This window comes from Spermophilus citellus, assembly GCF_964194105.1.
Source record: "Spermophilus citellus genome assembly, chromosome: 10".
Classification (NCBI taxonomy): Eukaryota; Metazoa; Chordata; class Mammalia; order Rodentia; family Sciuridae; genus Spermophilus; species Spermophilus citellus.
In genome coordinates, this window is record NC_138197.1 from 89514936 (window position 1) to 89659114 (window position 144179).

A 144179-nucleotide genomic window follows, 5' to 3' on the forward strand; every position below is an offset into this window, starting at 1 on the left:
TATATGCCCCACACCCAGACAGAAAGCATTAATAGATAGAATGAGGGGCTGGGGTTGTGGCTCAGTGGTAGATCGCTCACCTAGCATTCATGAGGCAGTGGGTTCGATCCTCAGCACCACATAAAAATAAAGAGAAGTAAATGAAGGTAAAATAAGATGTTTTAAAAAAATAGAATGAACATGCATGGAATCATATTACTTTAAAAATCTACCACTCTTTTTCTCCAGCCGTTTCCATTCTTCTCTTTCACTATCTGGGCACACAGCTCCTGCACTTGTGCTCTCTCCCCTCCAGGCCATTGCTCATGTTTTTAAAAGCATATTCATGAAGTCTCTTCAGATCCCAGTTCTGTGTGGCACCTTGCCAGATCCTCCCAGATTAAAGTGTTCTTTCCTTCCTGTGTTCTCTTGGGATATTTTCCCAAGATCCTATCAGTCTGCCTTGAGCTTTAGTCCCATGTGATTTTCTCATGCCTTAGATCTGAGCTTGTGGAAGGTAAGGACCATTATTTACAAGGATCCTTTATTTTCTGTAACCAGCGGATAGCTCCCTGCAAGTTGAACCGAAACAAATTGAAAATTCATTCCTTTAAACAACTTGATTTTAAACCCTTATAGATCTGGGAACCAATGTGACCTTAAAAAGAGGCTTCTAAACCTCTTTTATACCCCCAAATAAAATGTTTGTTCACCTTCAAGAAACAACATATAAGTGTGAAATTTTAAAGTACATGTTTGGAAGTATATACTACATCACCTAAACTAATTCTAATAATGAAACAATAGACAAATTCAGAAAGAGGGACGTTCTCCAGGACAAGGGGTCTAGACTATAGAACCATGAAAAACTAACCAATCAAGCAAATGAAAAAGGCAGTCCATGAACATTTATTGAATCCTTGATCAGAAAACAAAAAGCCATAAAAGATATTTTGGGGAATGGTGGCAATTATAGATGAGATGATGGTATTAAATTAATATTAAATTTCTTTTTTATTATTGGTTGTTCAAAACATTACAAAGCTCTTGACATATCATATTTCATACATTTGATTCAAGTGGGTTATGAACTCCCATTTTTACCCTGTATACAGATTGCAGAATCACATCGGTTACACATCCATGTTTTTACATAGTGCCATACTAGTGACTGTTGTATTCTGCTGCCTTTCCTATCCTCTATTATCCCCCCTCCCCTCCCCTCTCTCTATCCCATCTACTGTAATTCATTTTTCTCCCTTGTTTTTTTTCCCTTTCCCCTCTCTTCCTCTTATATGTAATTTTGTATAACAATGAGGGTCTCTTTCCATTTCCATGCAATTTCCCTTCTCTCTCCCTTTCCCTCCCACCTCTCGTCCCTGTTTAATGTTAATCTTTTTCTCATGCTCTTCCTCCCTGCTCTGTTCTTAGTTGCTCTCCTTATATCAAAGAAGATATTTGGCATTTGTTTTTAGGGATTGGCTAGCTTCACTTAGCATAATCTACTCTAATACCATTCATTTCCCTGCAAATGCCATGATTTTGTCATTTTTTTAGTGCCGAATAATACTCTATTGTGTATAAATACCACATTTTTTTTTATCCTTTCATCTATTGAAGGGCATCTAGGATGGTTCCACAGTCTAGCTATTGTGAATTGTGCTGCTATGAACATCGATGTAGCAGTATCCCTATAGTACGCTCTTTTAAAGTCTTCAGGGAATAGTCCGAGAAGAGGAATCTGGGTCAAATGGTGGTTCCATTCCCAGCTTTCCCAGGAATTTCCATACTGCTTTCCAAATTGGCCACACCATAAATTAATATTAAATTTCTTTGGTATAGTAATGATTTTGTTATGTGGGAGAATGACCTTAATTGTTAAGAATTGTACACCGTGTTATTTAGGATGTCATGTCAAGACATTGGCAACTAATTTTCAAATGACTCAGTCTCTTCCACCCCCCAGAAGTTTATATATTAAGAGGAAAAAAGCAAAAGTGTCAAGATAATAATAATTAGTAAATATAGATAAAGAGTATATGGATATTTTGTGGTACTATTTTTGAGTTTTCTCTAGATTCACAATTTTTTTTCAAAATAAAAAGCTTGGGGGGGGGGGGCGTGGATGCCAGGTATGTTGGCACACACCTGTAATCCCAGAGGCTCAGGAGACTGAGACAGGAGGATCACAAGTTCAAAGCCAGCCTCAGCAAAAGTAAGGTGCCAAGTAACTCAGTGAGACCCTGTCTTTAAATAAAATATAAAACAGGGCTGGGGGTGTGGCTCAGTGGTTGAATGCCCCTGAGTTTAATCTCCAGTACCAAACCAAATCAAACCAAACAAAATGGCAAGTAAGAGGGTAGAAGGAAGTTTAATTTCCTAATTGTATTATTCTTAAGCTGTTACTAAATAAATAATAGCTAAGCAGTGAAGAAAACATTTATTTTGGTCTAGTTTTATATTTTGTAGTGGAATCAACTAATAGCAAACCATATATTCAGTTGTAAGAATTTTTAAATTGATAATGCAGATTTTGTTACTTTTAAAATAGACTTTTCATACTTGCTTTATGCTTTTCTTAAGAAAATCAACTGGAAGAAGTAGATTAAAGTGTGTATTGAGGAATATAAGTTTTCACTGTAGGTTTGGAAATATTGGACAAATCCTAACTTTTCATTATCCCAAGCCTTTCTAAGCCATCTACTATTTTAGGTATCTAAAAGTAGATACCTACATATCATTGATTTGCCCCCTTTTCTAGGTTAAATGAAATTACTGTCTTTTCTTGGTGCTCGCTAAATGGATCTGGTCAATAAAGGTGGAGATATAAATATATCAGTGTAAAAGGACAAATAAGAGATAAGACCATGCATTTATTGCCCACTTATGTAATTGTATGTGTCACTAAGGACAAAGGTCCATAAAGCAAGACAAAAGGCAAAGTAGAAACTGCTTTCTGCATGAAGATAGATGGGCTTGCTGCCACTTCCCTCTTTGGGATTTTTTTTTCTACATGGTTGTATATTCTTCTAGTTTTATAATCATGTTTGAGAACATAGCCATTTTTCTGAGCACGAGTTGATGGCGGAAGAGATGCTTTGCTCCAATAAAAAGAAAACAAGGATTTTTCGAGAGCATTCATAGACTGGGTCCAGAGGACAGCCCTTTCTTCCTGAGCTCTGACAACCCTTGCTTTAAGAGGAAATATTGACTAGGACCACAGCGCCATGGATGTAGTAGGTGAAAATGAGGCCCTGCAGCAGTTTTTTGAAGGTAAGAAGAGTCTGGTTTCCAACGGGAAGTTACCACTTCTGAGAAATGTCACTTTCGCAATTGCAATTGCACCTTTCCCTCATTTACTTAAAATTTGTCTTGAAAGAAATCCTATCATATTTAGATAACTCTCCTGAAGTTGGAAATGGAGCTTGTTTGCTTCATTGTAGGAAAAGTCGGTAGAATGGATAGTGATTTTAAAAAGCAGAGAATTTCCATCTTACAGGTTGGTTGTTAAGAATCAAAGAGTCGAGCGTATTTATTATTTATTACTTGTGTCTTCTGTGTTTTAAAAAACGTCAGATTTGTCTTATCTCTAAAGTGAGTGAATAGAGCCCAAGAAAAATGTAAGATTTAACTTAAAATATTTTTAGTTAGTATAAAATACAAAATAGACTAAAACAGCAAAGAAACACCTCCTTCCTCATTCCCATCTTTCTGTTTTTCTCACAACACTTTAAAAGTATGTAACTAGATAGGATTTGTTTTTTCAATCGAATATCATTTTTTTCGCAGGGGAAAGACATGTTGTTGCCTATTACACAGGTTTTCTTCCTAGTGAGATCCTAAATGACAGGACACCTGCTCCTCTTTTGCTGGGTTGGTATTGATATTTGCTGGGTTGATATTTTGCTGGGTATGCTGGCAATGTCTGTGAATCCTCGTCCTCTGTGCTGTTCTTCTATGTGCCAGAGGGAGACTCCACATCGGGTGGCTTCGGTGTGATACAGGTTAGCCGTGCTCAGACTCCCCATGAAAGGACATGTGGCTGTAGGTATTTCCCAGGAGCGAGAATGAGGAGAACTGAGGGCGCTCCAGGGCAGACGTGCTAGAGGACAGTCAGCAGTACACCGGGGACGTGCACCTGGCAATTCTTGTGCTTAGTAAAGTGCCTGGCAAATAACAGATGTTCAGAGGTTGAATGGAATTGATCAAATACTAAACAATACAGAACAATAAGGAGTGACAGGTCATATAAAAAAATAGTCATTCTAGTCATCATTAGAAGGAATCAACATAATGTGGTAGTTTTCATGGTTTGGATTTTGCTAGAAGTGGCAAAAAGGAACATAAGAATAAGAGAATATCATATTCCCTCCATCCCACAGTTCTGCTCGACAGTGGCCAAGTTAGCATGGCCCACCAGGTCATGTTTGAGTTGTTGCTTTGTTGTTATTGCCTGATTTTACATCAGATGTAACTGTCATTTGAGCAGCAGGTTACAAGCTCCAAGCTACAGTTGCATCTGCACTTTTTTTTTCTTTAAAAAAAAGAGAAATTATTAATGTAGTTTATAAATGCAAAAAGTCTACTTCACTTCCTTCCAGAACAAGAACAATTTAATCTATCTTCTGTTTATTTTTTTCTGGAAGAGTTATTAGATCCTACAGGATTCCTATGCTGTCCTTGTTTGTAATATTTTCAGAGATCACTATAGTTTCTATAAATTTCCTCTGTAGCTTGTGGCAATACCTGATTATTACAAAGTATATTGTTTTTTATTTTTATTTTTTTATTACAGTTTCTCTTTTAGCTCCAAATCAAATTATGGCTTTTTTTAAAAGTCTTTTTGATGGGGGAGGAGTCCATTATCTACAAAAGAAAAGAAAATGATCAGCGTTTTTCTTTGAGTGTATAGCTGGGATAGGTGGCCGACTTTATGAATAAAAAATACAGGCATTAGCTTAAGTGACTCCCTTCCCCTGAAAATCACAGAGCTAATTGTCATCTTAAAAAAATTTCTCCACTATTCAGCAAGCATTAAGCACCTACTCTATGCCAAGTCTGACGATCACCTCCTTTAAGTGGTAGCCCGTAGTGCTTTGAAACCTCTCCCTTGGATTTTAATGATTTCCTTTCCCTGGACCATTTTCAAATCTTCCTTAGAAGGAGGGCAGCAAAATTAGATATGGTGTTGTGACGAGAAGGGACAGTTGGTGCCTGTCACGCTCCCGTTGATATGCTGCTGTTTCTAATCAAATATAATATCATGAAAATTTTTTATAAAACAAGGTCTGAAAGCCAAGAAAACTTTTGGCAAATTGTTATACACCTGAAAGCATTTTTCTCCATTTCCTTGGACTCTTTGTTCTAAGAAACTAAGCTCTAAATAATGCATTTTTCCTTAAGAACATTCTTGTATTCAAGAACATCTGGATTGAAAATCTCATCTTGAATTAGCTCATGCTGACTTTAGTTTTTGTTATACAATGGCCGACTGAAACTCCAGCTCCCTGCTGGAGTCTGTCTGGGTAGTTCTTAGGACCAGAGGCGGAGGAAGGGCAGGAACCTGCACACAGGTCCTCAGAGCAACAAAGAAGACCTAACCAGGAAGCTGCTATCAAACAAGCTTTGGACACTTTCTTTCCCTGTCTGTCTGCTAAGATTTACATTCTCCAGGTAGCTGTTATCAAAAGAAGGTGGTGGGGATGCAGGGAAGGTGGAAACATCTGCTACCCATGAGCTGTCAGGAACACCACGGCAGAGTCCAGTGTTCAGGGAAATGCTGAAGACCCTGGAGCAGAAAAGCAGTGATGAAGTGCCCTGTCAACATGGGACGAATCGAGAAAGACTTCAAGGGAGGCGAGGCAGAACTGTTGTAGAAGAGAGATGTAGCTTAGGAAAAATGTCTGCATGGCATCAGTAGATAGCAGGCATTCAGTAGTACATGTAGAATCAATGAAAGAAAAAAAGCAGTGCAAAGAACTACACCTTTCAAGAGGTGTTGAATTCTAACTAGGTTTGGGTCACTCAACAAATTCTAATGTAGGAAAAAAGAAAAAAAAGTGATTGATAAATGATCTAATGCCACCTTCTACTTTCATAGAGTCTTGGGTTCAGAATGCTTTCACAGAAAATGTTAGCAGTTCTGATGAGTGAGAAAGGTTATTTTCTCCAAGAGTAGGTTTGGTTCATCTCTAAAGATGGAGTTAGACATCTTGTTGCATGTAGCACATCTAAACTTCCCCCACAGGAGTGGGAGTTTGTTCATCTGTGAGGCAGCTTCTCCTGTGTGGAGACAGCATGGACTTTCAGAAGGAGACTGGGAATAAGAATGTACCAACATCAAGAAGAACCAGACAGATCTTGCTAGAGGCTTAGGGTTATTTCAACATTTCTACCTGATGTTGGTAGTTGGTTAGAAACTGTGTTGCCTTGGAACAGAGCATCCAGAATAAAGAGGCTATTGGCTTGGTGCCACAAAGAAGAAACCCCTTTTCTTCTTGCATGCTGTTATCCCCAAAATGAAGGTGGTTTAATGACAATTTAATATGTGCCATGATGAGATCAGAGCTGACCCTGGTCACCTTCACACATGCTGCTGCACTAGAAATCTGCCAGCCTTATTGCCATCTTTAGGGAACCCTGAGACAAAGTCACCTGGCAAACCCTTCTGAGAGCAGGTTCCCCCCACCTTCTTTGATGTTATTAATGTGGTCATCATTTTCAACTTTGGAGTTAGGATGGAACTTCTGGCCAACTCAACAGTGTCTTGGAAGCTAAACATTCAACATAATGGCAATTTTGGAAAACATATAAAAGAAAATGATAGTCATTACTATTAATCTCTGTTTGATTTGGTGTTGACCTTATGTGTTTTTTAAAACAAAAATGGGGATTATATTATTTGTACTCTTTAGTAATGGTCTTTTTCATGGAGCATAGAGTGAATGTCTCTTATCATTAGTTATTCTTGCTGATCTACAACAGAGATCCACAAGCTATGATCCATAGCCCAAATGGCCTGCAGCCTGTTTTTACAAATAAAGTTTATCAGGACACATCTAATCATTCACATATTGTCTATGGCTACTTTGATAGTGCAGTGTCAAGAGTTGAGTGGTTGCAACAGAGGCCATATGGCCTGAAAAACCTAAAACATTTACCATCTGGCTCTTTACAGGATATGTTGTATTTATTTATTGAATACTTAGTATATGCTGGGTATAGAATCATAGTTAGGAACATGGATTCTAAATCAGCCATTCTGGGTGGGAATCCTGGCTCTGCCATTTATTTACTACCTCTGGATTAGAGACCAGTAAACCTCTGCAGGACTTAGCTCCTTTATTTATAAAATGGAGATAATTGTATTATCTCAAAATGTGGTTGAGGGGCCTTATGCATGGCACAGAGAGGTCAGTAACTGTTAGCTATTATTATTCTCATTGTTAATTATCACTTTTCTCCACTTACCATCAAAGCAGCTCTGTGCGGTTTTTATCCTCCCATGAGAAACACGAGGCTGATGGAGGTTAAGCAGCTTGCTGAAGGGTCATCCAGTTAGTAAGTGGCTGCAGGATCATCACTGATTCCTTCCTTTGTTTATTCACTCAGCCAATCAAAAAATACTGGAGTGTCTCTCATGAGCCAGATGCAGTCCTAATGTACAGAGTATCAGTGGCCACAAACAGACCCCTGGCCCTAAAGGGGCACCTTTTCTAGCTGAAAGAATAAGAAGGAGATAAGATAACCTAGGGAGATACATAATAAAGATGATTTTAAAAATTCCTTAATTATAATAAAAATAGATGATGAGAAACTGAGGCAGGAGGATTGCAAGTTCAAGACCAGTCTCAGCAACTTAGGGGAGAGAGACTGATGCATGGAGAGAGTGGGTTCCTAGAGCTAGAGTGATCAGGAAAGACTTCTGAGGAGGTGACAGTTGAAGAACTGGGAACTGAATAATGATCAGGAGGAGCACGTCAGGCAAAAGTTTGGGAGAACACTCACGCAGAGTCACTGAGTGTGGAATGGTTTGGAGTGGAGTACGGAAGGAACAGTGAGGCACAGGTGGTTGGAGTGTAGCGAGTGACAGTGGGGAGGGTGACAGCATTAGAGTTTGACATTAGTTTGGGCTTTTATTGTCAGTGTCATGGAAAACTAGCTGAGAGTTTTAAGCAGTAGAATGGGCAGGACTGGCAGATGAATGGGACGCGAGAGTGAGGAAGACAGAGGAAACTGTTAAGGACGACGTCTCCATGTTGGATGGTTCATAATGATAGGAAGATTCAGGTGTGGAAGATGAAAGGAAGCACAAGTAGGGGTATGTGTGTGTGTGTGTGTATGTGTGTGTGTGTGTGTGTGTGTAATCATTTGGAACATTTTACATGATACCTTTTAGATAGTGAAGTAGAAATAGGGAGGAGGTAGTTTGATCATTGAATCTGAAACCCAAGGAAGGGGTGGTGCCCCTTGTGTCAGTCTGGGAGTCCTCAGCATGCAAGGGGTGCTTAAAGCCTCTGAGATTGGACGTGATCACTGAGAAGTTAGTACAGGCAGGGAGAGGGATGCTACAATGATGTTGAGGATCCAGTGAGAGCAACTAGCAAAGGCATGTTAAGTAAGGTAACAGGAAATGCAGGAGAGTGCAGTGTTAGCTAGGATAGTGTTTCAGAAAGTATAGGCACCAATGGTGGAAATGTGTCTGCAGTACTACGTAACTGACCAAAGAACTGGGGAAAAAGAAGTTTGTGGGTGACCTTCCTAGGTGGGAAGAAAGCCCAGTCACTGGGTTTGAAGAGAGTCTGGAAGGCGAGGGGCTAGAATTGATAATACTTTGGAGAAACTCTGCTCTAGTGTTAACAGAAAAAATGGGGCAGGAGCTGGAAGGTGCAGAGGTCAGAGGGGTTTTGTCTGATCATTGGTCTGGTTTTGATTTTAAGACAGGAGATATGAAGCATGCTTTGCTGGTGGAAATGATTCCGTATAGAGGATAAATATATGAGGCCAAGAGGGAAGTGGGTAATGGTGGGAGGGGAATCCTGGGAAGGTAGGTGTTTTAATTAGCTTCTTTGCTGTTGTGACTAAAACCAGCACAACCAGCAATATAGTAGAGGGGGAAAGTTTATTTGAGTGCTCACAGTTTCAGAGGTCTCAGTCCGTTGACAGCAGGCTCAATTCCTCAGGGCTTGAAGTGAGGCAGAACATCATGGTGGAAGACTGGCAGAGGGAAGTGGTTCACATGATGATCAGAAAGTAGAGAAAAACTCCACTCACCAGACACAAAATATATACCTCAAAGCCATGTCTCCAATGACCCATCTCCCCCAGCCATACATGACCTGCTTCCAGTTACCACTCAGTTAATCCCATCAGGGATCAATTCACTGATTAGGTTAAGACTCACCACCCAATCATTTCCTCTCTGAACCCTCTTGCATTGTCACACATGTGAACTTTTGGGGGACACTTCACATCCAAAACCATAACAGTAGGCAAGGACTGCACCCAGAATGCCTGGGGAGAGTGTGCCCTTGAGAAGCAGGAACACCTACTCTAGTAGGAAGAGGAGAATAGCAATAGCTGGGAGAGAAGTTAGTTTGGTAAATGTCAAGGTAAGAACCTGAGATTGATTAATTCTGCTTTACCTATGAAGTGGAGATGTCCTATGAGGGAACTGGTGGTGGGAGGGTGGCAGGCGACTATTTGAAGACTTAAAGAAGGACTAGCTGAGAACTTGAAGAAGAAGGAGAATAAGTTATAAAATTATCGTCTTAGAGAGCATACTAACTTCCTAGGGCTGCCATAACAGATTACCATAAACTTGGTGTCTTAGCACAACAGAACTTTATTTTGTCACATTCTGGAGGCCAGAAGTCTGAACTAGAGATGTTGGCAGGGCGGTGTCAACTTGGAAGGCTCTGGGGGGAATCTGTTCCATGCCCGTCTCCTGGCTTCTGGTGCTGGCTGGCAATCCTTTGTGTTCCTTCACTGATCTCTGCCTCCACCTTCACCTCACTTTCTCTGTGAATCTCTTTCCCTTCTCTTTTCTTTAAGGGACACTTGTCATTGGAGTTAGGGCACATCCTAATCCAGGATGATCTCAAGATTCTTAATTACATCTGCCAAAAATCCTTTTCCAATGAGGTCACATTTACTGGTTCTGAGAGGACATAACTTTTGGAGGGGTAGCACTCTTTCAGCTCAGTAAACACAGTAGAAAAGCCAGTTTGCCAGGGTAATAGGAGGGCTGCTAGTCAGTGCAAAGTCCAGATTCAAAGTCAATGACTTCAATGGAGATCAGTCATAACACTTGTATGATTTTCCCAGCCACGTTCAGCTACCTAGGTGCAGGTTGAGCGTAGGCGAAGTGCTGTGCTTAACCAAAGTTGGGCTTTTCCCAGGTGATGCCACAGAAGGAGAGACAGGAGGAATGACAAGAATTTGCATGGGAGGGATTGGAAGGATGGACACTGGTATCTGAGTTGGGCAAGAAGGGAAGAAATAGTGAGAACTGGGGTGAGATGCAAAAATGTGGGAATAAGGTCAACGGAAGGGGATCTGTGTGTGTGAAGACCTGTTAGAGCATGGGCATAAGTGTCAGGAATAGAGGGGTGAGCTGGGCAGAGGATACAATACTGATGTCAGAGGGTTATTGGTGATGTTAAGGACTTGGAAAGGGGTCATTCGAGGCGGTGTCTCAGGTGAGGTGGAGAAAAGATAGAGGTGAAGAGTTTGATGCTGAAGCAACCAGCAGTGATGGCAAGAGTAGTGTTGGAAAGGGGAAGAGAGGAAGGTGCTTAAGTATGTATCCAGTGGAAAAGGGAGAATGACCAAAACACTGATAGTCCCCATTAGTAGGAGGTGAACTTGTTGTTTGGCATATGGTTCAAATGAACTAAAGCTTATGAAGAAGAGAGTAGGAAAATTAGTCTGGAAACAGTACCAGAGACTCAATAAAACACATCACCCTTTTTCAGGACCCAGGAACATGTGAGAGAAAAGAAACCTCTAAGGGAGGTGCTCCATAATTTATCCATTTCTTATTGTCACATACTGAGGCCAGAACTAAACTTTTCACTTGTTCCTTGTAATGGAATTTCCCCCCCAAATCTTTAATTACCTTGTATGAACCTCCCTAAAATAAAATTGATGACACACAGGATATTAAAAGCAATTAGGTCTTTGATTAGTTAATTATTGCCAAATTACTTGCTGGAAATTTCTAAAAAAAAAAAAATATCAACCTGCAGACTGTACTTTTGCTACTACCTGGTATTAATTTGCAGTTTTTTACTTAGAAAAAAATTACTCTATGCTTAGAGTCCTTAACCTAAGATAATAAGATTCTCAGGGGAAAGAGGACAGAACCCTGTGAAATAGAGTGGAAATATGGATTTATGAATAATCAGTCATACCTATAAGGAAGGCTCCATAGTCTCCATCAGATGCTCAGTAAGATCCATGACCCAGAAGAGGTTAGGAATCATGGCAGTTGCCCCAGCTATTGCTGCTGCTCTCACCTGTGTCAAAGGAGGAGGAATCAAAGCCTGAAGCCCTTGACCGGGAGGGTGTTCTCAGAATCAGGTGGAAGATTCTGGGCTGGGGCACGTTTCAACAATCAGAGTCTAGAAACTAGAGACGATAGTCAAAATGTTGTTGAGGGATGGGAAAGGGTGATGTAACAGCATGATTAAAGGCAGTGATAAAGAAATTGCTAGCTGGTCGCAGAGACATATGCTTGTAATCCCAGTGACTTGAGAGGCTGATACAGGAGAATCACAAGCTTGAGGCCAGCCTGGGCAATTTAACAAGACCCTGTCTCAAAATAAAAAATGAAAATTAAAAGGAGAGATAGCTCAGTGGTAAAGCATCCTGGGTTTATTCCCCAGTGTGAAAAAAATTACTGTTTCCTCTTTATATTCTGAGTTGTTACTATATGAGTAAACACTTATACCCAAACCATATCATAACCAGAAACGGGGGGTGGGGGAAGAGAAGGAATGAATTCTCTGTAGTCTGCTCCCAGTTTTACTGGTTGAAAAAGAAAACTAAGTGACCTATCCCTGAGAGATTGACCTGACCAGGAAAAGATGACTGGTTTCTTTGACCTGGGTTTTTTTCTATTTTCAAGGATTATTGCTGAAAATCCAAGGCCAGAGGCACTTGAGGAGATGTTTCCAGGGGATAGTTAACATTAAAGGAGACTATCAAAATTGATGTAAAAGTCAATAGAAGGGAAAGGAGAGGGTAATAGAATCCTTGAGGGATAATAGTGAAATCAAGGTATCGATGGGTCAGCATGGAGACTCCATATTTCTTCCTCCACTCTCCTCCAGACATTCTTCTGTCTCTTGCAGTCATCACCAAACTCTCATAAATATTCTCTTCATTCTTCACACATGTTCACTTTTCAACCCACTTTAATCTGGCTTCTGCCCCCATATGTTCATTTTTTTCTCTATTTTTAATTGGTGACCTTATAATTATATATAACAATGGGATTTGTTGGTACATATTCATACATGCACTTGACATAATAATATAATTTGGCCAATAGCATTCCCCAGTATTTTTCTCTTTTCTGTCCCTCCCTCTCCCTAGTCCTTTATTTCTACTCTCCTGACCTTCCATTGATTTACATGAGATACCCTCCAACCCACCTTCTTTTTTCTTTATCCTCTCTAGCTTCCATGTATGACCCTTGACTTTCTGAGTTTGGCTTATTTTGCTTAACATGATACTCTTACGTTCCATCCATTTTCCTGCAAACAACAATTTTGCCCTTCTTATGGCTAAATAAAACTCCATATGTATATATACTACAATGCATACATATCATGTTTTTAAATTCATTCATACGTTGATGGACACCTAGGCTAGTTCCATAGTTTAACTATTGTGAATTGTGCTGCTATAAACATGGGTATGCATTTATCATTATAGGATGTTGACTTTAATTTTTTAGGAGGAAATACCAAGGAGTGGTATAGCATGGTGGTTCCATGACTAGTCTTTTGAGGAACCTCCATACTGATTTCCATAGTGGTTGTACATTCCACCAACAGTGTAAAAGTGTTACTTTTCTCTCACATCCTCTCCAGTGTTCATTATTGTTTGTATTTTTGATAACTGTCAAAGAACCTCAATGGGGCTTTGACTTGCATTTCCCTAATTGCTAAAGTCATTGGACATCTTTTTCATTTAGTTTTTGGCCATTTGTAGTTCTTCTTTAGAAAAGTGTCTCCTTAGTTCATTTGCACATTTATTAATTGGGTTTTTTGTTGTTAAGTTTTTAAGTTCTTTTGACATTCTGTATATTAACCCTCTGCAAATTTCCTAATTCTTAAGACTTTGATCCATTTTGAGTTGACTGTTGTTCAGGGTGAGAGAGAGGGTTCTGGTCTCATTCTTCTATACACGGATAACCAGTTTTCCCAGAATCATGTCTTTTCTCAAATGTATGTTTTGGGCATCTTTGTCAAGGATAAGATGACTGTAGATGTGGATTTGTCTTTGTGTATTCTATTCTGTACCATTGTTCTATGTGTCTGTTTTTACACCAAGCACTTTTTGTTATTCTAGCTCTGTAGTATAATTTGAAGTCAGGTATTGAAATGCCTCCAACATTGCTTTTTTTGGCTTAGAATTACTTTGGTTATTCTGGGTTATTCTGACTTTTTTTTTTTTTAGTTCTGGAAAGAATGTCATTGGTATTTTGATGGGGATTATGTTGAAGCTATATGCTGCTTTGGGTAGTATGACCATGTAATCAATATTAATTCTGCCTATTCATAAACATAAAGATCTTTCCATCTTTTTGTGTGTTCTATAGTTTTCATTATAGAGGTCTTTTACTTACTTGGTTAGATTTTTTCCATAGATATTATTTCTATTTCCTAGTTTTTTTTCTTTTGAGGCTATTGTGAATGATATTGTTTTCCTGATTTCTTTTTCAACATATTCATTATTGGTGTATAGGAAAACTTGATTTCTGTATGTTGATTTTGTAATCAGCTACTTTGCTGAATTTGTTTATTAGCTCTAGCAGTTATCCAGTGGAGCTTTTTGGATCTTCCAAATATAGGATTATATCATCTGCAAACAGTAATAATTTGACTCCTTCCTTTTCTATTTTCATCCCTTTTATTTACTTCTCTTGCCTAATTGCTTTGGCTACAATTTCTAGTACTATATTGAATAGGAATGATGAGATCCTTATCTTGTTCCAAATTTTAAAAGAAATGCTTTAAGTTTTTCTCTATTCACTATGATGTTGACTTTGGGTTTGCATGTATAGCCTTTATGATGTTGAGGTAGGTTCCTTCTATCCATAGTTTCTTCAGTTTTTTTTTTATCATGAATGAGTGCTTAATTTTGTTGAAGGTCTTCTCTGTATCTATTGAGACGATTATATGATTTTTGTCCTTGATTATATTTATGTGGTGAATTACTTTTGTTGATTTGTGTATGTCAAACCATCCTTGCATCCCTGGAATCAAACCAACCTGGTAATGATGTACAGTCTTCTTAATATGTTGTTGAATAGGACTTGCTAATATTTTATGAAGAATTTTTACATTTAAGTTCATCAGTGATATTGGTCTATAGTATTTTTTTCTTGGTGTGTCCTTATCTGGTTTTGGTATCAGTCCATATATTCTTTTGAATTTTTTTTTTAATTGCCACATCACATAAAAAAAAAAAAAAACTTCCTCCCTCATCTTCCTGGAGTTCTCTCTGGGTTTTGCCACTTTCACCTACTGTTTACTTATGGAAATTCTCTCCTATTTCCTTCCATTATATCTTTGCTCCTGGTTCTCATCCAGCCTCTCCATTTCCCCTCATTATCTTTTAGTCCTCCTCCTCTGTGTCTGCCCCATAATCCTGTTTCTGAAATGCTTTGATTGAGCACCACAAGCTTACCCAGGGGTTCCCATAGATCTATAGTCCAAACCCCATCACCAAGTTCTAGACCTATGTTCACAGTTGCCTAATGTACACACATGTCCTCAGCTTCCCCAAATTAGCATAGTCAAACTGGAACTCATTAACCTTCCCCTTCCCGATTCCCATCTTCACTGTTGCCACTTCCCAACAAATCTCCTGTCTTGTTAGTCTATTTGGTACTGTTATAAAAAAATGCTATTATCAATAGGTAATTTATAAAGATCAGAATTTTATTTCTGATGGTTCTGGAGACTGGGCAGTCCAAGATAAGTTTCCTGCACCTAGTGAGGGCCTTCTTGCTGCATTCTCACATGACAGAGCAGAAGGGTAAAAGAGCAAGCTGGCCAAATGCTGCATGAAGCCTCTTTTGTAAGGTCCTTAATCTCATTGCTTGAGCTTGGAATAATGGTCCTAATGTAGCATTCCAAGTAGTCCTTTCTCTGGGGACACCTCCATATTCACATCTGTGAGAGGCAGTTTGATGTAGTGGTAAGAGCATACCTAGGGCCAGAGTTCTAACCTTTTTCTTTTTTCCTTCAGGGCTAAGGAATGAGCCTAGGGTCTTTTGCATGAAAATATTCTGCCACTGAGCACATCCCCAGGCCCGCCAAGTTATAATCTTGGTACCACCTCTTTCTAGCTGTGTGATTTTGAAAGAGTTCTTTATTCTCTTGGGCCTATAGATCTGTATCTATAAAATTGAGACAATACTAGCATTTACAGTGTTATTGTGAAGGTTAAATGATAAGGCTCAAACTAATACCTGGATTAGTGCCATGTTTGTTGTCATCATCATCAGTGGCAATATAGTCATTATTGTCATCTATGTACCAGCTACATTGAGCTTTTCATAGAATCTTGAATACACTTTGCTTTCTCATAACATGAGGCTTTAACTCCACCCATTCAATGCACTTTCCTTCTTCTTCATCTAGCAAGCTTCCCTGGCAAAGTTAGAAGCAAAAATTCACGTGCTTATTCAGTGCTTCATCTGTAGTTTTGGATTAGCACCCTTCACATTGATACCTGTGAGATGTTAATTCATGTGTTTCATGTCTCTCTCTCTAGAAGACAGTGAGTACTTGAAGGTTAAGACTTGGTTTTCTCTCACTTGTCTTTGCAGGGATGGTGTCTTACAGGTAGTAAGGTTAATGAATTACTCAGAAGATCTTTGTTAAAATCTTGACCACTATTTCTTATGGAAAAGCAGGAACCTTGATCATAATATATATAGTATCTTGGTTTGTGCTTCTTTTCTTCATAAATATTTTAATATTAGAATCAACCGATCTGAGGAGGAAGTTGCAGCTCCTCATCAATTCACATTGTTTAGGTTCCTCCTGGTTCTGTTAGCCATCATGGTGATTTTCCTCTGCTAGGTAACACTATTACTCTTTAAAAGGAATTCTTTATTGGCAGGTAGTAATGGAGGTAGTGTGGTACCCAACAGAAAACATGGTAGATATGCAAATTGGGGATGGAGAAGGATGGAAACCAGAGTCCACAGGGAAAAGTTCAGGTTGGAACTCAATTAGGTCATGAGCTGAGCTGAGAATCAGTATCAATACTTGGAAGTCACAGGATAATAGTAATAATCAAATAGTGGAGAAGAAGCTGCATTCCTGAGTAAAAGTAGAGGTTCTAGTGCTAGGAAACATTGTTATGATAATAAACCTGGGTTGTAGGAATGATATTGGGAATGTCTGATTATAGCATCTTTCCCATCTGAAGCTGCATTTAATAGGCCACCCACCTCAGCTCTGCAAACTGAATACTATAAATCACACACATTAAACTTGAGCTCCTTATTTCCCTTGCATATGCGGTGATGAATGAAAGAGCAGTTAGAGCTTAGGCTCAGACCTAGATTGCCCTGGGTTCAAATCCTGCTTCTATTGCATAGTAAGACACTGCCTTGGGTCTGGAGTGTAGCTCAGTGGTAGAGTGCTTGCTTAGCATGGGCAAGGCCCTGGGTTTAATACTCAGTACCAAAAAAAATAAAGGAAAGAAAGATGATGTTTTGGCAAATGACTGAGCCTGTCTATTCCTTCATCTATCAAATGGGAGTAATAATTACATCATAAGAGAGACGTGAGAAATAAGTGAGATGAAATATATAAAGTCTTTTGCACGGTATCTGACATATAGTTATTGACTAGTGAATGAGGTAATAGTAGTACTATTCTATAATTCAGAAAAATTTCTTCTTATGAAGGAGCTCCACTAAGCAGCCTGTGATAAGTAAGAAAACCACTACCACATAATAGATGCTTGACTTTATGTTAGACATTATGCTAAGACCTTGGCTGTATTAATTCCTAAATTGCACAACACAAGCAACAGGTATATGATATGGTCACTATCTTACAGATGAGGAAACAGGTTCAGAGGAATTTCCCACCTTGTCCAAAGTAACACTTATTATATATCTGAGCTTGGATTTTCACAGAAATCTGTCTGACTTTGAAGGCCTGTGTTTCTAGCTGTTTCACATGCTGTTTTCTAAACAGGTTGCAATGGAATATCTATAGGGGTAACTGCAGAACTTAACAGTTTCTATTAAAATAACCAGTTGTATCTTTCTCTCTGTCTCTCTGACAATTTGCATGCATTCTGGACTGTGAACAGTTGGTACATTGCTGCCATCTGGCATTTTTTGGCAAATCCCAGCTCTAGCACCAAAAGATCAGGTGTTAGTGGTAAAAAGGCAATGGTTTATGTTTACAGAGAAGATGGATAGAAACTCAAATGATAAGGCCACTAATAAGAACACAGAGATAAGAGAACACCAACCCTGATCTGTAGTACTGCTTGGTGTATAACAAGGGAATTTAGGCAGCAGGTTTGCTCAGAAGTGTAGTGGAAATATTTTCTCTTAATCTTGTAATTTTGAGTAACCAGACTCAGGACAAAAAGCCCAGCAAGAAGACACCTTGATATATTTGATGCCCTGGTGTTAGCAAAATAAGAAACAAATGTTGCATATAGCAATAGAAGAAATATGATCTAAGGAGAATATCATCTGACCTGGTATTTGGAATTGATGTCACTCTCATAGAGTTAAAGCTATCAATAGCTTTAAATGTTGAGAGCTGGGAGATGTACTTCCTAAGAATCCCTATGGTGTGCTGGTTAATCGAATAAACCTTCATTCACACTGACTTGGCTGAATCTTGGTTCTTTTGCTTCTCATAAGTATGACCTTTGGGCTATTACTCAACCGTTTAAAGTTTCCCATTTTTTCCCCATCTGTAAAACGGGGATAATAACATCTATCTCTTAGGGTTAAGAGGATTGATGACAAAATGTTGAAATGATGAAATAAATGAGAGTTACTGATTTTTATTGTAACACTTCCAAGTGTGAAAAACCAAATTGCTTCCCTTATTTATTTTAAAACATGAATGTGTACAAGCTGTCCGTACATTTCTTTCTTAAAGAAATACTCCTGTCACCGGGGAGTTATTACAACTTTTACATGTTCACATTAATTCCAGAGCCCTTATAATCATAAAATCCATTTATAGCCCTTAGTTGCCAAGCAACAAAGGACAAAGTACTGAGTATTTCCTTTTAGTGCAAAAGGTTCAGCTTTTCCATGTTGTTCTCAAAATCAACATTTTTCAGAAAAGACAGAACAGTGAAACTTAATAGCATATTTCTAAGGCTTAGTTGGCATTCCTTGTATGGGGATAAAAACCAGAGCTGAAAGGAATAGATTGTTATTATTGTTCTGTTTGGCATAGCCTAAAGCATTTTGTGCTAATTATGCAGCAAATCTACAAGAAGTTCTGAAGTCAGACTGCAAATTCATTTGAGGAGAGAACTCTTTTCCTTTTACTTATGTTCTGTGATGCTCTGGCTTCCAAAGCATTGGTTCTTTTTTGTCTGTTGTTAATGATCTTGCAGGAAAGGCTGAGGTGGAGTTAAATTCAAATGAAAGAATGTTATCTGCTGACCCTGGTAATCACCAACTTCAAATAGGTCATTCACCAGTGCTTTGGCAAGGTCTGGGAAGCGGGCTTTTAAGGCTCATAACTGAACTAAATTATCTACTTCCTTAAAAGGGATCAAACCTTGCAATCACTTCTGTTGTTTTTGTCCACAGATAATCAGCAGGTAAAGGTTTGGGAGTCCAAAATAATCAAAAGAATATTTTTTACTGGATATCCTATAAAGAACTCTAGTATAACTTATATTTTTAAAAGTTCATAAAAGCATGTATGCAAAATAGTTTTTAAATTTGCATAGCCATTTCTCTATTCATCTGAATTAAAACAGTGCAAAAGCAGATTCAAATGTTTTATTGGGTGTTTTACTGCCCTTGTCCCCTTATGTCTCCTATATATGTAGTGGGCTTCTAAGGATGCAAAGAGTAGAAACAATGGTCTTCTTCTTTCTTCCCTTGTTGAGTTAGGGACACTTGTTGCATTGAAACAAATCTATGGATATAAGTCATACTTAATGTTTTACCTATAGGAAGAGGCAGAGAGGAGACTCATAAGCTATTATAATTTCAGGAGGTAACAGTCAAGCCTCTTCTGCTGAGAGTAAATGTCCTTTGGAATGATTTTCATGCATGAACCTAAGAGTAAGATTTAACTTGTTAGCATGAGCAGTCTGATTCCAATTGATGAGAAGTGGGAGATTTTGAAATCGATTATCCATGTGTCTCAACCTTTGAGTACCAAGAAGCATTTGAGCTACCACCTCCTCTTATTATCTCCATGAGGATAAAACACAGACCAAAGGGAAAAAAAATTTTCTTCCCTTCCCTGGGAGAAGCAGGTTTCTGTGTGAGAATCTTAAATAGCCTGAAATGAGGTTGAAGAGGGCAGTTATGTGAAACAATGCTCCAAATTTGTTCTCTGTTGGATGCTTTTTATGGAAATATGGAAAAACCAAAAAAATCAAAAATTTTACATTACTTATTCTCTGTTTCATTCCTAACCCATCTTCAATTTCCTTCCCACTTTTGTTTGTGTTATGTTGTTTACAGAGCTTAATATTTCATATACTTTTATTTCTATCAACTCATTGCCCTAAAAAATTGGCAGATGTGTCTAAAATCACTTTGACTTTAGATGCTGCCTTCTCCACGCTGTCTAAAATCACCTTGATAAATACCAGGGTTGAGTTGAAATCCTGGTTCTCTTGCTCCAAATCCAACCCCATCTGCCCCTCACCCTGCCTTCCCCAAAGAAAAAGAAGATAGATACATACTGGCTTACGGGCTTCCATATTCTGGGGCTAGATGTCAGAAGAACATTAAGTAAAGATTTCCAGTCTCTGGAAAACCCTCCGGCTTTCTATCCCCTCCACACTTTACCCCTAGGCACCTCATAATCTCTCACAGACTGGTCATGGGATGCCCCAATTCACCCCCTCTCGCAACAGTGGCAGCAGTTTCTATCTTTTAGGCCTCACTGAACCCCCTCCCTGCTTTGATGAAACTGATCTGCCTGGAGTTCAGCAACTGGTTCACTGTTGAGTCTTGTTTTATGGGGAATGCAGGTAGGGGGAAGAGAAGGAACAAGAGGAGCACACTTACCGTATGCAAGCACCTTAGTGGTATTATATGTGTTATTTTGTTTAATCTGCAAGTAGCCCTCTAAGGTGTGAAACCCACCTCCTTCCTCCTGATGGGGAAACTGGCCCCGTGAAGTTAAGTAAGGCTGGAATTTAACCCAGGTCTGCCTGACTTGCGGTTTCCCACACCTCATGTTCTTCTGACCTCTAGGTCAACCAGGGCCCCTCCTTCTGAGGCGCTCTTCCCTCTCTTGTTCACAGCTGTTCTCTCCAGGTCCTGGCTTTGATGTCACCCCTCAAGTCTTTTTCTGTGTTTGTCTTATATGGACAGAAGGAAAGAACTGGGTCTCATTCACTTTGTAGCTTTAGTACCTGGAGACTGGCACACAGCAGCTGCTCCAACATATTTGTTGAAACAACAGGTGAAACCCCCAAGCCTAGGTCCTTCCCAGGATTCCAGATCACCTGGATTTTCTTCCCTTATCTCTTGTATCTAAGAGAACCAGAGTCCTGAACCTGGCTGAAGACTCACCCCCCAGCCAGTGTTCTGTTGGGCTGTTCCCTCCCTCTCTGCTTGGCTTGGTAGGACCCGAAGGCAGTGCTGAGGCACTCCTGAAAGCCACAGGTATGCAGATTTCTTGTTCCATTTTCCTGAACTTGCACCACACAAGGGGCAAGATTGAATTTTCAATACTGTATTCCAAGTGAGTCAAACTTGTGAAAAGCCTGTGGCCTTTTTACCTGTCCTTCCTTCAGAAAGGTTTCCTCCTCCTCCTCCTCCTCCTCCTCCTCCTCCTCCTCCTCCTCCTCCTCCTCCTCCTCCTCCTCTTCCTCCTCCTCCAAGAATAAGCTTGGAGTGAGGATTGAGAAAATAAACAGTAAAATTCTCCTCCTCCTCTTCCTCCATCTCCTCCTCCTCCTCCTCCTCCTCCTCCTCCTTCTCTTCCTCCTCCTCCTCCTCCACTTTCTACTCCTTTCTTTTGTCTTCCTATTCTCCCTTCATTTTGGCTTTTGGCAAAATTAGACTTTCTAACAAAACAAACCAGAATAAAAATTCTTAAAAACCTTAGATATAAAATCAGTGAGATTACTTGATGTGTTCCCCTGTTACTTAATTTTTTTTTTTTGTCAGTTTCTGTTTCCCAAATTATCTTCTATGGTTGATTGACACTGGTTAATAGGCAGTCAGTTGTGTTTTATTTTTCTTCTGGTATTTTATTTACTCCTGTATCCATTAACAGTAATGTGTGCTACTGAAGAGAAAAATGAATGAGGCATGAGAGTCTAATCCTCATGTTGTCGGGCTGGGAGGAAGAATAGTTTTAAGTATTCAAAACTAACAAAATGGATTCCCAGACTCCCAGAAAGGCCAGGGGAATCTTGCTTAATTTATATTTCAAACACTAATGTAAAGGGGAAAGAAAAATGAGCTTGATAATCTATTAGTGAAGACAATGAAAGCACTTCCATCAAAATAGAGGTTACATGATACAGCCAAGAGGCCATCTTCTTTTATTGATTTATTTATTTTTAATTATAGGTGGACACAATACCTTTATTTTATTTATTTATTTTTGTATGCAGTGCCAGGGATGGAACCCAGTGCCTCATGCATGCTAGGCAAGCGCTCTACCACTGAGCCATAATCCGAGCCCCCGAGAGGCCATCCTCTCTTCTTTGAATCCCACATAAATTTTTAGATTGTTTACTAAGAAGCTGTGCAAATACCACAGGGGCAGCTCTCCAAAGATATCGAGCCAATCAGCATTTTTTTATTATTTACTCTGAGTGACTCTTGAGTTTGTGAAAAAACAATAAGGAACACATTCCTGTGGAATTTTAATAACATTAATGCTAAGAGAACTTAGACTCAGCATTTTAAAGTTATAAATATGGCAGACACCATCAGCTGACACACCTACCTTCTCTCCTGCCAACAGAAGCCTGATCTGTTCAGTTAGAGGAGAGTCCTTGAATCCAGGAAGGACAGCTCTCACCCAGCTCTATCAGATGAACTGTAATTGGTTTAAACCTGTTTTTATAACCTCCATTCTCTCCTCTTTTTGATTTCTAATTCAGGGATTGCAACTTTTTTTTGCAACCATCATCTATTTTATAAAGGGAAAATGCCTACATTTGCTGAAGTTTAACATTAATAATAATTTAACATTTGTTTACTTTTTTATTAGGAATAATAATAAAATAAAATAGTTTTTACTAACTTTTTGTGGATTTCTCCAACCCTGCCTTCTTCTATTACTTTTTATGATTCTGAAGAAAGTAAGGAACACATATGTTATTTTATAGTAGAAACACCCGAGCCCCTGCAATAACAGCTGGGTTATTGCAATCTGGGTAATACTTAAGCTCAATAAGACTTTTTGCTTCTCTGAAAAGTGGAGATAATAATCATAGTGCCTATCTGATAGATTAAGCTTGGTGTGAGGATTGAGAAAATGAATGTAAAATTCTTAGCACAGTATTGGTACATAATGTGTTCCCTAAACTTACCAAGTATTCTTCTTCCTCTCCATTGGCAGCTCTCAATGAGTTGCTTTATGATTCTTTTGCACCCTGCTGGCCTTCCTCTGGGCACTCCACTCTCATCAGCATTCCTCTTAAGTCTCATGTCTTGATCTGCACACAGAGGAACAGGGACCTTACCTTCTGATTTCTGTACTCTCTGATTTTAGTATTATAACCTTACATCAATTTCTTTGTCTTTCCAATACTTCCTCATCACAACACAACTTAAAGACTTATATCTTTATTATCTATTCATCCATAGACCAGGTTTCTCTATATTATATTTACATAATTAGCAAAAAACAACAACAACAATGTAAAGCTGCATGATCAACCTACTGAATTTCATCTTGTCACAATCCAGTCATTCAAGATTAGATGCAACATATACGGTGCCTTGCCTGCCTCCTTCTGGCTGGCTGCATACCTGGACAGTTTTCATTCTCTGTATTTATCCAAATTACAAATAGCATTATTCTGACGGATGAGAACAGTGTTTTTACACTAAATATTAAGATTTTTCACCAGGTTAGCATTCTGGGGAACAGTTGTTCTCCCAAACACAAATTCACTTAATTCTGTGAAATACTAATGTAATTCCCTCTCCCTTTTTTGGTCTGAGTTACCATTACTAGACAACCATGGCCATCCATCTTCGACCTACCCTAACTTGCTGCTCTTCCTAAACATCTCCTAAGGTCTGACTTTCACACTCTGCTGTCACTGTCTGTCTGTCTGTGCTCCCCTTCCCTACCTTGAAGGTGAGGCTGAGTGTTGCTCACCATTATATTTCCAGTGCCTGGTGCACAGCACACCATTAAATATTTATTGAAGGTTGAATGAATGAGTGACAGATTTTGTTAGGTGTCTAGTTGAAATCAAGGCACACGTTTCCATTGAGAGTCTCCTATCAGCTAGTCAGGCAGCTGAACAGGAAGGGGAAGGAAATCCATCTGCCAGACTAGTTCTTGATACAGCACAGTCTCCCTGATGTCTTCTACTTTTCTCAGAGTCCAGCAGCCAAGTTTATAATAGTCTTTTTTAGAATTCTGCATCTTCGACAGTCATAGAAAACCCACGTGAGGGCAGATCCTGTTTCACAATGTGCTTGAACTATTTTTTTTTTTTTTTACTCAAGTTGGATTAAAGGTTAATTTTCATTTTATCTCTCAATTATCAGCCAATAAGTTCCAGGTGATTCATATCATGTTAAAGTCCAGAAAGAACCTTTGAATTCGGTCACTCTTTGCAACAGTGGGTCATGTTACCTCTGCTCCATGAACTGATTAGATTCTTCCTAGATCAATGTAAGACTTCCCTATTAGGAGAGCAGGAAATACCCAGGATTCCAGGACACTAGGTGGAGTTTTCTTGGGGGCACTGCCCTGCTGTTTACTTCTGTCTCCAGGAGTGCAAAAAGCAGGATTGACATGACATGGCCTTGAGCAGATGAACTCCTCACCTCCTTCCCCAGACTCCTCACCCAAATCTCATTTCTCATCTCAAGGAACCAGCATAACTATCAAGATAAATCCTGTGAAATTGCCTAGACTCCTTCTAACCAGTCACAAAATCCAGTGTTTTATCCTTCCAGGTACTACTCACGTATGATGTGGTGCTGGTCATTGTTTAATAGCCAAATATCTGTGGGGGGAAAAACCTGAAGGCTTATTTATCGATGGCCAATTTACAAGGTGTAAATACTCTCTCTGTGGCTAGTTTCCAGCTACTAACATGATGTCACAAAATAGGAAGCTGGGAATGTGATGCTCACAGGTGCAAGCTGGCTCCTGTTGAGTCATTTAGGTATCCTGTACTGCCTTGTGTACATTTCCACAGTCACATCAAGTTGCTTTGGAAGATTTTTATGTTATTTTGCTCATTGGCCTGTGAATGTCTCAAATCAGAAACTAACGATAGTGACAGAGTACAATTTATTATGTTGTTATCTTTGCTAAGCCCTTTGTGTGCATTATCTCATTTGGTTCTCAGGAAAAAACTCTGAGTAGATGCTCTTACTAGCCTTATTTTACAGATAAAGAAACGGAGGCACTGAGAGGTTAGATAACTTGCCCACGGTTGCTCAGCTGAGAAGTGTTTCAGCTAGGATTTGAGTCCAGGCCTGCCTGTAGAGCCAGGACCCTTAAATACTGATGCTCCTTTGTCTTTGTGTCTCTTGTTCCTGGCACTGTGTGGGCCCATAACAGGTGTCCACTGTGTGGAGAGTGATATCATCAGGGAAGGCTAACACTGACAGTGTTCTCACCTATCTCTGCCCTAGCCTTGCATGGCTGCAGTCCAGTGGCCCAACTGTTGGCTGAATGACCTTTCAGAATTTTAAACCTGATCATATCACTCTTCTGCTTAAAATCTGGTGTCTTCCAGTCTCTAGACAAACTGTTCACCATTCATAACTACATTTATTCATTCAAAGTTCTACGTACTCATGCAGTAAATGAAATAACTACCATATTCTAAATGCTTAAAATCTGTATACTCAAAGAAAATTTCAACCCTAGAGGGGCTTATTGTTGAGTGAGAGAGGCAGACACACAACACACAATTGCGACATGGTAAAAATGAAAGTTGTACAGCTGGTAGCAGGTCCAGGAAGGGCATCTCTGTCTCTGCTGTGTTCTTCACCCGCCTGCTGGATTTGGCCAGACTATTGGCACACTTTCACAGGAGTACTGATGTCAATTATTTGAATTTATTTGCACCCTTTCTTTTCTGTTCCTAGAATGTTAATCATTCCCTTTCACCTTGCTTGAAAGTCCTCTCAAGTGTCACCTGCAGAAAGTCCTTGGCTCCGACCCGGCCAGCCTGGTTGAAAGGCCTCTGTAGTATTCAAGCATATGTTCACTGGGACACTTAACATCTTGCATGACTCTAGCTCATTTTCTCAGCCTTTCACTGTTTCTGATTTTATTCCTGGACACAGAGATGACACTAAGTAGACTTGCAAATAAGTGAATGAAACATTTAGTCAGTTAATGATTGGAAATGTTTCTGGGAAATATTATCCTTACTCATCTAACCCTAAGCTGGTTGTGCTTCTGAAAATGTTAGATTTTATATCCAGTTCAACTTCCAATGGATTTTCAAGGCAAAATTCTCCTTGGCAAATGTGAGAAGGGGAGTATTTTCTTTCCTCTTCTCCCTATTCTTCTTCCTCCTCGTCTATTACCATTTCTGCTCTAGTGTCTCGTGAACATGGCACGTCAGAGGGCAACTATGTTTAAGTCTGAAGAGTAATTATTTGGGAGATCCTCCTGATTGCTTTTGAGAATTCTTCAGCAACTATAGTTGTAACAAACACACGTTGTCATCTTGCCTGTTATCTGAATATTCTGGCATTGTTGTGTGGCACAGAGGGTGAAATAAATGATGAAGAAAGGAATAGGGGTTTGTTTTAGGCTTGTGGAAAGTGATTTGGGAAGGGGACCTATCCAAAGGAAACCAGAAAGGTCTTTACACAGGTCTGGTGGGTGGTGGATGGGCAGGTGGGTGGAGGCGGCAGGGAGAATGAAAGGTCTTTGCAGTGCCTCCCCTGCTCATACCTTGGAGAGGCCCCAGAGGCGTATATATGTTTATTAGTAGGTCCTGTGAGTGCAACTTGGCTTTGCCTGTGTACTCCCTCATAATCTCACAACCCAGTACTTTACAAGGTGGCAGGACAGGTCAGCATCCTGCAACTGTTTCTGTGCCTGGAAGAGGAGGCATAGAACTAGAGTGAAGAAAGGCCTTACTTTTCAAAAGCAACCAAATTCAGCTGCTCCATACTCCCAGGGGCCCTGGGAAGCTTCTCTTGTGAGCAGGACTGTGGCAGCCCTTCCCATTCTCAAAGGCATATATAGAAAAAAGGTGGAATCAAGGTATGCAGCTGAACCTCCCTGACAGGAAACAGGATGTCCAGGGATGCACTCGTCACAGGCTTGGGTGTTATAAACAAGTGTTTCAGATATTTAGGGCAAAAGTGATTATTTTTTAAAAGCACAGGATTTATTTTAAGAGCCAGTTGAGAGTTGCTCTCTGCGTGTAAAACCTCCTGAAAAAATAATTTTATCTGACACTGTAGATTTATTTTGTTGAGTAATTTCCTCTGGGTTTGGAAAGTGCAGATATGATTTTTGGAGTCCTAGACAAAGCCAGTTACTGCAGGGATCATCCTACTTGCTCATGAAGGTGCTTGGTCAGCTCATGCCAGGAAGGCCTTGGGATCTGGGGCCCATCTGTTTCCACCTGGGGAGTATGTGCAAGTGACCCATTGGTCAGGTCTTAGAATCTATGAGCCACCTATTTCTATCTAGGGAGTGTGTGTGTGTGTGTGTGTGTGTGTGTGTGTATGTGTGTGTGCATGCGCGAGTGCGCACGCACATGCATGTATGTGTGTATTGGGGTGGGGGTGCTGTATAAAGCAGATGGGACACCAGCAGGGGCTTCAGTGGGAAACTAACCAGATTCCTCCCTCCATCTGTTTTTCTTAGCGATTGGCTTGCCCAAAGCCCAGAGAAGCAGTGGGAGCAAGCCAGTCCTCTTTGGTTGCTTGCATTGCTGGCAGAGGTGGAGGGGTACAGTGTGGAAGCAGGGAGGAATTAGGGGTGGTGGTGAGAACATGCTCAGGATTCAAGGCAGGACTGGGTTGGCTTTCCTGTATGTCACTTATAAACTGTGCAATTCTGGGCAAGCTAGTTAGTCTGTTAATCACTTGGCTTTATCCCTAAATTGGGATTAATACTAACATCCACATCCTGAGACTATTATGAAGATTAAATAGGAAAATGCAGGGAAAGTGCTTATCCTTTTGCTTAGCCCAGAATAAGAAAACCAAACTCTAAGTGTCCCTGGACAACTGCAGTAATGTTCAAATTTATCTCCCTTCTGTTCTCGTCTCCCTATAACCCTTTCTCACGTAGCAACCACAATAACCTTTAAAAACATGTAAAGCATACCTTGTTCCTTCGCAAAGGTTTTTCTTTGCTCTCACTTCCTCTCCTACTCCCTTGCTTTTGTGATCTAGACACTGGAATGATTTCTTTCTCAATATACTGAGCACAGTCCAGACCCAGCTGATGCCCTTCTCATTCCCTCTGCCTGGCATCCTCTGCCCTCGACAGAGGGCACCTCCTGCCTGACAAAAGCCACCAAATCAAAAAGAGTCTATCATACATACCACCTGCTTTATTTTCATCAGTATCTGGATATATCAGTTTACTTATTTAATTTTTCATGTCATGTATATCCTACCTTATCCCCACTGTTGCTACCTTTCCCTCCCCAGAATGCAAGTCCCTTATAAGGTTCTTTTATTTTTTTCACTGCTGTGTCCCTGGAACTTGGCACAGTGCTGGGCACATGGCAAGTGCTTAGTAAGTATTGGCTGAGTCAAGGAAAGGATAATACATCTTGTCCTGCCATCTCCACCTGATCCTTTCTTCAAAATATAACTCCAAGACTAAACTCCAGGGCAAGGTCATTTCCAACCATCACAGTTTTTAGGGATCTCTTTCTCTTGCAGATTTGAGAGGCACTTGGGATATGTTCCATCCATTTCCTTCTTAGCACATGTCCCTAAATACAGTTGGTGGTGTCTCTTCTCCACTTTCCCACAATTCTAGAACGTATATAAAGAAGAAAATCCTCCAAATTCTTTTTATTGTGGCCAGAATAAAGCATGAGAGATATTGGCGTGAAAGTAAGTGATGTATTGAATATCAAGGTACCTGGAAAACACTTCATAAGTTCATGAAGAACTTATTAAATTATCTATCATTTATTTCAGATTTTAATAAAAGAAAGAAGAGTCTTTGAGCTTCCCTTTGTTAGCAAAAACAAAAACAAAAAACCCTAGTTATTTCATATCCTGTAGAAGTATTACAATCCAAGAGAAAAGCAAAGCATTTTATGCAAGCGTGCTACACAGAACAGAGATTGGGAGTTGTCAAAGACAACATGCCCACCACACAGTGTCCTTGACATCCTTCTAAATAATGGGTTTGAGTGCATTTGTGTATCATGGCATCTTAGAGAGCAGTTGACTTCAGTGGAACTGGCTCCTGTCTGCATTTTGCACAAATAAACAGTCTCAGTTTTTCTCTTTCTACAGTGGCATGAGGTGCTCCCATACAATTATTTGGGAATTGTATGGCTGCAGGGGAGGTTCTCATGCCACTCAAATGGCAGTGATAAGACAAAGCTTAGTCAGAGGACTCTGAAGGAGACTCAGATTTCAAAATCCTTTGTTGTTAGGGTGCAAATGTATTTGCCCACCCACTAGAAATGGCAGAAAAGATGGGGTAAAGAAGGACACACAGAACAGGGAGCATATGCCCCATTTAGGTCACTGCTGGATTTTTTTTTTTTTTAATACTGGGGATTGAACCCAGGGGTGCTCTATCACTGAGCCACATCCACAATCCTTTTTATTTTTAATTTTTGAGAGAGAGTCTCACCACGTGGCTGAGGCTGGTATCTACCTTGCCATTTTACTGCCTTGGCCCCCAGAGTCCCTGGGATTGAGGGTGTGTGCCCCTGTGCCCGGCTGTAACCTTTTAAGTCCAGTCCTTTCAAGTAATTCATTCACTCATTCAGCCAATACACTTTGACAGTCCACTGTGAGCCAGGGAACAGGGCCAGGTGATGAGTTATAGTGATGAATGAGATAGCTATGGTTTTTGCCCTCTGAACTGTCTCTGTTGAGCAAGATATTGGCAATCATTAAGAGGTTTTGATTTGGGAATTATTAATTGAAAACTTTAGAGATAACATTTGCTTTCAACCTTGATTTTTATGTGATCTGAAAAACTCGGTTTTTATGTGGCTAACTATGTAGTAATTTTGTGTGGGTGCTTTTCATTGTCCTCATCATGGTTTAACAACTGTCCTTCCAAAATGTACAAACATATGTCCCTTTTTTCTTTGAATAATATTATGTTTTATCTAAATCTTCCATATATGTAGGAATTTATTTTGATTCAGGGTGAGATTATAGTATGTAACCTATTCATATTTCATGAACACAAAATGATGCATTTATCATAACCTAACTACCTATAAATCTATTTGACTTTATTTATGGACTTTATTTTGTTCAAAAGACTGGTCTGTTTATTGCTACAATAAGAAATTTATATTACTTTTGAATATCTTTCTTATTAATTATCCTGCTGGGTGTGGTGGTGCACGCCTGTAATCTCAACGACTCAGGAGTCTCAGACTGGAGGATTGTGGGTTCAAAGTCAGCCTCAGCAAAAGCGAGGTGTTAGGCAACTCAGTGAGACCCTTTTTCTAAATAAAAATGCAAAATAGGGCTGGGGACGTGGCTCAGTGTTCGAGTGCCCCTGAGTTCAATCCCTGGTACCACCTCCCCTCCCAAAATCCCTTATGCCAGTAGTGGTGGCACACACCTGTAATCACAGCAACTCTGGAGGCCGAGGCAGGAGCATCAAGGCCAAGCTGGGCTAAGGAGACTCCTCTATCAAAATTTAAAAAAAAAAAAAAAAGGACGGGGATGTAGCTCAGTGATGAAACTCCCCTGGGTTCAATTCCCAGTACCAACAAATAAATAAATGCTGCTTATTTACTCATCTAATTTTTTCCCTAGGAATTTTCATATAAACTGTAGATTCATTTTGTTATTTTAAGAAATTTTAAATTGTGGTTGTATTAAATTTATAAATTAATTTAGGAACGTTTATATATTTATACTATTACCTCTTTTTGTTCTACCAAAATATGATTTTTATTTACTCAAGACTTCCTTTAATTATATGAGAATTTTAGAGCTTTATTTTGATTTTATCAAGCTTATTTCTAGGAATTGTATTCCTATTCTAAACGGGATTTTTCTGCATTAACTTTCCCTGGTAGCCGTTGTTTGATTATAGAAATCTATTGATTCTTTTAAGTGGTACATTTGTCTTGGCCTCCTTATTGAAGTCCATTATGTGTAATACATTTTGGTTGGTATTCTTTGGCTTTATAAATTTAAAGTTATTGTCCTCTGCAAATTGCTTTCACCTTTCTGACATTTATCCCTCTCATTTTGATTTCCTGATTACATGGGAAGCTAATGTATTAAATAATAACATGGTAACAAAAAGGCTTTTTTTCCCCAATACTAATGGAAACAATTCTAGCTTTTAAATTATTAAACATGACTTTGGTTGTTATTTGATGTGAGTTTTCTAGCACACACATATATATATGACAAATATTATGTGTATATGGATGTATATAATCTTAAGGATCTAGTCATTGGAATCCATGTGGAATATTCCGGGCCTATTGGCATTGATCAAGAAGGTCAAATACTTTTTACTTTTAGAATGTGAATGGGAGTATTGAATCATCCTTGTGTTCCTTGATGATAAATTCTCTTAATCTCAAATTCCACTTGGCAACATTCCATTTAGGACTTGAGTGTAATATTCACAGATAATATTAGTCTGTAGTATCCTTTATATATTTCACCTATGTCAGATTTGGGCATTGGTTTTCTGTTGACTTCATTAAAGGTATCTGGAGACTTTTCTTCTTTCTCTATGTTCCGAATTGTGAAATTAGGGGAGGAATTATAACATTGCTGAAGTTCTAAAAGATGACATATGCCATTGGACCTTGCTCTTTTATGCAAGTGTGGGTGAGGGCCGTGGGGGAACATTTTCTACGTTTATTTCATGGATACTAGTCATTTTAGACTTTTTTTTTTAATCTTTGAATTTATTTTGGCAATTTTGTTTTAAAATTATCTTAGAATATCATTTTGTACAAAGTTGTACAAAATATTTTTCCAACATGTAAAATGATTATTTTTGAAAAATGTGAAATTACTTTGAATTCTATAACCTAACCAGTGTTGGTAGTGGTGGAATATTATTTATCACCTATGAATATTTACAGATAGAAGAATAAATAGGTGGATGGATAGGCAAACTCTAGATAGGGCAGAGGGTTGGAAGGGAAAGGAGGGAGCAGTGGGTTAGCAAGAATGGTGGAATGTGATGGACATCATTATCCAGAGTACATGTATGAAGACACAAATTGGTGTGAACATACTTTATATACAGAGTTATGAAAAACAGTGCTGTATATGTGTAATAAGAATTGTAATGCATTCCATTGTAATTTATTTTTTTAAAAAATCAATAAAAACCTTATAGTACATTAGTGTACTATAGTAATTCATCATATTAATTTTACTTGAATTTAACAGAATCAAAAGAAACTCTAGGGATTACAGAATTTAATATAGTTGCTTATTTACCCTTAGAGATATCAGTTCCAAAGGATTCTTCCAAGGTTAAGAACTGAGAAAGTTATTAAAAATTTGGAGTAGTTTTTTAAAATCTGAATGTACTGCCTACATTTGAACATGTAGGTAGTACCATGTTTGAATGTGATTTATTCCCCTGAGCTCATGCAGTTCAATCTCCAAATCCATGTGTTAATGGGATTAAGAAGTTGGAAACTTAATCCAACTGTGGTATTGAGGTGAGACCTTTGAAAAGTGATGGTTTAGATAAGGTCATTAGGTTGGGACCCCCGTTATTAAATCTGTGTGGCTTTATAAGAAGAGGGACAGAGTCCGGACATATCTAGACATGTATATTCCCTGTCTCTTGCCATGTACTACCTTGGAACTCTGTCGGCCAGAAGGTCATTAGTGGAACTTAGCCAATGTCAGCACCATACTCTTGAACCTCCCCAACTGCAAATTAAATAAGCCTGTGTTCTTTATAACTTAGCTTGCCTCATGTAGTTCATTATAGTTAAAAAAAAAAGTGACCAAAAAAGGTGGTGAAGATGCACTCTGAGATGTGAGTGAGGAGATGATTAGTATTACATATTCTACTTTCTAACTCCTAATTTTTATTGCTTATATTATTCTTCCTAAGAGTTTCTTACTTTTAACTTTCCATCTGTAGCTACTCTTTCCTAGATGTTCAGTCAAAATCCCAATTTATATGAATTCATGGTTCATGAATTTATTTCCTCTTCAGGTGCTGTTTTCCCAAGTTCTTTATTTTGAATTATTCTTGATTGGTGGAATTTCATTGTCAAGGAATGATTTTCAAGAAAGGCTCATGAAAATTTTATCCCCTGAACTTTTTTGTTTTGAAATTGTCTCTCTTTTGCCTTTATCTTTGGAAAAAAAAAAATCCTGGGTACCTGATTTCTTTCTCTTGAACCATTGCAGAATTTATTAAATGTCTGCATAGCATTTCATGGAAAGAATGTCAATTCTATATTCACAGTCAATTATTCCCAATCTTCTGTTATTATAAAAAAGCATGCCATGATATTCTTCTGCACATTTTTAAAAAACATTTATGTGACTTTTCCATTAGAGTAAATTTAAAGTAGAACTGTAGGTCAATGTAAATATGCACATTAAGATATTTAGAAACGTACTAAACTACTCTCAGAGATTATTTAATTTATGCTCCTTTCAGCCAGCAGTGCACAGAGGGACTTATTATTTCCATTGTTATTACCAGTGGGTTTTAGTAGTTCTCTGAATATATGTGAATGTGGTAGGCAAAAAATATTTTTCTGATCTTTTAAATTCTGTTCCTTAGTAAACTGCCCTTTATCATTCTCTACTATTTTCCTAGGAGAGGTGTTGATGGTATTATTGAAAGAACATTTTATATATGAAGAATATATATGTGCATGTGAATGAGGCGAGGAGGGAGAATAGTGCAAGTGTAATATAGTGCAAGTGGTGAATCTTGGTGAAAGGTATATATGAATTCCTTTGTTTTCTTATAGCTTCTCCATAGGTTTAAAATTAATTCAAAATAAAATGTTAAATGTTTCCTTTTTCCTCAAAAAAGTATAAAGTGAAATTTCTCAAATTTTTCGTATGCATTGAAAATATTTTACAGTTTTTCATTTTTTTCTTCTATTATACTTATGATAATCAACGAGTGCTAAATCTTTTGAGTAATAATTTTTATAAGAAACAAAATATTTTCCCACTTTCAATTTTCCATACATTACAAAAGGAAAAGTAGTATAGTAGTGAAAGCTGGCAGATGTACTATAAACAAGGGATGAATATTAACATAAATAATGAAGCATTATTATCTTCCTGGTGTAAGTCACTAAAAAGGACATAATATCATTTATGTAATAGTCTTGCCAAACACATGTAATTTGAATGTAACCATGAGAAAATATGAGGCAAATTAAAGTTGAATAGAATTTTAAAAAACATCTTTTTTTAAAAAAATCTAAAAACTCATGGCAACTGAATGAATTGTGTTATTCTGGATTAGATTCTTTCTTAACATTATTAACACTATAGGCAGCATTATTGAGACAATAGGCAAAATTTGAATATGGAATGTAAGTTATAAAATAAAACTGTATCACACAATGGAATTTTACTCAGCCATAAAGAAGAATGAAATGATGGCATTTGCTGGCAAATATATGGAACTAGAGAATATCATGTTAAGTGAAATAAATCAGTCCCCCAAACCCAAAGGTCAAATGTTCTCTCTGATATGTGGATGCTGACTCACAATAGGTGGTGGGGAGAAGGAGGGGAGGTTCATCCATGGGATGAAATGGGGGGAAGGGAGGGAGGATGGAAATGGGAAAGACAGTAAAATGCATCAGACCAGTGAAACTCCACATGATGTTCAGCCATAAAAATGGAAAGTTATACTCTATGTATGTATGATATGTCAAAATGCATTCTACTGTCATGTATAACTGAAAAGAACAAATTTAAAAAACTGTGTAACGTTGACTGTCCTGATTTTTATAATTGAATTATGATTGTGTTTTTGTACTTGAAAACACACTTGAAACATCAGGGATAAAGGCAACATATTTTCAATGATTCAGAGAAGTACAATAGGAGAGTGTGTGGTATGTGTTTATATATGTGCATGTGTATGAAGCGAGGAGGGAGAATAGTGCAAGTGTAATATAGTGCAAGTGGTGAATCTTGGTGAAAGTCATATATGAATTCCTTTGTTTTCTTATAGTTTCTCCATAGGTTTAAAATTAATTCAAAATAAAATGTTAAATGTTCCTTTTTCCTCAAAAAAAAAAAGTGTAAAGTGAAATTTCTCAATCTTCTTTATCATTTTTGGTTTTCATGCCATGATTGAAAAAACCTTTATCTCAAGATCATAAGAATTTTTTTCTATGATTTCATTTTCACATTGATTTTTGATCTATCTGAAATTTGATGTTGAAGCAATAAAATGAGCCAGGTTTTCTTACCTAAATGTCTAGCCAATTTTCCCCACAATGTCTACCAAATAATCACCCTTTTCTTGCTGGTGGTCAAAGTATATACATAATACGTACGCAAATTCCATATGTCATACATATATGTAATATTTCTCTGCCTTGGATTTGCATTCCTTTGATGCATTCATTTGTGTATCTCAGTACTCATTACTCCTCCTGGTCATTCTTGCGTATGTATTCTTCCAAATGTTAAATATTTCAGAGAATTGTTTCAAAACGTTTAAATGTGGGGATGATTTGATTTGAGCAGCACACAAATCAATTAGAAAGGCTTTGCAATATTGAACTTTTCAATCAGCAATGTAGATCTTTCCATTTTTTAAAATCTCTTCTTAAATCCCTTCATGGAGGGTTTTTTTTAAAATTTTTTTTTAGTTAAAAAAATTGTCCCTAAGTATACATTTAAATTTTTCATACTTTTGTAATTTTGAATGGAACCCCTACCCCCATCCATGATGTCCATATAAATAGTTGGCTGGTTATTATTTTTTAATAGCATCAGTTTTAACATTGAATTTTGACCAACCAATCTATTTAATTTTTTGATCATTTCTAATTGTCAGTTATTTATCTAGTTTGCTAGGTATAAAGTTATGGTATCAGCATATACAGATGGTTTTTGTCTTTTTTATAATATATATTGCCACATTACCTTTTAGATTCTTTGAAAATTCTAACAATATATATTATAATCAGGCAGAAACCAACAAATTTATTTTCATTTTCCAAATTAAGAAAAAGGAGAGAACAGTTGTATTATATTTTAAGAGGTCTACAAAAATAAAGTGAGATGTTGAACTTTTTGTTGAGCATGACAAAATTATTCATCAACCAACAAACCAGCCATATAACTGTTCGTCTGTCCATTCATCCATCCATCCATCCACCAAACCTATTCAATAAATGATTACTGCTTGTCTCTTCTATGCCATGGATCCTTGCGGATACAATAAGGAAAACATAATCCTTGCTTTTATAGAATTGGGGGGCAGGGAGAGTAGGAGAGAAAAGCACAAGTGCACAATTTTTTTTATTAGAGTATTATATTTATACATAGTAGTTGGGTTCATTTGGACAAAATCTCCATGCGTGGGATTTTATTAACTCTATTTCAGTCCCCATATTCCTCTTTCCCTCCTCTTCTCCTTTCTAGACTCTACTAATCTTCCTCTCGCCCATTTACTTATTTATTTTTGATTGGTGCGTTCCACATATACATAAAGGTGAAATCCCCTGTGGTGTATTTACATATGCACATATTGTGATTTTGTTGAATTCTGGATTTCCTTCCCTTTCCCGTCCCTCCTCCCTCTCTATTGCCTTCTTCTACCCCACTGATCTTCCCTATATCTTTATGATTTCTGATCCCTTCCTCCATCACCACCTTCTTCCCCTTATTTTGTTAACTTCCAAATCTGAGGAAACATTTGACCCTTGACTTTCTGAGTCTGACTTATTTCCCTTAGCAACGATATTCTGTGTTTCCATCCATTTACCCACAAGTGCCTTAATTTCATTCTTCTTTATGGCAGAGTAAAACCCCATTATGTATATAAACCACAATTTCTTTCTTCTTTCTCTCTTTTTTTTTTTTTTTTTTTTTTTGAGGATTGAACTCAGGGGCACTGGACCACAGAGCCGCATCCCCAGCCCTGTTTTGGATTTTATTTAGAGACAGGGTCTTGCTGAGTTTACTTATTGCCTCACCATTGCTAAGGCTGGTTTTGATCTCATGATCCTCCTGAGTCACTGGGATTACAGGCATCCATCACTATGCCTGGCTAACACAATTTCTTAGTCCATTCATCTATTGATGGGTATTTGGGCTGAGTCCATAATTTGGCTGTTGTAAATTGTGCTAATATGAACACCGAAGTGGTTGTATCACTATAGCAAGCATGCGATTTTAATAGCATTTAAGGTAAAGAAAGCATTCAGTGTTTTGGAAACACATAAAAGGGGCACCTACCCAGCCTAAAGACTTGCTGAAGGAGGGTGGCATCTAAAGAGATTTCTGAAGGAAATACTTAAATGGAAGAAAGATAGACCACACTCTCAATAAATGCATTGTGCTATGTTGTTGCTTTGAAATCTTGGGGTATGAGCTTGTCTAAGTGTTTAGCAGTCATTCTGAAATCTTCATGGCTCTTAAGATTTTCAATTTGCCTTTGCAGCTCAAGGGCCCAATGGCACTCTGGAGAACCCAGCCCTGGACACAAGTCTCCTGGAAGAGTTCTTGGGCAATGACTTTGATTTGGGGGCCTTGTAAGTAATGAGAAAACGGCTCTCCCTGTGATGTTTAAGAATTTATGAAATAATTAAATAAACTGGGAATGATCCCTCCTTTTCCATTTTTTTTTTTCCCAAAAGAGCTTGGTAGGATCGGTATTACTTCTTCTAATTATTATACAATACCAGCTTTCTATTATAATATCAATCTTCTTTGGTAGATTTCACCAGCGAGGCCTAGAGTTTTCTTTGTGGGAAGTTCCCCCTGTTCCCTTCAACCCCTGCCCTTGCAACTGATTTGATATCTTTGGGATATGGAACTCTTCAGGTTATTAATTGGTAGTTGTCAGCTTAGGCAGTTTGTGTCTGTCAATGAATTTGTCTGGTGCATATGTCCATTGGTACAAAGTTCTTCATATTTCCTTATTATATTTTATCTATCTATCTATCTATCTATGTATCTATTAGTACCGGGATTGAACTTAGGGGCACTCAACCACTGAGTCACATCCCCAGCCCTATTTTGTATTTTATTCAGAGACAGAGTCTTACTGAGTTGCTTAGTGCCTCACTGTTGCTAAGGCTGGCTTTGAACTCACGATCCTCCTGTCTCAGCCTCCCAAGTTGCAGGATTATAGGCATGCACCATCGTGCCCAGCCCTTATTATATTTTAATGTGGTGATGATTCTCTTGTTCTTAATATCAGTAGTTTGTATCTTTGTTTTTCTCTATCAATCTAACAGGTGGTTTATCAATTTTCCTAGCTTTTTCACAGAACCAAATTAAATTTATATTCTTAATTGTTTTTCTGTTTTTTATTTCACTGGTTTCTGCTTTCATTCCCTTCCCTTCTTTTTTTTTTCCTTCCTTTTAAAATTTTTTCACAGGGTCTTGCTAAGTTGCCCAGGCTGGCCTCAAACTTGCAATCCTCCTGCCTCAACCTTCCAAGTTACCTGGATTGTCACTGCACCTGGCTACTGCCCTTATTTTCTGATGTAAATATGGATAGTCCATCTTTCTTTTCTTTTCTTTTTTATAGTTGTAGATGGACAGCTTGCTTTTATTTTATTTGTTTCATTTTTATGTGGTGCTAAGGATTGAACCCAGTGCCTCACACATGGTAGGCAAGTGCTCTGCCACTGAGCTACAGCCTCAGCCCATACGTCTTTCTTTTTTATTCTTAATTTAGACACAGTTAAACTCAATTTTTTTGTATATAATTCTGTAAGTTTTTACAAATTCATAAAGTCATGTCACTACTCTCCCAATCAGGACACAGAACAGTCCCTTCACCTGCAAAATGTCTTTTCCTTTTCCCCTTTGTTGTCAAACCTCCTACCCTAACCCCTGGTAACCTCTGAATTGTTCTCTGTCCCTATAGTTCTGCTTTTCTCCAGGATGTCACATAAATGAAACACACAGTATATAACCTTTTGGATCTTCCGTTTCTCATCGAACAGATTGTCTTTTTATCAATAGTTCATTCCTGTTTATTGCTGGGAGAGAATTTGCTTATCCATTTACCCACTGAAGGACATTTTGATTATTTCCACTTTATGGCAATGATGAATAATGTTTCTATAAACATTCATGTACAGATTTTTGTGTCATCAAAAGTTGAAATTTCTCAGTGCTGGGGATATAGCTCAGTTGGTTGAGTGCTTGCCTCACATGCAGAAGGCCCTGGGTTTGATCCCCAAAACAAACAAACAAAAGTTTAAATTTCTCTAGAGTAAGTACTTAGAATAAGGACTGCTAAGTCATAATGGATGATCCAGTATATGATCATTCATATGTTAAACTGTAAAACTTGCCACCTTTTTCAGAGTGACCATACTGCTTTATTACCATTAGTCATGATGAGGTATCTAGCTACTTCTTTCCATTATTCGTTCTTCATATTGTCAATTGAAAAAAATTTTAACATAGCCATCCACACAGGTTTGTAGTGGCATCTCGTTGTGTTTTAATTTCATTTCATGTGCTTAAACATTTTCTTTGGTTAAGTTTCTGTTCGAATCTCTTGCCCATTTAAAAAAAAAGTGAGGGTTACTTTCTTATCTTATTGTTGAGAAAATTTAAAGTTTATTCTGTATATAAGAATTTTATTAGATATGTTATTAGTGAGTACTTTTTCCTGGTCTGTAGCTTATGTTCTCATTCTCTTAACAGTAACCTTTTTTCAGAGCAAAAGTTAATTTAATTTTAATTTTAATGTCCAGTTTATAGAATTTTTCTTATATGATTTGTGCTTTATATCCAAGAAATATAGTTTGCCTGATCCAAGTCCCCCAATTTTTTTTCTATGAGTTTTAGAGGTTTACATTTTACATTTTTGTCTGTGATTCATTTTGAATTAGTTTTTGTTAAAATAAATAAATACACACATATAATGTGTATACATGCAATGTTTTATGTATATGTAATGTATTTTATATATACACAGGATGTTATATGTATCTCACTACATTTTCCTTGTCCATTCATCCACTGGACACTGAGGTTGACTATTTGGTTCCATCATCTTGGCTATTGTGGAGAGTGCTGCCATAAATATAAGAGTACAGATCTTTTCAAACTACTGATTTCATCTCCTTTGGTTATGTACCCAATGGTGGGACTGCTGGATCATATGATAGTCCTATTTCTAGTTTTTGAGGAATTTCCATACTGTTTTCCATAATGGCTGTAGTTACTTTGGAACCATAGTGTTTGAATTCTCCTTTCTCTACCTATTTGCTACCATTTTTGTTGTTGTTGGTTGTTTGTTTTATAATAGTTATTTTAACTAGGGTGGGATGGTATATCATTGTGATTTCATCTGCATTTCCTTGATGATTAGCAGTGTTGAGATTTTTTTCATCTATTTGGCTATTCATAGATCAATTTTATTGCTCTTTTCAAATAACCAGCTTTTTGGTTTCATTGATTTTGGTCTGTTGGGCTTGTTTTCATTTTCACTAACTTCCATTCTTATTCTCATTCTTCTGTTTGCTTCGAGTTTAGTTTGCTTTTTTTTTTTTTTTTTTTTTTTAGTTTCTTGGGTGGAAACTTAGTTCTTAATAGGAGACCATTCTTTGTTTGCTAATTTAAGCCGTTGACACTATACATTTTTCTGTTTGGTTTAGCTGCATATCTGTGTTTTGATATGAGCATACTGCAGCTACATACATTTAAAAGTTTTAGACAATGTTATAATTTTTGCTTTTACTTTCATACATGTTGAAGAATTTAAGAAGAAGTAAAATTGTTCATTATAGTGACCTAAGCATTTATCATTTTTGTTGGTCCTCTTCATTTGGGAAGCTCTATTACTGTTTCTGGTGTTGTCTTTCACTGTAAGAGCCCCTTAGCCTTTCTTTTATTTATAGCAGATCTGTTGGCAATGGGTTCTTTTAGTCTTCCTCCACTGAAAATGTATTTATTTTACTGTCATTCTTAAAGTAGATTTTTTTAAAAAAAACTTTTAGTTGTATATGGGCACAATACCTTTATTTTATTTATTTAGTTTTATGTGGTGCTAAGGATTGAACCCAGTACCTCACATGTGCTAGGCAAGCACTCTACCACTGAGCCACAACCCCAGTCCCTTAAAGTATTTTTTTTTTCCAGATGTAGAAATCTTGATCAAAAGGAGTTTTTTTTTTTTTTTTCTTTTCAGCACTCCTAAAAGGTTGACCCACTATCTTCAGGTCTCCATGATTTCTGATGAGAAACAGACAATTATTTGAATTATTGTTCCCTGTACATAATGTTCCCCCGCCCTCTGCTGGTAGAATTTTCTTTACTTGGATTGTAATGTGTCTGAGTACAAGCATGGTTTTCTTTGAAAGTGTACTGTTTGAGACTTGCTCAACTTTTGAAACTGTAAACTTGTACTTTTCATTACATCTGGAAAGTTTTCAGCTGTTATTTCCTCATATTTGTTTTTCTGTACCAATGTCTTTCTTTTCTCCTTCTAGGATTCCAACAATCCAAATGTTAGACCTTTTGATATTGTACACAGTTTTCTGAGGTTCACTTCATATTTTCAATTTTCTCCTCTCTTTTGTTCATATTGGATAATTTCAACTGATCTGTCTTTAAAAGTTCACTGGCCCTCCTCTGACATTGTCATCTCTGTTCTGTCACTGAGCCCACTTTGACATGACTATAAATGTCCCTGCCAAGACAGAGAGCAAAATCAGGCCAGAATCTCAATAGTCAAGGGGAAACCTATTTGTGGATATTTCTAGTACCTGGCTCTTACTACTCTTTGCCAATGGAAACATCCTTGCCTACAGACTCTGGGAAGAAGAGAGCCTCAACATTTTGTAAGCAGGTGAGTTAAACATACACACATCCCTACAGGGCTAGTGTGTTGCCAAGCGTCTGAGCCCATATACTCTGAGCCAGCTCTTTGGCTCCAGGAACACCAATTGCCCCTGCACTTACCCTCACATGGCTCACTCTGTCCAAGCAGCTGGTGTGAATTCAGGTGATCAGTGTTGTATTCTTAGTGTCCATAGTGATAACAGTCCTTCCTGCAGGACTGCAGATATCCACTTACAGGCTTCCCTGTTGCAACTGAGTTCCAGACTTAGTTTGCCCCAAAATACTTCCTCCTTATCTTTGGGAGTGGTTTGAGGGGGCAGGTTGTAGATGTTGTAGATAAGGAAGTTAATATGGTTGGGCATTTACTAAGTGTTGGGCCTTGTTCTTTGCACTTTATACAGTCATTTATTTAACCATATTTGATGTTACATATTTCCTTCTCTTAACAAAGCAGTCAAATAGATAGTATGTTTATAATATTAAATTTATTGTGTATATTTTACAGAGGAGGAGTCTGAGAGGTTAAGTGAGACTGTGAGACTCCCTAGATCAATAAGTAGCAAAACTGGGATAAAAATCTGCCTGGCTCCAGAAAACATGCCCTTTCTCCTACATATAACTTGTAGATTAATGAATATTTTAGGGAATGTTTTGAAGAAATCTGAACCTCAGGGAAATATATTTTATTTTATTTTTTTCCACATTTTTATTAGTGCATTTAAATGATACATAACAGGATTCATTGTTACATATTCATTCATGTACATGGTATAACAATATAATTTGGTCAATGTCATTCTTGGGGAAATATTTTTTTTTTATTGGTTGTTCACAACTTTACAAAGCTCTTGACATATCATACTTCATACATTAGATTGAAGTGGGTTATGAACCCCCAATTTTACCCCAAATGCAGATTGCAGAATCACGTCGGTTACACATCCATATTTTACATACAGAATACAACAATTACTAAAAGGGCAGTATGTAAAATTGGGGAAATATTTTTAAAGTGTCTAAAATTATCTATCAAAGGGTTTGATTGGGCTTGGGAGGCTGAGCCAGGAGGATCAAGAGTTCAAAGGCAGCCTCAGCAAAAGCGAGGTGCTAAGCAACTCAAAGAGACCCTGTCTCTAAATAAAATACAAAATAGGGCTGGGGATGTGGCTCTGTGGTCTATTGCCCCTGAGTTCAATCTCTGGAACAGCTCCCCACCCCCAAAAAAAGGGTGTGATTCAGAATGGATCTGAGCCTCAGTTTTGTAAAGATTGTCGGAGTTCATGGTCATTAAAGTCCTCAGATCAGATAACCTGTCACTACTTGGTAAGTGCTCAGGTGCAGGCAGGGAGGTGGGGCTGCAGTAGGTCTCTGTGGGAACAAGCAGAAACAGGTCTAGTCCCTGGCCTCAGGGATGCTGGCTGGTTGAGTGATCATCACAACCTGCACAAACACTCTGTGTTCTGAGTATTTCTCATACCAGGCTCTTTAGGCAGTTTGGCAGGATTTCTCCCAGTTGCCCCCATGGCCAGGGTTTTCTTGGTTTTTGCCTGAGGGGGCCCAGCTGCGATTCCAACCTGGGTTTACTACATATCCTTAATTACTTACTTTGTTCTAAATTGCCCTGTATTGTGCCTTTAAACAATGTCAGTGACAACTCCTTATGTAAATGATCTAAGATACCACTAGGCTACAAAATTACCAAGAGCTGGTTTGAATGTCACAGACATATTTTTTCAGATCTATATAAATGTATTAAAAGCTAGAAGTATTGGTTCTGTAAAGCAAATTTCCCCCTAAATGCTCTATAGGAAATTTGTTCCAGGAGCTACTGTGGGGAAAGAAAGAAAATTCCATAATCAGTAAATAAACTTGTGACTCACTGGCTTAAACCAAATTAAATGAGCATCTTTTTGTTTTTTCAGAAGCACTTCTCAGAGCTTTTGATGCGCTAATGAGAAACTGGAGAAGGGAAATGATATTCCACATTCCTCAAATTTATTTAGCTACAGACCCCTTTTAGTAGGCAAGTATTCACATATGAGGTTGGGATTTGCTACTTAGGACTTTCTCGTCCTTCTGTGAAAATCAAATTGTCAGGGAGAGTTGGGACCAGTCCTATCAGCATGTGCAGGTTCCTGCAAATTGCCCTTAATGCTTTATCTCCACATCTGATAGAGTCCAGGTACCTAATTGTCTAGAGGAGCAGGCTGAGGCCCTTTCGGATTTTCTAGGTTATTCTACTAGGTACACCGGTTGTAAGCGCAAAATGAGGGGTGCAGACCTCTACAGATTCAGGGAAGCCATTTATTGTTCTTCACGGACTTGGGCAGCGTGGGGACTCATTTTCTGGATGCGAAAATGGCCATCGATTACAGAGGGGATTTTGGTTTTATAGGGAACAATTAGGGAGTTTCATCATTGGAACTTGTGGGTGTGCCCTTTGGACAGTCAGGGGCTAGTTATGAAGGTTAAAACTTTTAACTCAGGAGGGCAGCTGTAAAAGGTTGAAATTCATTGTTACCTGGAGAGATAGGAGTCCAGATTGTGAGGGTGGGTATTTCTTCTTCTGGAATTTATTGTCTGGTTCCAGAGTTTCAGTATTTGCCTCCATCCTTCAGGGCCCATTGTTCAGTATTTATTGTGTGTAAATAGGACTAATTTGCAATGGGGGAAGGTCAAAATGCAGAGCCTAATATTCAGTATTCATCCGATGTTATCAGGAAAGGATTTACTGGAAGGTCAATGCTTAGCTAGTTTCCACTCCCTCCTCCTGAGCTGCATTATCTCTCAGCTTCTCTTTGGGGGTTGTTTTGTAGGATTATTATTTTCCATAACTCTTCATAGGTGAGCTGGAGTGATGGGATATCCTGGGAAGTGTCCAGATGTGGAATGCTCTTTGGAAAGAGGGAGCAAGAAATGTAAGGGGCAGCATGAAACTCCAGAGGGTGCAGTGGAAAATACACAAGATTGTGTGTGAGAGAGTGTGTAGAGAAAGGAAAGTTCTGGGAAAAAAAAGGCTAGTAGCTATGCAAGACAGGCTTCATTTCCTTGGGGGAAAAAAAAAATTGCCCAGAGTTCACTTGCTGCTTTCCTGTACTCAAAGTAGGAGCCAGAGAGCCATGGCATTGGTATCTCCTGGGTGCTAAAAGTGTGGCATTTCAGGCCTCACACAGAAACGCTGGATCAGAATCAACATTTTGACAGGATTCCTGTGGGTTTCATATCCATATTATGGTCTAAGAAGCTCTGGTCTAAGAACTCCTTCCAAAAACTTTGGGATTCCTCAGATATAGATGGAAAGCCACTGCAAAAAAAAAAAAAAAAAAAATGGCATTAGCCCAAACAGTGTGAGCAGCCCTCTTTATGGTGTAAGCATGTCCGGAACAAAACGACACTCATTAAATTTTCTTGAACACCGGTTCTGTTTCCGGTATTATGTCGTGGGCTTTAGGGACATCATCTCAATTCTCACAACCACACTGTGAAGCAGGTGTAATAATTGGTGCTGTCTTGTAGGTGGGGAAATGGAGTTTTGGAGAACTTAAGTACTTGTTCATGGATACACAGTTAGGGAGTACAAAAACTGGAACTCAAAGCCCGGGTCACCTAGCCACGACACAGGACACTGGGCATGTTCTGATGGGCTTTGCTCCTCAACCCCCGGATTCACCTGGAACCATCACGTGGATTCTGTTCACTGAGGGCTGCCTCTGTTCTTGACAAAAGTATCACAGAATAGTGTAAAACAAAACAAAAGCAACCCATGTCTCTAATCCTCAGGCAACGCCAGCTCCCAGATACCCCACCCTATTCTGCATCAGACCCCTGCTCTCCTCCGCAGGTCAAAGGTGAGTGCGACCCACCTGCCGCACATCTTGTGCTGTCCCTATTCTCGGACTCAGAGTAGCAAGAAAACTAGGCCCTTGATTGTGTCTTCCCCCAGGCGCGTGCTCCTGGACCCTGAGGCCTGCAGTTGTGCAGAATCGGGCTACCTACCTCCACTCAGCAGCTGCAGCTGCCCCTGGGATGCTGCCTGTGCACCCGGCGCAGGGCACGTCTGCAAGGAGCGACTCCGGCCGAACCCCGGACAGCTTTCACAACTGCTACCCAAACACGGGTCATCCTGCCACTGCTCAGGACCAATCCGGGTCTTCCCATCTGGGGACAAGTTGTTCTTACCATCAGCAGCTGTTGTGCCACGTCTCCGGGTAAAGCTCAAGATATTTAGTTACAAGAGACCTCGCAGCCAGCTGCCCTGAGACATAGAGAACGGGCAGCCCGAGCCTTTCCAGCAGATGGCAGTGTTGAGACGCAGATAGGCCACGGCGGGGCCCGGGTTCCTGGCTTAGACCATCTTTTAATTAAAAACCCACTAAACCCAAGGTCCTCATTCAACAAAAAGCTGAAATGTCAGAAATCTGTAGGGAGATTCCAGGTACCGGAGGGAGCCGTGTGCTTACGCAGGCTCAGCCAGACGACTCAAGGGGATTTGTAAATGAGCTCTCAGAAAACTGTCAATCAAACATTAAGGAATATTCTTTTCTTTTGCTTTTCTCCTTTTTATTCCGTCTTCTGGGTCTAGAAGGTGGCAAAGAGAGGAAGAGTTATCAAAAATTGTGGTAAAACTCTACATTGAAAACATGCTCAGGTGTAAAACCTGCACCTGTAGTTGAAGTCTCTGAGTCCTCTGCCTTTTGAAAGTTGTAAGGTTATTTTTTCAGGGAGGTGAATATCAGGTTCATTGGATAAAACAAAACTAAGTTTCAGACTAGTAGGGTTCAAGTAATCTTAACAGGCATTAGATTTAGGAAAGTCCAGAGTAGAGACCTGGGAAATTAAATTGGATTTAATGTAACATGTTGAGCAAAGAAGCCTAACCTCCCTTTTGGTTCCTTGATTTTAGAGCCTCATTGCCTCCAGCCAAGAAGAGAAAGTACACACAGATATTGGATGACTCAGAGGACTGCAGAGTGTGGGCCCACCATTCCAGACCATGTGAGCAAATCTGGCTGTGACAAAGTCAAAGCCCTCAGTGTCTTGGCCATTGGATCAAAGCTTTTTACAGACCTTTGAGCAATCCTACAAAATTATGTTCTCTCTCATGGAGGGCAATGATAGGCTCTGGGAGTTAATTTCTTCCTTCTTGATGTTCTTCGTGCAGGTGGGGTCACATAGGTGCTCCCAGGAAAGGTTGACTTTCTGTCCTTCTGGTGCAAGTGAAATGCCAGTCTTTCAATTTCAGGAGCACTGTGTCTAAGAAGACAGGCTGCAGGCCTGCTGGTGTGCCCACTGCTTTCTTGAGTGCAGTTCTCCTCAAATTTAATGTGCATAGATTAACTCAGGGGTCTTGGTAAAATGAAGATTCGGACTCAATCAATCTGAGCTGGAGTCTGAGACCTGAGTACCCAGATGAGGCCAATACTATGGGTTCACAGAAGACCTTCCAAAAAGCAAGACTTTAGAGTATTTCTCCAATGGAAGGAAAGTAGAGAGTTGAACTTTCTTTACACTCAAATCACATTGGCAGGTTTCTGATTGATCTTTGAAGTTATGTAAAATCATATTAGAAATCTTCCATCTGATGCCCAAGTGGTCAGCCTGTTTTTTTTTAAATTTTATTTTATCTAAAATGTGATGCATTGTGCTTTGAGCTTAGAGACCTGATCAAGTTGGGAACAGTTTGGTCTTTGGGAGTCTAAGGATTTGAATTTTCAGAATTTTCTTTAGCATTTGCCATAGCATTTGCTAGGGAAAAGGATAATACTCCAGGCCAAATTTATTAGCTACTGTAAATGCTCATATGCAGGCAGTGTGAACGGTGCCCCAAATTCAGGGGTTGGGAATCTCTTTTCTCCCCATGAGTCATCTTGGCCAGGACAACAAGTTTTCCTCTTGGGGCTCCTACTCCTACTCCTGTCCCTGAGCTCTAGAGGATTACACCACTCCGAAAGGTGGCTTTCTCACCACCTGAAGTTGCTTCCTTTGTCTTTAGCCACCCCTGGTTGGAGCTGGTCCTTTCAGGGATGTCTGGCTTCAGCTTCAGTGTGGGCTGTGGGGGTCCTTCAGTGGACATTGATGTCATCCCCTCAGCCAAATCCCACGTATCACCATTCCCTGGGAGTGCTATGTCATGACTGCGCTGGGTACCCAGCCTTGTAAAAGGTGAACGTCTTACATGGATCCACCTTTTACATGGATCCACCGTAACTGACATCTAACCCCTCCATTCTAGAAACACAAAATGCTAAGTAAAGCCCCACCTTTTGATGACATAGAGCTCTTTGTCCACCTTCCTAAGCAAAGATACCCTAGTTTCTTCAGGGATCCCTAGATCTAGCCTGTAGCTTTTTTATGATTCTCAAACATAAAGCCTGAACAAATTCCTAGCCAGACAGGGGAACCATCTGTTCACTTTCCTCCAGATGCACCAGCTCAAAGTCACTCAAACCTTCCAAGAGTTTCCTCAACAGACTGGATTGTTGCTCTGGCCACTCCCAGAGTTAAGCTCCATCCTGTGATGGTTTTTCTGCTGCCTGACCCAGACAGGGCATTGATTTTTTTTACCATCTTCAAGTCCTGGGAGAGTAACTGAAATGTCTCAACATATAGGAAACCCTGAAGTCCCATTTAAAGGTCAGTAAAAAAGCTGACTAAAGATAATTGGTTCCAGACAACTGTTCAAGAATGAAAATGAGCAGGTCCCCAGGGCCAGAGGGAGGCAGGGAGACAAAGGCAAAGACTTAGTTAATCCAAATGCCATGTTTTCATTACAGTTTATATTTTTAGCACAAGTTTTAGTGGAGAGCTCCCACTGATGTTGCAGAGGATAGGGGTTTTTACAAGGTCCTGGGGAAAGAACACAGTAAGAGAGGAAGGGGGAACTTCTGCCAGTCTTATAGGCAGCAGTAGGTTTGCCAATTTTTAATGGGAGATTTCTAAATCAATCATTTAGGCTCTTCTGGATCTTTTCCTAAGAGGTACATGTTGGCCAAGGGTTCCAAGATCCCATTTATTGAGGTCTGAATGTAGAATTCCTGGGTTGGTAGGAGCAGATGTAAAATCTTACTTAGAGAGAAAACCACTGGTAGGCAGGCTCCTGTTCGCTGGTGCTTGGCCTCACTCAACCAAATAAAAGGTCTCCCTGAGAGGCTTCAGCCTTCATATATTTTGAGCCTCATATGTGAAAGGGGTTTCCAGCTCCAGAGCCAGAGCAGTTGGCCCATGATGAGAGGTACACTGGCTGTGTTCACCCTCTAGAATCAGGAAAGTGCCAGTCTCATCTGTCTGGCATCTGGGAACTCTCAGATAATCTTTCTTGATTATCAAATGATAATAATTTCCACTTATCTCTGAGATTTGTTTAGAGCAAAGTACACACAATATTTTGAAAGGCGTCAGAGGCAAGCTTTCCATTTCCCCCACGGGGTGGGACTCAGGCATTTGCTGCCTTCACACTTCTGTTTCTCTCTGTGTTATATTTTCTCAAGAGATCCACAGACTTGCATGAAGGGAAGAGGAGTGTTCGAACCCTAGCTCTTCCACTCAGCAGCTATGACACCGGGCAAATGCTGTCAGGACTTAGAATCTCAGTTTCTACGCTAGTTAATAAGATTAAGAAACCTTGCTTCACAACCACTCTAGAAATGTTTGGTGGCCTCTCTGCCAACCTGAGAATAGACCAGGAATAGAACATATCATATCATATTATTCCATTTCTATAAACTCCTCTGTATGGTTAGATTTAAGGACAATTATCAGTTTTTGACAGGAGAAATTATTTACTGGAAGAAGGCCTTTGGGGGGGGGGTGTCTCCTAGAGGGCTGGAAGCAACCTGTTGCTTGATGGTCATTACACAGAATTCATTTCATAAGAAAATAAAATTGTGTACTCATGATCTGTGTACTTTTCTTTATATATAAAATACTCAGATAAAAAACTCTATTGAAAAAGAAAAGGATCCTCACCTTGGAGATGACTTTAGGAGCTGGTGAAATACTAGGTGAAGTGTCTGTGCATGTATACAGAAATCACCCAGAGTAGCAGCTATTATTGTTAATAGTAATAATAAGTCCCAGAATTAGGCTCAGCTTCTGTCTGGAATTTCAGCGTGGGTCTGTGGTCCTTGGGGCCTTATCAGTTGATAAACAGCTCACAGGAAAGCTATGACTGGGTCACTTTTACTGTTTTGAAACCTTTGCTGTTGTGTTAGGCAGGGCAGGAAATGCTATGATTTCTGAGGATGATGCCAATAGTCCCAGTCCCCTGACCACCCTCCCTATCAGTGTCTGGAGGAGTGGAGCTGGCCTTTGACCATGTACCTGGGCACATTGACCTTGCTGCCAGGCTTGAGTAGGAAGCTGGCTGTGTTAGCTGGTTTGTGGCCAAGTACCTCCAATAGTTACCTAGAGTTATGTGGAGGCCAAGCAGCATTTCCCAAGCAGCAAGTCCCCTCACTGTGATAATGACAGGGTCATTAATATCCAAAGGCAGTGTTGTTTAAATGCTGCGGTGGCAGTTGCTGGACTCAGTACTTCACAGACATTATTCCTTCATGGGATCCTTACACCATCCCTGGGAGGTATATATGGCTATTCCCACTTTTCACATGAGGACATGGAAACTCAGCTTAAATCATTTTCTTAGGAATGTTCAGCCTTTAGGTAGTTGTGATTCAAACCCTTTGACTCTTCCTTGACCTTCTCTCCATTGTAGGAGAAATGAAGAAGGAAGGAAGCACTGGTTTCCCCCTTTCTCTGAATTTGATGGAAGCAGAAATGTGGAAGGGCTTTATTTATTTATTTACTTTTTCAAAAATATTTTAGGCCAGGTAGCTTTTGGAGGAGTGAGGGAAGGAGAAGATCCCAGCTTTGCCCACCTCCAATGTCCTTAGATGGGAAGAAGTTTTTCAGGATTTTCCAAAATCTCTCTAACATGGGAGATTTGGCCTTATAAAAACCAAAAAAAACCTTCTAAAAATTTACATGCTGAAATCCTGATTCCAGATGGGATGGTTTTAGGCCAGGCCTTTGGGATATGATTAAGTCATGAAATCGGAACCCTCAGGAATGAGATAAAAGCCCTTTAAAAAGAGGAACACAGAAGAGGTGATATCTGCTCTTTCGCATGTGAGAATACAATCTGAAAAAGGCTGTCTGCAAACTGATAAGGGAGCCCTCCTTAGACAGCACCTATGAGCACCTTGAATTTGCACTTCCTGGCCTACAGAACTGAAAGAAATAAATGTTTGTTGTATATACCAAAAAAAAAAAAAAATACATGTTTCGCTTAGGTGACATTTGATGACGATACTCCAAGAAAATCTCATTTTCTGTGACATTTGAGATCAAAAGCAACTGGAAGCAGGTCTATTGATTTACTTATTTCAAGAAGACCTCAATAGAAGCCTAAAGAAAGGAAAAGTTAGATGAGCAAAAGAAAACCCATCCCTTTGCTACTGCATTTCCCAAGCTCTGGGCTAAGTGGCACATTCAATAGAAGTTAATGTCCTATTTCTGGGTTACTGCTGCCAGCCTGCACCTGGTCTTACCAACGCCCACTGTTTCCCTTTCACTCCTGACGTCAGGCATGAATGATGGTAGGGGTGTTAGAAGAAAAGGGAAGCAGCAAATGTACCAATAGCATTTTACATAAACACAATCTGAGGTTGAATTGCACAGTTTGGGAGGCATATTCAAATTAAGACAGAGAGCTTGCAGGGATTATTCAAAAACAGTGGTCATCATGTGAAAAGGCTGTTATTTGACCATTTTTGATGAACAAAAGTGGCAATTTCATAGAGTTGATATTACATGCTAACAAGAACTCTGTTACTTTATCTTGGTTTGAACTTCTCAAGGTGTTTTCACTTTATCATTTGATTCTCTATCTTGGAAGATGGGCAGCACACATTTTTAATTTATATTCTACAATGGAGAGAAGTAAGATAGTAAGTGAATAAATAACTCATCTAAATTCAAAAGGGTAATTAAAGCCACAGAATCTTGGTGCCACCAAGACCTGCAACAAATTAGGGTATATTGGTTGCAGTTAACAAAAACAAAAACATCAAATTGCCTTATATGCAACAAAGCAAAAGAAAGAAAGAGCAACAAAACAAAACAAACCCTTTAAAACCAGTGGCTCTATTGGCTCCTGTAACTTAGGAGGGTACAATTGGATCACAGAACTCAAATCAAATCATCCGATCTGGTGCCCCCCTTTGTTAACTGCTTCTGCTGGCATAACTTCATTCCCAGATGGACTTTTCCCTCATGTTCCAAAATGGTCTCAGCAGCTCCTGGACATGTTATCTCATGGGTTCAAACCTCACGGAAAAGAGTGAGCACCTTTGAACCCACATTTCCCAAAGTGCTGAGATCCATTCTGCTTGGGTTGGATTAGCCCATGTGGCCACCTCTGATGCAAGTACCAAATACTGTACTTTGATCCATTAAGACGCTCCTAGGGCTGAGCGTCGACTTCTCTGAATCACATGGTAGAAGTAGTAGATTGATATTAAGGATGAAGTTTCCTGTAAGTGTCCACCACCTCCCCATAGCGGTCACTGATCTCAAGTTGCTTGTCTTACTGATGAAGACACAGGCAGCAACATGCCTCCTGCCTCCCAGCATTTGACACCTGTCCCGAGGTCACTCTGCCTCACACATGGCCATGCAGCTGTCTGTGAATCTAGGAAGAAGAATCTAGTAGAAAGAATCTAACTCACCTGTTTCTTTGCAGTGACAGGTAGGAGTCACAACAATGAAGTACAGGACCTTGACAGCGAGGGACAGAATGGGATGCCTGTAGATCAGTGCTCTCCTTCCCTGAAGTGGCAACCATACCAAAGTGTTCCTTGGCATAGTTTATTAAACAGTCATTATGAAAAACTGTAAGTGGCCTCCCCAATGCCTGGGGGGGGGTGGTAGTGGAGGGCTAGAGGCTGAGGGGGAAGGGTAGTGCTGGATCTCAGTACTGAACCCAAGTATTTGGGCTTGGGTGTCACCCCATCAAATGGGATGGGTCAATGAGAAAGTGTCTGTCATACACCTGTTTTGCATCCTGGCTGAAGGATAGTTGGAACTTGGGCTTCTGGCCTTCAGGACCCAGACTTGTAACTCTAACTCATTATAATTTACCTACTAAATGCTGGGGGGAGAGGGAATCTTTCTGGGATCTCATGCCCAGTTTAAACTAAAAGCTGGAAGATTGAGTTTTCCCAATACACTAACATTTAGTCCGGCAGTTAATTTATAATACCACAAAAGACATTTTTGGGGTCACATTAAGTTGTTATCCAGTGACCAACTCTAAAATCAGTATTGTCAACACATTGCATATTTTGAATGTTTAGCCTGCAACCATAGTTGGTGGTTTCTTTATATTAAGAGACTGAAATCAAATCATACAAATTATCCTAAAATTAGAAAAGTTTCACCTTATTTTATAACACTACAGTTAAAAAATAAATGTGCACTCATGCATTATTGCTCTTTAACGTGCTTCTTTTTATTCCTTAGGGTATAATTTATCAACCCAAGGCTGCTGTTATTTTCCTTCATTATAAATACCTTTTTGAAACACTAAAAAAAAAAGTCAATGGTTAAAGAAATAGGATTTTGAAGTAATAAATATAATATGAAATGAGATACATTGAGTGATAAACTTGAAGACCTCCTTGGTATTTTCCAAATTCAAATATAGCAAAGTTTATCATTAGGATGTTTATGTTGGACTAGAAGGAAGAAATATTTATCTTAAAACTAAGCCTAAGCCAGGGTGTGATTACAGGCACACCCCTGTAATCCCAAGACATCTGTTGATTAAATACCCCTATTATCCCAACAACTAGGGAGGCCAAGGCAAGAGGACTGTGCATTTGAGGCCAGCCTCAGCAACTTAGCAAGGCCCTAAGCAACTTAGTGAGACCCTGTCTCAAAATAAAACAATAAAAAGGGTTAGGGATGCAGTTCAGTGGCTAGGTGCCCTGGAGTTGGTGTGTTTAATAGGAGGCAAAGGACACCAGTTGTATAATTGGAATGTCATGACTTCATATCTTTGCTATTGTGTGAGATCAGAAAATGAAAGTAAGAATCTGTGGGTTTTGGTTTTGAGTCTCAATCTTTATTTGATTTTCTTGGGGCACAATCCACATTCTCTCTGAAGCATTAGTACCAATGTATGACAGTGTCCTACACAGGCACATGATTTTTAAAACCCTTAATACTTTTCCATCTGCATGCATCCGAGTTGATCAATCTTTGAGGTATTATCTCTCTCTTTTTACTTGAAGAGATTTATTTAAAAATTTGTTTGAACAGCTTATCTCTGCTCCAACAAACTGGAAAAAAAGGGAAAACTGAGATGATATCAATTCAAAGGTAGAGAGGCAAATTTATTTTGAATACTTTGCCATAATTCACTTTTCCTAAGCAAAAAGGAAGGTAAATAAATTCATCCAGTTTATAATTCAGGCTCTCTTGGTTTTACTAGTCATGCCATTGAGGGAGAAAAATCACTTACTTTTTCTTTGATAATTATGTAGACTATGTTACAAAATATCTCCCTAAATTATGTAAAAGCAATGGAGTTAGGGTTTAAAATTTATTTTTATTCTGAATGTTGTTTCAAAGTTGTGCTATAAAACAGTTTTTTTAAAGTCAGTTTAATTGACTTGATGTTTAACTTTTGATGTCAAAACATAATTGCCTCATAATTCCAGTGGCTTGTGAGGGTGAGACAGGAGGATCACAAGTTCAAAGCTAGCCTCAGCAACACTGAGGTGCTAAGCAACTCAGGGCTGGGGATGTGGCTCCATGGTGAGTGCCCCTGATTCAATCTCCGGTATATTTCCCCCCCCAAATAATAATAATTGCATTCTCAGGTAGATTTCTATAATCAGAGATTGGCCTTTAAGGCCCAAAATCATCTTCAGTATAATTCTGGTTGGTTGATTCAGGTTTTCTTAAATTACAGACTAATGATCATGTCTGGGGTATAAACCTTACATTCTTCTTTCGGAATTTTTGACAGTTAAGCATGGAACATCACACACACACACACACAAATTCTTTTTTCTTCAAACAAAGACAGTTTTTTATTACCCTTAATAGTGAGTTTATACAATTCCATCCATCAAGGCCTTAGAGTGTAAATTAGCAGATTAGTTCTAGGAACCTGGCTCAATATAAATTTCGAAGATGGCCTAACACATACAGGTTTACCAAATTCTTCATTCAATGAATTTACCTTCTGCTATTGGTGGGCACCATGATTGTGAAGCCTTTAACTTATTAGCTACTGAAGGTAGTCAGTGACTCAGTGACTTGATCCATTGAGGAGGTGCTTAACTTACAAAGAACATGAACATTCTTTTCCTGCAAAACCCAATAATGGTTTCTATTTCTGGAACTAGAGCAAAATTTAGAAACTCTATGTTGTTGTTATAATGGCAGCCATCCAAATTGAGATCCCAGGAGGCAAAGATCCACAAAGTAGTGTAGTACTCATGGTTCCGTAGTACTCAAGTTTCTTTCCTGAGAAAAGAAATCCATATTTAGGAACCCTGAATTAAAAATCATTCCATATCTACAACCTGTATGGGAAAAACTCACCAACTTTTATATTCTCCTCTCTACTTTATCATGAACACACTTAATTTGTTTCCTTTGAATTAACATTTTTAGAATATTTCATTAAACATCTTACACTCAAAGGATTGCTATTAAAAAAAGAGCATGAGGAGCTGGAGTTGTGGCTCGGTGGTAGAGCACTTGCTTAGCATGTATGAGGCACTGGGTTCGATCCTTAGTCCCACATAAAAATAAATAAATAAATGTATTTGTGTCCATCTACAACTAAAAATTGAAAAAAAATTAAAAAGCAGATTATGCTTAGTGAAGCTAGCCAATCCCTAAAAAACAAATACCAAATGTCTTCTTTGATATAATGAGAGCAACTATGAACAGAGCAGGGAGGAAGAGCAGGAAGAAAAGAGTAACATTAAACAGACACATGAGATGGGAGGGAAAGGGAGAGAAAAGGGAAATTGCATGGAAATGAAGGGAGACCCTCATTGCTATACAAAATTACATATAAGAGGTTGTGAGGGGAATGGGAAAATAAACAAGGAGAGAAATGAATTACAGTAGATGGGGTAGAGAGAGAAGATGGGAGGGGAGGGGAGGGGGGATAGTAGGGGATAGGAAAGGTAGCAGAATACAACAATTACTAATAGGGCATTATGTAAAATTGTGGATGTGTAACCGACATGATTCTGCAATCTGCATTTGGGGTAAAACTGGGGGTTCATAACCCACTTCAATCTAATGTATGAAATATGATATGTCAAGAGCTTTGTAATGTTGTGAACAACCAATTAAAAAAAAAAGTAGCAATGATAAAACAAACAAAGCAAAAGTTTGATTAGATATCCGGCCATCATCCCATTCCTTCTTCAACAAGGAAAGTCACTATGGTAGGTTTCTAGCACTATTACCAGATTGGAGAATAACAAGGAAATGACCATACTCTATTAAAAAACAGGTTTCCAGTTAGCAGAGTAACCGGATCTGATTACTTTGATTTAAAACTATTCCTGGCAATTCTGACCAGTTTGCTTTTTCATACCTGTACCAATGGACTTAATATTCACTCATTTGAGTAACGATGGCAGAGCTGAAGAGACCTTTTTTTTTTTTAAAGGAGGAAAGAAATTAATTCTATGCCAGATATTCCTAGTAACACAGTGATTTCTCAACTTTTCGCTTACATCTTTGCATTGTGTTGTGGAGTCAAATTAAGGGTTTAGAAAGCACAAAAGGGATAGGGAGTCTAAGGAAACAGTGTTTCTATTTGGCAATAATTGAATTGCTTCCTTGTGAGAAGAAGATAAAAAGCTGGGAGAGAGTCCACTGTGTTTTGAAAGATTATTTTCATTTCCTCAGTAAAAATCAAGACATCTATTGATTAAATATAGCAAAAGGCACCTCCAACACTATATTTTCTTGAAATGTTTTTACAATTGATATCATCAGTGAAAGAAAATGTATAGAAAATATTTATAAAATTGTTTTTTTTTTTATTCCTCTTTTCATAGACCTGATGTGGGCTATCAAGTTGTCACAGACAAAGGATTTAATTTCTCGCCAGCAGATGAAGCTTTTGTTTGCCAAAAGAAGAACCATTTTCAGATAACCATTCACATCCAAGTTTGGGGAAGTCCAAAATTTGTTAAAACCCAAATGGGCCTAAAGCCAATAGAAATGTTTTACTTGAAAGCTTTTGGAATTAAGGTAAATTTTAAAATTTAGCTTAATATAATTCAGTCAACATTTATTAAGTGTTCCATTTATCTATGGCTGTGTAATTTACCATCTCAAAACTGACTTAAAATAATAATTATTTATTTGGGCTACAAATGGGCAACTTGGTCCAGGGTTGGCTTTAAGACAACCCTGTTCAGGAGTCGTCTGCTGGGCAGCTCAGCTGGGCCATTTCCAAGATGGCTCACTCACATGCCTGTCACATTTGGGCTGGCCACAGTCTGGAGCTCAAATGGGACCGTAGCTGTGGGGTCTTAGCTTTTCTCCATCTCTCTAAGAGATAGTTTGCGCTCTCTCACTACATGGTGAATGGGTTTAAAGAATAAGTGTTCCCAGACACAGGAAGTGGACGCTGCCAATTTCTGAAGACTGAGCTCAGAAACTGGCACAGCACCACTTCAGACTATAGTTTTTGTAATTTTCAGTGTATAAATCTTGTCCTGCTTTTACTTTTATTTTTATTTAATTTATTCTTCATTATTTTATTCTTATTGATGCTGGTGCATTTTTCATATGGAGTAGACTCGTAGTTTTTACCAGATTCTCTAAGAGAAGTTTGACTTTAAAAAAGACAAAGAACCAGCCAAGCACACTGGTACATGCCTATAATCCCAGTGGCACAGGAGCATAAGATGGGAGGATCACAAGTTCAATGCCAGCCTCAGCCTCGGTGATGTACTAAGCAACTCAGTGAGACACTGTCTCTAAATAAAATATGAAAAAGGGCTGGGGATGTGGATCAGTGGTTGAGTTCCCCTGAGTTCAATCCCTAGTATCCCCAATCCCTGCAAAAAAACCAAAGAACCACTAATTTAGACAGTGTCCCTTTTCCATGGTTTAATAGAGGGGAAACTGAGGCCTGGTGATGTTATATAATCCATCCAAGTTAATAAGTGACAGAGCTGAGTTTAGAATTCAGGTAGTATGACTTCTGAGCAGTCAAAAGGTATTTATTAAATTATCACTTCATAGCCAGCTCCTTAGCAGGCAAGAGTATTCATTATCTACATATTTTATTCTGATGGTCAGCTTGGGCTTGGGTATGGGATATCCTAAAATGAGGCTTGGTTACTGAACACAGTGGTATGGTTGGGATCTGGAATGTCTCCCAAAAGCTCATGTGTTGAAGGCTTGGTCCTCAGCGCAACAGTGTCCATGAGTGAGGTGTGTGTGACCTGCAAAAATTCTAACGTCCCCAATGAGATACTCGATTGCATGGATTAGTAATTCAATGGACTACTGGGAGGTGGTGGAAACTGTAGGCAGGTGGGGCATGGTGGGAGGAAGTAGGTCACTGGGGCCATTAGGGACGTCTCCTTGTCCCTGGTCCTTTCTCCCACCCTGTCTCCCCTTCCTCTTTCTCTGCTTCCTGGCTACCATGAGGTTTCTGCCTTGACGTCAGCTGAACATGGACTGAAACCTCTGAAACAGTGAGCCAAAATAAATCTTTCTTCCTCCAAGTTGTTTTCCTCAGGTATTTGTCACAGTGATAAAAAGATGATCAATGCACGCATCAACTCGTGTGCTCCCAACAGAGCTCTTAAAACAGCAACAAAATAAACAAATACAAACAACAAGGAAATAAACAATAAAACATACTTTTCTTACTGTGGAAGTAAAAGGATTTCATTGTAGAAATTTTTTTTTAAAATATATATTTCTTTTAGTTGTCAATGGACATTTATTTATTTATATGTGGTGCCGAGGATCGAACCCAGTGCCTCATGCATTCCAGACAAGCGTGCTACCTGCTGAGCCACAGCCTCAGCCCTCATTGTAGAAAATTTGAAACATAATAGAAATATATGGGGGCTGGGGATGTGGCTCAAGCGGTAACGTGCTTGCCTGGCATGCACGGGGTGCTGGGTTCGATCCTCAGCACCACATAAAAATCAAATAAAGATGTTGTGTCCACCGAGAACTGAAAAATAAATATTAAAATTTTAAAAATAATAGAAATATATGAAGAAGAAATAAAACTCACTCATATTCAGGATGCATCATTTGGTAGCTTAATTTTTCTTGTTATTAAAATTAATCTTGGCTGGGGTTGTGGCTCATGGTAGAGTGTTGCCTGGCATATGTGACACACTGGGTTCAATCTTAGCACCACACATATAAATAAATGAATAAATAATAAAGGCTCATTTACAACTAAAAGTAGCACATAACTTTAAAAAATTAAATGAATCTCATATTGCTAATATTATGTTTTGAAATACATGATATTATTAAGAACCCCATAAAATATTGTTTACAAAGATGATTCAGTTTTATATCCTAGAGATGCATAATGTAAATTCCTGTACTATTGGAAGTTTCACTCACTTCCAGTATTTTTAGTGTTATTAATAAAACTGCACTGAACATCTATATGCACCCAGCTTTGCATGAGGCCAAATTCGTAAGACGGAATTTACACATCAAAGATGTGAACCTTATGAAAACTCTTGATGTAGGCTGCTCAATTGCTTTCCAGAAAGATTGTTAAAATGCAAATACCCACAAGCTACATATTACATGCCTGGTTTCATTAGGCTCTTGCCACTATTCATGAAAATAAGTATGCAGTAGGAAAAAAAGTATGTAGTAGGTGCCAAACAAATGTCACTTTCTATATTCTACTTATTTATATTTTATATTGTTTCTTCATATTAGAATATAAGCTTCCCCAAGAGCAGTTATTTTTGTTAATTTTGTTCACTTCTTATTTCTAATGTTTAGAGCAGTCCCTGGAACATAGTAGATGCTCAATAAGAGTTTATAGAATGGATGGAAAAAATGAAGGAATGCATGCCTTTGTGCTGCCCAGCTCCTGTATTTGCCTCCCCATGTTTCAACCATCTATAGGCCACTCTGTGTTCACTGCTTACCTGAAATACTCTGTCTTGTGTTGTCGTTGTTTAACCTTGTAGGTCTTTGCTTGTTGTGTCATCAGTGGTGCACTGCTTTAAGGCAGGAACCATGATTTTATATGTTTTTCCAGTGATTTACAATCCCTGCCCAAAGTCTAGCATGGTGCCTTGAAGACCTTTTTAAGTACTGAAATATTGTCTACTAATGAACATTTTTATTAGTAAATAAATTAATTTGTTAACTCTTTAAGTAATTTACTTTTTGTTGTTCCATATAGGTTGAAGCCACCAATCAAATAATTGCTATTGAACAGTCCCAAGCAGATAGGAGCAAAAAAGTTTTCAATCCTGTCAAGTAAGAATTTCTTTTCTGAATTCCTAGGTGAATGTTTTGGGACGATCTATCATCTAATTTGTTTTGCTTATTTAAGATGAAATTCACTGTTAGAATCTAAATTAGTAATAGTATGTCAATATTGTAAGTGCATATTTACCAACAAAAATAAGATTGGTAAAATACATCGAAATAGTAGCAGAAATTCTTTATTAAAAGATCCATTTAAAAAATAATTCTTTATTACTAAAAACCTTACTAATAAATTTGGTTCCGTAAAGTAGATTATAGCTATATCTTCCTTTCAATTTTTTATTTAAATTAGCATGGTGCTGATTGGATTAATTTCAAGGTTCCTGATCCAAGCTGTGTATACAATTCATTTTTCATATTTTTTTAAAACTACATTGATAGATGGCTGAATGGATTCCAAGATAGAAAGCATGCTCCACTGGTAGAATGCATAGCAACATGGCAGTCCAAAGTTAGAGTTCTGTCTCTAGAATGATTTGGAGTGGGATTTGCTCTTTGGTTCATTTGGCTGGGAATGCAGTCAAGACAGCTCAGGATTTCAACCCTCAGTCAACCCCTTTGGGCTGGGAAGAAGATGGTCCTACAGCCAACAAATCAGGCACTTGGACAAACAGACTCAGATGGCTGGTACATCTGGTTCTCCGTTGCCTGAGCAGGCTGGGCATAGCCTTCCTGTGGAGGAGGCTGCCTCCTGTCACTAGACTAGGGAAGGACAAGTACTTAACAGGAAACCAAGGCTTTCAGGAAGAGCCTAAAGAAGTTGCTTGCCAGGAGGTCAGTGCTATAGCAACAGCCCAGATGAAAGGCATTTCCTCCCCGCTGTGAAAATGACAGAACCCATGTGCAGTGTATGGAGAGCACAGCCCTCATGCGTCACAAACTCTGGGTGGAGCTTGTGCTGAGTGAGCATTTCTTGGTGGCTTGAAAGTCATTCCCTGGCCTTCCCTGGCAGCCACTCCTGACCCTGCTGTGGAGTGTTGACTAGTAATTGGTGGTTGAAATAAACTGTCCTTCACGGTGTGACGAGCACTGGGCTCTAAGCACACTGGACCCACTTGAGAGTTTAAGGAGTGGATTGGATATGATCAAGGACTCTGTGTTCTCTCATGATCTCTTGGTGTTTCTGCTGTTCATTTTAGAATTGACCTACCTGCTGACCAGGTCACTAAAGTAACGCTGGGACGTTTACACTTCAGTGAAACCACGGCAAACAACATGAGAAAGAAGGGGAAGCCAAATCCTGACCAGAGGTATTGGTGCCCCTGCACATACCAGGTGGCCAGTCACACTGTTTGACCAGGAAATAGCCTAAAGGCTCTCTAATTCTCTTGGCTCTGCCAGCTGGCAAGCTGGGTCTCCTTAAACTGCTTTCCTCCTTTCTCTGACTCTTTCAGTTTAATAGTATATCCTATTTACCATCAGTGTCTTTCTCCTCCCATCCTCACTCCTCATCATGCCCACCCTCCTGACCAGCCTTGATCCCACCATGAGTTTCTAGAGTAACCATCTGCTCATATCTCATTGCCATCTCTAATGGAAGACTGATAGCATTTCTCAAACGTGTGCACTGGTCATGAAGCATGGCTGTAACTTTTTTGATTAAAAAAGAAAATAAAATTGCCTTCATGATTTAGACTTGGGGTTCTCAAAGTGTGGTCCCAAGAGTAGCAGAGAGAGTAATACCTGGATGTTAGAAATTCAAGTTCTCAGATCTCACCAAAAACCTACTAAATCAAAAACTCAGGAAGTGGGCTTAGCAAATTGTTTTTTTGACAAACACTCCAGGTGACTCTGATACAATGCATAAGTTTTGAGAGCCACTGGTTTTAGAACCAAGGTTTTGGTATTGGGCAGAATTGAGTTTAAACATTTGATGCTCCCGTTTACCTTGGGCATGTAACTTAGACTCTCAGAAACACATTTTCCTGTCTTATGAATGGTGACACTAACAATTCCTACTTGAATAAGGTTGTTTTAGGGACCCAAGTGAAATAACAGGTAAACTGCGTAGCCCAGCATGAAACGTTTTGAGTTCACAATGGCATTAATAACAATACTTATGATATTTATTATTCTTATGGATTTATTTTAGATACATGAGCAGACTCTTGTTCTATATGGATTAAAGAACCTATATAGTGTTATGAAAGAATTTGTTAGCTTTTTTTTTTTCATGCAGTTTTTAAAGCCAAAGCTTTTCTAGTAGGGATAGTTTTTGTTTTGATTGTCAAGCAAGAGTCTAATCTTAAAATCATCCCATCAGTTTTGAAGAAGCAGTTGGAGTACAGAAGATGAAAACTGCCTTGAGAGCAAATGGAAGGAAGGTTCAGGTCTTTGACTAAAGTTAAAACCCGAGAAGGTGCCGGAGGCACAGCCCAGAGGTCAGGGTGGGTATGGTGGGCTAGTCCTGCTGAGACCAAGCCCAGGACAGGTGACTTGTGTGTCTCTGGACACAGGGACCTCTGGTGGCTTCCTGTTGTGTTTGTGAGGGGTCCTGTCTGAGGGCCCAGGAATGGTGAGGGAGGCCAAATCAGTACAGGCGGGCTGAGCCCATGTTCCTGCCAGTATCTCTTCCCACAGAGGGCCTGCAAAACAGCTCACAACCACCTCCAACTGGACATGGGGCAAGTGGGGGACAATAGCATGTAAATCAAATAATTGCTCTCTCATTTCACCTGGGGACGAAGGTTAAAGCAGAAGGGAAAAGACAGTCTCTAAATCAGTAAACTCAGCTAGGTAAGTTCACTACTGATTAACTGTTGCATGAATTGTGTCTCTGTTCCCTGATGTGTTGATGTTGGTCTGCTGTTTCTGAACTAGATACTTCATGTTGGTGGTTGGACTGTATGCTGCTAACCAAGATCAGTTCTATCTCTTGTCTGCCCATATCTCTGAAAGGATCATTGTAAGGGTAAGCTCAGTTCTCTAATTATTCTGCATCCTGGCTTCTTTTCTCCTTTGTAGAAAGGATTTGAATTTCCAATGACATGCTTGAAGTACTCTATGTCTTAATTGATGATGATAATGATGATGATAATGGTAACATTAGAAACTACTACTTTTGCTTTTACACAGTGGCTCTCAACCAAGGTCAATTTTGATCCTTAAGGATCATTTGGCAATGTTTGGAAACATTTTTAGTTGTCACAACTGGAATCTAGTGAGTAAAGTCTAAGGATGCTGCTCAACACCTTACAATGTACAGGACAACCCCTACGCAAAGAATCATTCTTCTCCAGATGCATATGATCCTGAGATTGAAAAATACTGATTTTTGCTCTGTGTTTTAGGCACTGAGCTAAACAATCTATACATGACATCATTAGACATTGTTAGACAATCTATATTATATTCTTGAAGCCCAGAGGAATTGAGGCTCAAGAGGGTAAATAACTTGCCCATGATCCCACAGCCTGTAATGATGGAGCCTGGATTATAACCCAGCTTTCTCTGACTCCAAAGCCCACAGGGTGAGCAAAGTGCCAGGGGGGGTTGTCAGTTGCCCCAAAGTAACTGGTGACCCCAGGGAATCTGGGCCACTGTCTAGCTCATAGGAAAGGCTCAATGCGTTTTGCAGAAGGATCACAGCTGTGGACAAGAGTCTTGGCAGCCAAACCCAAACATCAAGCTGTTGGCAGCTGCAGCAGCAGCTGTGTGAGGTAAGGCTGGCCACTGCCGAGAATGCCAGGGCATGAGGTAACAGGTAACCACAGGCCCGGCGGCCCTGGGAGGGGCCGTGTTGTCATCACTCTTTTGAAGTGATACAGGGAGGACGTGAAACTCCAGCAGGGAAAGTCATTTGCTGCTGGCATGCTCAGGGACGCTGTTCATCTAAGGCCCTGGGGGACAGATCTGCCCATTGGGAGTGGCGTCTCTCCTTGCCTGCTGTTCTGAAACAAAAGGCCCTCTGTAATTCTTTCAGTCAATTAAAAATAATAAGCCACCTATTAGTGGAAATCCTTCAATGACCTCTCAGAGTTTTAGTGGAGGTGAAGTAATGATATGGAGTCAACACCTCATGGGTTCGGATGGCCTTGTGAAGGCCACCGTACGTGCCCCAGGCTGTTTTTTTGGGGGGACTTGACATCATCTGAGGCAAGTGAGGTGCCTCTGAGCAAAGGCAGACAGAGATCTTTCCTGCCTCAAGCCCAGAATAGAGGTGCCTGTCCATCCCTCACAGAGGTCAGGGTGTCTTAGGCATCTGATGTAATCTGGGATTCCCTGGCTGTTGCAGCAAATCTGATTTAAAGTCTGGAAATTGAGATTGCTTATTGTTTCTGATGTTGCTTTGGAAGAAATAAAGATAGTGTCATTGTTTTCTTTCTTACTCCTCCCCTCCTTTTTTTTTTTTTTTTTTTTTTTTTTTGGGTACTGGGGATAGAATCTAGGGGTACTTTACCCTGAGCTACATCCTCAGCCTATTATTATTACCATCATCATCATCATTATCATCATTTATTTTGTGACATGGTTTTATGATCTTGCTTAGTTGCTGAGGCTGGTCTGAACTTAAAATTTTCCTGTTTCAACCTCCAAAGTCACTGGATCACAGGCGTGTACCAACATGCCCTACGGTGTGTCACTTCTACCACGCGGCCTGCTCAGTGGTTTCATTAATGAGGTTCTAGGCATAAAGTTAGTTAGAAGAGATTGAAATAAAACACACAAACCAGTTACCTTATTTCTATTGCTAGGTCCGAGACGGCTCACCTCCCTGGTTCCCGCCTCCAGCCGCCCAGCAGGGCAGCAAGGATTACTCTGGGCTAGCAGGAGAGAGAGAGAGCGAACACGCCTGGGAGTAGCCTTTTATTTGGGGAACAAGAGATTCAGGGGAGAATTCCATCCAATGAAGGTTGAGGGGGGCTGCACTCCAAGGTCAGGGTCAGTGATTGGGTCCCCGGGGTCAGTGGTCAGGCACACCCCCACACGGATGGGCTCTCTCATCAGGAAAGGGTCGGGAAAGCTCCGACACAGCCAGAGCGCCTCAGGCCCTTAACGGGAGTCACCCAATCACGTGTCAGAATGGCTCCCCACAGTCACTATTTTCCAAGTTGGCTTAGACCAGGTATTGTGATGATGATGTTCTGAGCGGTGTGACTTGTGCTTGAGTCAGACAGGCCACTAGTTACCTTCGTATTTTGAATAATTTACCTGGCAACAAGGTCTCTCCATTTGCTGCTGGCAGCTCCTGCAAAGCTGAACTGCAGCTGCATAAGTCCTCATTGCACAGGAGCAAGGAGAGGGAGAGGGAGGAGGTTTTCTGCTTCCTGGCTTTCTGTTAACCAGAACCTCTTGGCTAACTGGCACATCCTCATACCAAAGCACAGTGACAACTAGCATATGTGATGACTTTGAGAAGTTGAAAGTTTCTGTAAGTCACCTTCAGTATGAAAATGAAAATCATTCAATTGCACTCAGCATAGATTGGGTGTATTGTTATTTACTAAAGTTTTATTTTAAAAAAGATAATTGGGCCTCTCTCTCCTATAGAGAAATGGCCTTTATTTGTCAGCTCTGACAAATAAACTCTCGTGTGTATCTCTAAAAACAAAACCAAAAACCAAAAAAACCAACCAAACAACAACAACAACAAAACAAAACAAAACAACAGTTGAGTGTAAGGTGTTTCCCTAGCTATGATTTTTGGTTAAAAGAGAATATTCTGTAGTTGTGTTGGGCAACACAAGGTTACCCTAATATTGATACTCACAGAAACCCTCACACATTCAACTGAAAATATTTCATGGATATTATTTCATTCTAACTCCAAAACACACAAGTGAAAATGAATGTAGAATTTTCAGTCTATTTAATTAATATTTAAACCAACCAACCAAGAGAAGAGTTGAATTGAAGGAATAACATTACTGTTTGATTCAGTGAGTTTTAGAGGTGTCCACAGCAAACATTTCCCTATGCATATGAGTTGGGCAGAGAGCAGATCAGTCTATATTCTACACAAGAGTCAAATGTGGCCCTAAGAGCCATGGTGTTCTGTTAGTTTGACCTTCAGAATAAAGACAAATTCAATAATTAAAAAAACATTACAGGACCTGGCTACATTAAATGAACCTCACACTGCATTTAGCAAATTGAAATTCATTTTGTGGACTAAGGACCACTTCTCCAAACGGTAGAGATAAACGTTTTACTCTTTGGTAGAGGGTGATGGTATGAGGGCCACACCTTGATGAGATTTAGGCTCCAGGAGGTGTCCAGGAAGGATGCACCATGTTTGTCAGAATTCTCCTTGGAGAAAGAATGGCAGGCAGTACCCAGTAATTGTTCATCTGCATTGTCAATCAAAACAGCTTTAGAAATACATTATGTTCCTGTGGTGTAAATTGACCAATTTAGTGGAAATTAAGGTTTATTCCAGAGAACAGATTTATTTCCCAGGTCTTTGTTTTTGGGACCTTTCTCCAATGGAGTTCCTTCAGTTTCCTTTGTTAATGACTAGGTTTTACTTCAGCTCCACTTTCCTCCTGAAACACTTAATTACACCTGGTTTGGAGTGCTGTGTTGCAGCAGGAGGGCAGATTATGTTTGTCTGCTTTTCAAAGACATGCTAAGATTTCCTCATTTTGATAACTAACAGATATTCCAGTTCCTGTCCCAGAATAATAGTAATGGCCACATCCCCAAAGCACTCCTCCTTTACTTCTCAGCAAACCAAACTGAAGGGGCAAATAAAAAAGACCCAGGGGTAGGGAAGATGAGAGGCACGTTGTGGTTGCAGGATGGGGATAAAGCAGAGCCACTGGGTCTCCCAGCTCATTTTCACTGGCTCTTAACTATTTCTGACCACAGACTTACCTTCCCTCTCCTAGCATGCACACACACATCCACCTTCCCATCCCTCTTTTAGAGATAAGATGAATTTTTATTTAACCATAGGCATCAGTTTGTGGAGTAATGTGTGTTTTGCCCTGTGGTTGGACATGCACAGATGTCAGCCGTGGAAGGGATAACCAGAAATATAGAGTAGTAGTCCTCAAACCACATCAGGAGTAAGTATCCCCTACAAACACCATCCCCTGGGTCCAATCCCAGTGTGTTTGGTTTAACAGGTCAAGCATGCCTGAGAGTGCCCATTTCCCACAAACTCCTGGAAAATGCTGATGTGCTGACCTGTGCACCACACTTTGAATGGCACTGGTGAAGAACATTTCTAGACCCATTTTTGGAACCCCTTTAAAAAGTTCCAAAACCAATTTCCTAAGAGCTGCCTTCCTTAGGTCAAGTCTTCCTATTAACTCCTAGGCTGCTGCTTTAGAATCCCACCCAGTGGTCAAGCAAAGAAGTTCCAATCCTTTCCAGGATTTCCAATCCTTTAAGACTTCAGTTACTATGCTGCTGGCTCCTATTCCAAGCACCTGCAGGGGGCACTCTTTACATTGCCTTCTTTACATTGCCCAGGGAATGGGGCAGCTCTGTAGGTTTGCTGCTGACAAGGGCAGATTATGTGATTGCAGGTTAAACAGAGATTGCTTTGTCTAGTGGAGCGTGACGAGGATGCATTTGTGACTCTTTGTCCTCATTTTTTGCCAACTATTCATGCACGCATGATTTCAATCAATTCCACAACAACCCTCGAGATGGGTATATGATTATCTTTATTTTCCTGTACACTGGTACAGAAAGATTAATGACTGCCCCAAGGTCATATAAACAGTTGATGTCATAACATGGACAAGAATGTTCCAGTCTTCCCAAAATAAATGAGGCTGTGAGACAAATAACAAAAATATTTTAGAAACATTCGTGAATTCATTTTGGTGTTTGATATTCATTATTTACTATTAGGGCACATGTGAATACAAGCTTGTAATACTGGAAAGAGAAGCTACATTACAGTTGGCATTGACACTCGAGGATTGTGGATTCCAGAGAAGGGAAAATAAGTTCCTAGATCTTATAGTTTTCCTCTCCTGATGAGGACCCTTCCCTAGGTCTATACATTTAGAACATTGTAAATCTGGTCCTGTCTTTAAAAATGATTTTAACATATTTAGGGATTTGAGTTTTCATGTGATGAAAGTCAAAGGAGAGAGAATGTTGCAATTGTTTCAAAAAATTAAATCTACTTATATCTGCTGTTCCAGTATCAAGTTACCAACATGATAATAATTATTCCAAAGCTCATTAACATCAACAAAAAGATCCATCACTGTCCTATTTTGTTTCCTTGAATTGGCTCATTATATTCAGCACAGAGCAAAATACATCAGCACTTTATGTGGCATACCTTTGGATTTAGTTGGCTGCCCACTCTAAAAGGATTTGAGTCAAAGCCAATTTGCCATTCACATCCAAGGGGGCTCCAGGGACCTTGCAGAAAAGCCCTTTGTTCAAGTGAATTTACAGAGAAATAATGTTCATAGTTGTTACTTTATATTCTTTCACTGTTCTTGTCTATCAAGTGTCAGTAGATGAGTCTTCTAAGCAGCTCAGGGCTCAGAGAGGTGTGAATGAAATAAGAAGTTGAAGACACCTGAAAAGTTCTTCCACTGAAACCAAATTAAGAACTAAACTTTGCAACTTCTTCCAGTTATTTTAATGAGTAACACATGGCTATGGTAAAGCAGTAAGTACCAAGAGAGTATGTAGTGAACAGTTAATCTCCTTCCCACCCTGATTTCTAGGTCTCCATCATTATTAGCTTCAGAGACCACCCATGCGTACTCAGATGCCCAGCTTGCAGGGTCTCATGACCACCAGAAAGGCAAAGAATGAAGTCACTCTATTTGTACTGACTTTTTAAATCATCAGGATCCCAAATGTTTGTTTGGATGTGTGATAACCTGCCGCAAACGCTCAAAAATCACAGAATATGTCATTATTTTAAAAGCAAATTGATCGGGCTGGGGATGTGGCTCAAGCGGTAGCGCGCTCGCCTGGCATGCGTGCGGCCCGGGTTCGATCCTCAGCACCACATACCAACAAAGATGTTGTGTCCACCGAGAACTAAGAAAAAATAAATAAAAAAAAATTTAAAAAATTCTCTCTCTCTCTCCCCTCTCTCACTCTCTCTTTAAAAAAAAAAAAAAGCAAATTGATCTTTTAATTTTAAGAAGTTTGAGGGATTTAGAGACCCTTACATAAAGCTATTTGAAAATAAACTCAGTAGCTGCAGGGAAACAGGGAGGAAGGAAAACAGTGTGATGGAGAATTCTTTGGCAAAGAGTTTTAAGGATAAAGTCTCCAGAACTTTGGCTACCATAATCATTTCACTTGGTTGTTTAGAAGATTTCTCGGGCTACTTCTAGACCACACCATGAAATAGACAAGTTAGCGCCATTATGTATTCATCAGAGGAAGTATAGCTCCAGGATTTGTTAGCTGTGTGTTTTCGGGCAATTTTTTTACCCTTTCAGAATGTCAGCATCAATAAAATGAGGATAATAGTTCCTATATCACGGAATTGCAGTGCAGATCAGCACACAAAAGTGTAGCTATTCTTCTTCTTCTTTACTATTGATGTTTAGGGAATAGTTGAGGTGTATTAAATATATTTGTATCATCATTTGCTTGTTGCTTACATATGAAATCAGTGCTTTGGTGAAACTATAAAGGGCTGGCTAAATGAAAGTTACTTTTACTTATCTGAACTTTCATAAACTTGTAAAGCATCCTGATTTAATGTTCTGATTTTTGCATTATTATTTGTTATTATTCGTGGAAAAAGAGTCATTTTCAGTTTTCTTCTACTTCTTCACCATCCACCTGGTATAATCTAAATTCCAGAGAAATACAATAGAGACGGGATATTCCAAGCCATAGCACATACAGCCTCTGCTATTGGGGGTCAAAATGGCTAGAGATGCCTCCCTGGCTCTCCTGGGGCCCCAAAGTTATTCAGTTATGTCAGAACGTTCTACCCAACATAGGAATCTTATGTGAAAGCCTATAACATTCTGTTTTCCTTTGCTCCGAAGACTAACCATCGTGTATTCTTGATACCATAACTGTGGTTGTACTATGTTTATATATTTTTCCAGGCCTCTAACCCTGGGCAGTTTGAAAATGACAGTGATGCATTATGGCAGCGAGGACAAGTTCCAGAATCGGTTGTCTGTCATGGTCGAGTAGGAATAAACACAGATGCACCAGATGAAGCCCTGGTTGTCTGTGGCAACATGAAAGTGATGGGGACAATCATGCATCCCTCTGACAGCCGGGTGAAGCAGAATATCCAGGAGGTGAGCTCCAGGGCAGGCCGAGGGCTCCTCCTCTGACACCTTAGTCAGACGTGCTCCATGCTCTCCTGGCCTCTGACCTGCGTGCTTGGGGCATCTTTACGTGTTGCCTGTGAGACTAGCATGCTGCTTAAAATTGATGACTGTTGGTGCTGTTGGGTATCTCTGCTGAAACTGTGAAGCAGTTCCTACCCAAGAGACTGGAGTTACCTGATAGGAGCAGTGGGCAGTGACAACATGTCATTGGCTTCACACATGGCAAGGTTCAGAGACGTTTTCCATGGGCCATTGCCCTTCCTTCTATGCTTGTCAACTGCTTAAACTTGCTTTCTCCTTTCTACCTCCCTGCCTGAGCATGGCCTCAGTCCAGTTCCGCATCATGTTTCTCCTGGACCTCTCTAGCCTGCTCCTCCCAGGGTGCTGGCCTTGCTGGCCATTATCCGTGCCTCCAATCCCCGCCCCTGCATCATCTTTGAGGAGCAGTTGAGAAGCTATTGGGTGAATCCCATGACCCAGGGGATCCAGGTGAGATCCCCTGGGCCATCAGATTGATCTGGTACCTTTCCCCTCTGTGGAGAGGCAGTAAGCCCAGTAGAAATCAGAATCAGACCTATATATCAGGAAGCCACAGCTCCACTTGGGGGTCTCCCCAGCTGTGTGATCCCGCATGAAACACTTAACCTCACTGAACTCAGAGTCTTCTGTAAGATGAAAATGTGCCTTCCTACCTGACCCTTCTGAATCTTTTTTGAAATTTTTAACCAGTTAAGATCATAAGTACTTAACTATCTTGGAAATTTACAAGTATTGTGTGAACCAAATGGATTAGGATGAGGATTCCAATCCCTTGGCCAGGCCTCTCTTGATTCCAGTCCTTCCACCAGTTTCCACTCACTGCTTCTATCCCTACCCCACCTTCGCATTTGTACTCCTCCTCCCAGAGGTATTTCTGAGGCTGTGGTAGAACTGTGTTTTTAAACCTCCTTTCCTCATTCTTTTTTTAGCTAATAGGAGAACTAATCTGTAAATCGTTGGCCCTTGTTCCAGACTGCATTCCTTTCCCAGTGCAAATCTGCACTGGTTTTTCTAAACCAGCCAAGGAATGTCCTTCTTTGCTGACAGGATTGCAAAGAATGGTGGTAATTGTAGACTTTCACACTGCTTGCGAAGCTGCAGTTCATGTGAAAAGAGCTGTGACCTGCTGGCTGGTTGGGAACTCAGGACTAGAAAGTTCTCACATGTTTCCAGATATCAGTTCTAGAGATTGAGCCTTTGAATTTTAGAGAGACATGAACTGCATTTCAGATAACAGAAAGTCAAATGTACCCTTGCAATTGACTGTACAACTCCCTACGAAGTCTCATTGAAATTTAAGTGGAATATAATAAGCAGGGACTGTCCTCTAGGCTTACAGAATCCTTTACCAAAGTCTTCAAGTTTTGCTTCTTGGTTTGAAGGAGAAAAAACAAACAACAACAAAACAAGCTTCTGTGGAACTTCTTAAATCTCTTCAAAGAAGCCTTCATAAAAAAATGAAATGTCACCCCAGTCCAGATTCTAAATGTGAATTTCCTCCATCCCCTTCCTGCTCACAGTACTCTGATAGAACAAAGAGATTTCTAGTCCACGGTTGGAAGATTGGAGACTTATCCTGACCCCACCAGTCCAGGGCTTTAGCCCAGAGATATTCTATGTCTCTGTTATCTGTGAAGAGAGAGAGAATGTTCATATTCATTTTACCCATGTTAAGGGAATTTTCTAAGATCATATATGTGAAGCATTTTTTTTAGCCATATAATGCTAAGCAAACAATATTATTAATTTTACTTGTGCAAAATGCTCCATGCTATGTAATTCATTTATTAAATTATTTCATTTTAATAAATGAGTTCTATGCACATTTATGAAATATATATTCCCAGAAATCTCATCTGTCCCACTTGCCATGTTTTACAGAGATGAGAGAGATGATGGTAATGTTGATGATGTTGCTCATGGTGATGTGAGCCTCATCTTCACCTCTCCCTTAGTCAGTTTTTCCCAATTAAAAAAATTAATTTGTTCTAATTAGTTATATTTTTAAATTTTTTAATTTGTTCTATGTTTTTCCAACTTTTAATAAGAGGAGGATTCTTCTAAATTCTCTGAGAGAATGATTGTCTTAGACCATTTGTGCTATAGCAAAATACCATGGGTTAGTAGAATAGAAATTTGTCACAACTCTAGGGTCTAGGATCCAGCTACTGGCAGTATGGGTGTCTGGTGACAGTCTGATTCTGCTGCCAGGGAGGTGCCTTCAATGCTGTGTCCTCATGTGGTAGAATGGATGGAAGAGCAAAATGGGCCTGAGCTACTTCCCATCAGCTCTGTTTAAAGTTACTAATCCATTCACAAGGCCAGGACCTCATGACCTAATTACATCCCCAGAGTGCCTCGCTTCTTAATTCCACCACAATGGCGATTCGATTTCAACATGAATTCAAACCAGAGCATTGACCTTGGTTGATGTGATTATGTGCAGAGTACTGAAGGCATTTTCTCCTCCTCTAAAGGTGCCGGCCCACTAGAGCTGGCTTGTGGATGAGCTGCTGTACAACATGGTGGCCGAGCATGTAGATCAATACTGTAATTGGGGACAATGAGTCTAGGTTGCTACCTTGCCCTGACTGTGTGCTCACTCAGGGCAACAAAAGTTGCTTTGTGGAGAATGAGCAGACATGCGTGTGGGATGCAGAAGGGAAGATCTCTGGTGTTCACTCAGGCACACATCCAAGACATGGGGAAGACGACACAGATGTGACTGAGACTCTGATGGCTGAAGCTCTGGGAAGATGAGGGTGGCCTGAGTGTTCAGCAGCTTAACTTGCTCAGTGTCATTGTGTCTACTGACGTGAGATGCAGGTTGGAGAAGGAAATGAATCTCTGACAGCGGAAACTGAGTGGAATCAGGTTGAAAACTCAAGCCAGAAATCAAAGGGATGTGAAGAATATTCATGTCAATGCAAAACAAAACAAAAAACCATGAGGAAGTTGAGAGCTGAATTGCATCAGTCAAATTCTGTGGTGGAAGAAATTGTGGCATGATATTTAAAAATAAAATCTAAAAAAAGAAATCCGTTAAGACGAAAGGCTCAGAGGTTGTTTTGTTTTTCTCCCATGCATACCAGCCAGTGTACTAGTTGAGGACAAAATTGGACATGTGAAAAGCTTAAGAGAGTCAAGCATGCAAAATCTCCCCCAGGGCCACAAGCCAAGTGCAGAAGCTCCTCAGCTTGGTGAGCTGGTGTCCCCACGCTGCTCCTGCTCCAGGCTGGGCCAGGCTGAGACCCTGACCAGCTCATGGAGCCCGAGACCACCTTCCCTGAACACATGGGAGTCCTGTGGCCTGAAAGGTCTCTGTAGTGCAGTCCTTGAGTTTATGACAAAGAGACCTTGGATATGACACAGCCCGATGATGGCAGCCAATTCTTTTGTAGTCAAAACTTTCCAAAGCTGCTGTGGGCAAGATCACATCAAATACCCAATTCCAAGCTCCTTGCTCAACACACACTGGTGCATTACATGCTCACCTGTGTAGGGCTCCTGTGCCGAGAAGGTACAGTTCTTGCCCAAAGGGTTTTTCCTAGGTCAACACAAGGGGAACAGGCAATCCGGGCTGTCAATATTTGGCTTTGGGAAGTTCATAAACCAGCATTAGCAATCTGAAGAGATATTCTTTGAAGAACAATGTTATAAGGTGTTCAGTTCTCCGAGTTAACCCTCAACATTTTCTTTGGCTAAAAATCCATTTAAGACAGCATGGTAAAGTACTAGAGAACCCAATTGCCATGACTATGATTCTTAGCAATGTCTTTGGGGGAAATATGGTCAAGGACCCATGTTAAAAATCAAGAGCCATTTTCCTTCTCTGTGGTGTGGACAGGCTGAGCAAGGGCACAGCCTCTTTGGCTTTCCATCTGCAAGAAAGGAGCCCACCCTGCCTCCATGTTATTCTCTGTGGGGGTTCATGCAGGCTGTGCAGGATCCAGGAGATAATGAGAAGAGAGCACAGGACTGCCAGGGGCTCTTGGGTAGGTAGTGCCAGGCCAGTCCTAGATGGCTCCTGATTGACCCCCTTTCTTAAATTCTCTCTCTCTCTCTCTCTCTCTCTCTCTCTCTCTCTCTCTCTCTCTCTCTCCTCTCTTTTTTTTTTTTTTTTTTTTTTTGATACCAGGGATTGAATTCAGGGTCAGTTAACCCCTGAGCCACATCCCCAGCCCTATTTTGTATTTGATTTAGAGAGAGGGTCTCTCTGAGTTGCTTAGCACCTTGCTTTTGCTGAGGCTGGCCTTGAATTCTGGATCTTCCTGTCTCAGCCTCCAGAGCTGCTGGGATTACAGGCATGTGCCACCGCACCTGGCCCCTTTCTTCAATTCTGTCAGTAATTGGTCTCCCATGTCACTACCTTTCTTCTTTCTTTTTTTTTTTTTTCTTTTCCTCCATTGAAGATTTTTTTCAGACTCTTCGTTAGGTACTGCACAGGCCCTGAAATGAGTAAGACACAGCCCTAACTCCAAGGAAGTGAACATTTATTAAAATCTAAGCTCCAAATAAGAAGTACTCATTGACTCTCCAGTACTGAGGATAGTATCAGCACATAGTAGCTACTTAATAAATATTTGTTTAATGAGTAAAGGAGCTCACAGGGACACATGTGCAGACCATAATGTAAAATTGTGATTACAGTATTTTACCTGACTTGGAAGGCCCTCCCTGCTCTGGCCTCCACCTTTATGATCACATTCTTAATGACACACTCAGCCTTGTGCAGACATCTTTCAGGGGATTTGCTACCTTGGGCCTTGGTTCCTGGTGTTCTCTCTGCCTAGCATTCCCATCTCGGGTTCATTCCTTCCACCCCACCCCCCTCTACATCTTTTCTTGACTCTTAAAATTATTAAGGTATGTGGCAACTATGAGTTGAGCACCCACAACATGCAAGGAGTTGTGCCAGAAATTGGTCACACAGTGATGCACAGAAAACCACGGTCTCAAGTGTGTCTTCATTCATTAGAAGTGTGTCTCCGACAGGGAAACAGAGGACAGAGTGGACGTAACTTGTTGTCTGGTGACAACTGTGACTGGTGCCATGAAAACGAGCAGGACAATGAACACATCAGAGCATAGGGACCCTTCCTAGTCTTGAAGGCCAAGAAATCTTCTGAGGAAGGGGTATGGGGGAGATGGGGGTGTAAGATGTTGGGCTTTTAAGGCAGGGACAATGGCACAAACGAAGGTCCTCAAGGGAAATCAGAACATATTTGAGGAGCCATATTAAGTCAAGGTCTTGTTTGGACTTGACCATCTCTAGGAAGCCTCTCGTTCTGATTTCCTAAAAATATTCTGGGAACCTTGGAGCATCTCTGATTTACTGAACATAATTCCATCATTGCCTGCATTTCTCCTATTGTAATATAATCCTGTGATATGCTTATCTTCCTGTCGAAGCCACAGACTTTTAAAAGACAATCATTTTTTTTAAGTCCCAACACTTAATAAGTCCTAATATGTCCAAGGTGATTGGTAAATGTTGGTTGAATCAAACAAATAATAGATGAATTGAATTTACCTCTCGATAATAGTCATTATGAAAACAGTGGTTTGCTCAAAATTATACTCCTGGATAAGTATCTGAGGTAAAACTAGTCCATTTAGCCAAGTAATCTCTAGCCACTGTCTTCACAACCAGCTAAACTTGTGAAGGTCTAGGAGTCTTAAGTGATGGTAAGAGGAGCTGTCCTGCCACCTCATGGAGTGGTCAAGGGAGAAGTTGACAGTCATGGCAGGGTTCTTAAAACAGCAACTATAGGGGGGTTGAGGTTGTGGCTCAGTGGTAGAGCACTCATCTAGCATGTGCAAGGTGCGGGGTTTGATCCTCAGCACCACATGAAAATAAATAATAAAATAAAAGTATTGTGTCCAACTACAACTAAAAAAAAATTTATAAAAAACCCAGCAACTACAAAAAGCATTTTTGATTCTTCTATCACATGGATGGATGTGCCCCAGGCAGTATATTTTAATTGCCAGAACAACTCTGGTTTCATAAGGAAATTTGGGGGACAAAGGGCTGCCAATTTTTTATTTGCCAGATAAGGGCAGATAATGTTCCTGCTATTTTCATCAATTCATTAAAAAAATAATAAAAAAAAAACCTCAAAGGAGAATCCTTTTATTCAAACACATTTAACTTTGGGGAAAGTTTATTCTATTCTATTGATTTGTTATCATTTTTTCTGGGGTCAAGAGATATTTTTTTGAGTACTTCACAGTGACAGTTGAGAATACCTTTAGACATAAGAACACGTGTCTCAGAGAATGATACCATCATTCCCCAGATCTCAGAGGGATGGGGAGCTCTGGGTCCACAAGGACTACTGGTTGGTTAAACCAGGTTTTCATACCACTTGGAGAATTTTTCTCCAGCAAAATGTTCAAAAGCAATTCAATGATACAGGAGGGGAGGCTTCCTAGAGATGGTGAAGTCCAACCAAGATCTTGACTTATTATGGTTTCTCAAATATGTTCTGATTTCCCTTGAGGACCTTCGTTTGTGCCATTGTCCCTGCCTTAAAAGCCCAACATCTTACTCCCCCAGTATCTCCCCCCATACCCCTTCCTCAGAAGATTTCTTGGCCTTCAAGACTAGGAAGGGTCCCTATGCTCTGATGTATTCATTGTCCTGCTCGTTTTCATGGCACCAGTCACAGTTGTCACCAGACAACTAGTTATGTCCACTCTGTCCTCTGTTTCCCTGTCGGAAACACACTTCTAATGAATGAAGACACACTTGAGACCGTGGTTTTCTGTGCATCACTGTGTGACCAATTTCTGGCACAACTCCTTGCATGTTGTAGGTGCTCAACTCATAGTTGCCACATACCTTAATAATTTTAAGAGTTGGGAAAAGATGTAGAGAGGGGTGGGGTGGAAAGAATAAAGCTGAGATGAGAATGCTGTCTATACCTAAAGGTTAGTACTGGAACTAAGAACTGCATTTTCAATTTGTAAATACAAGTTTTGCTATGAACCTGTACACTCATTTGAAAATGATTCCTTGTGATTGTGAATAACCATTTGTTTTCCTCTAAGTAAGGAAGCTCTTCTCAGAGAGGATTCCCTACTCAGAGGAGAGAAGTAAGGCAAGAGCAGTAATGATGGAGGATTTGCCCTGTAATTTAGGCTCAAAAACTCTGGATTCATTTATTAGTCATTAGATGGAAGTCACTGATAAAAACCGTAAAAATTTGGATTCTCTGAGAAATCCAGAAATTCCGCTTAAACTCATTTGGAAGAGAAGAACAGTGCCATTGTCAATATTCCATAATTTCTCTGGGTCACTCTGGGCATTGATTTGAATAGCAAATATCTAAACGGGTGAAATCTGCTCTTCTTTAATTAAATTAGGTTGACACAAATGAACAGCTGAGAAGAATAGCACAAATGAGGATTGTTGAATACGATTACAAACCTGAATTTGCATCTGCAATGGGAATAAACACTGCCCATCAAACAGGTACACACACAAATTCCCATTTTAATTTTGGATGTCATCTATTAAATTTTAATTCTCTCTTTATTTGAGGTTGTGTGCTATTGCATTTGACAACACCCTGATGATGTAACTCACCTTCTGTGAAACCCATAGTCACTAGCACAGGAAAGGTTAAAGGATTTCTGTGTCATCTTTACAAAACACCCTCACTTTTGCAACCCAAGGTTCTGGTGCAGTATTTTGAATATGCTGTTTCTTTTCCCTGGAGTCCTCTTGCTCAAGAGATGAGGGTTTAGGGGCAGATAGCAGCTCACCCTGTGGGAGGCATAGCATGGGGCAGTCTTGGGATGGATAGAGGAGGTGGAGTGGGTCTAGGTAAGAGAAAGAGTGAGAAGTGATGTGTGTTCTCCACCCAGGAATCTTAAAGAGGAAAGGAACATTTAGGAGCAAAGACCTATAAGAAAAAGGAAATCAAGCCAATGCCCCACACTGCCTTGTATGTACAGAGATTTTAAGGTGTTTAGTCAACCTTTCCAATATTTGGCAGAGTTTAAAAAAAAAAGTAGAGAAAATGACATTCCTACTTTAAATCCTATGGTGGTTCTTGGCTCAGACTTTCTTTGCTTCAAATGTATTGTAGATCAAAGTGAAAACTGAGAAGGGATAAAAATCTATTTCCAAAGATGCCCCATGGCCATCAGTATTCTATTCTGATACAGACCTGGAGCTTTTTCTCCTGGAAGGTCTGCTGTGGATTAAAACTTTTGGAGTGTTTTGTACACAGGAATGATTGCCCAGGAGGTGCAAGAGATCCTGCCCAGAGCCGTAAGAGAGGTTGGTGATGTCACCTGTGAAAATGGAGAGAAACTGGAGAATTTCCTCATGGTGGATAAGGTAATCAGCCACTCAGTCTACATGTGTGCTTTGGCGGTCACCCCGCAGATAAAAACCCCTTTTAACCGGGAAATAGGACATCGAAAAGAGTTCTTCACTGAGCTGTGGAGTGAGTTGGTATCAGTTATCCCACAATGGCCATAGGCACCAACAAGAAGGGACATAAGGAGGTTTCTGCCGCAGGAGATGTCAAACGTCGGAGGCGAGGGGTGGCCTGGTGGGTCAGCTTGAACTGCTCTTTCCATCTTATCTTAAAAAAAATCATAACATCGTTTTGGAGGTAATACATATGGATAGCTATACTTTATTAACATGTAATAATAAAAAGTAGAAGTCCCATAAAGGAAAAGAAAAATGAATATGCCATAGTAAGGATTCCTCTTGAGGGGAAACCAGCACTGCCAAGTCCACTCAGCACGAATCCTCTTAAAACAAGGGCCAGACATCAAGATAAACACCAACAGAAAGTTTTTGATTAGACTTCATTTTGAAAACAGGACTAGGCAGTCACGGTGGCTCACACCTGTAGTTCCAAGTACTCAGAAGCCCAGGAGTTCAAGGTCTGCCTGGGCAACATAGCAAGACCCTGTCTCAAAGAAACAAAGCAGAACTAAAACTTATGAAAATCTCTTTTATGGAATACAACTTAAACCATAAGCACACAATGTGCTCCTTCTCAGAATGACGAAAGATTGAATAGAGTGTTGAATTATTTTTAAGTAGTTTTTTGATGAAATTAGGTTGGACTTTCAGAGTACAGTCATAAAGTAGGTCATTTTTACAAAGATATTCATGGGACTTATTCCCTCCTCCCCCCACAAGGGCCTGTCTTAATTCCTTCAAATCATTCTCTTTTGAAGGAATGTCATCATGCCTCTGGCTTAGCTCCCCTTCACTGGGTGACAGGTCTCAGTCTGCCAGTCCCTTGCTTGTGGCCACAGTGTGTGTGATTTGTGAGGTTCCCTGATACTATGCTGTTGATCCTGTGAAATCTGCATTTTTTTTGCAAGGTTGGCAAATTCATTCTGCTGCCGGTTTGCTTTACACTTCCTTATTATACTTGATGCCCAGAGGAAAGACTGATTGTCATAGGGATTTTGTAGTAGAGGAGAGATGTTTGAGTGGAGATGAATTTATAATTGGTCATTTCATGGGGACATTGCTTCCCAAACTTCAAAGTGCATACGCATTAATGGGATTTTACTAAAATGCAGATTTTTTATTCAGGGAGATCCTGCTCGTCTCACCAGCCTCCAGATGAGGCCTGTCCTGCCAGCCCTGCTGGTCAAAAGGCACACTGTGTCTTTTCATGTTAGACCCCCTCCATTGTCTTCTACCTGCAAGCCACAGACAGTACTTAGATAAGAGCATCTCAGAGGCCTGCTCAGTTTTACTCAGCACTGGGCTGCAAGAGTTGAGTGGCAGAAGTTCACTTATTGCCTTCCCGGGAACATCTTTTGGGTAGAAGAAAATTTCCAGTTGCTCTCTCCTAGATCTAGGCTCTCACTTCATTTGAGAGGTATTACATGAGATATTTATTTACCTATTTTCTGATTTTTTTTTTGTACCAGAGATTGAACCCAGGGGTGTTCAACCTGTGAGCCACATCCCCAGCCCTGGTTTATTTTCTATTTTGAGACAGGGTCTTGCTAAGTTGCTTAGGGTCTTACTCAGTTGCTAGAGCTGGTCTTGAACCTGCGATCCTGCTGCCTCAGCCTCCTGCCTCAGCCTCCTGAGTCACTGGGATTACTGACATGTGCCACCTTCCAATTTTTTATTAAAGTAAAACACATACTACATAAAATCTATCATCCTAACCATTTTTAAGTGTACAGTTCAGTGGTATTAAATACATTTGTAATGTTGGGCGACCATCACCATCATCCATCTTCAGAACTCTTCTCATTTTGTAAAATGAAGCTCGGGACCCATTAAACTCCCCATTCCTCCCTTCTACTTTATATCACCTTTCTACCTTCTGACTCTATGATTTTTGACAAAATCTAAATACCTCATGTAAGTGGAATTGTACAATATTTGTCTTCCTGTGATTGATGTATTTCACTCAGGATTCTACCCTCTAGGCTCATCCCTGTTGCAGGATGTAGATTTCCCTTGTTTCAAGGCTGTATGTAAAGCCATCCATTGTATGTGTAGACCACATTTTGCTTATCCATTCATCCGTTGGCAGATGCTGGGTTGCTTTCACATTTTAGCTACTGTGAATGATACTACTATGAACATGGGTGTAATATCGTTTTGAATTCTTGTTTTCTACTTTTGTGGCTATATACCCAGAAGAAGAATTGCTGAATTATGTGGTAATTCTATTTTTTTAAGTTTTTGAGGAACTGCTACACATTTTCCAGTGAGTGTATCATTTTATCCCACTTACAGTATCCAGGTATTCCAATTTTTCCATATCCTCACCAACACTTGCTGTTTTTGTTTTGTTTTTATTTTTATTTTCATGGTAGCCATCTTAATGGATGTGAGGAAGTGTCTCATTATGGTTTTGATTTGCATTTCCCTAAGGATTAGTGACACTGAGAATCTATTAATGTGATTTTTGACCATTTTTATATCTTCTTTGGAGAAATATTTGTTAAATTTGTTGCCCATGTTTAGACTGTTTTGTTGTTGTTGTTGTTGTTATGGTTCAATTTTAGAAGTTTTCTATTTATTTAGGACATTTGTGCCTTAATGCAATTTGAAAATATTCTCTCCCATTCTATGGGTTATTTTTCATTTACTTGATTGTGTCCTTTTATATTCAAAAGTTTTTAATTTTGGTAACATCCAATTTGTTTTTTCTTTTATTATTTGAGTCTTTGGAGTCATATCCAAAATTGCCATATCTAATTCCAGGAAAGTTTTGCCCTATATTTTCTTCTAAGAATTTTAGGTTTTACATTTGGGTCTTTGATCCTTTTGAAGTTAATTTTTGTACACGGCATTAGACGAGAATTCACCTTTATCCTAATACATACAGGCATTCAGTTTTTCTGGTACTTTTTGTTGAAAAAATACTTAGAAGTATTTGTTTGATAAAGTCACCTTTCCCTCAGTAAATGATGTTGGCACCCTTGTCAAAATTATTCAACCATATGTATGTTTATTTCCAGCTTGTCTATTTTATTCCATTGGTTCACTATGTCTGTCTCTATGCTGGTTTCACACTATTTTGATTACTGCTCCTTTGTTAGTAAGTTTTGAAATTGAGAAGTGGCAATCCTCCAGCTTGGTTCTTCTTTTCAAAGTTTCTCTTCAGGATGTCTTGAGATTCCTTTTGAATTTTAGATTGGGTTTTCTCTTTCTGCAAAGAGCATCATTGGGATTCTCATAGGGATTGCCTTAACCTGCAGATCACTTTGGGTATTATTGACATTGTAACAATGTTAAGTCTTTCAATCCATAAACATGGTATATACTTCCATTTATTTATATCTTCCCTAATTTCTTTCAGCAATATTTGGCTGTTTTCAGTATAAATCTTCCACCACTTGGTTAAGTTAATTGATATTTTTTATGCTATTATAAATGGAATTGTTTTATAATTTACTTTTCATATGTTAATTGTGGAAAAGAAACTAATTTTTATTGGTTGACTTTGTTTATTGCAGTGTGGCTGAGAAACTTGTTTTTAAACAATAAAATACTAAAGTTTTCCAATAATTTACTTAAAAAAAACAACATAGAAAATACTTAGAAGTATTTTTTTTTTTAAAGAGGGGAGAGAGGGGAGAGAGAGAGAGAGAGAGAGAGAGAGAGAGAGAGAGAGAGAGAATTTTTTAATATTTATTATTTTTTAGTTCTCGGCGGACACAACATCTTTGTTTGTATGTGGTGCTGAGGATCGAACCCGGGCCGCACGCATGCCAGGCAAGCACGCTACCGCTTGAGCCACATCCCCAGCCCACTTAGAAGTATTTGTATACTTGCATTTTTATACATCCTCTGGGGTGAGTGCACAGGTGTCAGTCACAGGTGCAGTTTATCATCAGCCTGCGAAGGTGGAGTCTTGTGGGGTTACCTATCTTATAGCAGCTATGTTTCTTCTGAATGTGATCCTTCTCTAGAATGCTCAGGAAAGAAGTATTCCTGAGCAGGAAAGTATAGGTAATATCATCTTCCCAGGGCCTTACGACTGTCATTATTCAGCAAAATAATTAGTTCTCCTCTCTGTCTTCCATAATCTTCCCATTCTCCAGTAGAGTTGAATGGGAACATTTGGAAACTATTAGCAACAGAAGTTCTCTGGGCCACCCTGCTTCTCCCAGGAGAGGTTACAACCCAAGTTTGTTCCTAGGAAGGGAAACCCAGAGCTCTGGGAAAGTAAAGGACAGCATTCCTGTTCCAGGCAACCAGGTTCATAGGTCATCTGAGGAGAAAACCATGCCAAGCCAGGATTCAGTATATAAATAGAATTTTACAAAATGGAAAATTTGCAATTCTTTCCATAGAAGAATTTTGTAGTGATATTATCTGTGGGGTTGTCACTAAGGCCATCTTCATTGACAGAATCTGCAATACCAAAAGCAGGTGCACATTTTCCCACCTTGATGAGATAGGAGAAGCCCAGGATTGCTCTAGGACTCTCTTCTGAGGATAGACTTCATTTGCTAATTAGTCCTCAACCCTAGAATCCTCTACAACATTGTAAGTGCTTCTAGAGCATCTCCTTTTTAGGAATACAGGGAATTTGGCTCCTCTTCTGCCATGATCTTTGTTAACTGTAAAATAAGCAAGATGCATGGAGAGCCTCTTGATTTCCTGGCCTTCTACCCATTCATGTGGGCCATGTGGTGACTTTGATTGACACCTCCATGGATGCTTGTTTTAAGGACTTTGGGGCTTCATTATGATGAAGTAACTGGCACAGTTCAGATTCAGATAGTCTCTCCATCCTTCTCTCCATTTCTTTTTCACCACCTTATTCTTTTTTATAAAGAAATTTTCATTGAAGCTAAAGAGAAAACTAGAAGTGCTTATGAAAATGTTGAAATGTTGTTCTTCATGATTGCTATATCAGTTTCATGAGTACTTTGCTACTTCATTCCAAAATAGGAAAAAGAATAGCTGGATCTTTATAGATTAGCCATATAACTAACCAAAGTTGAAAATTAGTGATGTTTGTCATAGTTGGTATGGGCAGCTAGCTTACTTCTTCCCCTTCATAGGAGACATGACCTTGTAAGATAAACTTTTTTTTACTGGGGTACTTTTCTGCTTATCATACATTTCACTTGGCTGCTATGTGCCCCAGTGACGGCTCAGTGATAGGAGATGGAGTAAGAGAGTTCAGGGATTGATCCTGAGAGCAAGGGGACCCAGGAGATTAGCAATGGGGAATTTTCCTGTTTGCTTGTTCATTTATCATTTTACTAGAAAACTTTTCTGTGATTATTTGGGAGCAAGTGGTTATATTTCCTAAGCTTTATTGTTAAGTGTGATCAGTATAAGAGCAATGTACTCCATACAGGTAAGAACTGCCTTAAAATAATTTACAACTAAGCTTATATAAAGATGAGGTGTATCTTGAACAATTAGTCCTCAAATGATTTATGTTTCTTTTTCATATAAGATTGCATGTTATAAGCCATCCTATTATGACTTAGTGTGTGGATACTTTTTACTTATTTATTCTGTTTTTTCCTTCAATCACAACCTACCAGGAAATTGTCTATTTGGATCATGTGATGATTAAGTAATAATTGGTTCCTGTCTTCATGTAGCTTCTAGTTAAACAGGGGGTGATGAGATAGGTACACATATTAAAAAACTCTAAGTGACAATGTGAATACTGTGAGATACACAAAGCATTCTTTGAATTCAGAGAAAGGAAGAGAACATCTGGACATAGGGATTCATGGAGGGAAAGGAATGGAAAGAGCTTAGACAAGCAGAAAGACACTGGGGACTGAATGTGTGACCAAGGGAGAACAGGTGACCTCTTGAGCTTCCTGTTTTCTCATCCACCACATCCAAATAGACACCAAGTCATATTGTCTTTCTTTGGTAATATCTCTTGTATCTCAGCTCCCATTTTTATTCTATCCATTTTTCTCCCAAACTATCATAATGACTTCCTAACTGACTTGGCAGTTGCCAATAGACTTATCTTCCTTAAAAACCAAACCAATCAGGTTGCGGATGTGGCTCAGTGGTACAGCACTTGCCTAGCATGCATAAGACCCTGGATCAATCCCCAGTACTGCAAAAACAAAACAGGACAAACAAAACAAAACATCAAACCAACCAATACAAAACAAATGTCTGATCATATAATCTTCCTTTACCAGTTTTGGCTCTTTATTTGCTACAGACCATTAGAACCCTCTACAATCTGATTTGAGCCTTTTATTTCTGACTCAGTTTCTAACACTAACACCAAACTCTTCACCCTGCATACCTTCATGTGAAGCTACATTGAGCAACAGGCTTCTCACCTTTTGTCAAGTTGGAAGGGCACTTTCAGAACAAGGCGTGTGTGCACATGTTGGGTCCCTATCTCGGAAGCCTTTGCCACCTCTCACCAAACATTCCTCCAATCCTTTCCAAAGCCTAGCGTTTCCATCTCCCTGTAGGGCTTCCCTCTCTTCCAGAAGCTTCCGTTGCTTCCCTTACCTGGACCCACAGGGTATGTTGTTGGTGACCACACCAGCCTTTTTCTCTGTTTCTCAGATCTGCCATTGAGTGTTTTCTGTCCTAATAACTCTTCCTTTGGACAAGCTCATCATTCGAATCTCCATGCACAGGCCTTCTCTGACCACCCATCTGAAATCATCTCTGCATCTCTGCATCTCTCCGTTTAATTTTTTTCCTATAAAGTACAGGGTACCCTAAATTAGAAAACGGTGCCCCTCTGGCTACAGACCCCATCCATCCTCTCTGCTGGGCCTTGGTGCTGTGAGCAAGCTGCAAACTTGATCATAGAAGCTTGGAGAGTATTTGTTCCATACTGAAATTATCTGCTTATTCACCTACTTGTTCTTTGCTAATCTCCCCAAATAGCTGTGTGGGAAAAGAAATTTCGTATATTTTTCAAAATTGTTTCTTCAGTACTTTATTGTGTTTTTTATCCCAGAGTTTCCAGGACTGTGGGAATTCAACAAACATTGGTAGAATGAACTAATGAGTTCTGTAATGTCTTGGTTGATCCTGTCTCTACGCTGCCTTAGGCCTCTGGGGACACATCTTCTAGAGGATTTATCATATTGTGTTATCATTCTCTTGCACTAGATCATGGGATTCTATGGTTAGAGACTATGCCTCCTCAACCCAGTGCTGATTAGGACAGGATCTGATTTGTTGTAGATTCCCTTTGTTATAGTCGGGAATAACAAATTCCTCCAAAGCCTCATATGTTGAAGGCTTAATCCCCAAGACAGCCATGAAGTGAGCATCTTTCCTTTACCATGCACTTCTGCCATGATGTTTTGCCTTGCCTCAGGCCCAAAGGGATGGAGACAGTTGACCATGGACTGAGACCTTTGAAACCATGAACCCAAACAGATATTTCCCCTCTTACTTTTCTTTTTTCATTCATTCTTTCTTTGGGGGAGAGGGTAGTAGGGATTGAACCCAGGGGCACTTAACTACTGAACCACATCCTCAGCCTCCTAAACTGCTGGGATTAAAAGGCATGTGCCACCATGCCTGGATAAATGGTCTAAGATATTTCATCACAGAAATGAAGATCTGATTGACAAGAATTTGTTCATGTTAATGCCTAAAGTTTTGAATCTCAATGAAAGGGAGAGAAGTAATTCAATTACATAAGGAAGTCTGAAGGAAAAGTGATTTTCAGTGGGGGAAAGATGAGTTCAATTTTGACTTTGAAATGTCAACTGAACACTCAGATGAAAGTGTCCAGGAAGTGACCGGGAGTGTGGAACTTGAGAGAGCAGTTGGGGATTGAAAGGAGGCTGCAGCCATGGATGAAAATATTAGGAAGGGGAAGATTAGAGGTGGAGGTTACAGATGGAAAACCTGTGGCCAAGTCTGGCTTGCAGATAGTGTTTTCCCTCATGCAATTTAAAAACTTTCAAATTTGTTGCCTACATTAAAAAATGAGGAGATCTTCATACATTTCAGATTTTTGGCTTCCTTGAAATGTCAGAAATTCTGGGGACATGATTCTGGGTTAGTCTCTACCAGTAGGGGCTTCCGGCACCTTCCTGTTGCTGGTCCCTGTTACCTGAGTAACAGGCCCTATGGCCTTTCAGGCTCATGTAGAATGAGAAGCAAAGGAACCAAAGCAAAACTCCTGAGGACACATTCAGTTAGACCTAACAGAGGAGGAAGAGGAAACCTGTGAAGGCTGAAAGGATCCGGTAAAAGAGGAGGAAGACCTGGGACAAGCACAGTATTGAAAGCCACGTGAGCTGAGGATCAAAAGGAAATGGGGGGGCTGGGGATGTGGCTCAAGCGGTAGCGCGCTCGCCTGGGATGCGTGCGGCCCGGGTTCGATCCTCAGCACCACATACAAACGAAGATGTTGTGTCCGCCGAGAAATAAAATAAATAAATAAATTCTCTCTTTCTCTCTCTCCCCCCCCCCCCTTTCCTCTCTCTTTAAAAAAAAAAAAAAAAAAGGAAATGGGGAAGAGGTAGATGAGATCCTGTCTCATCCTGGCTCTCTCTGGGACCTACACCAGGAGTGGGTATAGGATACACACAGCCTTAACTTAATGAAATACTGGGATTGTCAGTCGTATTTCATCATGGAAAGCCATTTTCCAGATCCTCAACAATACCTGGCATTATCGGACATTCCGCTGTGCAATTCTGATCCACTTAAAGTAACATCGTATTGTTTTCCATCTGTCTCTTTCTGATTACTAAGACAGTTGTGTATCTCTTTCTTGTGTTAGTTACTTAGGTTCCTTCTTCTGTGAATTGTTTGGCCTAGTGTTCCATGGGTTTGTGTTTTATTTTTGGTGGGGAGAGGGGATGAGAATAAAACTTTTCACTTGGCTCTGTTATTTTATTCTTTCCCAGCATTCTCGAAAATAAAACAAATACACTAAATCTATAGCAATAGCTTGAGAGAATAATAATTATTTTCTATTTCAAGGCCTTGGCTTACTTCCTAGTGTTAATTACAACTTCAAGCTCTATTATTCACTTGTTGTTTATGATTATTATTAGTCAGTCTTCCCCATTAGAAAATATGCTCTAGGGGCTGGGGATGTGGCTCAAGCGGTAGCGTGCTCGCCTGGCATGTGTGCGGCCTGGGTTCGATCCTCAGCACCACATACCAACGAAGATGTTGTGTCCGCCGAGAACTAAAAAATAAATATTAAAAAAATTCTCTCTCTCTCTCTCTCTCTCTCTCTCTCTCCCCTCTCTCACTCTCTCTTTAAAAAAAAAAAAAAGAAAAAGAAAATATGCTCTATGAATGCAGAAACTGCATCTACTTTATCTGTTTTGCCTACTATTATTGTTTAGGAGAATCCTTAGGTATTTGAGAGGTGCATCATAAAGAAATATTAATTCTATTCCTTAGTTGAATATTGAACTACATGTGTCAGGTTACAAAGCTGGCCCTGGGGAATCACAAGACACCACCACTGCCCTCCAAAGGAACTCAGTTGGGAAGCCAAGAAATCAAAGAATCACAATAAACTGAATGTGTGCTTGTTCAGCTGGAAATTTGTTTCAGTCGAAGGATTCAATTGCATTTAAACAGAAGTAACAAATATTAAACAAGAATTCTAAACTAAAAGAAGGGCAACAACAGTACATATAATTTGGAATAATTTTGTGAAGCTCATGCTCATCCCATGTGAGGCAGAGATCAATATATGACCTCCCAGTTAATGAGCCCAAGAGTTATTCTCTTTGCAAGAGAAATATGTTTGGGAAGGAAGCCTCTCCTTCAGGGACCTGTTAAAAATTCACCTGGAAGCCAGAGCTTCCTACCATCTCAAAGGTCTGCTTTTCTGGTTTGGGGATTTTATTATTTTAAAGCCATGTTTGGGCCTGGTAAGATCTTCACAGAATAAACTCTTAGACAGGGATCCAAAGCTGAGTTTATTCAAAGCTCAAACAATGACCAGACACACCCCTTGGCTAATGACAGTTTCTCTCCTTTCAGCAAGCATTTTTGTAATGCTCAATTAAGGCTGGGTTATTCTCATGATTGTATTATAAAACATCAGTCCATGCAACATCAGGTGCATCATTTACCAGAAGGAGAGATTTTTCAAGTCTGTGGCTCCTTTTGGGGGAAGACATAAAGACCTGTGTTAGCTGGGCTCAGTAGCACACGACTGTAATCCCAGCAGCTTGGGAGGCTGAGACAGGAGGATCACTAGTTCAAAGCCAGCCTCAGCAAGACGTGAGGAGCTAAGCAACTCAGTGAGACCCTGTCTCTAAATAAAATACAAAATAGGGCTGAGGATGTGGCTCAGGGTTGAGTGCCCCTGAGTTCAATCTCTGGTACTAGTGCTAGTGTTTGTTAATTCACCCACATTTCCATGGACATTTCCTGACATGGAAAAGAAAGTGTATATTTCTTCTTTTTTTTTTTTTTTTTTTCCTGAGAGGAAACCTTATATAAAAGGATGAAGGAGAAATTAGTTACTCTCTTCATTTTACTAGAGAGCATTATCATGACCTCTCAAAGCCTCATGGCATGAACCACAGCTGTGACAATATTCATTCATGAGATCATCAAATATGTACTGAGTTATTGGTCTGTTAGAGAATCACCCACAGGTGAGATATGGGCCCTGTCCTTGGCGAGGACAGGTGTTTACTATTAGGCAATTATGACACTAGTGTAAGGAAGGGAGGAAGGGAAGGGCTTCATGTTGAGGGAGCAGCCAGTGCTACTTCCAGACATTAGAGGAAGCATACTATGCTCAGCGATTGGAAATGGTTCAATGTGGCTAGAGCATAGGTCTGAAGCAGACTGTGGGGAAAGACAAGTTTCAGTTAAGATCCTACTCTATAGAGGAAGGAGAATGCGGGGCAGGGAGAAGAGGGAAGGGGGTCTGAAATCAAATTTCATGCATCTGTGATTTTGTCAAAAAGGAACCCAACTATTATGCATAACTACAATGCTATAATAATAATAATAATTATAAAAGATCCTACTCTAAATAATAGCTCTGATGTTACAAAAGCCTGTGTTGTTTTCCTGTGCACATAGATTTGCCAAACTGCCCCAAGTGTTCATTTAGAAAACGTGCTCATGCTGTCCATATGTATGCTGACCAAAAAGCAAGTATTTCAAACAGGGAGTAAAAGATTCTTGTGTGATCTGGAACATTTGCCACTTTTTCCTCCACAGTCTCATTAGTAGTTTTTGGTGGCGAAAATTGGTTTGATCATTTTTTCCATCCTAACTGTAAAGCTGTGTTTCAGCAGAGGCAGTGGGCCCCATTTTAAATTGTTACTATCTGGACAGAGCTGAATAATTAAATTAGGTTCAATTATAAAGAATGTTTATAACTAAAGATGGTCATCAAGTGGGGAAACCTTTCAAAATGCCTCAGCATACACTCATCATAACCCTATTGATACCAACCCTCTATATAGGGACCTGGATGTGTATATTAAAAAAAATTAATTTCTCAGGCATTTGTGATGCATGTTCCTGATCAAAATCTTCTCCTAGAGAATGTATCATCTATATAGAAAAGGACATTTTCAGAAAAATATAGATTATATTTTTTAATATGCTGGCCTCACTGTAGTGACAGAGATCAGAAATAAGAACATTTAAGTAATCTAGAAAGAGTCAATCCCTATAACATGTCCTTGGAATTTATTTTTTGGTAATATTCTGTTGGATCCATAAAGTCAGGACAGGTCATAATTATAATCAGAAAAGTAGTAAATTCCCTCTCCACCTTTATTTCCCCTTGAATAGGAAAACACGTGAATTATCTCCTTGTCTATCGGACCTACCTGGAAGACATATGATGCTGGCAGATTTGAGCTGAAGAAATTAGAGCTGGCTTTTTATCATTATTGACAAGTAACTGGACAGTTGCAGCCACTGCTCATATCTCATGAGGCAGTATTAAAAATCCCATTGAAGAAGACACTGCAGGAATAACTCACTGTGGTTTAGTGGGGACTTTATCATCCTTCTTTATGTTCCACTTTGGTTGGGGCTAAATCACAAATTAATGTCTCAAGCAAATATTAAACTTGAAAAAAGGAAGAAGCCAGTTACTAAGAAATAGAAAAAAGTAGAATTAGTTCCAGAAAGGATGGGAAGGAGCAGGCAGATGTGGGAGTGTTAGGACGTGGAGCGGATAGCGCTGATAGATTGCCTGTCAAGGAGCAGGTCACAGGAAGCGTTCAGAGAGGATGATTGGGCTTCTGTTTGGGACTGCTGGGTTGACATTAACTTACCATGTGATCCACTGTAAATAATACAGTTATAATTATAGAATAAGTCTGTTTACAGTATAAACACAGTAAATAATCATTTAATGTCCGTTATGATTTAGAATCACAGACTGTTGTTCTTATCTTCGTGATTTATGCCTTATTTTTATTAAAACAAATTTAGAAGTCAAGGAAAATCTGCACCAGGATTCAAACAGTTAGAAGAACTTTTGTCAGGAGATTTTTGTTTGTTTGTTTTGGCATTTATTTCTGTTAATAATCTTTTTCGTGAAAAATTTTAAATATATATAAAATTAGAGAAAATAGTAATGAAATCCTAAAGTATGTCTCATTCAGATTCTAGTTACAAATTCTCATCCAATCCTGTATTATTTAAATCCCCTGCCAACTACCTTCTTACACCAGCTGGATTATTTAAAGTGAACTCTCAAGTTGCTAAGTTTGGGATCCTAAATGTCTCCAGAGGCCATTGGTTGCCAGTCTGTGACACTTGGCCCGGGCAGTTGGCAAGGGGCGGTAGAAACTTTAGAGAGCAGGGTCTAGCAGAAGGACATTAGGTCTTGGAGGGTGTGACCTTGAAAGGGGATATTGGGACTCCAACACTTTCCTGTCTCTCTTTTTTTCCTTCCCAACTACTGTGAGTTGAACTGCTTTGCTCTACCAGGTACTTTCCCACCATAGTACTGTTCTGCTTTGCTACAGGTCCAAAAACAATGGGGCCAAGTGACCATGATTTGAAACCTCTGAAACTGTGAACCAAAATAAACCTTTCTTCCTTATTAGTTTATTTTTCTCAGGTATATTTGTTATAGCAATGAAAAGCTGACTAACACAAATATCATATCATATTCTTATAGATGCCTTAGTATTTTTTTCTAAGAGGGAAGAACTACCTCTTAAAAACAGAATCACTTATCATACTTAAAAATTTATAGGAATTCTTTAATATCAAATCCAGTCAGTGTTGAAATTTCCCCAATTGTTTTTATATATGTATGTATGAAACAAAGAAACAAGCATATACTTACCGTTTTATCATCCATTGAGAATCATTATCTAGATCCATTGTCTTATTAAGAGTCAGAAAATATTGATACTCTATCATTGTTTTAGTCAATTTTTTTTTTTTTTTGCTGCTGTGACTAAAATTGTTAGCAAGAGCAATTTTAGAGAAGGAAAAGTTTATCTGGGGCTCACGGTCTCAGTCCATAGATAGCAACTCCATTACTCAGGGCTCCAGGTCAGGCAGAATCATGGCAGAAGAGTGTGGCAGAGGGAAGCAGCTCACATGATGATCAGAAAGCAGAGAGAGACTCAGCACTTGCCAGATACAAATAACTTACCCCCAATGACCCATCCCCATCAGGGGATTAATTCACTGATTGAGTTCAGGCTCTCATAACCCAATCATTTCACCTCTAAAACTTTTTTTTTTCATCCTCTCACACATGAGCTTTTGGAGGACTTCTCATATCTAAACCATAACAATCATTTTTCATTCATTCTCTGGAATTCTAAGATGAAGAACTTTCCCTTATTAAATAGGTAGCTGATATGCAGGAAAGGAACGATAAGCTTCACTCTTTCTTTTATTCATAAGCTTTCATAAAAATGAGTTAGACCTCTACTATCCTCCAAAGGGTAGAAATAACATGTTTCAAAAAATTGAGTAGGATTTTGGGTGCTTTTTAAAACACATTTGATTCTTTGATCTATTACAATGATTGGTCCTTTGATGTCCCATCTTTAGCCCAGGAGACTTTCTCTGGTTGCCTCTGGAGTCATTTTGACACAACCTCACGATTCTCATAGTTCCCTTACCTTCTCAGTTGTAAGTCATTCCAGGTTAACTGCACACGGCTCCAACCCCAAATCTGGAGTCACCAGCTTTCCAGAGTTCTGGTTCCTTTCAGCAAGAATGATATTTACAGACCACATGAGAGTGCTCATTGTTAGTAGTTGGAAATGTTTTTTTTTTTTTCCTGACACAGTCTTTTTTTTTTTTTTAATAGACTGTGTCAGGAATTCATAGTAATATTTCTAACTTAAATTTAATATTGCAAAGAATTTTACTTGAATGTTTGGCTTTATATTTATATCTCTCTCTTAAAATGTTAAAACTCGCAGTTTCTAACATGATTAACTTAGCTATGTATTTGTTTCATCCAGTTATAAATGGTATGGTGTATGCTTGTGTATTATCCATTGCTATTTTTTCTGGCTCTATGATTATTAAAAAGTTTAAGATCTCTGGTTTTTTTTCTTTCTTCCTTTTTCCCCCCTCTTTTGGGATACATTGCACGAAGAATGGACAAATTACTGTGCTTTCAAGACACTTAAAATAAGTCCTCTCTGTGAGGTTCATCCAGAAACTCAATACAAAATTGCTTCCTTTGTTTGCTTTTGCTTTTTATTTTTAGAGGATGTTTTGTAGTTTAATTATGTTTCATAATTATTTCAAAACTCACATTATTCTAAAGGCAAATTTATAGAACAAGGTATATTCAGAGAGCCTGGATTGTATTCATTTCACCCACCTCATTTTTTCCTTCCCATTATGTGTAAGAATTTTAAATTAGTTTTTGGTTTACCCTTCATTTGTGCATATTTTTGTATCCTCCCCTTGTTTTAAACAAAAGGTAGCATACTATACACACTCTTCTATACCTGTTGTTTTCTACCCATAGTATATCCTAGACTTTGCCCCATAACAGTATATAGAAATATTCTTCATTTATTTTTCAAACAGTTCCATTATATGCTATTATGTAAATGTACCACAGTTTATTATAAAAACTCCTTATTGGTGTACATTGGGTTGATTTTAGTCTGTCCTCTTCCTCCTCCTCCTCCTCCTTCTTCTTACCTTTCACCAGGGGATGAGGTCTAGAGTAGATTTCTAGGAGTGGGATTACTGGCTTAAAAATAAAAACGTGTAATTTTGTTAGATACTGTTGAATTCCACTCCATAATGATCTTATTAATTTGCAAGATTTGAGGGGATAGTTAAAGGGTATCTGATAAAACTTCAGGTTTTTGGATAACTTTTGAAAATTTAACAGAGGGATGTCTTTATTTATTTATTCATTTTGAGTTTTCTTAAACTAAACATAGTCCTCAGAGATCAAGCTTTCAGCCATTGTTTCCCAAACAGGAAAACTTTCTATTTTTTTTCCCCAAGCTCTCAGTACCCTTCAATTTACTTTCCTGTGTTCCAAGGGCACAGGCATGTGCTAAGTACTGGTGAGACATGCACATAATCAACACAGTGGCTGCCCTCCACAGACTCCTACTGACTGGGGAGACTGGCGCATAAGACCTGGACACCACAAATGGCCAAGTGACAAAATCTAACATGTTCTGAGGACACTGTAGAAGAGAATGGTGTATTCTGGCCAGTGGCCTCTGGGAAAGTTCTGGGAACAGTGGGATGTAGACTGGCCTTGAGAAAGACATCTCTAGCAAAGGTAACTACTAGAATTAGGAAAGGTTTCAGACCCTCAGGCATGGAGACATGGGGCTTTATTTGAGCTCTGTGACTCTGGGACTTTAAGAGTTTCCAACGCTTTCACAAGACCTACCTGTCTTTAAGCCACATGAACTAAGCCTTAGATCTGTAAGATTGAGCTTTTGATTCTACTCTGAATGATAGCTTCCCAGAGTGTTTCCCCTTAAGCTTGATTTTGCGCAATGAGAATCTCAAAAACATGCAGCCCTGAGTTTGACCTCCCAACCACAACCACTCTAGAGCCATTGGCCTGGGGCTCATTTCTTTAGGCAGTGGACTAGCCTCTTAGAGATGCAAAGAGTGCTTTAGGAGAGAAGAGATCAGGGGGTCAGGATGCCAGCTGACAAGAATGTCCCAGTTTTGTGTGTGTGTGGCTGAGAGACAGATACTTATGACAACTGAAGTATCTGGGTGTTGGGGAGGATGGCCTGGGTTCTCTGGTTTGGCAATCTCTCCTTTCTCTTTCTGATGAGTGAGTGTATTTCTTGGAACTAGAATAAGTGTGTGTGTGTGTGTGTGTGTGTGTGTGTGTGTGTGTTTAATCTTGTTTGAGAGTTCGGTTAAAATGTAAATTGTTCATGATAGTGATTGAGAGGTTAAAGTAGACATTTAACTCAAGACTTAGCCTCTCACTTTCAGAGAAAGAAGCTGAAGTCCAAAGAGCTTATTACATTTTACCTGGGGCCTCACCTCTACAAAAGTTGGTATAAGTTCCTTGCTTAGCATCTGGATGCCCATCTTAAGTGACAATTGCCATTTTAAGGAAAAAGTTTCACTTTCCCACCCAGGGGCATTTCTGAGAAAGGCTCCCCACTCCCTCATACCAACCCAACCCTTCAAGGCCTGTGTTAGGACCTGCCTGGCTCTGATTCCTGAGCCTACCCCGTAAGTCCTGGAACCCAGGCCTGTTTGCCCCTCTCTCCACTATAGAGAGATGGCCTATATTTGTCAGCTCTGACAAATAAACTCTGCTATGTATCTCTGCCTGGTCTCTGTCTTTCATTTCTCCTTACCACTGTCTCTCCTTTCTAGCTTTCCCTTCAGACAGGACTTCGAGAAAAGCACAGGTCTTCCTTCCTCCCTGCTTTGCCCCAGCAATTGGATAAACATTTTACTAGGGAGAGAGTTGGAGTCACTTATGGGGATTTAGTGGCGAACACACAAATCAACATTCGGAAGGCTGTTCTGACTCTTTTTATGACTTTTAAATATAGCATAATAGCTATTGAAAATAAATCTTCGGATCTTGAACTTGACAACGTCCTTCAGCTCCATTCTGTCTTAGGTTACAAGGACATATTTCCATTTTATTGCAAATTGAACAGAAGCAGTTTTACTACACAGCCAGCAGTTTAGCAGACGGCTTTCAGTTTCACACCTCTCCAGATTTATCTAGAATGAACTTGAAGTTGTGGGTAAATAACCATTTCCAACAGGGTGTTCTGACTGTCTTAGGATGGGTATGGACAGTTACCCGGTGGCCTGAAACTGTACCTTTATGTACTTTGTATCATTTCCCTTTTTTAGGACCAGATCTTCATGGAAAATGTAGGAGCTGTGAAGCAGCTCTGCAAGCTAACCAACAACCTTGAAGAAAGAATAGAAGAATTAGAAATATGGAACAGGAAGTTGGCCAGGTTAAAGCGACTCAGTAGTTTGAAGACATCAGCCAGTGAAGCGAGTTCCATCAGGTGTGTCCAGTATGTCCACTAAAATTTGGGGGAAAGAGAGAGTTGGCTCTTTAAATCACTACATCAATATAAAGATCGGTCTTTCAATCAAGCAGCAATCATTGCTTTCCAATCACGAAGTCCCTATTCTTCCCTTAGAGTGTTTTCGAACACAATGGCCTTATGTGATACTTTTCTTATTTTTTTCTGTTGCTGCTTTAAAAATCAAACAAAACATGAGCCATCTGTTTACTAGCGCTCGTTATAGGAAGTGCTCAATTTTAGCAGAGGGATGGCTTCTCCTTTATGAAGAGAGGTGGTTATTTCCAAATTTAGAACACCAAGGTTCGTCCACAGGGGAAAAACTTCTTATTCTTTGTTTTTATTACTTAAGGAAGTAAATGCACATTTTCTGAGATCTATTTCTGAGGAAAAGAGAAATGTATTTCTTAATGCATTCATTTATGCTCACAAAGGTTGCTTTTTTTTTTTTTAAAGTGCCACCCCCCCACCCCCACCAGCCCAACTGCTTTGACTTTTCTCTTTTCAAGTTATCACTGCATTACAAAAGAAAGACCTGCTGATGTGTTAGTGACAGCCTGGGCCTTTGTCATATAATTCCTGGAGAGGCATTTGAATAGTAATCAATTCTTTCTTTCTCTTTTCAAAGCAAATTTAGTAGAGCTGTTAGTACATCTTCTCCAAGAAGGGCCATTCCCAAAAAATCCAACAAGGTAAATACTCTTAAATTTATAATAACAGAGGTGATATTTTCTATATGAAATAAAAGTCTTTAGAGAAATTGATCAAGAATTTTTTTCTCCCATTTATTTATTTGCTGGTGGAATTCTCTAATTTGTATCTCATATACTTTAGGTCTTTGTACTAATGGTCATTCATACTAATGTTTAATGGATATTAACTGTTTTTTAAAAGAGTAGAAGTTGAGAAAAAAGAATGTAGAACATGTCTATTTCAGAAATATTATTTGGCCAGTTTTGTTTATACTGTCCTGGTCAGGTAAAACTCAGTAGCCCCTACTTGAAAATGGCCATAGGCTATAAAATCTATGTGGTTGCCTTGACCTCACCTAGTTCTTTATGAAGATCTCAAAGGGACTTCAGTTAATCCTCAAATCCCTCTTTTCCCTTCTAAATTTAGTACTAAATATGTTAATGAGGGAAGAGCATTCACTTGCTTGCAAAGGTTAAAATGTGATGGTTTCATTAATTAAGACAACTCACATCAAGTAAGATAATATTTCCAATAAAAAGTGAAGGTTAATTGTGTATTGACTTGAAGGATGCCCTCTCCCTCAAAGACCTGTGAGCCAGTAGCTTAGTCCCCTCCTAAATCACTCCTCTACTCCGTGCAATTCACAGAAAGCTGTGAAATTCAGCTTCCTCCCTTATCCACCACTGGTCCAAAGGTAGTGCTTGCCAGCAAGATATGCATGACTTGTAACAGTGCCCTGTTAAAGGCTGACCCCATGTTCAGGCCACTGCTTCAGCTCACTCTCTACACCCCTTGCTATACTGTGTTGAAATATTATAAAAGGACTCAGAAATATTTTACAATTCTTCTAAAAACTATTAAATTATTATACTGCTGACAAGCTTCTTGTTATACCAATAAGTATAAATACATGGGTAAATGTATTTATATACACATTTATACACACATACACACGTTCTGAGCAAGTTACTTAATCAAATTGAGAAACATAATTCTAGCCTCCACCTTACAAAGATCATTGATAGGATTAAATGTGCTAAATATGTGCTAGGTACATATTGCTCTACAAACACAAAGCACTAAAAACATGTGGGAAAAGTGCCCCCTTTATACTAACTTATTTGCAAAAAGAATGAAGGAAATAATATCTACATCCAGGACAGTCCTGATAGGTGCAGTTTGGTCACTTGCAATCTCTATAGCTCCTGTCTTACACCCAAAGATTCTCTTTATTTTGTAGTTATCTCAGAATGTTATATATGTCCATGAGAGTAGATCCTGGGTTCACCTTTCTCACCCTGTGTCCTTAGGGACAAGTACATATTAGGTGCTCAAGAAATACTTGCCAGATGAATACATGAATGGAAAGTTCAGTCTGAGGATATCCCCTGAAGGTTCACAATTTAAATTAAAAGCATAAAATGATTGAGTGTTTTGAATGTGTGGATGGGATGGGAATTGGGGTGTGGACAAACTCTTTGACTCTTGCAGTTTTTCTAAGAGGCCTGTTGGTAGTAGATAAGTCAGATGTGATCTCTTCTTCTAAGGAACTACAAGGCACTCAGGGAGATGGGGAGAAAATAAAAAGAAGGGTTTTAGCTGGATGTGATAAAGGTTGCAGAGGCTCAGGACACTGCCCTGAGTATATTATGAGAGCCTGGCTTCATAGACAGTATGCTGGGCAACAGCAATGGATCTGTAGGAGAGGTTTCAGATGGAATGGCAGAAGCAAACCTCTGGGAGCTAGAACTGGGTTCACTGAAGGACTAGGTGGGAGTTGGTTAAGGAGGATTGTGAAGATAAGTCTGAAAAATATATCTTAGCCTCAGAATTCCTGGATCACTGGAAGGGTTAGTTCATTCAATAAGCCACGAAGACTTTTTGAATAATAACAGTGGCAAAATGTTTCCTTTTGTTTTTAGGGACAGAACAATGGAGACAGCATAGCCTTGTGTTTAAGAGCACAGATTGTAAAGCCGGATTTTAAAAATTCAAATCCTGGCTCTGTGACTTATTAGTGTGTGGTCTTGGGGTGAGGCATTTAGCCTTCCTGTGCCTCCTTTTCCCTGTCTCTAAAATTAGGATGATAAAAATAGCTGCCTCACAGGGTTATCAAGGGTGCTTGTGAGGATATGGGCATTGGTGTCTGCAAAGCACTCAGAAGAGCGCGTGGATCGTAGAAAGTGCTGGACACGTGCTCACTGAAGTTGATGTGTTCAGACCTGCTGCTCTAGATTCTCTTATGTTGGTGTGTAGCAGATTCATCCAGGGAATTTAATAAAGTACAAATAATGGGGAATGTTTTGCTCCTCCTGTGATGTCTTGATAGGACATCTCAGCTGTGTCTGTGAAGTTGATTCTCCCTTCTAAGCCATCACCAACTCACTAGGTGACTTTTCTTCCTTGGGGCCTCCTTGAGTTATTGGGTCACTGAAATACATGTGTGGTGGGGAGTGGTACTCTTGGGTTGGTGGGGACGTTAATAAGCAAGTACTTTCTGTGAGCAGTTGATGGGCCTTACCAGATGGTAAGAAGCTTAGCTGGGAGGGGCCTCGACTTCCACATTGCTCCCCGTGCTGGCCAAGACCTATTCTGGAGAAAGCTTGAGGTCACCCGATCTAGAACCCATCCAGTTGCTCTTCTGTTCCTCTTTTCTGCACCTGCAAGAGCTAGGCAGGTGCACCTCCAAGAGCTAGGGTGGGGTGAGGTAGGAAGGACTTAAGAATTCAAGTTAGAATTCAAAGTATGTGGAGGAGAAGGGAAGAGGGAAGAAATAGCCACAGATAAATATTTCAATTATCTTACTTCTCATAGAATCCTAGCCCCTCCCCCTTTTGGATGAGGCCTGTTTAAACAGAATTTTCCAGGGCCTTTAGGTTTTCAATAGTAATTCTTACACACATCTGAATTGGAGAACATGACATTGTTAATTGGACCCACCCAATGACTCCAAAATATCAGCATATATTATTTTATTATTCCTGTCTTATTATTGATAAGGAAAATGAGGATCAATGACATTTAGATGATTTGTTCAGGATTGACTCCAAGTTGGACTTCAGGTCTTGGGTTATTACCCTATGCTTGGTTAAAGAATTTTGAGAAAATCATGGAGATTTAAAATAACCAAGCCCCCGTGAAGAGTAAGATAATACTACTTAATTTAACAATAATACAGCATACTGTTAGGACATACCCAGAACAGTTCCACTAAGACACAGGAATGGTATATACCATTGACTTTTTGATATTCAGACTAACTTCCAGTGGCCATATGGATGACTCAGTTATAATAACCCAAAGGGTTTGTGTACTTGTTGAAAAGTGTATAGTTAACCTCCCCCTTTTTACATTGAAGAATATTTTCTTTAATCCGATAACAAGCTCAAGAAATTCAACCTTAGACCAAATCGAAGCTATTTCTTAATTGTCTCCACTCTCCAATATGCTTGCAACTGAAATGTGAGCTTCCTATTCATAATCCCCAGTGCAAAGCGAGTATTACATTAGCTTTCTTCTGGGGATACAGGGTAGGAAACTCATATTTAATGGGCACCTTATTAAATGGGCAGAGAACTTCTCAGCCAGATTTCCTACCAGTTCCTCAGCTGTCAATCCTGTAATTCTCGACCCATTCCTTGTACACCAGTTTTTATGCCAACATGTATCAGTCTTTAAGGTTTGTCTCATTCTGTAATTTACTGATTTTATTTTATTTTATTAATATTTATTTTTTAGTTGTAGTTGGACACAATATCTTTATTTTATTTATTTATTTTTATGTGGTGCTGAGGATCGAACCCAGGGCCTCACATGTGCTAGGTGAGCGCTGTACCGCTGAGCCACCATCCCAGCCCTGTAATTTACTGATTTTAATATCTCCTATAGTGTTGTACATAGCAGAGCTCAAAAAACACGTGTTGAATAGGTAGATGTAAGAATAAATAAGACACGGGTCCAGAGTTGTCCCCTTATAAACAGGCAGAAGAATTAGATACCAATGAGAGAGTTCATTGGAGAGCTTAGTTGGGTTTTATGCCATAGAATCTTTTTCATGTTCTATCATGGTGCCTGAAATTCTTTGGTGGGGATTTATTTCTTTACATCCTGAAGACACTTTGATATTTAAAAGTATTCTAGTAAAAGATGGACATTTGGGTTCTTGTCATATAGATGGTCTTCTCTGGAAACACTGCAAAAATAAGTGCCTAATGAATGGCATAGACTATTGTCTGCAGGGTATGGGGAAGGGAGAATTCTGCCGCTTGGAAGGGAAGGGAGGGCCTGGGGCTGGGCTTTGAATGAATGTTGTTTTCGGAGAGGCGAGTGGGGGTGGGGATGGGGTGGTGTCAAAGACCCCTGCTGGGAGCAGCTCTTCCAGCTTCCTCCTTACAGTTCATGTGCTGATGTATCACTGTTCATTAATGAACTTTTTTGTAGGTTTATTTTTCAGGAAAAAAACAGTTTTGCCCTAGCTGGGTTTTCCAGACCTTGGTTATAATTCTCACTGCTGTGATGGCATTTTGGTAAGAAAAACTTCAATGTTATGTCAAGTCTTCTTTTCCTTCTCATCTTTCTTTTCTCACATGTGAGCTGGGTACTGACCTAATTTACTTGGAAGACAAGGAAAGAGCGCTTAAAACTAGGCACTGACCTTCAATAGCTTAGAGTGAGGGAGCCCCTTTTAAATTCATATTTTGAAAAAGAAGGCACTGGCTTTCTGCAATTAAATATGAGCTGAAGGTTGACAGGTATTTTTTTCTATCAACTGTTGTGTTTTAGCAGCATGTTCTCTTGTGTTTTTCTTAGCTTTGCAAATAACTTTCTCATATGGGGAAGAAGAGTGTAGGAAATCAGCTGTAATCTACTCTCTCTGGTCACCCATGTTCATTAAGATTCTTCTGGATTTTTCAGTGGACACTTTATACCAAAGGGTTACCAAGATGTATACAAAGGCAACCAGTGTGATGAAAGTATGGCCAAATCTCCTGAGCAGTTGAATCAAGTGAAAGCAGTAGGGATGACAGTGTTTGCTAAGCAAGCTGGATGGCTTTTGACCACTGTCCCTCTGCTGGGAGGTGGGAGGGATCCCTTGTTGGGATGCAGGGTGCTTGCTCAAGCCTGTCTCCAGTGGCCCCCTGGCCTTTGATTACTAGTCATCTTGCCTGTGTTCTCTGGGTCTTTGAATACTCCTTTTTTTGTTTTCAGTCTGACTATTCACATGGTGAAAGAAAAAAAAATGCTTTGTGAGTGTGGGAAGGGACTGGCTTCTGGGCCTTGTCTTAGGGAAGATAACCATTCAGAGAGAAAGCAAGCAAAGGCCCCAAAGTTTTTCCAGTTTCTTGATCTAAAGAAGCTTCCCAGCAGATCTCTTTGTGCCCTTTGCTCCCCACAGCATTTCACTCACTTTCTCTCTCTCTCTCTCTCTCTCTCTCTCTCTCTCTCTCTCTCTTTCTCTCTCTTTTGGGGGGGGGGCGTGGGGGTACTGGGGATTGAACCCTGAGCCTCAAGCTTGCTAAGCATGAGCTTCACCCCCAGCTTAGCATGACTTGGTACTGCCCACTACGAAAGATGCCCAAGAATTTGATGCTACTATACTGAATCCCCATTAAGTGCCTTTACAGGTTTCTCACTCTCCTAAGTGCTTGTCTTCTCTTGGGATTTCCAACTCAGGAACAGACACACTGACCATGGTCAGCCCAGTGGAAAGGTGATAGGAAACCTCATTAGAGGTTAAGAGACTGCTTTTAAAACATATTTATTGGATCTTATGAATTCCAATATTGTTGACCACTAAGACCATGAGTGGGAGGTATCTGGCTTCTTGTTTCTGGCCTGTGGTGTACCTGAGAAGAGTCTGAACCAGGGTTTACCCCAAAGAAAGGAGCAGGTGTCAATTTCATTCTATGACCCGGGAAAACTGCTGGCCAAGTTTGGAGAACCAGGTGTGAAGTCAACTTGGCAAGAAGTCAATTCAGTAGACCCTGCTTCAAGAAAAGTACACAATGAGACTGAAAAGACATCAGTAGACTTTCTTGTGTGTGGCTCTTGAGAATGCTGGAAATAGCCCTCAAAGAGAACCCAAAGTCTTTGGACGCATGAGCATTGTTGGTATAGTGTCCCAGAGCCTAGATAGACGCTTCAGGGAAACCTTCCATTTGGATATGCAAGTTCTCCTAATGGGAGGGGAAAGCACCTTTGTTATTTCGAAGTCAGTGTGGAAATGGGTGCTCTAAGACATTTCTTTTCCTTTCTCTGCCCAATTTGGATGTGAAAAGACAGGCAGCAGGAAGAAGTCAAAGGTGGTCAAAGGGTTTGGCCTCCACAGCTGGTTACACCTGTGCCTCCTTCCATCTCCCTGTACTGCTCAGTAGATGGCCTTCACCAGCAGGAAGTGAACTTTGCCTTGGCTATACCCTGCAAGGAGCCAAGGGCTGCCTCCTGCTCTTCACATGCTTCCTCTTGTAATCTTCCACTAGTGACAGCCGCATCTGAGACAGCTTGTCAGAGCTGCTCTATGGAAAAATCCATCAGTGTGGATACCCCAGGAGCCTCTGAGCTGCAGGAAGCCCCGGGCTTTTTCCTCACCAGGGCAGAAAAGCCTAACTGTGCTGGTTTCCATGGTGTTTTTGTCAGCTATGGCTGCCCCTCCCCCTGGTGCCCATCTGTGTGGCCTGTGAGAGTACATCTTTGGCCAGCTGGAAGTGTGAGATATATATGGAAACAAATCTTTCAGATAATGCTTTTTTTTCCCCCCTCTCTTAACAGTGCTTTGATGATAGTCTCCCTTTACATACTTAGCTTGAAAGATCAAGACCAGCGTGTCCCAGATCTCCCTCCAAGGTGAGAGTTCAGATCTTATATTCCTTTGGGAGAAGGATTCTTGAAGGTCTGTCTCATTAATCCTTGCATTCTCCTCCAGCAATATCACAAACTCTCAGGAGGCAATTCTGCCACCCACAGTCTCCCCCTCAGGTAAGGTCTTTGCATTCCTCACTGTCAAACCCAGCCTGTCTTGCATGTGCAATGTCAATACAAGAAACCCGCCTTTCTGGTTAACGGTTAACGTGGATGCTTCCCTCCCCTCTGCTACATGCCCAGCAGTGCTTCCTACATCACTGGCAACCACACAGACCTCCTTACAAGTACCTGAAATTACTTTCTGTGAGATCCTGCCTTGCCAGGAAACTTACTGCTGCCCCATCTGGGGAATGAAGAGTCCTGTGCTGAGACAATCCCAAGAGGAGAAGAAAATCCATCAGAGGCGAGGGGCAGGTAAATGATGTTAAAAGAAAAACAACGAGGGCTTTGAACTCCAGGTTTCTTCCCTGGTCAATATCTACTTGGATGTCTGTTAATAGTTCCGGATATAGTTTCGCTCTCCTGTTTGGAGTGGCAAAAATCTTTAAAAATTCAAGTACCCAAACTGGCAATCATCAATAATATTGAGTTCCTTGTTCGGGGATGACATTTTGGTAGATTCAAGTCCTTATCATTTTCACCAAGTGAAAAGGGTCTCGTTTGCCTATTGCTGGCTAAGATGATATAGTAGCCATCTTAGATGGTATAGTAGCCATGGACTGGTTCAGTCTTCATTTTCAAGGGGGTTTTGACCCTGTAAGTTCACTCCGAGTGAAATAATTATATGCACATGGGTTGAAATTTTGGTTCATTTAGGACTTAAAAATTGGTGTGGTATTTGGGCTCTCTGTCCAAGCAGACTATGGCAAAATATTGAGAGACTTTGGTCACTCTAATTTAGAGTTTTTAGGGCAGGCTCTAAGATAGTGAAAAACAAGGTTGGCATTCTACATTCAGAGAACCTTCTTCCTTTTCCTTTTACACACAAACAGTTGTATTTCAAGTTAAAAAAAAATATAGAAACTTGATCAAGGATTATCCGTGTTATTATCTCTGTAAGATCAAATGCAATTCTTCTAAATTTATACTAAATTATTATTTTTGAAGTCTCCCATATGCATATTAATAAATATCTAAAATAATATCAATAATAATGCTTCTAACAGTACATATGAATATGTCTTACTTATTAGGATGCTGTCAAAACAACAACACTCAAATAGTAGTGTCTCCATGTGGAAAGAATTTCTTTCTGACTCACTCTGTATTTCAAATGTGGATCAAAAGAGGGCTCTGGGTCATCATTCATTCAGGATCTAGCTGATGGAGATTCCATCTCAGTACACATTCCCACAGTCTCTGTAGTAGTAAGAAAACAGGTCATGTTGTACACCGGCATTCATAGCTTCCATCCAGGCACAACACACATCACTTCTACTCACACTTTATTGGCCAAAGCAAGTCATATTAGTCATATCTAATTTTAAAATGGATGGGGAAATGAAAATCTAACTTATGCCTGAGAAGATGAACCAAAAATATTTTTAGGCAGCTCTAATACCTGACACACTGAATATGGTCAGTGGGTAAAGTTTTGAGGCACTAATGTAATTTCCTTTCTTTTTGATATTATTTCATATCCTAGTCTTGGATAAATAACTCTTACAAATCACTATGACTATGGCATAAGAAGGTTTTACTCGGGCTGGGGATGTGGCTCAAGCGGTAGCACGCTCGCCTGGCATGCGTGCGGCCCGGGTTCGATCCTCAGCACCACATACCAACAAAGATGTTGTGTCTGCAGAGAACTAAAAAATAAATATTAAAAATTCTCTCTCTCTCTCTCTCCCCCTCTCACTCTCTCTTTAAAAAAAAAAAAAGAAGGTTTTACTCTACTGTCATGACAACTTGCATCAGAAAAATCAATCAATCCCCTCAAGCCTGCAAGATAGGCCCTGTAATTGTTCCCATTTTTTTTCCTAGTGAGGAAGCCGAGGCAGAGAGCCCTCCCCATCACCCTAAACACCTACAAGAGGCAATGCTATTGCTGCTTTTCTCATGAAAACACTGATTTGAACAGATACATCATTACAGAATGAAGATAAGGCTTCATTTTGAAGATAGAAATTAGTTTTAGTCGTCATCATCTCTATATTTTTATATATTAAAAAAAAAAAACTAGTACTATCACAGACATTCCTAAAGCCTCCATCCCTTGTGAAAGTATGTGGAAACTTGTGGCTGGCAAGCCTTTTTCTCACCCTGGGTGTCCTTACCAGGGACACTTGATATCCTTTTTTTGATAGCAGTCCTTAGAAGGGACCATCCCACCTATGAAAGATGTATGGATAGCAGTGGATTCTGAACAAGGAGAGGATGTGGACTGATTCAGTCTTCATTTTCAAGGGGTTTTTGACTCTGAGTAAGTTCACTCCAAGTAGCAATGGCATCAAGAGAATATTGAGAACTGAGCTTATTGACCAGATAAAGATTTGCTGCTTTCCTTCCTGGGACAATGAGTGCCTGCTGATCTTGTTTCCATATCTATCGAAATTCCTAAAAAGGGCTGGGATTGTGGCTCAGCGGTAGAGCACTTGCCAGCACAGGCAGGACCTGGGTTTGATCCTCAGCACCACATAAAAATAAAGGCATTGTGTTGTGTCCATCTATACCTAAAAAATAAATATTAAAAAAATAATAAAATAAAATATATTATTAAAAAAAAAGAAGTTCCTAAAGAAAGAAGATCTGCTCCAAGGTGCCTGGCTATATTCATCTAGACAGAGCCACTAGCTTCTCTAGGTAAAAATGAAATTTAAGTTCAACTTACCAGGCTCCCTGACACACTGGGAAAATTGTTCTCTCTTCCTTTGTTCAACTGGAGAAAAAGAGAATTGAAATGTTTGATTCACTTTCATCTTCAGGGAACCTGGAAACTTTTAAGGACTTAGAGTCACAGATGTCAGAGAGCGGATAGACCAGTGATATTCTATCTTTATGACCTTGTGGATCCATTATTAACATGCTTTTACAATGATTTGATTGAGAAAAACATATAGGAAAAATTCAACTGTCACATCCGGCACAACAGTTTATTCAGGACTACATGAACCAGTTGATGAGGGGATTAGGAAAAAGACCAACAGACACAAGTAGAGAAAAGGCCAGGGCTTGGTAGAGAGAGACTGACCATGAGCAAGCTTGGAACCTTTGTTATATAGGTTTAAACATCAGAAAGATTTATTATGAGAAAGCTTCTTCAAGATAAACAGAATCGAAGCTAAGGGTAAAAGCAACCCAATTAGAACTTATCAGCTTGTGCCCATAATTCTCTACCTCCAGGCCGGAGATGTTTTAGCCCAAGGTTATGAATTAATAAAATAAAATTCCTTGGCTAGCAAGGAATTTCTCTTTGAATAGGCCAACTGGGTGGTTTTGGATGAGTGCTTTTGCACCAAACAGTTCCCTAAGGGAGGTGTCCACCTTGGTCTTTGGACAGTTCAAAGACCCATAATTCATTCACTGCTCCTGACATGTAACTATATATCCAGTTAAGTATTGAATTGAATTATGTTTATTAATCCAACTGCTTGACAAATTTATGGGAGAGATGTCCACAGACAATATCGTAGACCTTTTATAGAATCCCTTAGGATTTCAAAGGCCCCAGATCAGAAGAACTTTTGATTTATGTTAACTTACCCATTTTACAGCTGATAAAATGGAGGCAAAGGATCTGGCTTCAGATTCCCCAGTTGACCATGTTTAGTTGTATATTTCAAAGAGAGTAGAAAGATTTTGATTGTTCCCGATACAAAGAAATGATACATGTTTGAGGTGGTGGATATATCATACCTTGATCAGATCATGACAAATTGTATACATGTATCGCGACATCACACTGTACTCCATAAATATGGACAATTATTATGTGTCAATTAAAAAATTTTTGAAATCCAACCAGAAATAAACAAACAGACAAAAGATTCCCCAGTAACGAGCAAGGTCAGAACTGGAATCTGGTTCCCTTATCTCCATGTCTTGGTTTGCTTCCCATTTACCAACCTACCTCCATTTATTTGGATACAAGTTGTACACGTAACTGAGATTAACTCTAGAAGATGCAGAAAGTACCTACTCTATGGTTCTAGAAAGCTCCTGCTGTGTTCTCTTCCCTTCCAAGTTTGCCCAGGCCCATTGAAATGTCCCAGAAGCAGGGTATTTTGAGGGTCTGAGCAAAGGATATTTGCTCTGCTGCTGGTACTTACTTCCCCTCTGCCCATGGCACTGTATAACTGTGGGGTTCCTCAACACAAAAGAAGAGAAAGTCAGGCAACTATTATTTCCAAACCAGATGTTTCTGAGACATTAAAGACCAATTAAAAATTAAGAAACAAAAATAAAAAAGAAATTCAAGGAATAAAAAAGAACTTTAGAAAAGCTCTCAGTGGGATGCAGAGTAATATCTAACAGTTTACTGAGCCTCAAAGCACATTTATCAAACTTCTCCCTGAGGAGCAAGATTACAAATAAAATAAGTGAGAAGAAATCAGCATTTTTATGACATGATGAGCTTAAGGCATTATTTTTCTTTTGGTTCTAAGTTGATTGTGGAAGTCTGTGTGAAGTCTTTCAGAAAACTTATCTTTACCCTCTTGCCCTGGCCTTACCTCTACCACACACACTTGGTTAAAGGTTTGGGTAAGACTAGTCAGGATTTGGAAAGTGTTTTATAATATTGAGCTTCTACTCTGAGGAACCAACTGAATGCAATGGATCTTATTTTAATCCATGGAATCAATAAAGACTTACATAGACAGAAGAGTTGGATATTAAAAAGCAAAGATCCTGTGGGGGGAAAAATCTATGGGATTCTCTAGATTGCAAGAGTTGATGAGATTTTTTAAAAAATCACAAAGCAAAAGACATCTGGAATTCATGCACATTTTATTTTTGAGACCAGAACTCTGAGAAGAGCAAATGGCCAAAAGAAAATGGCCTTCTGTGTTAAAGGACTCAGCTACTGATTGGTGGTTCATGGACTTTTTTTTTTTTTTTTTTTTTGTGGTGCTGGGAATCGAACCCGTGGTCCTGTTGCATGTGAGGCAAACACTGTACCCACTGAGCTAACTCTCCAGCCTCTGACTTCTTCTTAATATGAATCTGGCTTATCAGGACCAAAGAAGGATATCCAAGATGCTATACTGGAACTCAGCCATCAACAGAGTTTTATAAGGAGTACAATATCCACCTTCTACCATGGCAGAATATACTTTGGTTGAACACCATTCTTAAATCTCTCTTCTGCATAAGTTTCTAATTTAGTTTATGGGGAGGTCTCAGCTGCCAATTGTGAATTATATCTCCAATTTTATAATGAAAATCACTGGGAATGTATGGTAAGCTCAAAGTGAATATTGCTGGAAGACATTTGTAAATTGAGAGTTATTTCTATGACTCCAGGAAGATTTATAGCTTTCCAATAACCAGCCTTTCAGAGTTGAAGAGTCTTGCTCCAGAGAAGTAACAATTTGGAGGTGTTTTTAGAGGATTTAAAATTTATTTTCTACTTTTGAAAAACAATTTTCTTTTTTTTAATAATATTTATTTTATTTCTTAGTTTTAGGTAGACACAGTATCTTTATTTTATGTTTATGTGGTGCTGAGGATCGAACCCAGTGCCTCATGCATGCTAGGCGAGCACTCTACCACTGAGCCACAACCCCAGCCCCTGAAAAACAATTTTCATAATTGTAATCTGTAATATTATCTCTTCTGAGCCCCACTGTTTTATTCCTGTTTAAAAAAATACTTTATCGTATCAGATTCTAAATTTTTTAAAAATATATATTTTTTTCAGTTGTACACAATGCCTTTATTTTTTTTATTTATTTTTACGTGGTGCTGAGGATCAAACCCAGGGCCTCGCATGTGCTAGGCGAGTTCTCTTCTGCTGAGCCACAACCCCAGCTCCTCTAAATTTTATTTATAGGGAGTCTCTGTCTCTAAGAACCTGAAAACACAGCTTAGTGGAAGCAAGGTGGATCTGTAGTTCTATTGCCAGAGTTTATAATGAGCCCCTTCCCTGAAAATTGAGCAGGAAAGTAGAATCCTGAGATGGTAACACTAAGGTACCCCCCCCATAATCTGTATTTAATGATTTTGATTATCAACACTACGGATCCAGAAACTAAATAAGAAATAAAACTAACATTAGCTTATTATTAATCAGAGAAAATTGGTTTACATAATATACACAATATGAGCAAGACCTTGTGCCAGGAGCTTCAGAGGATCAGAGTATTAATAGAGTTTCCCCATTCTGAAGTGGTCAAAAAAGGACAAAAAAAAAAAAAAAAAAAGAAAAAGTTAAGTGAAAATACAGAGATACTCTTAAGTCTAATGCACTTGAGTATAGTGACCGATACATCACTGATTGATAGCCACATGGGTGGTTCAGTAATAAATGCTACCGCATAATTGTCGCCACTGTGTAAATGTTGCACCTACTTTTTCAGTCTAAAAATTGTCAGTGTATTTCCGGAAGCTGACTTGTGTGCTGGTACCAATGGTAGACCCAATTTACTCAAGTGATGATGTCAGAAAACCAAACCAAAGATAATGGTGCAGAATCTTCTGACACGGAAGATTAAGTTTTGTAAGTCCACACTTCACAGCACTGTTGTAAATTTTCTCAAATGCAATATTTCGACAACAATACAGCACATCAATAACAACTAATGTGTTAACTTTTTTCCCCCTTTTTTCAGACCAGAAAATTATAAAGAAATGATGTGCGTTGATTTGGACTATTCAGTTTTAACATATATTCATGAGTATTCTGTGCATCCTAATCTTGCACCAAAGCCAGTTTAGTAATAAATGATTTTTAAGTAATACTGGCACATTTTTTTTAAAAGCTTCACATAGTGGTTGTACCTTTTTTTTGCCAAAATGTTTGGTATAAAATCTGCGACAATTATGCAGTAAAATGTGGTATGGCATTAAAAAGGAGGGAGCTGTGAGCTACAGGGTCAACTTGGGATGGTGTTTTAGTTTGCTATTGTCGCATAAATTACCCTTGATTTATTTTCTCATAGTTCTAGAGGCTTGAAGTCCAAGATCTTGTCTGAGGATCTGGTTGCTCCTGGCCTGCAAATGGTTGCCTTCTTATTATGTCCTCTGGGCATGAGTGCCCTGGTGTCTCCCTGTTTGTCCTAATCTGCTCTTAAGGACACTAGTCAGATTGGATTAGGCCACCCTAACAGCCTCATTTAAACTTAATCACCATCTTCAAATAATGTCACATTTTGGGAAATGGGGTTAGAACTTCAACATATGATTGGAGGAAGGGGCATTTCAACTCAAAAACAGAGAGAGGGTGGGAAAACATTCAACGTATAAAGACAAACTAAGGCTTACAGGGTTTATTCTCATCCTGAACAAACCCTCTAGACTGACAGATGTTTTTCCTCTTTAGAAGAAAAAAGCAATTTGTTCCCGGTAAGAGATGAGCTCATCCGCTCTGACTGGCAGAGTGACTGTAAGTTGACATTTAAATGACACTCTTTTTGGTTTGTGGAGCCAGGTAGAATCATGAGCTGTAAAAGCATTACTGGAATGGGAAACAGGAACAAAGGCTGTAGCCCACCTGCCACACACCCATCCGCTGCACATACCCATGGAGCTAGGTTTCTGTAATCGATGCTAGCTTGACCAATAATGAGGCATTAAAAATGATCACCCACCAGCAGACAAATTGTGGTTGATCTTTGTGGGTTTAAATAATTTATTTGAAGTTCTCGTTTTCCTCTTTTATTCAGACTATATATTTTTTTTCTGTTTTCAGAATCGAATTGTGTTTCATGTTTCATCTTCATTTTCAAAATTTGGACTTAGTAGGATTTCCAAGGTCCAGAAGTTCTTCTGGATCTTATGGAGGCTGTTTACTAGAGCCTGTATTTTTATAGGCTTTCTTAAAATTTACTATCCCAACAAACAAACAAATCTTGGACCCTTCTCCTCCTCCTTTTTCCATTTGAATGTAAATAGAATCCATTTATCTGGGAAACTCTTATTTTATATTCTGCAATTTGGGGACTATGCTGGAACACAGTCCTCTTTCCCTGTACAAGAGTTTACTTTGTTTTCTTTTTCTTCTCAATTCAGGGATTGATACGACTATTACTTCTATTCAGATTATGGAAATCCAGCAAATAATAGATCATCGGTATTGCAGTAGAAGCCTTCTGTGCGGGTAGGTGAGCCTCCTCATGATGCTCTCGTTGTTTCCAGAATTTATTCAGGGCTTCAGTTTTGAGACTGGAATGAAATCTAAAGCTACATGTTGAAACCAATGTGTGCTTACATTACTCCTTAAGTGAAAACACATTGGTTACATGGTGGAGAAGGGAATCATAAAATGGTTGGTATTAGCAAATGTCAATAAATCACAGCCCCAATGATTCCAGTCTCCTGCTTTAATGGACAAGTCCAAAGCAACATGTCTAGGAAGCATCTCTGTGGCTGACTCTCTGAGGGCACATGACACAGGGACAGAGATGCTCATTATAAACCACAAAGATAGACATGGCTACTCATGGCTCCAGGTTATAAGTGAGCTGACATTTTTATATTTTAGTAACTAGGGCTCCCATTATTTTAATTGCTGAAAAACATACGACTTATCTTAGCTTTTCAGTAAGGAGGAAAAAAATCTAGATTTTGCAAAAATTATCAGCAACATCCATCTGCAGTGCCATATGCCATATCACCTGTATGGGGTGATGATACATCTAGGATAGAATGCGAGCCCCTCCAGCAAGCATTAAGAATGGGGAGTGAGGTTTTCTTAATGTGGTAAATGTTTTACTGGGCATCTATTGGGTTTAAAGGCAAGGCCTATATTTTGAACTGGTATCACAAATCCTGTGGATTTTCAGCCTTATTTATTTTTCAACCTGATAGAATTTGGCTCTAAGTTGATGGTCCTGAGTTATAAGAATAACCTGTTTGTTGCTTTCTGATTTGTTTATGATGCATCTATTTGTATCACATTGAATTCTCACAAAAGCCCTAAGAGTTTGGTCTTATTTATACCTATTATGTAGTTTTCAGAGAACTTGAAAAAGTTTGTCTAAGATCACTCATGTAATAAGTATCAGAGATCTTAATTAATGTAGCAGGACATATTGAAGAAGAATTAGACGATACAGGCCCAAATCCTAGGACTTGGGTAAAATGTCTATTCTCTTTGCATATTCATTTCTCATCTATAAGATGAGTCTATTATCAACTGAGCTGGTTGCTGTGAAGCATGCAGATATTGGGAGGCACATAATAGGAAATGAATTCCATTCATCTAAGCTCCATAGTGGAACAAAACACTCTTCATCCCAAGACAGTTCTTCCTCTCTCTATTTTTAATACACTCATTCACTGAAAGAACACTGTTCTTAACTTGGTATAAAAGTAGCACTCTTATCTTTCTTTTTTTTTTTTTTTGAGGTAAAGTAAAAATTGTCTGTATTCAAAGTGCACAATGTGTTGTTTTAATTTGATATTTATATTCATTGAAATGGATATAATTTTGAAATGCCAGTGCTTTCAATTCCATATATTTTTGCTTTCACATTTTTAACAACTTAGTTTAATCTAAAATTACTTTTTTTCTCACTTACCTGATTTTAAGTTGTTTCTTCATATAATTCATATAATTAAGTTGGTTATAATTCATCGTAAGTTATTTCTCCATATAATTCACAGGATGACCAGTCATAAGGAACACTTTGTTTTAGATACAAATATGCCATTTTTTTTCCTGGGATTTTTCATTATAATGTGAATTAGTGGAACTCTCCACTCCCCCAATTATCTCTTAAATTTGGGAAGTGAGAAGAAACTTATGGATAAACAATTCTATCTTAAAATTTTCTCGTTACTAAATTGTGTTGAGAGCCACAGCCGGTCGGAATGGCCCCTGGCATTTTGTCAGAAGTAATGGTTGAGAGGCAAGCCATTAAGATGATGCTGGATTGATTCAATTGTATATTAGACCTTTACTGTCCAGTAATAGGATGGCTCTTGCTTGCAACGGGCGCCCGCTACTTTGGAGTTCCCATTGAGTTCTCTCGGGGTTCGGAGGGTGAGTGCGCGCGCAGCCCTGGGGAGGGAGTTCCGGTTGGTGTGTGGTGTGTCCCTAGAGGAGTTGGGGAGAGTTCCTGGGGAGCGTGTGTGGAGTGTGCTGGTGAAGTTCAGAAATAAAGTTTGTTCCTGCTTGAGTGGCTCGTGATTTGTACCCAGCCAGACTGCGGCATTATTGTAATCAGGGCTATGATAATTATAATAGATTCAGGTTCTAAAAGTACGTATTTTCTTTTCCTACATTTCCATATAGGTCGTTTTTATAACTCAGGACCATTGACTTAAACTCTAAGTTCTATCAGGTTAAAAAAAGAAATAAGGCTGAAAAACATATTCCTTGTTTTAAAGGAAATTATTTAAGGTTAAAAATTGGTATTTATTATTCCCATTCCTCCTTCCCTGAGTCTGAAGCCTTTGCCTCATTTGTCTTCTGAAATCTGTGTCTCTGTAATGGAGACTGAATTTATTTCTTCTGTGTTTAATTTTGAATATTTGGTCCGGGATTTGATTTTTTTTCTTGTATGATCTAAAAAAGTATAATCTTTGTAGTATGTTTAATATCAAGATATGAACGAGATCATTCTGAAATTTGACAAGCAAGTCTCTGAAAATCAAAACATTATACCAGGTTAAACTCGATTGCCTATATTTATTATTTATTATATAGTATTTCACAGTTTATATATAAATATTGAGTGGCAGAAAGCCTTTTAACATCTTTCTTGCATATTTTGATTTGTGGTTTTAATTTTTTCATATTTAGACCTGGAAATTATAATTACAATATTCCTGTTAATAAGTACACACCTACCAATGTCAAATTCTCTCTGGAAATCAAGTAAGTACATGGTATAAAATACAAATTTGAACAGTAAGTCTGAATTTAGTTCACAATTTAATCAATAAGTTTGGAGATAGAAAGCCATCAGTCAGCATTTACTAATGATGGGTGGAGAGGTGGCAAGTGGAGGGAGGGTTTTCAGAATGAGAACTGGGAACATCCACGTCCCTCCAGGAATGTAAGGGCTATACTCATCCCTGTGCGGCGGGAGTAGCTTTAGTTCCAAGTTCATGAGCTGCAAACTTCTGATTTCTCTTCAGATTGGGGTGGGAACAATGGTAATAACTTGACCCCTGAATGGGGGGCTGCATATTTTGATGAGATCCTGGTAGCAGTGCTAATTAATGCAGGTGCCACCCCTTTGCTCCAGGACAGGAGGGAATAAAAGAGGAGCCAGAGTTTGGAATTGGGCAGACCAGGGTTCAGATTATGTCACTGTCACTAATCCTATGATCTTAGAAAAGTCACTTATTTTCTCTAAGCTACCATTTCTTCCTCCATAAAACGAGTACTGCATTATACCATGGCACATAGAGCTGCTGGGGGAATTAGGGTTAATGCTGGTGTAGTGAGCAGCTGCCATTTGCTGAGCACAGGCTGTGTGCCAGGTACTGTATGCATTAATCCTGGGTCGTAGAATCCTCACAACAGTTCTCCCAGGATGGCATTTTTTCAGTTTATGTTTTATAGATGGGAACTCTTGATGTACGGAGATTAAAAAAAAAAAAAGTGCTCTAAAACACAGCTAGTACGTGGCTGGCCTGGGCTTCCAACACAGCCCTCCCTCTCTTGCCTCCCCTGGGAGAGGAGATGTGGAAGGGTATTGCCCTTTCCTGACTCATAGTACCACTCATAGCACTCAATTAATGGTAACTTTTAATTATCTACCTTCCCTTCAAAATCACAGAACTCTAATGTGACCTATTCTTATCTAATATTTTAAGTAATTGTGGTACTTTGATTTTCAGCTCACTTCACTCAAAAATTGTGCCATGAAGAAATCAGGTCTCTTGATTTTAGTCTCTCCTTTTTTCCTCCTCCATGTCCCCACAGCCCCGCTCTTTATCGTCCCTCTGTCCTCCCTACTCTGCCCCTGCTCCTACCTCAGTTATTTCCCCCTCCATCATCCTCCACGGTCCCGCTGTCTCACTTGGGCCCCACTGTGTGTCTCACTGTACACCATCTTTCATCTGCTTTGCCCACGTGAAGAGGCTCAGTTCAGCTGCTTACCTTGGAAAGATTTGTTTCAAGCAGCCAATGTTTCATGACAGAATCCACCATCTTTCAAGGCACAGAGAGAGAGAGCTAAATATACTATTCTTACAAGCTAAATGTACCATTCTTACAAGCTAAATGTACTATTCTCTAGCATTCCTTGAATAACTTGGAATAGCATTTCCTTACTCATTTCTAGCTTTCAAGGAAGGAAATAAGATTATATGTTATAACTTCTGAAATGGCAAAAAGATCACCTTAAGCCATTAAATCAGGCCTTTTGGCTTATGAACCATTTAAAAAATCTGGTTGATTTTTAAAATAACACATATAACAGTCCTGCCTTATCCACCGTTTCTCATTCTACAATTTCAGCTACCCTTGGTCAACCACTGTTTTAGTCAGCCTTTCACTACTGTGACTAAAAGACCTGACAAGAACAATTTTAGGAGGAAAAGTTTATTTGAGGCTCATGGTTTCAGGGGTCTCAGTCCGTAGTCCATTCAGAGGCAGAACATCATTGTGGAAGAGTGTGGAAGAGGAAAGAGGATTCAGACATGGCCACCATGAAGCAGAGAGAGAGTTCACTGGCCAGATACAAAATATTTACCTTAAAGGCACACCCCCAGAGACTCACCTCCTCTAGCCACACCCCACCTGCTTTCAATTACCACTCAGTTAATCCCGGTTAGGGGATTAATTCACTGATTGGGTTAAGTCTGTCATATCATTTTACCTCTAAGCCTTCTTGCATTGTCCCACACATGAGCTTTTGGGGGATAACTCACATCCAAACCATAACAACCACAGTGAAAAACTATTCAATGGAAAATTCTAGAAAATAAATAATTCATAAATTTTAAGCAATATATTATTATGATTGTTCTATTTTATTGCTGCTTACTGTTGTTAATCTCTTACTATGCCTGATTCATAAATTAAGTTTGATCATATGTTTTGTATGTGTAAGAAAAAAACAATCATACATAGGGTTTGGTACTACTGTCTGTAATTTCAGGTATCTACTGAGGGTCTTAGAACTTGTCCTCCCATGAATAAGGGAGGGGATTACTGTAAACTCAACTGAGATTATAAATTGTTCCCATTTGAGCAAAAGTATTGTTTCCAAAGAAGGATGGATCTCATCCTTTTAGTGATGATTCATGAGTCAGTCTCTAGAGAGGAACCATCCTTTCTTGCAGGGCTTCTACTCTGATAACTTTAAAACCTGGTAATTTTTCATGGGATTCACCCCCAAATCCTTACTTATGTTTGTTACCTTGTTATTTCAAATAATATCTACCTAGACCAGGAGTTGGCAGAATCTAAAATCTTAGACACTTCGGGTAAGAGCAAATTTAGCTGCAAGTGTGAAGAGAGGGGATATGTCCAAAGATTATTTAAAAATCTCTGGAAATATTAAGTTCTGAAGTGAGGTGATCTAAGTCATGACATTAGATTTTACAAACCATCATGTGGTGTTTCAGTAGTTATCTGAAGGTGGCTTGCTTTCTGTAATAATGAGATGTAAGCTAGTCTATCAGTATCCCTGAGCCCTGTATAATAAAATGGCTATCGTGAACTTCAGAGGGATTTCTGAGTTACATAGTCAATGGGTCCTCTTTGTATCTAATAGGAGCTGGAAACTGCTTCTTCAATTGTCCTCTCTTTTCTTTGTGTCTTGAAGCACAACAGAGCCATTGATAGTCTTCCAGTGCAAATTCACCCTTGGAAATATATGCTTCAATAGTAAAAGGGAAACCAAAGGATTCCAAAACCAAGGAGAAGTCTTCCAGGAGATGACACAGGTAATGTTTTCTGACTCCTTGACATTAGCTTGTTCCAGTGAAGGATGGTTAGAACTGTGGCCTCTGTTCCCTGCTGAGAGAGGGACACACTGAACCTCCCTCAGCTGGCTAAACCTGGTCACAGGGCTTGGCTCAGCTTTTTTGTGTCCTTTAGAAGCTACAGACTGTTTTAGTGACACCCATCTAAAGCTGTTATTGCAGACACCTCTCCTGCAGTCTTAAGGAAATGCCTCCTTGGGCTGTGCTCCTTCTAGTGCAGTGTGGAGTGTGGTTATGAAATGGATCTCTCTCATTCATTATTTAGGGATACCAGCACATTTGGAGCCTCCCTGTCGCCCCATTCTCCGACAGCGCATACCATTTCCGTGTGGCTGCACCAGTAAGCATGCTTTTTTTTCTTCTTCTTCTTCTTCTTCTCTTTTTAATAAGAAATTGATCCCTAAGTAAATAAGTACAATACTTCACAGTTAATTTTTACACTCATCTTTCTTTTCTCCTTTTCTGATAGGATCTGGCTGACTGTTCAACAGATCCTTTTTTTGCTGGGATATTCTTCACAGACTACTTCTTTTATTTCTATCGACTCTGCGCCTAATTTATTCAAGTTTGGGGATTTCACCAAAGAAAAATGCTCAGAAATTCAGTCAACAGACACAGAGATCCCCTTGCAACTTTTTTTCGTCTTTTTTCTGTGAAACGTTTCACATTTATTGCTGAAGGACTCTTTTAGGCTTTGGCTTCCAACAGTTTGGAGACATTAATGAGGAGAATAAAGTGTTTGCTGGAACCTGAGAGAATGTGTTTGATTCTGCCATGACGCTGAAGAAAACATATCCCCGAGAAAACCGTACTGTTGCATTTGAAAATACTGCTTCTGGTATTAAGGATGCTGTAAAGTCAAAATAAGCAGGTCTAGTACTACTTTTGTCTTATTGTGTTTTGAGGCTTATGGGAAAAAAATAAAAAGCCATTTCAACTTGGACCTGCTAAACAGAGATTCTGGAGAATATGTGATGTGGTGGGGGAGGGAGTGAGTGGCGTCTGATGTTAAACTCACATTGAGGCAAATGTGTGTATGTGTGTGTGTGTGCGTGTGTGTGTGTGTGTGTGCGCGTGCGTGCAATACTAGAGTACAAATGTAGCTTGCCAATGAAATGGATTTAAGAGAAAGATTTGCAACTCTTCTTCACCATGCTCCATGGGCCTAAACTTGCTGTGTGGGTGGAAGAATATGTCCTCTTATGAAGATGGAAGCCCAGATACCACAGGGCCTGCTGAAACTGTTCCAACTAGCTAATCGAGCATACACTGCCTCGCTCCTGCATTCCTTAGACATCACAATAAAGGTTCAAACCTGCAGTACCTCCCTCTCCCTTTGCTTCCTGTTTCTGTGCTCTGGTTTAGAACTTGGAAAATCAAGCTCCTCTCCCTGTACTTCAGGGAATAGGGCAGTTGAATGGCTGTTCTTCCCTTATCTTACTGTTGGTCAATTTGAATGAGGCTATTTTATTTTTTACCTTCACAATGGTAATCAGCTATAACAATACACCTTCCTCTTTCTTATTTTTAGATATTACTAGATAAGTACCATGTGCTAGAAATTAATTGTGAGACCTCAACATTAAGAAAAGACATGGTTCTTGCCAGGTTTAGTGATACATGCCTATAATCCTCAGGGTTCCAGAGGCTGAGGCAGGAGGATCACAAATTCAAAGCCAGCCTCAGCAACTTAGCAAGGCCCTAAGCAACTTAGTGAGATTCTGTCTTTAAATTAAAAAATAAAAAAGGCTGGAGGTATGGCTTAGCGGTTAAGTACTACTGGGTTTAATCCCTGGTACCAAAAAGACATGGTTCTTGCTTTCACAGAAGATTTTTTTTTTAAATTATTTATAGGGCTGGGGCTGTAGCTCAGTGGCAGAGTACCTGCCTTGCACATGTGAGACACTGGGTTTGATCCTCAGCACCATATAGAAATAAACAAATAAAATAAAGGCACGCTATCTACCTACAACTACAAGAAATTTTAAAAAATATTTTTAGTTGTAGATGGAACAATGCCTTTATTTTATTTATTTATTTATTTATTTATTTATTTTTATGTGGTACTAAGGATCGAACCCAGTGTCTCACACGTGCTAGGCAAGACTTTTAACACTCACTGAGCTACAACTCCAGCCCCATCACAGAAGATATTTTGAAATAAATTTCTTAACACAAAGAGTTTAACCTCTGGAGCCAGGTGGTCCCATCCTTGAGTTCAAATCCTGACTTTATCTGTGTCTCCTCTGGCAAGTTATTTGAATTCCTTAAACTTCCATTTCCTCATTTATAGACGAGGACAGTGAGTATTTACAACAGACAGGATTAACTGAGATAAAGTGTGTAAAACATAGAAAGCTTCTTACTAACTATGAGCAATTATTATATCCACATAGAACAGAATCAGGAAGATTACAATGGGATTATGAAGGGATTGAGTAACTAAATACACATAAATCAAGTTATTTTTGTAAAAAATAAAAACCAAACAGCACATAGAACATATGCCTTTGTATTACATAACATTTAAAATTTTATTATATATTGAAAATCATTTCTCCTTTCACATTTAACAGCATAGCCTTTGTAGAAAATGGAATAGGGTAGTTAATTCTTGGGAGGAGTATGTCAGATTCCTCCAGTTTCTTAGACTCAAATTCACATTTGCTTCTCCTGAGCTATAGTATTGGCCTGGCCCAGCATGACTTGGGGTTAGTTCTGGAGTAGTCATTCCATGTCTTTTTTTTTTTCCCCTGGTGCTGGGGATTGAACCTAGGTATGCTTTACCACTCAGTTACATCCCCACTACTTTTTATTTTTTAATTTTGAGATAGGATCTCACTAAGTTGCCCAGACTGGCCTTGAACTTGTGAACCTCTGGCCTCAGCTTCCCAAGTCCCTGAGAGTATGCACATAAAAGAGCAGGTGATTAGTGTGTGTGTGTGTGTGTGTGTGTGTGTGTGTGTGTGTGTGAGAGAGAGAGAGAGAGAGAGAGAGTCCATTAATCTGACTCCTTTTCTCCCAGTTCTTATTCATATGCTTATGCTCAGGACAATATGGGGGTTTCAGATATCTACTGTAGTTCAGTCATATTGCCCTAAGGGGGTTTCCATACAGTATTCCCAATAAATTCCATTAGAAGACTAGATGTTGAAAGTCTTCCAGAAGATAGTGAGCCACCTGTGGCACCCTGTGGCATGCTGGGATTAGTTAAGCTTGCTGGGAGAAGAGACCTTGCTAGAAGATTCTCTTTTTATTAAGAAAACTACTCTAAGATTTCATCTTATTCCAGTCAGAATGGCAATTATTATACTACAAACAACAAACTCATACACTGCTGGTGGGACTGAGAATTGGTGCAGCCAATATGGAAAGCAGTGTGGAGATTCCTTGGAAAATTGGGAATGGAGCCACCATTTGACCCAGCTATCCCGCGCCTCAGTCTATACCCAAAGACTTAAAAACAGCATACTACCATGATACAGTCACAACAATGTTTATAGCAACTCAGTTCACAATAGCTAAACTGTTGAACCAACCTAGATGCCCATCAGATGAATGGATTAAAAAAATGTGGCATATATACACAATGGAATATTACTCAGCAGTAAAAGAGAATAAAATCATGGCATTTGCAGGTAAATGGATGGAGTAAGAGAAGATAATGCTAAGTGAAATTAGCCAATCCCCAAAAAACCAAAAGCCGAATGTTTTCTTTGATATAAGGAGGCTGATTCATAGTGGTGTAGGGAGAGGGAGCATGGGAGGAATAGACAAACTCTAGATAGGGCAGAGGGGTGGGAAGGAAAGGAAGGGAGCAGGGGGTTAGAAAGCCTGGTGGAATGTGATGGACATCATTATCCAAAGTACATGTATGAAGACACGAATTGGTGTGAATATACTTTGTGTACAACCAGAGATATGAAAAATTTGTGCTCTATATGTGTAATATGAATTGTCATGCATTCTGCTGACACATATAAATTAAAAAATTGATTAAAAAAAACCACTTTCCCAGCTGTGAGATGTCCACTGTGGACAAAGCTGCTTCAAGCCCAAAGGTTTTTTATTTTTATATCAGAGAATTATGATTTCAGTGGCATGACCTCAGACTGAAGTAATTTAAATGCCTGTCTTCCCTCCAAAACTCATAACCCCAGTGTAATCACGAGAAGAATATTAGTCGAATTTTAACTGAGAGACAGAAATTCTACAAAATATCTGATCAGCACTTCTCTAAATTGTCAAGGTCTTCAAAAACAAGGCAGTGCTCAGAGACTGACACAGCCGAGAAGAATGTCAAGAGATACAGACTAACTATAATGTGGCATCCTGCGTAGGACCCTAGAATGGAAAAGAATAGGTGGTGAAAACTAAGGGAATCTGAACAGAGAATAAACTGAAGGATAGGCTTCAGTTATCGTGTCAACATTAACTTATTAATTGTGAACAGTTACCATACTAATTAAGGTAAGATGTTTATAATAGGGGAAGAGGCATGGAGTTTATGGGAACTCTGTGTACTCTTTGCAATTTTCCATAAATCTAAAACTGTTCTGAAATAAAAAGTTTATTTTTAAAACATTCAGAGAATGTGTTAAAACATCTTAAGGAAGAGCTGAGCTGAAATATCACATGCCACCAGGTGCCATTTGTGATAACATAGGGTAAGTTTGGCCATGAAAAATAGACACTGTTTTTTAACTTCAGTTCATTCAAAGTACCTTAATTCCCTGCTTTGCCAATTAGTTAAGATCATATTCTATATAACACTTTAATAGCCCCATAAACAAATAGAATTCTAATAATTTTTATGAGTTCTAATAAGATACTCAAATACGACTTTGAAATCTCTGGCGGGTTTTTTTTAAACAACTGAAACATAAAACTTCACTTACAAAAACTTGTGTGCAGGTGTTCAACCCACCAGTGATTTTTTGTTTTTTGTTTTGTACCAGGGATTGGCCATTTTTAAAAGTATTTTATTTAGAGAACGGGGCCTTGCTGAGTTGGTAAGTGCCTTGCAAAGTTGCTGAGGTTGGCTGTTATGGTTTGAATGTGAGGTGTCGCCAAAAACTCACCTGTGAGACAATGCAAGAAGTTTCAGAGGAGAAATGATTGGATTGTGAGCCCTAATCGGTTAATTAATTCCTGATGGGATTAAGTGGTAACTAGAAGCAGGTGGGGTGTGGCTGGAGGAAGTGGTTAATTGGGGGCATGGCTTTGGTATATATATTTGTATCTGGAGAGTGGAGTCTCTTTCTCTGCTTCTTGATCACCATGATGTGAGCTGCCTTTCTCCACCACCCTCTCCCACCATGATCAGTCTCACCTGGAGCCCTGAGAAAAGGAGCTAGCTTTTTTGGACTAAGATCTCTGAAACTGTGAGCCCTCAAATAAGGTTATGCTAGTTAGATCCTTTAGTCACAGCAGCAAAAAAGCTGACTAAAACAGAAATTGCCATTCATTGGGGCTTGAGGTGAGGCTGAACACCAAGCCTCATTAATTCACTGATTAGTTTAAGACTTTCACAATCCAATTATTTCTCCTATGAAACTTCTTGCATTGTCTCACATGAGCTTTTGGGAGACATCTCACATCCAAACCATAACAAGAGCTTTGAACTCAGGATCTTCCTGCCTCAGCCTCCTGAGTCACTAGGATTACATCCCACCAGTATTTTTAAACAAAAATTTCATAATATTCTTAACATACCTTTTTAAAATTTTTCATTCTAATTTATTTCTCCCATGCTCTTTTTTCCCCATTCTCTTTTTGAATTTCATCTTTAGTGATAAATTTCTAATAACACATTGTTTGAGTCATAGAATTACAAATCTTCAAAAGAAAAGCAACAAAACTCCCAATTCTGTTGACAGTTTAATCAAAGCACTTTCAAAGACCTTTTCTCTCATTGGATACTGACAACCCTGTGATGTTAAAAGTGAAGGCAATTATTCCTATATCCCCATTTTACAGATTAGAAAGCAAAGGCACCAATAGGTCCAGCAGGAACAAGAGGTCCCTTTCCACTATACTACTTCACTCCTCCTTGAGAATTTTTTCCTTTCTTGTGACTCTTTGGAGTTGGAGACCACCAACTGAGATATGGACATCCCCTTCCCTCCCCTACCAAAAGGCACTAACATATCAATGACCCTGGTCACTGATATTTCTTTAGGAATAAGCTGATTAGAGGCCATTTAGTCATAATATAGAATAAGGGGAGGGCAGAAGGACAGCCATGGTGGAATCTCCTGCCACCAGCCACTAAGTTACATGTATTTGTGCCAGAGCTTAACAGCTCACTTTAGAGTGCTGCATATCAGCCTCACTCTGAGGAGCACGGCAGTGAATTCTTCCCTTGGCAAAGCTAAAAGTGTTTTGGCTTTCATTTCTTCAAGGGCATGTAGCATTGATTTTTGTGTCTGATTCTAAAGAGCCAATTGAGCTCTTAAGAAGCATCTGAGGATTTAGAACCTAGTGCATTTTTGATGAGTGGTTGTTTAAAGCTAGTGGAAACACAGCTTTGGAGACTTTCAATTTACCAGCAGTGTTGAGTACACAAGTCCATCTTTACTTGGCTGGATTCTACGAAGGAGACAGTCTTTGTCAGTTTTTATGACATGCAGCCCGATGAAGGGATGGGTGCCAAAGATCACAGTCTCAATTCTTCAATTTCTTTATGGTCCCCCACAAATATGAAGTTAGATCCTATTTTAGAAAGACTCTCGATGACTTGTCTTCACCAGAGTCAATTTCTCGAGCCATTTGTAAGTTACACCAGTCTGACCTACAGTTTAGAATGAAAATTAACTGGGAAGAGAACTAAACACAGGGTCAGGAGACTTGGTGCTAGTCCTGGTGCAATTACTTGTCATTGGTGTCACCCTGGATAATTCTCTTAATTTCTCTGGATTTCACTTTCCCAATTGCAAAATGGGATTCATGATAGTCTTACCTACCACCAAGGATTTTTGTGAACATTAAATGAGATGATTATGTGAAGACTCTTTGTAAAGTGGTTTGATACTGTAAGAATACAGGAAGATACTGTGAATAGAAATCACTAAATTTGGTCTCTGGGATGTTGTTGTTGTTGTTATTATTATTATTATTATTATTATTATTATTATTATTATTTGTGTGTGTGCGTGTGTTGCTGAGGATTGAACCCAGGGCCTTGTGCTTGTGAGGCAAGCACTCTATTAACAGCTACATCTCCAGCCCCTGGGAGATATTATTTTGAATGAATAAATAAGACATTGACAATTCTCTCCTTTTGAGTTTCAGTCCATTATGCTTAGGGTAAGTTACCTGTATGTCTAATTACCGTCTTCTCCACCTAGAAAACATGTTGCCTAGCACATAGTAGATGATCAGTTAACATGCAGTAAGTGAGAAGTACATAAAAAGAGAACCATTATCCTCTTACCAGGGAGGAAGGCAAGAAGATACAGTAAAACAAATTTGAGTTCCTCTTACTCTTTCACTGTGATTATTTTTTATTGTTACTACTTGGGCTAATAGGATTATGATTATGTTATTATTATTTGGAATAAGAGGTTATTATTCTTTTCTTCAAGCACACTTCAAAAACCTCTGAGCGACTTCCAATAGAAACTACAGAAAATCAAATGGCTTATTGCCGGTTAAAAGATTCCAGAACCCTGATAGTCAGCGATAGCTTATTATTCATCATTTATATTTATACTCCTGCACTTAATTCTGTACAACACAACTGCATAAGCATCTAAGTTAATTGCAGATTAATCAGAAAGCATTTAGTGAATGTTTCCTTTTGTATCCAAACATTGAGTGCATTATGTCAGTAATTAGGCTGCTGTAGTCTTTCCACTGATGTGAATTTTAAGATCCCAGGCCCATCATCCTATGCAGTTTCTGAGAAGCACTTCCTGTTAAGTGTGGACACTCTAGGCTGTCAGGAGCAGTATCTGGAATTATTTACAGTAGAGAAGCTACTCAAGACTATGTGAAAAAGAAAAGGCTGTTAGTCACACCTCCTAGAGGTAAGACACAAAACAGAGCAAAACAACCACAAACACACACCAGAATATCCCAGTGCAGAGGACCCTTCAATGTACTGAGCTCTGCAGCACTTGGCTCATTTTCACTCACTCATTTCATGCATATCCCTGGGGACTTTCTATGTGCCAGACTTTGTGTGAGGTGCTAGGGAACAAGAGAAGCATGGGGTCGGCCCTGACCTTTTTGTACCATTGTGGACTAGCCAGACAGCCACACAGTGAGCCATCACCTGATATTGCCAGGTAACCATGGCATTGACATTGTGCTGTGAAGGAGCAGAATGTGAAGGAGAAAGAGGAAGGTGAAGGGGAAGAGTAAGGTAAGAGTAAGCCTGGTAAGAGGATGGAAGGGAGGAAAGAGAAGGCTGCAAGCCCAAAGAGACACCTGAGCTATCTGGGTCCAAAAGGTAGAAGTTACATATGAAGCCACTTTTTATAATTAAAAAAAAATCTGATTTTAAGTGCTCCAGAAACTGCCAAATGAGTAATTCTCACCCTGCCCACCTTATCCAGGCCCTCTGCTGGCTTTGCTTATGGGAGAGGCGCTCTTGTTTCTGAAAGACACCACTTCTTTTCCTCAGCTCCCAGAGCCATCCATCTGTCCCAGGAGAGTCAAGGAAACTGTGGGAAAAACAAAACATGCTGGGTGGGGCCTTGGGTGACTCAGTGAGCTGGCAATGAGGCTGTGGGTGGGGAAGCTGGGCCTCAGGACAGTGACTGACTCATCAGCAGGTAGTGCCCTCTCCCTCTATGGTAGGGACTTTTAAAAAAAAGGTTTAATTTCTAAAGAAAGGTCACTTCTCATTTGTAAGTCTCAAGTGATCATGATGGAAAGGGTTGGAGAACCTCTTAAAAGCCCTCCTGGCATGCCTTCCCCCCTCTGTGGTAGCAGCACCCCGATTTTTCTTCTAGTGAACTGCCATGCTTGGGCTCTTCACTTCTATGAATCAGGTGAGGCTGATGCCATCCCCATACTCCACCCAACACCCAAGTCTTGGCAAAGAAAAGATTGCATTCCCTTGGCAACAGTGACTGGTTTAGGGTAAACATATGACGCCAGTTAGGCCCATCAGAACTACCCCCACTCCCCACCCCCCTCCCCGAGACTAAGCAAAGAGATCCTCTATGTGGGAATGATTAAGCCGGTAAGAGTAAGCCTGGAGCTGCAGGAGGCAATCTTGCCATCATGGTGGACCGCCTGCCAGAAAATGAAGCCAACATAAAGGAAAGAGCTAAGATATAAGAAAGATTTCTAAGTCAGATATGCCCCCATGGACTTAGGTGGATGCATCCATCTTCATTTTGCTTTTTAGCTAGATTGAATTTGGATTCTCCACGTCGCCAAAATGATTCTGATAAATACCAGCCCTTTAAAGTCTGAACATTTTCTATGCAGAATGCCCAACTGACTGATTCCTGATACCTTATTTGTGAGAGTTTTTGTTGTCACTCTGCAGGGTTTGGAAGGAATCTCATGGAACTGCTCTTGCCTGGAAGGCCATGCTGTTTATCCATTTCTCCTTTTCCTACTGGGTGGCTAAATTCAAAGTGAAAAAAAATCAAAGACAAAACTAATCTTGTGTTTGTATGGTACTTTCCATTTTACAGTTTTACAATTATTTCTGTTTTCCATTCTCTTTTTTCAAGAAATAAAAAGTTACACAAAACAAGTAAAGGACATCAGAATTATTGTATAATGATGCAGAAGAATTCTGCACGCAAAGCAGAAGCATAGCCAAGCTTCATGGGAAATAGTCAATCACCCCATGCTAATCCCACCATCTTTATCTCATCTGGGGACCACATGGCATCTTGCCTAATTCTCTCTGCAAAGCTGCTTCATTCTTCTTTCTTTAGACTAGCTCACTCAGATCTGCTCACTCATTTGCTTGTACCCATCATGGCTACTCCCAAATGTTCTCTTGTATTCTGTTATGGTTGGTATATGAAGTGTCCCCCAAATGTTCATGATTGAAGGCTTGTTCCCTAATGGAGCAGTGTTTAAAGGTGGAGTTTTTGGGAAGTGATTGAATAGTGAGGTCTCTGACCTCACCAGTGATTAATCTATTGATAATTGAATGGACTATTAGGAGGTGGTGGAAACTGTAGGCAGGTGGGGCTTGATTGAAGAAAGTAGGTCACTGGAGAATGCCCTTGGGGACTGTATGCTGTTCCCATGCCCTTTCTGACTGTTATGAATTGAGCAACTCTGCATTGCTGTGCTCCTTTGCCATGATTTTCTACCTTACATTAGGACCAAGGCAATGCAGCCAGATGACCATGGACTAAAATTTCAGAAACCATGAGTTCACATAAACCTTTCATCCTTTAAGTTGCTTGTGTCAGGCATTTTGGTCACAGCAACCGAAAGCTAACACAGATACTAAGTTCTATTAACTTTTTACTTGGTTCTCCAAATCTAAATGTCTCAATCTCTAAAATTTCAAAATCCATGAAAAAGAATCTGAGGGTTAAACACGGCTTCCCTGTCTACCTGGGGTTTAATCAGCTATGGCCAGGTAAAAGGGTCATGTAGTCTGTAGTGTTGCCCCTTACAAGATGGGGTGTGTCAATAGATAGATTCTCTAAGGAGGAAAGAAAATTAAAAGCACCTTCAGTACAACCTTTTTAATCTCATTTGATCCCCTTATTTATGTGAAGCAGAAATTATTACTATTTCCATTTCATGTAAGATTTAGGGTAAGTTGCCGCAGTCTGGCTGGGCACAAAATCATGAGCCACTCAATCAGGAACAAACTTTATTTTTTGAAACTGTCGCCAGTGCCCCGTAAGCGCCCGGGAAGATTGCCGATCCACTCACGCGCTCTCCGGGAACCCCAGAGGAGGTTCCTGCCCCGGAATTGCCTCCTACTGCACTTCCCCAACCAATGGGAACTCTCCAGGAGTCCCGTAGCAGGCCAAGGTGAACAGCAGGAGTCCAATATCCATATGAATGCAAATCTTAACATAATCATACCATCTCAATGGCTAGCTGGCGTCACCTTTCAACCAAAAATGCCATGCATCATATTACTTGGCTGTGGCTCTTAGTAGTAAGTGGCTTGCTTGGCTGAGGCTGTGCAAACCAGGAGGTAACACATGTAGGATCTTAAACCCACCACTTTTCACAGCAGATCTCAAAATAGTTTCCTCAGCATAGGTTTTTCTACTGTGGAATTGTATGGCCTCACTTTCTGGAGTATCACAATGATATCTAGTCTTGATTTCCAAGGTTTGATTTAACAGCATTAACACATTGTTTTAAAGAAAACAGTGTGGGGCTGGGGATGTGGCTCAAGCGGTAGCGCGCTCGCCTGGCATGCGCGAGGCACTGGTTCGATCCTTAGCAACACATACAAATAAAAAAATAAAGATGTTGTGTCCATCAGAAACTAAAAACAGTGTGGTGATCCAGAAAAAGGTAGAGAAAGAAACTCTGAACTATGGATCTTGAACACCACTCTGCTATCTAGTAATAAAGAGGTGAGAGCGAAAATTCTTTTAGGAAAAGTTCAAAGGAAAGCATAGGGGGAGAATGGGGGACCTGTGCTTGGGACCTGTGTGTGGCTCATGGGCAGCTGCAGAGGTTTGGCTAAGATGGCTGGCAATTTCCTTCCTAATTGATAGGTTTGAGCAGTAAAAATTGCCAGCAGAAGAGTGGTTCTTGGTATGAATGGTCCTGCCTGGGTGTTCTGGAAGCCTGGGTGGTTCAAATCCAGATATAAAGCTCATACTCCCCTAAACTTAGACATTTCTATTCTTCCTTTGTTTTTCATATCCCGCCAGACAGGGTGGGAAGAGCAAAGTGAAAGCTCATTAATACGCTCACAAAATTATAAAATTTTGATAATTTTAGAGTGGCTTTTCTTCCTCTTTTGTGGCTCCTTGGGAAGTTATTTTTAGTCATGTACCATGGCCAAATTTAGTGGCCCACCCACTGACATCTACCAAAGATGCCACACATAGCTGCTCAGGGTGCTGCTGTTACTGACCCTCAGTGGCTGTAGCTTGGTTGCCTCTGTCAAGCCCATGTGGAGGATTCTGTCCCCATCACCAAATCAGGGCTGGATCTGATGGTGTCAGTGCTGAGACAGATCTTTCTTGGGAACATCATTTTCCTGGGATTCAGCCCCATTAAATGCGAGTCACTTGAATAGGGGCATGATCTGAAAGTTGGACCCTGGTATTAGAAATGTCTCCCGTCCAGAATTTTCGTCTTGACCTAGAGCCAAGCTTCTGGGCTTCTCCTTGCTTCCTCTAGGTTGAGTCCATGGGTTTTTCATGTAAAAGAATATAGGGATTCACCCTCTGGCCAGCCAGGCTTGAATTCTGAGTGAATTTCAGAGCAAAATATAAATAAAAACATGTGAACACATGGGCATTTACTGCCAGATTGTCCACTGGTATCAAACAGTGTTTTACGGAATCCTTTCTCTGAGGTAGAATAAAACGAACTCCTATGGAACTTTTGGGAAATGCAAATGTATCTTAGGACACACAGTTTTTCCTCAGTTCTCATGTTTCTGGGCTTGGGAGGACTTGGTGGGGACCAAGGACCAAGGTCCTCCTAGGAAACTCTACATCTGACACCCAAATGGTTGGTGCTCAGCATCTAAATTCTCAAGGAAGGGGTGCCACTGTCCCTTGGATACACTCATTTTTTTCTTTTGTGTTCATATAATTATAAAACCGAAAATACCACTATTTCTGAGGGGCACGCTAACCCAACTGGAATATTCTCCAGTCGAGACATCCTTCAAGTGGAAGATTTTTCTCTTCTTTGACCCACTTCAGCACACACAGATCCCTGACCTTTAAAGTTTTAGAACAATGCACAATTATTGAAGTCTGTGCACTAATACTCCATTGATGGGTTTTAATTTTATTTTATTCATGTCTTAGTCATGAACATTCTGGAACAGACTGTTTCTTAAACCAAATTTAGGACATCTATTTAAAATATTTGTGCAATGCAAAGAGGTTTTTGTAGACTGTGATTCGCAAATAGAATCATCCCTTTTCTGTTATGACACTTTGATGAGTTATTGAAGTATATGTGTTCCCATGGTTAATTTTTGATCAGGAGAATGGAAATTTCATATAATGATAACTATTCTGAAAAGAAGGAACAATGGTAACAACGATGCGTGTGTGGGAGTGTGTGCACATGCATATGCTCATAAAATGGAGTCAAGCTAGCCCAAAGTCAAGGAGTTCTTACATTCTCTCTATCCAACCCCTGGTAGGCTAACAGGTTCAAAATTATATTAAAGACCAGATAGTTAGGAAGTTGATACTGTGCTCAACTTAGTTAAACAGGTATTCTTGAAACACCATATGTGTCTCTTGTACATAAATAGGGTTTTAATCAAAGACAAATTTATGATAAGAAGCCCTCTCATTCTGAGTTGCTTCCTTTAGTTGTTGCTCTCAGGCACATTGAGCAGGAAAGACTGAAGTCCACTTCAACTCCACTTGAGCTGCTACTTATAACCAGTTGCAAATTTAACATTCTTTCCAAAGGGCTGAGATGGTTTCATATATGTGGGTTTACATTTCATTGTTTTGCCCACCTCAAAAATGGTGAAGGACTTTATAAGGTGATAACTTTCTCAAGTGGTTCTTACTTGAGCACAGGGAATGATTCCCTAGAAATGACCTATGCATGTGTCGTCCTCCACACCTGTGAGCCCACACAGGACCCACGGAAGGAGGACTATGGAAACCTCTGAGAAGGCCCTGTCCTTTAAATTTGGCCATCTTTTATTTCCTTGGCAGTCTATGAAAAGGAAAAAGAGCTCCAAATCACAACAGGCTGTATTTGTTTAGTGTTTTAGAGCTGGGCTCCTCAAAGTTGAACATGCATACAACTCACCCAGGGATCACGGTGGAATGCAGGTTCTATTTCAGCGGGTCTGGAGTGAGGCCTGAGGACTGGTCTTTCTAACAAACTCCTGGGTGGTGTTGATGCTGCTGGCCTGTAGACCCACTCAAGGATCAAGAGTTAGAGTTTGCTAAGCATTTCCCTCTGTCCCCTGTTCAATCATTATCACATGGCAGTGAGGTGCTTGGCTCCTCCCCATTTCCAGAAGTGGAGGCAGGTTCAGTGAGACCACTTCCTTAGAGTTGCACAGCTGGTAAGACTGACGCTCAGCCATCCGAGAGTCCTGTGCTTTCCCTCCCACAGTTCAGCAGCCTTCTCAGTGTTGTCTGTGACATTGCAGGGAAATGCTACCTAGCAGAGCTTTTATTTTCAGAGAGCTTATTCACCAGCATACCACTATATTTACTCCTACTCCTTGTGTCTTGTTAGATAGAATGTTTTATATTGCTCTTTAGCAGGTTTGGAATGGCGATTCCATCATCCTACATATTGTTATCCTTCTCTACTTCATACCATCCACAGGTTGGCCTAAAATCTCTTGTTTCTCGTATTTAATGATAAATACAGGCTTTTAAGTGATGTTTGGAGAGTCAAGTATTGATGAATATATAGAGGACCAAAGGATTACGGGAAGTAATATAAGCAGTATCTATGGAATTGGAATAAGAAATTAAATATCTTCTCACGGATAATAACAGCAACAAAAATGATAGGAATAAAAACAGCATAAGCTAAAGTTTACAAAAATATAGTGGATAAACACATGGATTTAGGAACTTTTAATCCTGGTTCTGCCTCTTACCAAATGTGTTACTTTGGGCCAGTCACTTAACTTCTCGTGCTTTGATGTTAAGAGGAGATGATATGATTTTTGTGACAACTGAAAGATTTGAGAACAAAAGGACCAGCACCTATTAAGTGCTCAATAAATATTAGCAATCATCATCACCCATCATAGTCCAGTCTCCTTATTTTTAAGATCAAAAAGCTGCAACATTCTTTGCAGGCCCGAGGTGAGGCCGGACATCATGGCAGAAGGGCAGGGTGAGGAAAGCTGCTCCGCTGTGGCAGCCCAGAAACAGAGGGAGGGACAGATGTAGAAACCGATATAGTTCAAGGTCATGCTTCTAGTGACCTGTTTCCTCCAGCCATGCCTCACCTGCCTTACAGTTTCTACCCAGTTAGTCCATTTAGCTATCAGTGGATTAATCTAGCTAATGGATTAATCCACAGATGATATCAGAGCCCTAATCATTGCCTGAAGCCCCACCTCTAAATCCTGCTGCTCTGGGGACTGTATTTTCTTTTTCTTTTTTTTTTAAACTGTATTCAATATTTTAAATTTTTTATTAGTTATTGATGGACCTTTATTAATTTATTTGTTTATATGTGGTGCTAAGAATCAAACCCAGTGCCCCACACATGCTAGGCAAGCACACCACCACTGAGCCACAGCCCTAGCCCCTGGATTCAATATTTTTTTTTTTATTGTTGGTCGTTCAAAACATTACATAGTTCTTAATATATCATATTTCACAGTTTGATTCAAGTGGGTTATGAACTCCCATTTTTACCCCATATACAAATTGCTGTATCACATCAGTTGCACTTCCATTGATTTACATATTGCCATTCTAGTGTCTGATGTATTCTGCTGTCTATCCTATTCTCTACTATCCCCCCTCCCCTCCCCTCCCCTCTTCTCTCTCTACCCCCTCTACTGTAAATCATTTCTTCCACTTGTATTATTCTTCTCTTACCCCTCATTTTCTCTTATATATAATTTTGTATAACCCTGAGGATCACCTTCCATTTCCATGCAATTTCCCTTCTCTCTCCCTTTCCCTCCCACCTCTCATCCCTGTTTAATGTTAATCTTCTTCTCAAGCTCTTCGTCCCTACCCTGTCCTTGGTTACTCCCCTTATATCAAAGAAGTTATTTGGCATTTGTTTTTTAAGGATTGGCTAGCTTCACTTAGCATAATCTGCTCTAATGCCATCCATTTCCCTCCAAATTCTATGATTTTGTCATTTCTTAATGCAGAGTAATACTCCATTGTGTATAAATGCCACATTTTTTTATCCATTCATCTATTGAAGGGCATCTAGGTTGGTTCCACAATCTTGCTATTGTGAATTGTGCTGCTATGAACATCGATGTAGCAGGGTCCCTGTAGCATGCTCTTGTTAGGTCTTTAGGGAATAGACCGAGAAGGGGAATAGCTGGGTCAAATGGTGGTTCCATTCCCAGCTTTCCAAGAAATCTCCATACTGCTTTCCAAATTGGCTGCACCAATTTGCAGTCCCACCAACAATGAACAAGTGTACCCTTTTCCCCGCATCCTCTCCAGCACTTGTTGTTGTTGGACTTCATAATGGCTGCCAATCTTACTGAAGTGAGATGGTATCTTAGGGTGGTTTTGATTTGCATTTCTCTGACTGCTAGCGATGGTGAGCATTTTTTCATGTACTTGTTGATTGATTGTATGTCCTCCTCTGAGAAGTGTCTGTTCAGGTCCTTGGCCCATTTGTTGATTGGGTTATTTGTTATCTTATTGTCTAATTTTTTGGGTTCTTTGTATACTCTGGATATTAAGGCTCTATCTGAAGTGTGTGGAGTAAAGATTTGTTCCCAGGATGTAGGCTCCCTGTTTACCTCTCTTATTGTTTCTTTTGCTGAGAAAAACTTTTTAGTTTGAATAAGTCCCATTTGTTGATTCTAGTTGTTAACTCTTGCGCTATGGGTGTCCTATTGAGGAATTTGGAGCCCGACCCCACAGTATGTAGATCATAGCCAACTTTTTCTTCTATCAGACGCCGTGTCTCTGATTTAATATCGAGCTCCTTGATCCATTTTGAGTTAACTTTTGTGCATGGCGAGAGAAAGGGATTCAGTTTCATTTTGATGCAAATGGATTTCCAATTTTCCCAGCACCATTTGTTGAAGATGCTATCATTCCTCCATTGCATGCTTTTAGCCCCTTTATCAAATATAAGATAGTTGTAGTTTTGTGGATTGGTTACTGTGTCCTCTATTCTGTACCATTGGTCCACTCGCCTGTTTTGGTACCAGTACCATACTGTTTTTGTTACTATTGCTCTGTAGTATAGTTTGAAGTCTGGTATCGCTATACCTCCTGATTCACACTTCCTGCTTAGCATTGTTTTTGCTATTCTGGGTCTTTTATTATTCCATATAAATTTCATGATTGTTTTATCTATTTCTACAAGAAATGCTGTTGGGATTTTGATTGGCATTGCATTGAACTTATAGAGAACTTTTGGTAATATCGCCATTTTGATGATGTTAGTTCTGCCTATCCATGAACAGGGTATATTTTTCCATCTTCTAAGGTCTTCTTCTATATCTCTCTTTAGGGTTCTGTAGTTTTCATTGTATAAGTCTTTCACCTCTTTTGTTAGGTTGATTCCCAAGTGTAGTTTTCATTGTATAAGTCTTTCACCTCTTTTGTTAGGTTGATTCCCAAGTATTTTATTTTTTGGGGGGATATTGTGAATGGAGTAGTTGTCCTCATTTCCGTTTCAGAGGCTTTGTCGCTGATATACAGGAATGCATTTGATTTATGCGTGTTGATTTTATATCCTGCCACTTTGCTGAATTCATTTATTAGCTCTAATAGTTTCTTTGTAGACCCTTTTGGGTCTGCTAGGTATAGAATCATGTCATCTGCAAATAGTGATAATTTAAGTTCTTCTTTTCCTATTTTTATGCCTTTAATTTCTTTCGTCTGTCTAATTGCTCTGGCCAGTGTTTCGAGGACTATGTTGAACAGAAGTGGTGAGAGAGGGCATCCCTGTCTTGTTCCAGATTTTAGAAGGAATGCCTTCAATTTTTCTCCATTCAGAATGATGCTGGCCTGTGGCTTATCATAGATTGCTTTTACAATGTTGAGGTATGATCCTGTTATCCCTAATTTTTCTAGAGTTTTGAACATAAAGGGATGCTATACTTTGTCGAATGCTTTTTCTGCATCTATCGAGATGATCATATGGTTCTTATTTTTAAGTCTATTGATGTGGTGAATAACATTTATTGATTTCCGTATATTGAAGCAGCCTTGCATCCCAGGGATGAATCCTACTTGATCATGATGTATAATTTTTTTGATATGTTTTTGAATCCGATTCGCCAGAATTTTATTGAGGATTTTTGCATCTAGGTTCATTAGAGATATTGGTCTGTAGTTTTCTTTCTTTGAAGTGTCTTTGTCTGGTTTAGGAATCAGGGTGATGTTGGCCTCGTAGAATGTATTTGGAAGTTCTCCCTCTTTTTCTATTTCCTGAAATAGCTTGAAAAGTATTGGTGTTAGTTCCTCTTTAAAGGTTTTGTAAAACTCTGCTGTATACCCATTCGGTCCTGGGCTTTTCTTAGTTGGTAGTCTTTTGATGGTTTCTTCTATTTCCTCTATTGTTATTGGTCTGTTTAGGTTGTCTATATCCTCCTGACTCAATCTGGGCAGATCATATGACTTAAGAAATTTATCTATGCCTTCACTATCTTCTATTTTATTGGAGTATAAGGATTCAAAATAATTTCTGATTATCTTCTGTATTTCTGAAGTGTCTGTTGTGATATTGCCTTTTTCATCCCGTATGCTAGTAATTTGAGTTCTCTCTCTTCTTCTCTTCATTAGCATGGCTAAGGGTCTGTCGATTTTATTTATTTTTTCAAAGAACCAACTTTTAGTTTTGTCAATTTTTTCAATTGTTTCTTTTGTTTCGATTTCATTAATTTCAGCTCTGATTTTAATTATTTCTTTCCTTCTACTTCTTTTGCTGTTGTTTTGCTCTTCTTTTTCTAGGATTTTGAGATGAAGTATGAGATCATTTATTTGTTGGTTTTTTCTTTTTTTTAAAGAATGAACTCCAAGCAATGAATTTTCCTCTTAGAACTGCTTTCAATGTGTCCCATAGATTCCGATATGTTGTGTCTGTGTTTTCATTTAACTCTAAGAAGTTTTTAATTTCCTCCTTGATGTCTTCTAAAACCCATTGATCATTCAGTAACCTATTGTTCATTCTCCAAGTGATGCATGATTTTTCCTTGCTTCTTTTATTGTTGATTTTCAGTTTCATTCCATTATGGTCAGATAAGATGCATGGTATTATCTCTACTCCTTTATATTGTCTAAGAGTTGCCCTGTGACATAATATATGATCTATTTTTGAGAAGGATCCATGTGCTGCTGAGAAAAAAGTGTAACTGCTTTATGTTGGGTGGTATATTCTATATATGTCAATTAAGTCTAGGTTGTTAATTGTGTTATTGAGTTCTATAGTTTCCTTATTTAACTTTTGTTTGGAAGATCTGTCCAGTGGTGAGAGAGGTGTGTTGAAGTCTCCCATGATTATTGTATGGTGGTCTATTAGACTCTTGAACTTGAGAAGAGTTTGCTTGATGAACATAGCTGCACCATTGTTTGGGGCATATATATTTATGATTGTTATGTCTTGTTAGTATATGTTTCCCTTGAGCAGTATGTAGTGTCCCTCTTTATCCCTTTTGATTAATTTTGGCTTGAAATCTATTTTATTAGATATGAGTATGGACACTCCTGCTTGTTTCCGCAGTCCATACGAGTGATATGATTTTTCCCAACCTTTTACCTTCAGTCTATGTATATCTTTTCCTATCAAATGCGTCTCCTGTAGGCAGCATATTGTTGGGTCTTGTTTTGTGATCCATTCAACTAGCCTGTGTCTCTTAATTGGTGCGTTTAAGCCATTAACATTTAGAGTTATTATTGAGATATGGTTTGTTCTTCCAGCCATATTTGTTTATTAATGTTACTAAACCTGATTTGTTTTCCTCTTTGATTACTTTCCCCCCTTTACTGTCCTACCTCCCACTGTTGGTTTTCATTGTTATTTTCCATTTCCTCTTCCTGTAATGTTTTGCCAAGGATTTTTTGAAGAGATGGTTTTCTAGTTGCAAATTCTTTTAACTTTTGTTTATCGTGGAAGGTTTTAATTTCATCTTCCATCCTGAAGCTTAATTTCGCCGGATACACGATTCTTGGTTGGAACCCATTTTCTTTCAGTGTTTGAAATATGTTATTCCAGGATCTTCTAGCTTTCAGAGTCTGTGTTGAGAGATCAGCTGTTACCCTGATTGGTTTACCCCTAAATGTAATCTGTTTCCTTTCTCTTGTAGCTTTAAAAATTCTCTCCTTATTCTGTATGTTGGGCATCTTCATTATAATGTGTCTAGGTGTGGATCTCTTATGATTTTGCACATTCGGCGTCCTGTAGGCTTCTAGGATTTGGGATTCTGTCTCATTCTTCAAGTCTGGGAAGTTTTCTCGTATTATTTCATTGAATAGATTGTTTATTCCTTTGGTTTGGAGCTCTGTGCCTTCCTGTATCCCAATGACTCTTAAGTTGGTCTTTTAATGTTATCCCATATTTCTTGGATGTTCTGCTCATGGTTTCTTAGCAGTCTTGCTGAACTGTCTATGTTCTTTTCAAGTTGAAATACTTTGTCTTCATTGTCTGATGTTCTATCTTCTAAGTGATCTACTCTGCTGATAGTATTCTCAATTGAGTTTTTAAGTTGGTTTATTGCTTCCTGCATTTCTAGGATTTCTATTTGTTTGTTTTTTATTACCTCTATCTCCCTGTGTAATTGATCTTTTGCTTCCTGGATTTGTTTATGTAGTTCCTTGTCAAAATGATCTTTCATTGTCTGATTTTGCTGTCTCATGTCTTCCTTGAGACTCCAGATCATCTGAAGCATGTATATCCTGAACTCTTTATCTGACATTCCATCTGTTGCAGCTATTACCTCTTCTAAAGTTGAGTTGACCTGCATTGCTTGTGGTCCTTTCTTTCCTTGTCTTTTCATACTGCTCGCGTTTCTTTCTGCTTGGTGAAACTGTTGTGTTTTTGAAATTTTCCCCCTATTTATTTGTATTGCTCTTGTATAGTTGGAAAATCTCCCTTGCAAGGCGGGTAGTGGCTGTGCTCCTCCTCTAATTAGGGTGGTCTGTCTACCACGCTGGTCAGTCACAGGTCTGCCCACCCTGTGGGCGCGGGTGGCGGCTCTGCTCTGCCCCCACTCCAATTGTGGTGACTTAACTACCACTCCCTAGGGTCGTTGGTCCTGATCCGGATGTGGGCGGCAGCTCTGCTCGGCCCCTACTCCAATTGGTGTGACGTGTCTACCACACTGGCAGGCCTCTAGGCCTGTTCCGCCAGTGGGTCGCAGGTCTGCCTACCTTGCGGGCTCGGGCGGCAGTTCTGCTCAGCCCCCACTCCAAATGGGGCTACCTGACTGCCTCTCCAACAGGTCACTGGGCCTTTTCCGGACACGGGCGGCGGCTCTGCTCCACCCCCACTCCAACCAGTGTGATGTGACTGCCTCGGTGCTACGTGTCCACCACGCTGGCAGGCTACCGGGCCTGTCCTGCCAGTGGGTCGCAGGTCTGCCTACCTTGCAGGCTCAGACGGCGGCTCTGCACAGCCCCTACTCCAAATGGGGTGACTTGGCTACCGCGCCGTAGGGTGGCTGGTCCTGTTCCAGGCGTAGACGGCTACTCTCTTCGGCCCCAGCTGCAGTTGGGGTGTCGTGATACCACGCAGGCGGGTCACTTGGCCTGTTTTGGGCGTAGGCGGCAGCTCCACTCTGCCCCTCTGGCCCCCACTGCACCCAGGAGGACCCGGACCAAGAAGCAGTTACCGCGGGTTCCCCGTCCCTGGGCCAAAGTAGCTCCGGGAGCCAGAACCCGGCCTCTCCGAGCCCGGTGCACGCTCCGCTAGGAGCAGGCTCCAAGGAGCGATCTCCATGGGTTCCCCAGCCCTAGGCCAAAGCAGCTCCGGGAGCCAGAGCCCGGCTGCTCCAAGCTCTCCGAGCTCGGTGCACGCTCTGCTGGGAGCAGGCTCAAAGACGCAGTCCCCGCGGGTTCCCCAGCCCTGGGCCAAAACTGTTCCGGGAGTCAGAACCCAGCCGCTTCGAGCTCGGTGCATGCTCCACTAGGAGCTGGCTTCAATACGCAGTCTCCGCGGGTTCCCCAGCCCTGGGCCAAAGCAGCTCTGGGAACCAGAACCCGGTCGCTCTGAGCTCGGTGCACGCTTTGCTAGGAGCGAGCCCCAAGGAGTATTCTCCACAGGTTCTCCAGCCCTGAGCCTGAGCGATCTGTCTGTGAGACGCAGGCAAATGCCAGCCTGAAATCACCTGTTCCGTAGCTGAATGAGCTGAGATCAGAAGAAAACAGGGATGATTCCATCAGCTCTCCAAGATGGCGACCGCTGTCCTCCTCCATGGTCCGACTGGTGTCGAGAGTCGAACTGGACCACTTCTCTCCTCCGTCTCAAAGCCAGAACTCAGCACTAAGCATGGCCATTGCACCACTGGCAGGAGCCCCCAGAATCTGCATCGCTGCACCCCCACTCCGGCACCTCGCCGCTTCCCAGCGCGCGCCGCAGACTCCAGCCGCGGGGCGATCCGCCGATAAAGCAATTCGACCCTCCGTGCGGAGAAATCGCCCGCATCCGAGCCCCCGCAGCCGAACCTCGTGCGATGGGAATCCCTCCACTAGATTCTGGAGCACCTCAATTTCGCTGGAATTTCCCAACAAGACAGGCTTCAGCTGTTTCACCTCGTCTTTCTCCTGCACAGTGACGCAGCGCACGGGGGTGATGCACTTCCTTCGCCTCCATCTTCCCTCCTTGGGGACTGTATTTTCAACACAAGATTTTTTTTGGATATTCCCGATCCAAAACACAACAGGGGACATGTCACCACACTTATTGCCACCCTTGATGTGCAATGGTTCTCTGATAACAGGCAACATTGCACTTGACCCCAGTGACTTAAGTAGCCACCACACTTTATCTTCTTTCCTAATTTGTCCTAGGAGGAGTCTTGGAGTGTGGAATTAAAGACAAGGAACCTTAAGCTGAGCCATAGGTGCTGAAGAACTGGTTAAAGGGGTGCCTGGCTAAATAGGTCAGGAGGGCTCTTAAAGTCCCAGTGCTTGGGCTGCTCTCCCCAGGTACAAGTGTCCAACCCCATCCAGAGATTGTTGGTTTTAGAACCAGCATAGTTCAACTGGCTGATGTGCTATTGGCATCTCTGTCCCTGAGAACCATAAGGAATTTGGTTGTCCTGGGCAGGGGGTTGGGGGGCGGGCACTGGTTAGCAGCTGACCCTCTGACTTCATTAGGAGTTCTGTGTTTCAACTGCATCTAAAATCCTTTGTCTTCAGAGAATTCTCTGGCTCTGAGCTTTGGTACTTTTGTTTGGAGCAGACTCTCTCTGGTCTTCAAATTTCAGGTAAGTCATCTGATATGTAACTAAGGGATAAACACAGAGAGTAAAGAGATCTTTTATTACTTGTGTGAAGCCAGGTATGTGCAAATAAACAGCAAAGAAGTGCAAATGAATTTGAGAGAGGAATTGTAAAACTCCAAAGGGACCATAACCCATATTTAAAAGGCAAGAGTTACTGAACATTTCACAGCTTTGTATTTTCTTCTCCATTTAGAACAAAAATTTATGGTCATTGGTAGCAACAACAACAACAACAACAACAAAACAACTAAGCCTCTTATTGTAAATTATCTCTTACAGCAAATTATTTCTGTTATTACATAAATCCTTCCTTCGACAATATTATTAATGAGGCCTCCTATGGGTAAAGCCTGTGTGCACAGAAAACCCAGAAATGTTGAAAATGGACCTTCATGGTTGTTCAGATCAAGGGAGTTCATTGACCTCAATACTGTTTTTTGGGTTACAGAGGATAAAGGGCTTCAAATCACAGTGTGTAGGATGGATAATGCTGTGAATCTTTGTCTTGAGGCAAGGAAAGAAAGTTAGTGTTACTGGCTTCCCCATGCACAGACTTGAATGCCTTTGGAGTTGGACAAAGTTCATTTTAGAAGAATGTTGTCCTATCAGAGTGATACATATACGAGGCTTTAGATGTTGAACACAACTAGTAAGTGTATTGCTGAAACTATAGTTCTCTTGTACAAACTTTTTCACTCTTCAGAGGCAACTATTTTCTACTGTTTTAACTCATTGTTCTTGTACGGGGTCCATATTTCTAAATAATATGCGTTTGCTGTCTTTGTTCATCAATTTTAGACATTAAAGTAGAGGAGGACTTTAGCTCCTACCTCCCACCCCATCTTTTAATATATTTACATCAAAATACTGTAACAATTCATTATTCTGGTGATACAAATATCACTCACAGTGGAGCATGAGTATGATTATAATTTCTGTAAATGTTTGTTGCTGTTGCTTTCTGGACTCTGTTTCCTGCAGCTGTGGGGACATTTTTCACCAGGCACACTTACTTACTTTGTTAAGTCAATGACTGGAATTTGACAGGCACTGTGGTCAACGGGCATCCCCACCCTCTGCACCTTTTCTGGCAGCACATTCATCTAGATTGATTCCTTCTGGCTTCTGCCCAACCTCATTGAGCTGCAAAACGTGAGGCCCCACCACAGTCCAAGAATAATATGTAGGATTTATAGATGGCAAGAACAGAGAGCAACATAAATAAAGGCAAGGGGAAAGCTCTAGCATGGGGTTTTCTAGAAAGAGCCTTCTGAAATCTTTGGATGCTGCATGCGTAGCAGGGTAGATGTGGATACCAAGTCAGGGAGTAGCTCTAGAATCACAGTGGGATCTTCCATTCTTTTCACAATAAGTGATGTCCATTTGTACAATCCAAAACTTGATTTCATTCAGAAACATGCAAAATTTGCAATCTCTTACCCCACATTTAGTCATCAGGCCCCTTTGGTCTCCCTTTCTTGCCACTGGTTGAAAAAAGTCAAGCACCTGTGTGGAATTGCACTCCAGCCCCCACCACAGATCCGAGAAGAACTGAGCACAAAGGGAATCAACATAGGCAGAGACACACACTCACACACACACACACTCACACACACACTCTGAAGAACTGAATACAAATGGAAACACACATATACACACACACTCACAAGAACTAAGCACAAAGGGAATCAGAGCATGTGCAAGTCCACACTAAATGCTGGTCTTCTCTGGGTTTTTATTTACTTCTTTCCGGTTTTTAAAGACCTTGAGTACACACATCAGAATACATTTGAAACTTCGAGATGGAGATATATGATAAATGGTATTTGCCAGACTCTGTTTTTAAGTCCTGTCCATGAGCATGAGAACCACTCTGATTGTTTCGACTGCTGCTGCTTTATCTGTTTCATTGTGGCTAGAGAAACAGAAAAGGGAATCAAAGAGGGACACATTGGCAGGGTAGGGATGGTGGGAAGCCTAATCCTGTTGGCATTTCTGGTTTCAAACCTGGATGTAGAAAAAATATCATTTATAATCACCATTGCAACTTACTTTAGATCTTAAGCCAAAGACATGAATAAGAAAATACTGGGAAGTGATTATGATAGAAATTGAAAAGTTCCATTTCAGTTTTCTTGTTCCATGCGCCTGCTAGGGACAGAGACTACGAAGTTGTGAGGCTTCTCGTGGCAAATGGAGACTTCTACACTTTCTTCCAATCTTGTTTCTGGTGTTTAGTCTAATAAAGCATGAACTGGGATTTTCTTTTCAAAAGCTTCATCTTAAAAGGCATAAATTCCAAGCAGGAAAAACAACCCAGAAAGGCATTCAAATCTAAAAGGAAAGGGAAAGTTTGACTAATCATTAGAATTTATTTGAAGATAGAATTTATGATTCATAAGCCAAATGGGAATGATCTATGGAGAATATAAAGATCAAAAAATTGTTTTTGAGTGTTTAGCATTGTTCCTAGGAAAAGGTGCCATTAGGCTGACATTGTATATATTGGGTCTATTTGGTGGGAGACGGATATTTCAGTATATCAACCTGTCATATGAACCTTGCCCTGGCTGTGATTTTCCAAGAAAACTGATTAGAATCTTTCCATATAGAATTTCTTATTGGAGCAATTATTCACAGTTGAACACTGACATTAGCCTCCTGATTGGCCTGGAAGTTTTGGTTCTCATTGCAAATGAATTGGCTTTCATTTGTGCATCACTTATTTGAGTTTATATGTTGGGGGTGAGGGGGGCTGGGGACCAAACCCAGA

General features: G+C 39.8%; 1 protein-coding gene across 1 annotated transcript; it reads left to right on the forward strand.

Moving 5' to 3' along the window:
* Positions 1–3206: 3206 nt before the first annotated feature.
* Positions 3207–118717, forward strand: MYRFL (myelin regulatory factor like; the record flags this gene model as incomplete). Its single annotated transcript, XM_081310853.1, has 25 exons — positions 3207–3252; positions 37428–37518; positions 45578–45645; positions 45741–46005; positions 46701–46792; positions 52539–52689; positions 56896–57091; positions 60255–60331; positions 61483–61593; positions 63164–63254; positions 70345–70545; positions 77989–78097; positions 78861–78970; positions 96377–96540; positions 97190–97253; positions 101695–101780; positions 104023–104097; positions 104177–104229; positions 104359–104529; positions 111596–111658; positions 112285–112372; positions 115022–115096; positions 118002–118122; positions 118427–118501; positions 118631–118717. 25 exons carry the CDS (start codon positions 3207–3209, stop codon positions 118715–118717), a joined length of 2730 nt encoding a protein of 909 aa, XP_081166979.1.
* Positions 118718–144179: the final 25462 nt, after the last annotated feature.